At 39.3% G+C, this 144179-nt stretch overlaps 3 protein-coding genes across 4 annotated transcripts; 2 read left to right on the top strand and 1 right to left on the bottom strand.

Moving 5' to 3' along the window:
• Nucleotides 1-2837: 2837 nt before the first annotated feature.
• LOC149256961 (GDSL esterase/lipase 7-like) lies at nt 2838-5522 on the top strand. The gene is made up of 5 exons (XM_089368788.1): nt 2838-3312; nt 3430-3557; nt 4307-4546; nt 4719-4971; nt 5188-5522. The coding sequence occupies exons 1-5, from the start codon at nt 3066-3068 to the stop codon at nt 5412-5414; spliced, it is 1095 nt and encodes a 364-aa protein (XP_089224914.1). The 5' UTR covers nt 2838-3065; the 3' UTR covers nt 5415-5522.
• Nucleotides 5523-41634: 36112 nt separating this feature from the next.
• LOC149256959 (small ribosomal subunit protein mL104 (rPPR9)-like) lies at nt 41635-109760 on the top strand. 2 transcript variants are annotated; one of them, XM_089413315.1, is made up of 2 exons: nt 41635-43426; nt 109360-109760. In XM_089413315.1, the coding sequence occupies exon 1, from the start codon at nt 41739-41741 to the stop codon at nt 43416-43418; it is 1680 nt and encodes a 559-aa protein (XP_089269441.1). In that variant the 5' UTR covers nt 41635-41738; the 3' UTR covers nt 43419-43426; nt 109360-109760. The 2 variants fall into 2 exon arrangements, with proteins under 2 accessions (XP_089269441.1, XP_089269434.1); XM_089413308.1 differs by having other exon boundaries at nt 109215-109760.
• On the bottom strand, nt 51129-52197 carry LOC149256960 (uncharacterized). The gene is made up of 2 exons (XM_089368784.1): nt 51489-52197; nt 51129-51365 (listed from the first exon to the last, which is right to left on the bottom strand). Exons 1-2 carry the CDS (start codon nt 51840-51842, stop codon nt 51162-51164), a joined length of 558 nt encoding a protein of 185 aa, XP_089224910.1. The 5' UTR covers nt 51843-52197; the 3' UTR covers nt 51129-51161.
• Nucleotides 109761-144179: the final 34419 nt, after the last annotated feature.

The following is a 144179-nucleotide window of genomic DNA, read 5'->3' as shown; positions in this document are numbered from 1 at the left end:
GAAAAACTCCTTGCACCTTGTCATATGGAATGAGGCACCAGAATCAAGGTGCCACACACTCCCCATAATAGTGTTGATCATGCATGCTATTAGGGTGAAGTCTAATTCGAATTGGGAAGCCAGTGCTTCACCTCCTGCTCCTCCTGAAGGCTTCTTAGTAGATGTCTTATGCGGACATTATGTTGCATAGTTCCCATATTCATGGAAATGGAAACATTTTATCTTACTCAATTGTTTCTTTCTTCCATTATTTTGGCTAGATTCAGGTTTTCTCTGGGTCTTCTTTCTTTTGACCTTCTTCCCCTTTCCAACCAATGCAAAATTACCTTCATCCTCAAATTTGGATGATGTTCCATCTCTGTTATTTCTCCTCGACTCTTCTTGAACCAAATCAAACCACAACCTTTCCCAATTCGATAATTTTTCCCTTCCATTCATAGAGTCATGGTAGTTGTGCCAAGATTTTGGAAGGCATAGAAGAGTTAGCCTCATCGGGTCATTTTCTACAACATTCACCCCAACCCCTCCAAGCTTATCTCGAACTTGTGTAAACCTTGAGAGATATTGTGGAATAGTATCATTCTTCTACATCCTAATGTTTCGAAGTTTGTCTTTCAAGGCCAAATTTATATGGTCACTGTTATTTTCGAATAGCTCAATCATTGTCTTCCACATAGCAAATGGTGTCTATTTTCCATGGATATTTGAGACCACATGGTCTCTAGCACCTTCCAAAAGAATTTTCTTGGCCTTTGCAACATCCTTCTTCCATTGGGCTAATTGTTGTGCATCAGACTACTAGGGTTTTACAATGTTAGCTTTAACATATTCTAACACACCATTATCATCAATCATTGCTTCCATTCAATCCTTCCAGACTATGAAATTCAAACTACCCTCTAGAGCGTACTCCAATCCCATTCCGTTGAAAGACATTCTCTTGATCCTAGAGAAAAATTGTTGCATTAAAGCTGCAAATTTGAAATTCCTGAGAGACAAGTTCGAAATATTGGTTCCAATCTGATTTCAGGGTTCTGATACCATGTAGAAATTTGATAGAAATTGCAACTACTCAATATTTCAAACTGAAAACAAGAGACACAATTGTACTTTATTTATCTGCGGAATGGAAATCACAATTTATAACAACTTGCATAAACATGCAACAAGCAAAACCACAAGTACACAGTGATTTCTAGGGGAACCCAAATGAAAAAAAAATAAAATCTCAAGCCTCTTTGCATTAATCAATTGAATAGAGAACTATTACAATTGCTTGCTGCAGCTCTGAGCACAACCTACAAAAGAATAATTGCTCTCTCTTCTGAATGAGAAACTGTGGCCAACACTTAGCCAATTATTTGCTCATCTAGCCTCCTATTGCCTTGTGCGATTCCTGAGGAAATTAGCCCCTAAAAGATAGAAATTTCCTCCTATTTTGTTGTGCAATTCCCAAGGATTGATCTCCTTAATCATGCAACACCCATACACTCGACCTAGTATACAACTCATGTTACACTACCTTGTCATCTCCACTTTAGCCGAGGAATCCAAATTTTATGCATGCATTGGCTATTTTGGGTTGATTGATCAATTAACTGACAGATCTCTGAGTTAGATTGTTGTCCCACTGCACAACTGACCTTCTACTGACTCTATCAATAGTTAGAGGTCATCAAAACTTAATACTATTGAAAATAATTGAACTAGAATGCTAAAATTTAGTAATCACGCATGCATAACTGAACTCCAAGCCTTCTAACTCAAATTCATTGAGCTAACTAAGTGACAAGAGCCATGTCACACTAGTTAATTGCTTCCAAGTTGTCCTGTTGATTTGGAAATTCGATTTACTCAATTTAACTAAGGCTAAAGTCAAATTGAGCCTTTCTTGCTACATTTTCTCAACACAAGCTAAGGGCGGCAACACATATGCTCAAACCACCTAGGGAAAAAGGGTATTTTCTATCAATTACTTGGTTAATTTCGAAGTTTTCTTAATGCACTATAGGTATATACTACTACTAAGAGTTTTTTGTAGAGCATATACCATGCTTCTGCTTAGAAACGTTGGAAATCTATGTAATAAGCAAAAACAATGTATTTTTTGTGCTTCTTAAGGTAGGGAAGCATGTTGTGGCTCAAACACTACATTTTTATTATAATGCCAAAATCATAACTCATTCATATGACACATTTTTTAATTGATCAATTTCATTAAAAAGGGTAAAAATGACATAACTACTTTAAAGATAATCTAAATCTTTAATTTATAATTTATAATTTATAATTTATAATTATTACTAAGAATATTTTTGAATATTTTATATAAATTAAATCTCTACCATCTATTTAATAAGTATTGATAATTGTGATAGTCATCCATGTGAAATCACTTATTCAATTCCCCAATCAATCTAGGTGATATATTACAAATAAGGAAAATAAAATCCTAAAAAACTTACAAAATACACATATATATATATATAAAATAAAATTCTAAAGACCTTATTTCAAAATAAATATATCTATAACCCTAATAAATTAAAATAAAAAAGTAATATAAATTATTAAATAACAAATTATATATATAAATTCACAATCGGTTAAGCTTTGCAAATTTAACCTGCAGGTCTGGAAAAATGCAGAGGATGACGAAATTTGAAATGTGTGATGGCCTGAGAGACTTTGCTATACACGTATCACTATCATCGCACACACAATCGATCCAACGTGTTTGTTGGGAGCTTGGAACATTTAATAACACAATGTCGCGACGTGTGATAGGAGCAGTCTATGCCTTCATTTATGCGAATCAAATCAAATCAGGGCCATGGTTGAAGCTGGAATTGCTCGTGGAGGTGGAGCGATTACAGGCCAGGCTCTCTGCCACTCTGCAATTAGAAATCTTTCCAAAGTCAATACACCAAAAAAAATATCCAAATCTTCCTACATATCAACAAACTCACTGCTCTAATTTCACACCTATGTTTTACTGGCCATGAATCAGAGATTCTCTCTGCTGGGTCTTAGAATTCTTTCCAGTAGCACTGGCTGATTCCTCCATGGCTAAGGTACAGGCCTGGTTTGCTATTTTAACAGTAATTATAGCGGGTAATATTTTGAGAAGCAAAAGTGGGGAGCCGCTGGTGCCAGCTTTATTCATTTTTGGGGACTCTCTGGCCGATGCAGGTAATAACAATAATCTTACTACGCTTGCCAAAGCTAACTTTCTTCCTTACGGGAGAGCTTTCCCTGGCAGCGTTCCCACTGGAAGGTTTTCCAATGGATATAATTCCATGGATTTTCTCTGTAAGTTCTTTAATCTTTATTTATGTGAAGAATTTAAATCTTGTGTGTTTGGTTATCAATAAATACCATTCAGTACCTCAGCCATCAATTTTTATATACAATTTTCTGTGTTGTCAGGTTTCAAGCTAGGACTCCCAATCATACCCATTTATGCTGATCCCAATACTAAGGGGGGAAATCTTCTCAGAGGAGTAAATTATGCATCTGGAGCTTCAGGCATTGAGAACTATTCTGGACGTTCATTTGTGAGTACCTCTGAGATTCCTTTTCAGCTCCATCATGCATGATATATGTTTTGTAGTACATTCAGTGTATAATAGTTGGTGTAACTCCTATTTCTTATTTGTGATACGAGGTAATATTAGAGATAAAAGTTAGAATGAACCGTTATGCAAGCAGAAGAATTATCGAATTATCTAACGCGTTGTTTAACGATGTGGGCAAAATAAATCTAATTGGAGTTGTCTATATGGCTTTTTGGAGATTCCAGTGATGGAATCCAGCGGAAAAAATTGAGGTTAAATCTTGATTTGTATTATTTAAAATTGTTTTTTAACTGCATATTGTATTCAGCACCCTGAAAATCCCTGGGACGCTTTGATTGTGCAGAAACTAGTTATCAAACTTGCGATTCCAATAATTTGCTGCCGGATTTTGACAGAAAAACCCACCTGAAAAGCTTCCAAAAAGTGACATTATAGACAACTGCAATCTAATTTTGGGTGTTTAAATAGTTTTTTTGATAGGTTGTGTAGTAAATTGAATGTAATATTAGAGAAAAAGTTGGAATGCGCAGCATAATTATTCTAAAGCTGTCTAATAATAAGTCTAATTTTGATAGTGTATCTAATTTTGGGAGAGTATAAATGGTGTTTTGTTGTTTTTAATCATGAATCAATTAATAAATATTTTAATTTTTATTATAAATAGATGATCAACTTTACCAATATAACTGTGGTATTATACCTAATTACCAATTCTTCAAATTGTGCAGGGTGAATTAATTCCACTAGAGGATCAGGTAAATAATTTTATGAATACAAAGCAAGAGATTATAGCTGTACTTGGGGAAGAAGGTGCAAGCCAGTTAATATCGAAGGCCGTGTTCAGTATTATTACTGGCAACAATGATTGGCTAAATACATACCTTTTCCCCTTCTCACCCCTTCGAGTATTGTACACAGTCGATCAATTTCGAGACAATCTCATTAACAAACTCGCTCTGCAAATCCAGGTAATCACTAATATTCCTGCCTGGTCTGCAACCTTAGTATCTATATATCAATAATTGAATGTTTTTCCTATAAATTTTTAACAGTGACCAATTTGTTATATGCTATAATGTTAAATTATTAGATTGAATCTCATTTAATCTGACAGTAAGATAACATGGGTGTGTTGAACAGAAACTATATTCCAATGGCGCCAGAAATTTTGTGGTTGCAGGACTGAGTGCACTGGGATGCCTTCCCTCTCAACTCAATAGATATAACAGCAATGGTTCCTGCATTGATTTTCTGAACGACATGGCCCAAAATTTTAACGAGGCACTTAGGCTGAGGGTACAGGATCTAAACAATCAGCTTCCTAATTCCACTTTTCTCTTCAATAATCTTTACACTCCTCTTTACGAGGCCTTCCATAACCCTGCAGCTTACGGTAAGCCAAATTGAATCACAGAAAAACCAAGACACATAATTTCGTAGGGCTCAGTTTTATTTTTTGTGAACTTAATTTATAATATTTGAACTTTGAATCTCGTAATTATATAATTATATAATACTTTATAATACAACGATTATCCATTAAACTACAACTTTACTTTCAGAATGACTGTTGATTCTGAATATATCATGTATATGTCTGTGGTTGTAGGTTTCATATACGTGAATCAGGCCTGTTGTGGCATTGGAAAATTCGGTGGATTCCTGATATGCGTCCCTGAGTTCCCAGTATGCAGTAATGAGGAAGATTATCTTTTCTGGGACGCCTACCACACGACTGATAAAATGTTCAAACAAATGGTAGACCTTATGTGGGAAAATGGCCCTCCGTATAGTTATCCCATTAGTGGAAAAGAGGCAGTTTACCGCACCATGTGAACATCAAATATTCTTCTGTCAGAAATTAATATGCACTTGTCCATTCACAGTCCATTTGTGACATGTTTTTGTATTAATCTCAACCCTCTCATTATACTATTACGATCCATTCACAGTCCATTTGTGACATGTTTTTGATTTCATTATACTATTACGATCAAAAAATTATTATAATAATAATAAAAATAAAAATAAAAAATTCTGTAATTTTATTATCACGAAATATAATCACATTTTATATGTATTATTTTAGTATTTATTATATATATTTTTAGCATTCATTTAGTTTAGCATTTATTTATGTAAGTAGATAATTTACAAAAAGTTGTGGGAAAACTGTTATAAGAATAGATATCTAAGTCTATTTTGTAATTTATCTAAAAAAATATTACATATATCATCTTGATATAAAAAGTAGAATCACATATATTGTGTATATTGTGTTGATTGTATATATATAGGTGTTGTTTTAGTTTGTTATATATAACCACTTTAAAATTTCATAGCATAAATCGTGTTTTTGGACCTTTGTCAATCAAAGCTCTATGATAATACTCATGGAATCTACAGTTTTGAGACTCTAAAATTATCTAGATCCCATGACCCAACCTAAGGCCCTTCTTAGAGAGTGAATGTTCACTGCCGTGTAGACAAGAGATTAATCTTTTAAACAAACTATCTCATTGACTAAATGAAAAATCCCAAATTGTGACATTTGATTGCTCCATTAGTCTAGTGACCCAAATGATAACAAGTAGTCTCCAAAAACTTGCATAGAATGAACATCTTTTTCAGCAAAAAGAAGTAGGAGTTTCATAACCATTAATTATGCAAAGTTGTTTGAAAGTCCCATTTTGGTATGGAAAAAATGTTATATGTGTGTGAGAGAGAGTGATTTGGTATTGGAGGAGAACTTCTCCTTCCTAAAAATTGATTGTCCTCTGATGCTTTGCAAGTAAACAAAAATGGGTCTTATGTAAAAAGTTTTATGTTCTCTTCAAAGGATGATGAGTTAGTTTTCATATGAACTTTAGACAAACAACATATTCACATGAAACTCATAAAGGCAAACACGAACAAAGACAAAACAAAATTTGATGACGGAGTTCACCCCTCCTGGGCTACATCTCTGGGCCTGCTAACACAGCGAGACCGCTCCATAGATTTTAGTGATAAAAGAGTACATGAAATCTTTTGACAAAATGAGTGGATTGTTTCCCTTTCAAGGAAACATTCTCCTACAAAGAACTCTCACTCTAAAAAGTATGACCATGTTATGCTCTTGACCTGCGAGAAATTCCAAAATACCAAATATGCGAAGAAATACAACACAGAACAAAATGAGAAAAACAACAAGTATTTTATTATTCAGAGATGAAAGCAATGTTCACTTGCCTCTTTGAGGGGGTAGCCTCCAACAGAGCAAAGTTCAATTACAAATAAGACTCGATATCCCTCAATGGGGAGTCTCTATCCTTTATATAGGATTCATACATACAATACCATGGGTCATTACCATGGTTCTCTAAATACCATATATCTAATACCATGGCCTGTTTGCAACTAACTGTGGTCCCTTTCTTAATTGCGGGTCAACCACTTACAATTATTAATACGGGATTTATTTACTATTTAGCTAACTATAACTATGACCTCGACCCTATTACATAAATAAAGGGGTTAGGGTTGGACCCTAACATGCCCTCCCCCATAAAAAACATACTTGTCCTCAAGGCTGAAGCTACGGAAACTGCTGAAGAATAGTGGTTGGTTCCCAGGTCGCATCTTCTGGAGAGGTGTCTTTCCACTTGACGAGGACTTCCTTGATCGTGTGGCTACGCAGATGTCGTTCTCGCGTATCAAGGACCTTTTCAGGCTGGAGCCAAAGTGAATCTTGTTCATCCAATTCAGGTAGACTGGTTTGAATTCTGCAATTTTTCCCCACCACTTTCTTGAGGCATGATACATGGAAGACTGGATGGATTTTTGCAGTTGGTGGCAAGGCTAGCTTGTAGGCTACTGCTCCAATGTGCTAAAGTATTTGATAAGGTCCGTAGAATTTTGGAGCTAATTTTTGGCAGCCCTTTTCTTTGAGCGATGTTTGCTTATATGGTTGCAGCCACAGGAATACCTGATCCCCTTCTTGAAATGTGCGCTCTAAACGATGTTGGTCTGCCTGTTGCTTCATGCGATTCTGAGCTTGATGGAGATTATCTTTGAGACGGGCTAGCATGGCTGCACGGTTCTGTAGGAGTTGATCCACTACTTGCACCTTAGAGCATCCAGGGAGATAAGAAGTAGGTGAAGGTGGGAGTTGACCATACACTACTTCATATGGAGTCATCTTGGTGGTTGCATGATAGTTAGTATTATACCACCATTCAGCTAGAGGTAGCCACTGTACCCATTGATGTTGCTTTTCTGAAGTGAAGCACCTTAGGTATGTTTCCAAACATTTGTTGACTGCTTCAGTTTGACCATCAGTTTGGGGATGATAGGAAGTACTTAGTTGGAGTTGGGTGCCTTATAGCTTGAAAAGTTCTGGCCAAAAGTTACTGGTAAAAGTCAGGTCACGATCAGACACAATGGAAGTGAGCATGCCACGCAGTTTGAAGATCTGGTCCATGAAAGCTTGAGCCACCAAAGTGGGGGTAAATGGGTGGGGTAGAGTGCAAAAATGAGCATATTTGGAGAGTATGTCCACAACCACCATGATGATTGACTTGTTTCCTGACTTCGGAAGACCAGTAATGAAATCCATAGAGACATCCGTCCAAATTGAGGCAGGGATGGGCAATGGTTGTAAGGTGCCTGGTGACTTGACTGTTTCTCCTTTGTGGTGTTGACACATCACATTCAGCTACAAAAGTAAGAATGTCAGTTTTCATGCATGTCCAAAAGAAATAACGACGAGTGCGAGCATAAGTCTTCTGAAAGCCTGCATGGCCTGCAGTGGGAGAGGAGTGCAACTCTACCAAAATGCGCGTTTTGAGGGTAGATGTCAACGATATAACTATTCTATCCTTGTAGCGAAGAATCTCATCCTTTCAAGAGTAACCAACTGAGGAATTATGATATGCTCTCAAGTTATTAATGAGTTGGGAGAGAGAGGGATGTGAAAACCATTCCTTGCGGGCTTCTTCAATCCAATCTGGTATGGGAAGAGAGATTGATAGCAGGGTGCTTTCATCCTCAAATTGGCGTGATAAAGCATCTACTACTACATTGTCACGCCCTTTCTTGTAAATTATCTCATAATCATATCCCAACATTTTGGACAGCCATTTATTTTGCTGGGGCAAGGATAGATGTTGCTCCAAAAAATATTTGAGGCTTTGATGGTCTGTGCGGATTTGGAAACACCACCCCAATAAGTATGGTCGCCAGGTATCTACTACATGTAAGATGGCCATCATCTCCTTCTCATAGGTAGATTGTCCCATATGTTTCCCACTCAGTTGTTGGTTGGTGAAAGCCAAGGGTCGACCTTCCTGCATTAGGACAGCACCAATACTAGTACCTGAAGCATCACTTTCAATCACAAAAGCTTTGGTGAAGTCGGGTAGTGCCAATACTGGAGTGGAACACATGGCCTATTTAAGAGCCATAAACGCATGTTGTGCTGCATCAGTCCAAAGGAATGAATTTTTCTTGAGAAGGTTAGTGAGGGGTCTAGCAATGTGGTTATAATTGCGGAGAAATTTGCGATAGTAGCCGGTGAGACCCAAGAATCCCCTCAGACTCTTCAAGGTTTTTGGTTGGGGCCAATCTTGCATTGCATGTATCTTTTTGGGATCCACCCTAACACCTTCACGGCCCACAATGTGGCCGAAGTACTCGACTTCTTCCATGCCAAAAGATCACTTGGACAATTTGACAAATAATTTATGATTCTGGAGCAATTGTCAGAGTGGGTCTACATGTTGAAGATGTTTTTCCCAGGTGAGGCTGTAGACGAGAATGTCATCAAAGAAAACGAGGACAAATTTTCAGAGATATGGTTTCAGCAGGTGATTCATGAGGCTTTGAAAAGTGGATGGGGCATTACAGAGACCAAATGGCATGACCAAGAATTCATAATGGCCATAATGAGTTCGGAAAGAAGTTTTGGGAATGTCTACTTCTCTCATGCATATTTGGTGATAGCCAGAGCGAAGATCTAGCTTAATAAAGAATTGAGCACCATGCAGTTCATCTAGCAAATCATCAACAACCAGGATAGGGAATTTGTCTTTTACTGTGAGCTTGTTGAGGGCCCTGAAGTCTGGACACATGCACCATTCCCCATCTTTCTTGAGCACCATGACCATTAGTGATGAATAAGGACTGATGCTAGGACGAATGACACCGACTTCAAGGAGTTCCTTGATGATTTTTCAATTTCATTCTTTTGGGAGAAAGGATATCGATATGGCCGCACATTTGGCGGTTATGCCCCTAGGACCAAAGTGATGCTATGATCATGTTCCCCTCTAGAGGGTGGAAGCTCTTTAGGTTTGTCAAATACCTGCTGGTGTCGATTCAAGACCTGTTGCATGTCAGGATGAATATGAAGAGTAGTGGGTTCGATGGCCTAGATGGCATTAAATTGGGCAATAACTCCATGATGGCCCTTTTTCAACAACTTTTCCATGCGATGCGAGCTAATGATAGAAGGAGCACCTGCCTGGAGTCCACGGAGGGTATGCATGTGGTCATTCTGCTTAAAGCTCATATATAACTCCTGGAAATCCATGGTGATTGGGCCTAGTGTGCGAAGCCATTCAGCACCCAAGACAATGTCACAACCACCCATGTTAATCGCAAACATGTGGGTCTTTAGGTGGTAATCTCCCATCTGAAGTTTGAGATTTTTGCAATGGCCCTCACATTTCATTGTCCCCCCATCAGCAATCTGGACCATGAAATTAGATATTGCCCTGACAAAATAATGAATAGCTTCGGCAACTCGCTAATGGATAAAGTTATGAGTGTTTCCACTATCAATCAATACTACTACAGGGCGATGTTTAATAAATCCTCTAATTTTGAGAGTTTGGGGTGTAGAAATGCCCTCCAAACCATGTAGCGAGATAATTGGTTCCTCTTGCATAGCTGGGATTTCATTGTCGTGTTGGGTTTCCTCAACTTCGTCCTCTGGTCCCTCAAGGGGTGGGGCTTCCTCAGATGAGTTGTGATCAATAACATCAATTTGAAAGAATTTGGGTTCCTTGCATTTATGCCCGGGGGAGTATTTTTCATCACAGTAGTAACACAATCCTTGTTTTCATCTTTCAACCATTTCTGCTGGAGACACCTTTTGAACCTTAAGTGTTTGGGTAGGGCCCTGAGCCTGGGTGGGGCGTCCCTTGGCTATGAAATTTGGACGAGGAGACTAGGCAGCTAAAGCATGTTCCACTTCGATAGCCTTGTTGCAAGCGTCTATCCAGGTAGGTGGGTGGTGCATCTGGACATGTGCTTGGATGGCTTCTTTGAGACCACTTATAAAACATCCCAAGTAGAATTCATCTCCTAGACCTTTTGTGTAGATGGCCAATGTCTCAAAGGCTGCAATGTATTCTTTTACTGTGCCTATCTGTCAGAGCTTAGTAAGATGACCCAAAAAATTAGAGTCCCTATCAAAGTGGTCACAAAGAGATTTTGAGAACACCTGCCAAGTTATGTTCCCGAGATAGCATTTCTGATGCCATTGCCACCATTTCCATCTCTCTTGGTCCAAGTAAAGGGCTCCCACACGTACTTTAGTTTCATCATCTCGGATAGCATTCAGAAGGAAATATTGTTCCATTTGTGCTACCCATACTATCAGATTATCTAGCCATCAAATTTATACATGTCCAGCTTGGGTGGACGAGGGTGGGAATGTTGGTGATTTCCATGGAAGTGAATATGATGGCTAGATTCTCCTTCAAGGTCTTGATTAAGACCATGTGCCTCCGGACGCAACCCCGACTTGCTCACATGGAAATTTTCCATGAATTCCCTCATCTGGTCTGCTAGTTCCTTGAAAGTATCCAACTTTTTTTCAAGGCATTCAATCTTCTCGTTGGCCATGGCTTGAGCTCTGGTTTCTACCATACACAAATCTTGGTCACTTGTTGTCACTTCGAAAAAAGTTGGGACCGCCCGAAAATTGAAGATGACAAGTGAATGGTACCACTGCGATCAGCTCATCGTCCCGATTCTTATGGGCTAAGTCTCTTATAAGCGTCCCGGGAAGGCCTAGACATTTTTTTTTACTCTGAATGGAGTTTTACTCTATGCTTATCAATACTGCAGTGTCCAAATTCCAGAAAACTTGATCCTGCCCACTGTCCTGCGAGAATCGCCCCAGGCTATAAGGGCTAGAATCCGCACTACGCAAATGGTCAGATCTGCCTGTGAAACCCCCAACTGCTGAAGGTGAATTGGACTGCGGCGGCGACAGAAGCCCAACTGCTAGATCTGATCTGGAAAATAAAATAATGGGCAATCTTCAGATAGTCGAGGGAACTATGGTCTGAAAGGAGTGCCAGGTGTTACAAGTCGCAATATACATAAGGGTCCAACAATAGTACTCGGCCCAATATTTCAGGGCACTAACTAAGGAGGATCAACCATACCCTTAGCCGTACTACCCGACTACCCTATCGTAGGCGTGATTAATCTCCCCGAGTGTTATTCTTTGTGTACTGTAGTAGCAAGACGGCCAATGGTTTATCTAAGGCTAGGTTTTAGGTGAACCTAGGGGGCTTCCGATATACCTAGAGGGTACATGGAAGGCAGTCTGTGCACGGTTCTATCTAATGCGCTACTACTCGAAGGGGTACCCACAGGGGTTATAAGGGAGTCAATGAAACGTGACCACCTCTTGTATTTCCTGTGTGCATGCCTCCCCAAATCCGCAGGTTTATGCACTCAACGACAGATCCCGTGGTTTAAAGACATCGGAACACGTCTCTAGCCTAAAAAAAATTATGCCAAAAATGGAGGTACCACCGGCCCTGAAAAGCGCTCTGATACCACTTCTTATTCTCTTGACCTGCGAGAAATTTCAAAATACCAAATATGCAAAGAAATACAACCCAGAACACAGAACAAAATGAGAAAAACAACAAGTATTTTATTATTCGTAGATGAAAGCAATGTTCACTTGCCTCTTCGAGGGGGCAACCTCCAACAGAGCAGAGCTGGATTACAAAATAAGACTCGATATCCCTCAATGGAGAGTCTCTATCCTTTATATAGGATTCATACATACAATACCATGGATCATTACCATGGTTCTCTCAATACCATCTATCTAATACCATGGCCCGTTTGCAACTAACTGTGGTCCCTTTCTTAATTGCGGGTCAACCACTTACAATTATTAATACGGGCTTTATTGACTCTTTAACTAACTATAACTATGACTCGACCCTATTACATAAATAAAGGGGTTAGGGTTGGATGCTAACAGACCACCTACAGTCGGTCATGAAACAGTCAACATGAAAAGGGTTCTCACATCAAGACCTTATACTGCATTTGAAAATGAGCATAACATGTACAACAACTCCACATTGAAGTAATAAAAAGAGATTTCCTCAAAAAGACATAATGAGAAAAGATAAATAGGAGTTGCACCATAAAAGTACAGCTACTGCAGATAGCATATGAAGGTTGGAAATCCCCTACAAGGTCCTCTCCATGCTTAAAAAGCCTTCAAAACTGCTTCAAACCATTGATTGTCCCTGGCACTCAAAGACTAAAACTTGCAAAAATTCCTTCCAAAAGTGCTCCAATCAATAAACAGAGGCTTCCATTGGATTCAGTTCGCCCAAAAACCCCTATCTTGGCTCTTCCTGGGCTCAAAAAGACCAAAAACTTATCAAGTTATGGCTCTCCCCAGTTTCTTCTATCATTCGTCCTCCAAATTGGCTAATCCTGCAAATTGAGCGACAAATCCACCCTTTAAACCGTTCGGGAGGTGACAATTTTTCCCACAATAGGTGCATTTTGTTGCCTAGTTTAATTTCCCAATAACCCCTTAAGCATAAAAACAGGGCCACATGGCGCCATAAGGCCGAGGTTGGGCCAATGGTCTGCCCCCGTCGGCCTTGGCACCCTTCCCGTAGGTCGGCGGTCACATGGAGGATGATGTTGCCAGGGTTGGGGCTAACCGCTCGCCCTTACCAGGCTAGGCACCCAAGCTTTAGCCATCGATTATGCACTAACCAAGTGACTGGGTGTCGGGCCTTAAATACTGCCCCCATCGGACCTAGCTCCACACTAGGTCGCATGGCGCCATAGCACTAGGGGATGCAGCTAAAACCCCGCTCTGGTAGCTCCCTTGCAATTGTGCGCAAGGTCCTGTGGGATGTTCCGTGACCAAGGGTTGGGGCTGGTCCCCGCCCTGCTTCTCTGTTGCACCCACGTCGGGTTCTATGCATGGTGGTCGTGACCAAGGGCCTAGGCTTAATGCCTATCCCTCTCCACCAAGCCCTCTCCCTATCCGCCTATGATCCCATGGACTGGTACGATGACCTGGGGCTAGTCCCCGCTCCACTGCAATCTCCGCCATGGTTCCGTGGGTGCGATACGACCAGGGGTCGAGGCTCACCACCCGGCCCCTCCTCTCAATGCGCCTAACCACAAAACTTAAATATATGCAGTGCCACCATAGGTTAAGAAACATGGCATAGGCGAGATGGTAGAGGATGGAGTTGTGTTACGACAAGTCATTAGTTCGATCCCCACCGAGGCCTTCCGGCCCTTAACAATTTTTTGACCAGTGTGGAGGTGCCACTTGGCGACCTCCGGTTGGTCCACGTGGCAACCTCCCATTAGACCACCAAAATAAAATGAACCAATAAAATTCTACCAAATGTACATGTACAAACCTGACACTTGACGCTCTGCGATTCGTCAACCATACGCCCAGTAGGCATGCTAACGTCATCATGACATCAGCAATACAAACATCCCAGTCAGCACACCTGCAATTTTTTTAGCTATTGAGCCAAACGATCAGAACATCATAACATTGTCATACGACATCGAGTTGAGGCATGATTCAAGTGTCGTTGGAATCAGAACAACGGACACTACAACTTGACGTGGTTTTGAAAGATTCTGGGCACTTTCATTTTTGAGCAAAATTTTGATCTTTGGATCAGAGAGATTAATCTATATTCATTATATATTTATATTGTATTTGTATAAGCTTATTTTCTCTCATATATGTGATGAATCCCCTTAAGTTCAATAAAGTTGATGGAAAATATATATTTTACAAAATAAATAAATTTTAGTGGAAAAAATATATTAAATGTTTTAACAAAATAAAAATATTATATTTGCAAAATCAATAAAGTTTAATTAAAAAAAAAATATTATGTTTATATTTAAATATAAGGAAGATAAAAATAACAAGTTTTTTTAATTTCAAGGATAGAACCCCGACACTGTCAAAATATGCACTTGTTAGAGCTTTATATCATGTTCTTTAGGGCAAATAAATGTTATTAATTCTCAAACCTCTAGTTTAATAAAAGATCTAACTAACTAGAGAAGGCTATGGAGAGGATGAGACAAAGATGAGAAGGCTATGGAGAGGATGAGATAAATATGAGCATAATTGAGAGAACAATGGGAAGAAAATGTAGATTGTAAATTCTCTTTCAATAAAGGTATCCAAAAAATTTTGACAATGGACCACACCATTTATAAGTCTAAATGTGTGCAATATTTTGGCTCTATAGGCCATGTGAAATGAAGTGTAAAAATATATCCTATATCCTTCTAGGTGAATGGTCATGACTAGTCTTCTTATTCTCATCTTCATAGTGCTTGGCTTTATAGCTTTGGTAATTGGCCCCAAGTGGGTGTTAACTCCCTACTTTAATAATTGGTTGGTTGGTTGGTGTTAAAAATAGCATGTGTTAATTATTCATTGGCACAATTTATGGGTTCTTTTCGCTAAAAATGAAATGTGAAAAAAGAATAAAAATAAGTAAGTTTTGTGAGTTTAGTTTAATGTTAAAAGAAAATGTTCTTTATTTTACCTCACTTACCTTATATGATGACCATATGTATTTTAAAAAATATTCAAGGGTGAAAATAATAACATTTAGTGTGTTGGTTGTGTTCATTATCTAAAATTAAAATTCTTGCATGTTATATGCCATGCTATTGACAATTCATTTGGTTTTAATACCTACATTTTGTTTTAAGACATTCTTTGGATAGAAGCATTCATGATGGTTCTTGTTATTTAAAAGAATATTTATTTTATAGATTTTACCTTGTTTAATCTATAAGGTCTGAAAATAATTCTAGGTTGAAGATGTGAGGGTTATGGTTTAGGTTATAAAGGAATTTTATTTCATTTTGAAAAGACATTGAAACCTACATCAGTTTTCACTTTCCATATACATGTGCCACTTATGAATCTTATTAAGTTGATATACTTCATTTGGTCATGTTCGAAATGGCTAATGTTAAGGATATTCACAATATGAAAACCCTCTTTATAAAAGAAAAAAACGATTTCTTATATTATTGAGAAAGCATTTTTAGTAATCAGAATGTCAGTGGAAGATTGTTGGTTCTTGGTTTTGTTGTTTTTATTTTTCATTCATTCCCAAAGAATCCATATTCCTATTGCATATGATATTCTTGTAAAGGTTATATAAAACATTATGTCTTAGAAATCAGAACTTGATTGGCATATTGTTTTCAAAGACAATGATTTAAAGAAAAGAACAAGAAAGTCGATACCTATTAAAGGATGAGATGATTATATGGAGCATACAATTTTTGAGCCTGAAACAGACTTGTTGTGAGTCTTTTCCTTTGTCATGAATTAATTCATTTCCCCATCTCATTTTTTATATTCTCATTTTTACTATGCTTTAATTTGCTCGTTATTAAAATATATTTAACAAAATTATGTGGAAATGTGATTTTATTTTGCATATTGCATTTCATTTGATAAGCTTTAATTAATTTCATGGTACTTGTTTATATGAGTTTATTTAGTAGAGGATCTAGAGGGAATATAATACGACAAGGAAGAAGGCCAAATTTTGTTTGGCATGAAGGCAAAAATAAAAGAATTCATTTTTCCATTCATTTTGATGCAAACTTAAATAAGTTTAACCTATTGATTCAAACAGGACGTTTAAACCTTAGTGGATAGCAAGCTTTTCCTCAACCATTTTCCTCTCTAAATTCCCCTTTATATGCACCCCTAAGTATCATGGATGTCCCTGAACAACAACCTCAACCCATGCAAGATGGCTAGGAGGATAATCTTATCAGACCATCCTTTGATCTCATCAATTGGCCAACAAACCCAAGGGATCCATCCTTACCACCTATAACTAGACATGTTTTTATCTCAACTATCTCTTTTTCCCATTTCTCTACCTAAATTTCACAAGAAACCTCTCTCTAAGACCCCCTTGTTAGAGGGATATAAAGGAAAAAAAATGTTGAAAGAGCTTCCATGCACTAAATCATCTTAGTAAACTTCAAAAAATTCCAAATCATATTCCTAAAAAACAAGGGAGGAAGGTAAAGAGAAATTTGCTTGAAAACATGCATCCAAAACCTCTCTAAGACATTTGTTTTTATTTCCATAACAATATTTGCAGTTTAAACATTTTTAGGCACACATTTTCTGAGATAATATTGATAATATGATGTTTAATCTTGAAAAGAACTTAAAATATTATATTTTGGATAAAGGTGATACAAGTGTTGTGGAGACAATGATGGTATATTTATTGAGATATCATCTTTCCATTATATGCCAAATATGTTTTAAAGTTTGGGAGTCACAAGGATTATTATTTGTGATAAAGTTTTAGGAATTGAGTCTACTCAAATTCCACCTACTCTCACTTTAAAATGTTTTCATCTTCAAGATTTTTCTTTTATATAAAAAATATACTCTCTTATGATTTTTCTAAAACCAAAGTATACACAAGTTGTTATGGAACATTTGAACCAAATAATTGTTTTATTCAAATATTAAAGAAGGGAGAAGTCATGAAGGACAAACTAATTTTTTTAGTGGTGGTATGTGCAAACTTTAAAAGTGATTTTCTATTTTTATTCATTTTCCATTCTGAATTTTTTGTGGGCTAAATTATTTTTTTAGTAGTAGGGATATCTTGAAAAGTGGCAAGGAAAGATAAAGTGACACTGAAATTATGGTATTCTTCAACCTTGTTCATTTTTCTTGTCTTGTCTACACTTAGAAGTTTTGATCATATTCAGTGCTGATTAGTGTAAACTTTGTAGAGAATGTTTGATATTTTTCACATCTTTTGAAGTTGTCCAAAAATGATCGATTATTATTCTTTATCTTTTCTTGTGGCACTTATATTCATTGTATGAGTTATTGTAATTTCTAAGACTTCTAAACATGTCTTTGGTCCTGATCCTCGCAGGGAACTGAAAAGACAATTAGTCTTGTATTAAGATCGGCCCCTAATAAAATTGTTGTTGATTACTTTCTTTGATTGGCTAAGTGGAAAATTTATTTTGAATTTATATTGTACCATTTTTATCATTTCTTTCAAGCACTTTAAAGATATACTTCGAAGCTTTTATGTTCATATGTTTGATGTGTTATTACCCTATTCTTTTATTTTATAGGCTACTATAAATGAAAACATTATAAAAATCTCATGTTTTCAAAATAAATATCAGATTTCAAGAATTTTGCATCTTTAAATTTGCGTGTAAAGTTAAAGACTATAAACCCAAAGTGATATTCCCACCTGTCTTGCTTAGCCTAACAAGATTCAAGGTGTTCTCATGTGAAGTATGAAAACGTAACCATCAATATTGTTAAGGGTTTTTCAAGGTCTTCTCAAATATGTAGTAAATTTGCATCCATCTTCTCAAAGGATTTGTGAAGCCTGAACCTAGGGTTTGAAGGCAATAAGGTGAGATATAACCAAATAAAGCCTAGTTCTACTTATGATTGGTTTTGATTGAATATTTAGCTTATTTATTAGCATTTCCAACCTTCCAAAGTGTTATATTTTGATTGGGAGGAAATCTAAGTTTGACCTTAGGGAGATTAATATCCCTCCAATCTATGCAATTATTATTTTAAATTTCTCTAAAATATTGCATATATCTATCGCTAGGCTATTATTTAACTTATATTTCACAACTCTAGCATTAGCACCCATTGATACTTGATCCTAGTGTGTTTCCACACTCCTAGTTTGCTTGAAAGGCACTCCAAACTTGTGTTTTCTGAAGATTTTAATCATTTATGACTGTTGGAAGTGCATGACAGCAACAAGATTTTCCTCTTTTAGGTTGTTGGGTTAAAAATTACATTAGTTTTGGTGTTTAAGCCATTTATGTTCTAAAGGTTATCTATAATCTAGATTTCTCAGCCTTTTCCTAGTGATTTCGCTTTGTGACTCTTCCTTTTCTTTGACTTTAGTGTCAATTGTAGAGATAGTGATGGTGTGGTATATACTAGTTTTGTAGGGAAAACCACTATATAAGGAGTGGGATAAAATTGGTTTGTGAATAATGGTATGATCAACTACTCCCCTGGTTTATCCTATATCATTTGTTCTTTTCGTTGTGTGGTTGATTGGTCTATCGACCCTAGATCTGTTAGTGGTCCAGTCTACTACTGCTGAGTTGGCTATTATGTCACTTACTCTGTGGTCTACTCCTGAGCTCATTTCTCCTCTGTTTCATTCTAGTCTAGTTGGTCGACTATCTCTTGGTAATTTTGTTGGTTATTGAAGTGGATGAGTCAATTATTGATATTGTTGATCATTTATTTGTTCAAACTATTATTATTTTTTCACTAGGTTTGACTACTATTGTTCATCATCCCTTACATCTTACTATTATTGATCATATCTAACACATGAATATTGTTTATCATCTCTTGCATCTAATTGTTGTGGATCATCTCTTTCATCTAACTAATGTGGATCATATATGCCATCCAATTGTTATTGATTCTATCTTGCATTTGATTTTTGTTGTTCATCTCTTACATAATTATTAGTATGCTCACTCCTTACAATCAACTAGGTCTCTACTAGTGAAGGTACAAACTACTGTTGATTATATGATGAGCTAGACAATTGTTGATGGTTGTTTAGACTATGTTGTTATGAGCTTATTGGTAATGAAATTATTGTTTAACTTAGGTTAGGTGTTCAAGTTGATTTGTGTTTATGTAGATGGAAATTATGTTGTCCTATTTTTATTTGGGCCTCCCTTTCCTATTTTTCTAGTCCTAGTCTGTTTGAGCTTGCTTCTTCCTTGGTGTTCGGTCTTGGTTGTGTTGGACTCTTGTTTTTGGTCATCTACCCATTGGAATTTTCCCTCATTGTTTCATTTGACTTCCAATTACAAATTTGTTTTCAATGTATTGATAAAAATGATATTTTTCTTGTCCAATCGCTTCGACAAAAGATGGTTTGACACTTGAGCTAAGGATTTACGTTGTTCGATATGTCTCCTTTCTTGTAAATTTTGTTTTCTTCTAGTATCCATTGGGCCACTTTGTCATATTTATTCTTGAATTTAGAGTCTTTATAGTATGTGTGAGGCACTTATTAATTAGTTTCTAAATATGATTCTAGTGCTTTGATTTGTGGTGCTACTAAATGGTTTATTTCTAACCGTATTATTCTTTGATGATACAACTAGGGTCTCTTCATCAACAAAAAATGGTATTGTGTAAATTTCATATTCTTTTTCTTCTTCAAATTCATCATCTTGTAAAGGAAATATGATATCATCTCCTCTGGCTGTTGTAGTTGGTGGAATTGGAAAAGTGGTGTTCAAGTATCATTCCAATTCATTCGGAATTTCTTGAACAATTGAATAGTAGTTGAGATATTCTAGTGGTGTTACTATACCATCCATTTAACATACTTTTGTAGTGTCTAAATTTAGTTGAACGTGTAATAAAGGGGGGGAGTGTTCGTTGGACCTTTTGTACTACTCTCCATCTATGTGAGGCATTCTTCAAATTTTTGACCCATTCACTAAACATGAGGTTAGTTGTCCCATTTATAAATTTGCAAAGCATTAGAAACTAAATGGTGTGGGCATAATCATTTTGGTGAATGTCATTTCACCAACTGGAAAAATCTGACTCATAGACATCCATATAAGAAGTTAGGGAAAATGAATTGCCTTGCTTGAGTTTTTGCGTTAGTGAAAATTTATCTGGATGATGTCAATAAGATGCTTGACCCAATTGAATAGATTCCCATGCTCTGTTATTTCCCTATAGCTTCTATCATATTTAATTTAACATTTTATTTCCCTCCATTTAATGTAGAAGATAAGTATGCATTCCCATTGACATTTTGTTGTTTGACCTAACTGATTACCCCCTTTGATTCTTTGCATTGGTAAACCTCGTGAGTATAGGAATCCATGCACTTGTCTACTATCTTTTGTACAATTTCATATTTTTGGGGTAGGCCCATGATCCTACGTACTAATCCACTTGTAATTTTCAAGGGTTGATCCAACCACAATGTCCCTTCATGGTATAGAATAATTATGAAATTGACAACTTCTACCTTGCAACCTCGAAAGTTGGCTACGTGTGGAGCACTCATATATGTTATGATTTGGGCTTTCTCCCAGACTAGGGTTTCCTTTTTCCATCTTCCTACACCTAACCCCCAGATAGTAAATTTTTCCTAATGCTTGTCCTAGAAAATCTCATCAACTTTTGATTAGTAGATGTTGTTCATGTCGATCTCCAATTCATAAGTAGTCAATTTGTCATATCTTGTCTTAGTTTGGAGTTTGACAAGGGCTTCATTGGTATGTATTTGGCCTTTCGTCCTTGGTGTCATTGTTTCACTAATTATTTTATCACTAGCTTGATCAAACTAAATGTGTTAAGTGCTAGTAATCTTTTGCTATTGTTGGATGTAATGGTCTATTTGTCGTAGTATTTGGGTGGGGTGAATTAATATCATTAAATTTAATTTATGTGATTATTGTGTGGAATTGATGAGAATTTGTTGGTGACCTACCCTGGATCCTTACTTAGTTGAAGTTATTGGCTTGTTTTCATCATGTTCATCAATGCAATCAATTTTATCAATGCATTTATTTCTTTCCACCTCGTTAATTCTTTTTCCTTGGAAACCCCTAGTACTCTAGTTAATTAAATTTTTTTGGTTGATTCTTTTGGCCAGTCAATCTTTACCCATGCAGTAATCTTTTTTATCATGGTTCATCCTCTTGGTCTGGTCAATTTTTTTTGTCATAGTTAATCCTCATTGTGTGGTTGATTTTGTGCATTATGTCAAACTTCTTTACTTGGTCACTTGGCCTATCTTTGTAACATCCTAAGCCTTTTATTGGGAAACGTTACTACCACCATAGTACTTTAAAAACACACTTTTTTTGCGAAAGAAGAAAACAGTAATATCTTATAATGCCAAATTTACTAATTATACTCATAATTACAGTATGCACAATAGAAATGGTGCTTGATGGTAAATTAACATCACATTAACCAATGATTCAAATGTATGCACAACATAATATAAAGGAATTCATACAAAGTACGAAATCTAGGGTTTTTATCCATAAATTTATGAATACAAGAAAAATGCATAGGAAATGCATAATATTAAATAGTCATAACATTAAGATAAATAGTGGAACTATAATCATTATAATAATTATACATAAACCTCTAATTTAGGGTTTTAACAGCAAAATCATATAAGCAGTATGACACATAAGAAGGAATACTTATCTCGCTAAATTAACAAACTAGCTACAGACTTTCCATGTTCTGCCCTACCATATACCGCGTGGTTCATGAATTTCAACCATGGGTCACCCTCGAGATGGGACTTCAACTCCACAGGAAAAGGTAAACAAACAATAACCATACCTTCATGGCCAAGGTGCCAACCCAACAGTCATGTTGCTTTATGGATCCAGGCACCGTCCAGGCTACAAATTGACACAACTCCTAGCTTGTCCAGAGCCCAAGCTCAAGGCTCAGTAGTTGGTTGACCAGGACTTCAGTCCTGGTCAACCACTAGTGAGCCTTGAGCTTAGGTTCTGAATGAGCTGGGAGATATATATATATATATATAATTATTGAACTATATATATATATATATATATATATATATATATATATATATATATATATATATATATATATATATATATAATGATTGGACTTCAATCCTGGTCAACCAACTAGTGAACCTTAAGCTTGGGTTCTGGACGAGCTGGGAGCTATATAGATACATATATATATATATACATTGTCCATAAATAAATGGCATTTTTGCCATGTGGCACACCCTTAAGCCAAGTGGGCCTCAGGTGTCAATATTACCAACACCCGTCATCCAACATTGTTGCCCCTTGCTACTGTGGAGTTTCCATGCTCTTACCGTGGAGTGGGATTCATAGCCAGCTTATTTTATAATATTTTACTATAAATATGTACATCGGTTACATCATATTACAATCCTATCCCTTTGGCCACGTAACCAAAATTGGCATATATGCTTGGGTGTGTTCGTCCCAAAATATGTAAAAATAATACATAGGCATGCATGACTGCAAAATTACTTTGGCCCACTATCTGTTGGAGTGGCCCACTATTTGTTGGAGGGGCTACTCGACTCAGTCGACTAGCCCAATTGAGTCAACAAGAAAGCGCACATTGTAAATTCAAGTCAATCCTCAAGTCAAGTCAACTATGTGAGTGAGTTAGGTAAAGTCAATTCTGACAATTAAATTGTTGTCACTGTCTCGATAAGATACATACATACATACATACATATATATATATATATATATATATCTATATATATGAATGTATGCACTTCAATGTATGGGGTTTGATTTGTTTATTGATAATATATAGTATAAAGTATTGCTTTGCTAGATCTTTGCTACTTTGTCTCTCTTCTATCTTTTGTATGTTGCATATGATTATGTATGTTATTGTTTCCCTTTCTATTGGTAAACAATGCACATTTTCTACTAGACTACAACATTGGTTCCATTGTCGGTATTGGACTCAAGTACTTATAACATGCAAACATAAATGTTAACCTTAGAAGAGATATAGCAGTGGTGGCAAACAAAAATTAAAAAGTGCCTGAAGAACTACGCAATGAAAATTAGACTATCAATTACAGAGGCTAGGGCATATTTCTTTACAAAGGAACATGAAATATTCATTGAAGCAGCCCCAGTCGAGATAAAAAAAAATCCTTGACCATACCACTAATGTGACAGATAGAAAATGATGGTCGAATTACATTGAAACTTACAAATGGAGATCGAACAAATCTACACGACTAAAATTCAAGACTGGGGTATTAAATTCCTTCCCCCCTTATTCTATGGATCATCCTAAGTGCCACATATATACATCTATATATAGTAAATCAGTAAAAAATATGAGGGTATTTTTTCATCATTACATCTTCTTTCTCCCAAGTAGCCTCATCAGGTTCAATTAGGGTCCATTGTACCTTTACCATGTTGATGGCTAAGTTCCAGAGCACTTTGACCATCCTATCCAAAAAAAATATGGAATATACCTCAAAATTTCCCTATGGCTCCACCTAGCTCATATTCCAATAAATCACATGATTAGTAGCAATTTTTTAATCAAAGATACGTGGAATATATCATGAACATGCATAGATGCAGGAAAAGCAAGTCTATATGCAAATGGTCTAATCCTCTCTAGGATCTTGAAAGGTCCACAATAACATGTCGCTAATTTGGAACAACTTCCCAGCTTTAATGAGCTCTTCCACGGTCTAACTTTTAAAAACACATGATATTCAACTTTAAATTGTATATGAACTCTAAGAATATCCACATAACTTTTCTGCCTATCTTTGGTAGCTTTAAGATTTTTCCTAATTTTCACAACTTACTCTTCCATTTCTCTGAGCAATTCCTGGCCAACCATGACTCTGTCTACTGGATTGCTCCAACTCATAGGATTATGGCATATCCTATCATGCAATGCTTCAAATGGACTTATTTTCAACGAAGTTTGATATTTGTTCTTATGCGCAAACTCTACCAGATGTAAGCAATCCTCCCATTTGAATGGATTATATATGACATACATTAACAACATATCCTCAATCGCATTCTTAACATTCTCAGTATGTACGTCAGACACAGGTTGATATGTAGTACTAAAATTCAAACTAGTACCCAACCCTTTAAATAATCCCATCCAAAAATTATATGTGAACTTTGTATCTCTATTTGAAATAGGCGTAGGCACACCATGTAGCCTTTCAATCCCTCTCATAAATATATCGGCTATATTAGTTTCTTCATGCATCAATTTTACTAGTACGAAGTGAGAAGCTTTGGTAAGCTTATCAACTATTACCATAATCGCAGCATGCCCTATAGTTGTCCTGGGAAATTTAGTAATTGATGTAGGAGCATCCGGACTTAGCCAGCAATGTGAAAACTTGTTCACATGTTGTGGCTAAAAGAGGTTGAAATTCATTGACCTAATTAGTAAAAAGCCAGTTTTACTGAGAGGGTTGGATCTCTCAAGAAATTAGTTATAATTCATTATTGTAATAAGTTAGATACTATCTTATTTTAGATTCAGAGATATGGATTGTTAGCATAGAGCTAGGAGTTAGAGATTTGTTGTTAGATCTATTAAAAATAGAGATTTTGTTGTTAGATATGGTTAGAGTGTTTATCAATTGATAAAAAGACGGAAAATGTAATGAGCGAGGGGGAGTGGAGCGAGAGCATAGAGTGAGTGGGTGGATTTCATTTCTTTGGAGACAAAGATCTTTATCTGTGTAATCTGGCCTAAGGCCAAGACTATGTTATTTGTTTATTGTGAATAAACCAAAGTTGTATGTATAACAATATAGACAGCCCGTGGAGGCATCAAATGCTTGCTTTTCTCAGTATTCGAATGATATTGATGTTGTTCCTGTGTTTTTCATACTTTATAATGGAGATATTGTGTTAAAGGATCATTTGGCGAGTGCTTTACATTGCTCTGGTTTCGCAAGCAAAAAACCCAAATACACTAAGTATCGGGCGTAAAACGCATTTGGATCGAGAATCCAGACTTCAAATCGTTTAAACAGAGGTTTTGAATGCTATTGGGTCCATAGAACCCAAATCGCATCAACTCAATGTATTGATCTGTTATATCGCCAAATGCCATTTATACAAAGAAATCGCGCTAAACACTTAGCGGATTCGGGAAAGCGGACTTGAAATTTTATGCACAGGAGCATTGAGTCTTATTGGGTCCATCACATATGTCGCATCGGCATTTCGGAGCGGGAGTAGTAAAGTGTTAAGCGGCCATTGCAATCGCTGATAGCGATTAGCGATATCGCATCGGACCTCCGCTAAGGGATAGCGCCGATATAAGGGCCTTGCGACTGCCGATCGCCGATATGGCGATTGAATCCTGACCGTCTGATCGGCTAGATCTAGATCTGCGGCGCTAACACATTTAATTGGTTGAAAATGCGTTAAAGTGTTGTTTTAACATTTTGAAGTGTATTTCAGTCCCGAAAGGGAAAAACCATTGCTTTAAGCTTTTTCAAAGGATTTTGGATTCCGATAGGAAAAGGGAATAGTTTTCAAAGGAAAAGGGGTGATTGTTGGGTTTTATAGATCCAATTGTGGGTTATAGAACACCATTGTTTTCGTTGCGTCATTTTTGGTATCAGAGTAGAAGAAAGGGTTGTTTGTAGCAAAGATGCCGCCAAGGAGAGGCATTGGTCGAGGAAGATCAGAACCAAATGCAATTCTATTGGAAGAGGTGTGGAGTCTACGTGCACGAATGGAGACAATTGAGACTGCTCAGAGAAGAGTGCCTGATGAAGGAGCTGAGAGCTCTTCAGAAGAATCTGCTGTGGATGCGGAGGAATTAGAGGAAGACAATGAAACTACCAAGTTCATCAAGATGCTGGCGAAAGTAGGAGGAAAACCCAAGGTTGAAATCCCTAAGTATGAAGGGAGTCTGGAAGTAGAAGAGCTTATGGATTGGATCAGATCCATAGACAAGTACTTTGACTATGAAGAGGTTGAGGAGAAGAAGATGGTGAAGTTCGCAGTCACTAGATTGAAGGGTCATGCAGCTATCTGGCGAGACGAGGTACAGAAATCAAGAACAAGGAAAGGGAAGTCCAAGATCAAGCAATGGGACAAAATGGTAAGTAAAATGAAAGCCAAGTTTTTGCCTAAAGACTATCATTTGAGTCTTTTTAAGCAATTGCAAAATTTAAGGCAAAAAGGAATGTCTGTTAAGGAATATACAGAAGAGTTTTATAGATTGAGTATTAGAGTAGGGCATGTAGAGGATGATGTGGAAAAGATAGCTAGATATATCAATGGGTTAAGGTATGATATACAAGATGAGATTAGCTTGTTAAGTTTGAAAACTATTTTGGATGCCTATCAAGCAAGTTTGAAGGCAAAAGAGAAAATATTGAGGAAACAGAGTCAAAGGAATAAAGGGAAAAGCTCAGCAAGAGGTAGAGGAGCTACCAAATCAAGAGGACAACAACATCAGCATGAAGCAGGAAGCTCAAGTAGCAGACCACCATAGAGGGGAGAATCTAACAGAGGAAGATTTGTGCCCAGAGGAAGAGGGCAAGGAAGAGATGTTTAGTGTTATACATGTGGAGAATGGGGACACATGTCATGGGACTGTCCTCATAACAAATCAGCAAGTCAGAGGAGTGCGAATGTGGCTGAGGCAAAGCCAGAACCACCTCGACTTATGGAAAAGGAAGAACCCCCTGAAGAAGGTGAATCACTATTATTGAGAAGGACTTTGCTTAGGGCAGAGCCGGAGGTTGAAGAACCTGCAAAGAGGAAGGATTTGTTTAGAACTAGCTATAAATCAAAAGGTAAGTGCTACAAAGTAATAATTGACAGTGGAAGCACTGACAATCTTGTTTCTACAGAGATGGTGGACAAGCTCAGGCTAGCAAAGACCATGCACCCTACTCCTTATAAAGTGTCATGGTTACAGAAGGGACATCAGATCATTGTGACTGAACAATGCAAGGTGGAGATACAAATTGGTACGTATAAAGATGTGATTTTATGCGATGTAATGCCCATGGATGTATGTCATATATTATTGGGGAGACCGTGGCAGTTTGATCGGAAAGCGATTCATGACGGGAGGAGAAACACTTATACTCTGGAGAAGGATGGAACCAAACATACGTTGCTGCCATTGAAGGACGATGCTAACAAAGGAGCACCTGGGAGTAGAATTATGCTGATAAGCAGAAAGGAGCTGCTACAGGAAGTAGTGAAGAATGAGGAACTGCATTTTGCCATTATGGGAAGACCAAAGGTAATTTTTACTTCCACAAACTTGAATGATTTGCCTGAAGAAGTTAAAATGTTGTTAGATGATTTTGCTGATATTATTGTGGATGAGTTGCCGAATGCATTACCACCAATTAGGAGTATTAGTCATCACATTGACTTAATACTAGGAGCAAGCTTGCCAAATAAAGCAACATATAGACTAACTCCTCAAGAGAACGCAGAAGTTGGAAGGCAAGTGCAGGAGCTGATGGATAAGGGGCTGATCAGAGAAAGTCTCAGTCCATGTGTTGTACCAATAGTACTCAGTCCAAAGAAAGGAGGAGAATGGCACATGTGCACAGATTCCAGAGCTATCAACAAGATCACAATCAGGTACATATTTCCTTTGCCATGCATGGATGATTTAATGGACTATTTAAGTGGATCCAAATACTTTACTAAAATAGATTTGAAAAGTGGATATCATCAAATAAGAATCCGAGAAGGTGATGAATGGAAAACTGCATTCAAGACAAATAGTGGGTTGTATGAGTGGTTAGTGATGCCTTTTGGACTCACTAATGCACCTAGCACATTCATGAGGTTAATGAATGAAGTCTTGAAGGAGTATGCAAGTAAATTTGTTATTGTGTACCTTGATGATATTCTGGTTTTTAGTAAAAGTAAAGAGGAGCATTTAGAGCATCTTAAGTTGGTCCTAAGAACTCTGCAGAAAGAGAAACTACTAATAAATTTGAAGAAGTGTAGTTTCATGAAGGAAGAGCTGGTTTACTTGGGATTTGTAGTTTCCAAAGAAGGCTTGAAGATGGATCTAGAGAAGGTCCAAGCAATTTGGAACTGGCCTACTCCCAGAAGCATATTTGAGGTAAGAAGCTTCCATGGACTTGCAAGTTTTTACAGAAAGTTTATAAAAGGTTTTAGTCAAATTTTTGCCCCAATCCTTGAGACAATTAAGGAGATCAATCAGCCATTTCAGTGGATAGAAGCAACAGACAGGAACTTTAATTTGCTGAAGAAGAAAATCACAGAGGAGCCAATTTTAGCATTGCCTAATTTTGAGAAAGTCTTTCACGTAGAACATATGCTAGTGGAGTTGCAGTTGGCATAGTTCTGAGTCATGAGCAAAGACCAATAACATATTTCAGTGAGAAACTGAATGATTCAAAGAAGAAATATTCTTCTTATGATAAGGAGTTTTATGCTATTGTGTAGGCTTTGAAAAAGTGGAGACATTATTTGTTGCCAAAAGAATTCATATTATATTCAAACAATCATGCCTTACAGTTTATCAATAACCAACTGAAGCTGAATCAGAAACATGCCAAGTTGGTAGAATTTCTGCAAAGTTTTACTTTTGTAATAAAGCATAAGAGTGGTAAGTCAAATAAAGTAGCAGATACATTGAGAAGGGTAAGTTTTATTATGCAAGAATTCAAAGTGGGTTTTGTGGGATTTGAGGAAATGATTGAAATGTACAAGGATGATGAAGATTCCAGAGATATCTACACAACAGTTCAGAATCCAATGAGCCATAACAGAAGTTAGTGGTTTGACTACCTCATTCAAGGAGGCCTATTATTTAAAAGCAACAAGTTGTGTATTCCCAAATGTTCCATGATCTGAAAATGAGGCTCTTAGGCTTCTTGTCTAGCTTACAAGAACCTCTCCCACTTCCAAAGCTTGAATTTTCCCAAGTCTATTTGATTAACAAATGCGGAATTAAGAAATGCTTGAAAATATAGGTGTATGCTTGTATTTGTTTTAACTGATTATGTGTTGTAAATTAGTGTGGTAAAACTGATATATAAATGCATACAACAGTAAATAAAGCAGCAGAGATAATGCAGCATTAAAACACACACAGAAACAGCAATATCAATTTGGAGTTCACCTACAACTCTTGGGCTACGTCTCCTGGTGAGCTCCAATATTGTAGCAATAATGCTACAACTCCTGGGGCTTCCTGTCTCTTAATTTTATCAACCCGGTAGTTCGTACAAACTTGGAAGCGACGGTGCTATATGCCCAAGTACTAGCTCTTGTCGCAGCTGTCACTTGGTCAGCTGACACAAGTCCGCTAGGGCTCAAGCCAACTTCTATAGGCTCTCAGAAGAAGCTTGCTAAATGATGGACGAAAGCTAGCTCAGAGAAAACTAATCTACTTGGCGAAAATGAACTGAAAGCAAACCAAAGCATGGAAACCCTAGGAAAACCCTAATTTGACTAGTCTAACCTCTATGATGCAAAGAATGTGAATGAAACTTCTACCAATGATGCCATTACTTCTAATGAGTGAAAATGCATGAATCTAAGCTACTTGCATCTTAAAAGACATGTTTTTGTATTTTTTCTTTAAGTGGATGGAGTGATTGTGATTTTGTGCTTATTAGGGTTTGGTTGTGCAGATGTGATGCGGAAGGAAGGAAAGCTTGGGAAAGGTTGGGGAGGCTAGGAGAGGTCCCCAGAGATCCTTAGCATCAGTCCACAGAGGTTCCTCACGTTCAGAGGCTCAGCAACCGAGTGAGTGGCCTCCTACAGGATGTCTGCAGGGGATTCTACAGGAAACGCAGGGGTTTCTACAGGAAGTCTACAAATTGCTACAGGATGACCTACCGTGGGTGTTTGAAGTGATGGTGGAGTGATGGAATGGTAGGGGGAGATGTGCAAGGTAGGAATAAAGTTGGTGATGGCTCAGGAGTGGAGAAGTAGGATGGAGAACGAGTGTATGAAGTGGGTTGATGGATGGAAGGTTATAACAACGAAATGTCTAAAGAATGAAGTTACGTGAGGAGTGGAGGAGTTTGGGAGATAACAGAGCGGAGCAGAGGTCAAGGATGTGGTTGTATGCGTGATCAAGACGAAGAAGAAGGTAATAGAACGATGAAGAGCAGTGTAAATAAAACAAATGGCTTATGACTGTCACCAAGATGAAAATTCATTAACCTATGCTACCTGTGCTATGAACTCAATGAACAACAATATAAAGCGTGTAGAGGAATGTGCATGAAGCGGTGATGAAGGTGTATGGTGCAAGAGTGAAGTGCATGGAAAGATCTATCATAAACGAGACTATGTTGCAGCATGTATAAAGTGAAGAACTGCGTATTTTTGTTGATAAGAAGCTCCAGAATCAATAAGCCACTCATGAGAATGAGAAGAAGAAGTTACATTTAGTGCATAGCCAGACCAAGATGCTTGACAACCACATGCAGAAAGTGCCATTCCTGAAGATGAAGTTGAAGTTGAAGAGTGCTCCAAATGGATGTTATGCTTCTTCATTGCTGCTTCCAAGGCTTCCATCTTCTTAAAGCATTTGGATTCTAGGTGGCCATCTCGATTACAAAAGTTGCAATGTCTATCAGTCTTCTTCCCTTTGTTTTTATTTGTCTTATCATTTTGTTGAAATGATTTTTCATTTTGAGACTGAAATTGCTTAAGACCCTTGTTTGGTTTAGGACCATTCCTTTTAGGATACAACTTCTTAGGATTCTTTGGATTTGGTTACTGCTGGGCGGCTAACGCTTTCTTGGAAGAGTTTCCAAGATTAAGAAGACCAAGGTGTAAGAGTTTTTCTTGTTCTCTTATTAAAGAATCACAAAAAGAATCAAAGGAAGGGGACTTGTAGTCTTGTCCTTGAGAAATGAAGGCTTCTCTTGTAGAATGGAAGGTGGAAACAAACACAGAGTAGGCTGGTCCCAACATAGTAAGAATGGAATAGATAAGGTTACTATCTTCTTTCTTAACCTTAACACCTTCCAAGAGAAGTCTAAGGGTCTTGAACTTGGACAAAAAATCTTCAACGCAAGAAAAATTATTGGGGTCCAATGTAAGCAACTCATTTTCAAGTTGATGGGCTCTAAGTTCATTTTTGATTCCAAAAAATTTAGTAATCTGTTTCAATGCTTCATCAGGAGTATCAAGTTCTGCAATATGGAATCTAAGATCTGGAGAAATAGACATCCCTATCAACCCACGTGCTTGATCTTGCATATTTTCCCATTTAGCTACCTTATCTTCATCTTTCGGTTTGGTTTCTTGGCCTGAGGCTATTCTGTAGAGACATTTACTTCTAAGTAAATCCACAATGTAGGACCACCATTGAAAGTAGTTGGTGCTGTCAAGAATAACTTGGCATGGACTTTCCATTTTAACAGAAACTGAAGCTATATATGTTGAAACTAAGTGTTCCAATGGAAAGATCTCGAAAAATTAGGCTGTTTAAAAAAAACGGTTCTGAAAACGGCTTCCGGATGAAGAAGTTATGGCTTTTTGAAGAAAAGTTGGTGAAGATGCCGATGAAGTGCGGGAATGTGCGGAAATGAAAAATCTGCCCCCACAAAAAGGAGACTTGAACTCAAGACCTCTACTCTCATAAATTAGCTTTGGACCAAGTGAGCTATACAAAAAGTTAGAGAGAGAGAGAGAGAGAGAGAGAAGCTTTGGGTTGCGTGCTTGCTTTGAGAAAGCTCTTTTTCCCTCCAAAACAAAAAACAAAAAACCCAACACGGACATACAAAAAAAATGAACCTTGTGGCTCGAAGTTAGCTTTAGCTGGAAACTAAATATTTTCCTCAATGTTTCTGATTTTCTGAGATCACACTAAGGCGCAACGGAAAAGAGCATACGCATGAGAAAAATCCTTCCTTTCTGTTTCTGATTTGCCCAGATCGCACAAAGTTGCGGGGCAAAGAGCATACGCAGAAATGAAAGGTATAGATCCGGTAATAAAAAAAAAGCTAAATAAACCGAAACTAAAATAAACAGAGAGAAAATAACTGTAAACTGCAAATAAACACTGTATACCTCCAGATCTTAAAAATGACGTAGCTAGGGCTACCAGAAACCTTTTCGCATGAAACGAAAGGGGTTCCTCACTGGAACAGATGCTCCCAACACAACAGAGCAGTCCTCTCGGCCCGAAAGTAGTCAGAAACAGTAGATCTAGGAAACGATAGTCGAATGCAGTTCTACCGACTTCAGATTTGGATCACCAACGGACGCGGCCCTCAAATAGCTTTGATACCATGTAGAAATTTACAGGGTAAGTTCCTCAGACAGAACACCAAAGGACACCGCACACACACAGATCACAGATCAATACACCAGTATTTTGACGTGGTTAAAACCCTCAAAGAGGGAAACAGTCCACGGCCTGAGCCAACGTGGCCACTTCAGGCAATTTATTAATAAAAGAATGAAATTTTACATAAGCTTCTCTCATGGAAGGTTAACGTACAAATGATCCTCCATGCTCTTTAAATAGAGATCATGGACCAATCGGGTGTTAAGCCACGGATCAAATGTTGGTAATACCGAGGAGAGAATGAACCGTCGGATCACTACATATCGTGACTGTCGAATTGTAAGTTACAAAATGTACATAGTAAAGAAACACACTTTACCTAACTCTATACTAGACCAAGTTATACTTAAATATTTCCTGTGTGTCGGAATATCCTAAGGAAGCAACTCCTCGCGCAGGTAGAGGTGGCACAGAAGGAGGCCTTTCTTAAGGCCAGGCCACAGCCTTGGTTAGAGGAGGCTTACCAGGTCACGACCAATATTCAGGAGAAGCTAACGGGCATGCAATAGACGCAATAGACAACGAGGCTGGACGCAAAAGGACCAACTACATAGAAGCTAGTTGAAGAGGTTAAGCAGGCAGCCACTTAGAGCGCTGCAAAAGTTGCTGTAGTTGAGGTGGAGCTAGGGGATCTTCACTGCAAGATCGCAACGCCAGCCGAGTGACTCGAGGGTGAGTCACGATCTTTATGTTGGGGGCCTGTTGGGATGGGGTCCCTTGGGTCAGTTTTGGGGTTACAATAACCCAAGTTTAATGTAATTTTTGTAAGTAATGTAAAGTCTCCGCGATTTGTGGATGCGGTGATCCAGGTGGATATTGGTGGCCACCCGCTAATTCTACTTGCATCCCCTCTAGTGCTTCTTTCAGTTTTTTCAGTTTCCTTAATTATAGCACAGTTTACTATTTTTAGCAGTTTTTTGGGTCCTAAACTTCTCGAGCCGTTTTGAGGCCCTAAACGACGTTTTTTGGGAAATCTACCGCCAGCGATTTTTTTACCTAAAAATCATCTTTTCTGTCGTAGTCCTCGGAGAGATCTTTCCAACGGGCTATCATGCGTGTCAAACAGAGATAATACGACCAATTCGCGACCCCGGGAAGTTGATGTACCAACTTACCCAAAAACGGGGCCCACAATTTGGCGTTTCATCTTCTAGGGTTAGGTTTTGGAATGTGAAGGGTTTTCCATTGTTTCTCAACAATAAATAGGCCTTCGAGCCTCATTATAACACAGTTCAGAGGCATGTAGCCACACATCTCTTCTCAGAGATAAGCTACCATCGCCCTAGCTGGTTTATTTCCATTTCTGGTTGTAAGCATATTTCAGTATTTTCCATTAATGAAATGAAGTATTATTTCCGCTGCATCTTTGTGTATATGGTTATCTCTGTAATTTGTTGCGTTCCTGTTTAAGTCTGGATCAGTGGTATTAGAGCGGTCTGCTTTTTCTCTGTTTTTCTTTGCATGTCCCCAACGAGGTCGGGATATAAGGAGTTAGGGCTTGAGCTGGTCGAACCTTTGCAAGACCAGCCTCGCAAATCCCGACGGCCTCCCATGGCGGATGAGAAGAAAGACGAGGGAGCAGGAGATCCTATCAAAATCTTGCTCGAAGAAGCCCTCGAGCGATAACGGAATGCGATGATGGACAACTTTGCCCAAATCCTTCAGTGGCTACCCAAAAGTGACGCATCGGCTTCCAGCAGCTACTCTGGAAACACCACGCCCTTTAAGGTACAAGTTAATTTTGAAATCCCCATATTCGAGGGTCAGATAGACGCAGATGCCGTAGATAAATGGTTAAATCTGCTAGAGGGTTATTTTTCTGTTCATGAATTTTCGAGTCGGGAAAAGATTGTTTTCGCTCTTCTCAAAGCAGCTCCCCACGTCAAGGACTGGTGGGAAACCTACTGCGAGCAGAAGGATGAAACTACAGGCTCGCTATTTTCAGCCGCACCCACCTGGAATTCATTCTGGGATGCCATTAAGGAGCAATACTACCCTGTTGGAAGCTATGAGGATGAATACATAAAGTGGACCATGCTACGGCAGGGAAGGGATCAAGATGTGCCGGAGTTCACCAATCTTTTCCATACCCTTTCGCATGAAGTTGGGTATCAAGGATTCGGAGCAGAATTTGATACTCAAATACCGCGGCTGCCTGCACAAGTACATCCAGGAAGAAATGGAATTCTTGAACATCTCATCGCTCGGCATAACATACCAATATGCCGTCAAGATCGAGCAGAAGTTTAAACAAAAGAAGCGAGACTTTGGATTTGCGAATCCAAAGCAAGGGAAAGGTGCCCCTAAACCACATAACAAAGGACAAAACCAAGGCGGGGCAGCCCAAGACAACCCGCCAAAGCTACAAGCAAAGAACAGTGCCGCAAAGCCGAAAAAGGACACAGGAAAATGGTGTGAGTTCCATAAGAGCTCCACTCACAACACAAGTGAGTGTCGGGCAAAGCAGTCACTGGTCACTGAGCTAAAGGTTTCAGAATCAGATGCATGCTCCGACACTGAGTTAGAACCCGACAAGGGGAATGACAAAGGGAAGCAGATCATTGATGCGGATCCCAATGCCACTGTTGCTACTGCCAAGATCCAGAAAAATGAACCCGAAGATCCAGAGGAGGAGGAGCGTCTCTTCCACTCCCAGATGTGGGTAAGGGGCTCCTCGCTACAGTTCATTGTCGATAGCGGGAGCCAAAAGAACCTCATTTCGGCAAAGGTCGTGAAGTGGTTGGGCTTATCGACCACAACACATCCACAATCGTACACCATCGGGTGGCTACACCAAGGACGGGATCTTCGCGTGAGCCAACAATGTCGCCTTCCATACAACATCAAGCCCTTCACAGATGAGGTATTGTGTGACATTGCTCCGCTTGAAGTTTGTGATGTATTATTAGGGCAACCATACTTGTGGAAGCGACATGTTGTGTATGAATCAAGGCCCCGTGCTGTTATTATTACATTGGGAAATCAGTTGTACAGGATACCAAAGGTGGCACCGCCTGCTGCCATCTCTTTGATTACTGCAAAACAATGCAGTAAGCTCATTTCCAAAACTGGAAAATTTGTTTTCCTGATGATACGCCCTCAAGGAAAGAAGAAGACGGTGGCCACAACCTCCAGACAAGGCCCCTCTGCACGACAAATACAGATGGACAAGGTCGTGGAGGAGTACAAGGACATCTTCACCTCCCCTGCAGGGGTTCCTCTGCACTGTCAGGTCAAGCACTCCATCAATCTGACCCTAGGTGCGTCGCTACCCAATGGACCAATTTATCAGCGCTCCGTTCTGGAGAACGATGAAATCAAGAGGCAGATTCAGGAGCTGCTGCAGAAAGGCCACATCCGTCCGAGTTCATCGCCTTGCGGGAGCCCAATTGTGTTGGTACAGAAGAAGGATGGGACTTGGAGACTCTGTATTGACTATCGGGCGCTGAACAAGATCACTGTCTGTAATAGGTACCCGATCCCGCGGATTGATGACCTCCTGGACCAACTAAAGGGGGCAAAATATTTCAGCAAGATTGATCTGAAGTCAGGATATCACCAGGTACCAATCGAACCCTCTGATGTGTGGAAGACTGCCTTCAAAGCCAAGGAGGGCCTTTTCGAATGGTTGGTTATGCCTTTCGGGTTGACGAATGCTCCTGCAACCTTCATGAGGCTAATGGATGACATCTTGCGGCCATTCACCAACTCATTTGTAGTGGTATACTTGGATGACATTCTGATCTTTAGCCAGAGTTGGGAAGAGCACCTCCACCACATCCGACATGTTCTCCAAACACTGCGGCAACACAAGCTATGTGCCAATTTGGAGAAATGCACTTTTGGCATGACCCAGGTTCAGTATCTGGGATACATTATTGATGAACAGGGGGTGCATGTGGATCCAGCCAAGATCAAAGTCATTCGGGATTGGCCATCTCCAACCACTCTGACAAAGCTCCGCAGCTTTCTAGGTCTTGCCAACTTCTACCGCAGGTTCGTGTTGGGGTTTTCTCATATCACTTGGCCTTTGAGTCAAGTCACCAAGGGAGGAGCGAAGGCAAAATTCTTTTGGTCTGAATCTCAACAAAAGGCATTCATAGAGTTGAAATATCGCCTCTGCACGGCACCAGTGCTCGCGTTACCATATTTACAACAACCATTTGAGGTCGAGACAGATGCCTCTGACTATGCTATTGGGGCAGTCCTTACTCAACACGGGCATCCAGTGGCATATCACAGTGAAACACTTTCAGACACAGTCCGGAAGTATCCCACTTATGATAAAGAGATGTATTCCATTATGCAGGCCTATCGACAATGGAAGCATTACATTTTGGGGAAGGAAACGGTCATCCACACAGACCACCGACCCCTACAGTTCATACAGACCCAAGGGAAATTGCAGAATGATCGCCATCAGAAGTGGTCCACATACCTGCAACAGTTCCATTTGAATATCAAGTATAAGAAGGGCAGCACTAATAATGTTGCAGATTGCCTTAGTCGACCACCGATCATGGCGTTAACCACCGTGCTCAACTCTTGTGGGCACGAGACTTCTAATTGGCCACTGCTCTACAAAAGCAACCCGGAATTCGACCACACATACCAGAACCTCTTGGAGGGTCAACATGTTCCAAATTTTCACCTCCAGGACGGCCTGTTATGCCACCTGGGTCACCTTTGTGTTCCTTCAAGCGAGCGTGCCAAGATGATTTTGGAAGCACACTACAGTCGGGCTGTTGGGCATTTTGGGGTCGAAAAAACGGTGGCAGTACTGCAGAAGTATTTCTATTGGCCGAATCTTCGACAGGATGTCGGGAAGTACATCAGGTCATGCATTGCCTGCGCCATTGCCAAACTGACCATCAAGAAGCAAGGCCTCTATACCCCGCTACCTACCCCTAGTCGGCCTTGGGAATCCATCTCCATGGATTACATGTCAGGCCTTCCTTCCACTAAGCATGGAAATGACTGTGTTTTTGTGGTCGTCGACAGGTTCTCAAAGATGGCCATTATGGCGGCCTGCAAGAAGAATATCACAGCAGAAGCCACTGCTAAACTCTTCTTTGAACAAATGTGGGTACACTTTGGGATCCCACAGTCTATCATCTCAGATCGGGACAGCAGGTTCCTTGGTACATTTTGGTCTAATCTCTGGTCGATGCTGGACACCAAACTCACTAAGTCCACAGCCTTCCATCCTCAAACTGATGGGCAAACAGAGGTTGTCAACAGGATGATCGTACACATTCTGCGCATGTACAACTCAAAGCATCCACGCACATGGGACGAGAGCCTCCCCTATGTTCAGCATAGCTACAACCAGGCTCTCCACAGCTCGACTAGCCATAGCCCTTTTCAAGTGGGCTTGGGATTCCAGCCACTATGTCCCATCGATGTGGCCATGCCATTTGCAGCTACTCATGTAGATTCTGCTCATGTCCAGTCCGAAACAGATAAGGCAAACAACTTCATTGAGCACATCCAACATATTCGCCAGCAGGTCCATGACATTCTGGAGAAATCAAATGCTAAGTACAAGCAACGACATGATCAACATCGGGTGCCACACAAGTTTTAGGTGGGTGACAAAGTTTGGTTGCATTTGCAAAAGGAACGCCTTACCGGAGCCTATCGGAAACTCAGACCACTCCGATATGGCTCTTACACCATTACCAAGGCTGTGGGAGACAATGCATTTGAGCTCAGCATTCCCCCATTCCTTTGCCTGCACCCGGTGTTCAATGTCGACCGCCTTCGGCCATACTTTCCACCATTACTAGACACTTCCGACATTGCAGAACAACTCACACCCACAGAGTTAAACCCAGCTTGCATGGAACAAGCTGTAACTGATCGGATCATGGACACACAGATCAAGCACACTCGCCAGCAGAATATCCAACTGTATCGAGTTGTCAAAGCAGGACAACTCCTTCACCAAGGCAAGTGGCTCACCAGGGACCAAGTGCAGTAGAAGTTCCCTCATCTCATGGAGGAACTCAACGCAATGGGGACCATTGCTTCCTAAGGGGGGAGGAATGATCTAGGTGGATATTGGTGGCCACCCACTAATTCCACTTGGATCCCCTATAGTGCTTCTTTCAGTTTTTTCAGTTTCCTTAATTATAGCACAGTTTACTATTTTTAGCAGTTTTTCGGGTCCTAAACTTCTGGAGCCGTTTTGAGGCCCTAAACGACGTTTTTTGGGGAATCTACTGCCAGCGATTTTTCTACCTAAAAATCGTCTTTTCTGTCGTAGTCCTCGGAGAGATCTTTCCAACGGGCTATCATGCGCATCAAACAGAGATAATACGACCAATTTGCGACCCCGGGAAGTTGATGTACCAACTTACCCAAAAATGGGGCCCACAATTTGGCGTTTCATCTTCTAGGGTTAGGTTTTGGAATGTGAAGGGTTTTCCATTGTTTCTCAAAAATAAATAGGCCTTCGAGCCTCATTGTAACACAGTTCAGAGGCATGTAGCCACACATCTCTTCTCAGAGATAAGCTACCATCGCCCTAGCTGGTTTATTTCCATTTCTGGTTGTAAGCATATTTCAATATTTTCCATTAATGAAATGAAGTATTATTTCCGCTGCATCTTTGTGTATATGGTTATCTCTGTAATTTGTTGCGTTCCTGTTTAAGTCTGGATCATGCGGAGCGCATAGATGGTTAGAAGTCAAAGGGGTTTTAGCCCCTTGTTTATGTAAAAGTTGAGTCGGTTTTGAGATCCACCCATGGTCCGCAGACCATGGGATTGTATGTAAAAAGCTATAAATAGGTGTGTCTTAGAGAGTCTAAGGCATGTCTATGCAGATGTAATGGGTCAATAAGAGAAAAGTGATAGCGTAGAGAGTGGGTCAGATAGGAGAGAAAGGCTTTGTAGCTGAGTGCGCAGAGGCCTAGGTAGAGTCCACAGCTGAGTGCGCAGACCCCTCCAGCTGAGTGCGCAGGGTAGTTTTGAATATGTAATACCATATTGAAGATCAATAAAGAAGATTATTGAAGAATTCTCGTGTTTATCTGCTTATTTCTGTTTACGATATATGTTGTGGATGAATAATATGTTTATGAACTATTGATCTAATGATGCACTATTCACTTGAATAAGTCTCAATAGATGTACGCAATACATGTTAAGTACTTTTGCGAAGACTGTGATGAATTTTGTTATGTTTTCTAATTAACCTAAGTAGATCTGCACAACCGCTAATCTAGAATTGTTCTTTGATGCGTGTAAGTGGATAAATCAACTGGTAAGGGTCTGCAAAAGACGATCGTAGACCTTCGCAAAGGTCTGAAGGCCGTTTTAACGGAGGTGCAGTCCCGAGCCCTAAGGGTTTATCGATCTGCGCGAAGGCAGATCCAAGACACTAAAAGACATCACACTCGTCTCTGGATGTAGAAACTTGGTTCTTTCATCCCCCCATACTGTTTTGGGTGACACTGTAGCTTGCGCTACGCGGGTTGTTGCCGAAAGGGCCAATAGTGTAGGTATTTGTTGGTTGACACAACTAACTCTGAACCTGGGTCAGGATCCCCTAAGCCAACAGTCTTTATTCACCATAATCTCGATTATTAAAATTATTGACATGATCTCTAAACTGGTTGAACATGAAACCCTTAACTTCATTAAACTTCGTCTTTCATCTACTTTCTTCACCTTTAGTGAGACTCATTATGAACAAATTGAAGGTATAACCATGGTATTACATATCTCCAGTGGTCATTAATATTTTTATAAAACACTTTGAGGCTATGGACTTAAACTCTCGACATCTTAAACCAAAATGTTGGTTTTGATTTGTTGACGATACCTTCATTGTTTGGTCACATGGCTATTCCCCCAATCTCCCTTTTCAACCATTTTAATAATATTTCCTCCCGTATTCAATTTATTATGGAAATAGAAAAGGATAATTCTCTACCTTTTTTGGATGTTGTCATCTCTTGCGTTCCTAATAGCTCCCTCACCCACCGAGTTTATAGAAAAAAGAACATATTGACCAATACCTTCATGCCCAATCCCATCATCATCTAGCTCAAAAATCTAATGTTTGAAAAACTCTCATTAGCTGAGCCATTTGAATTTTCCCTTCTCAATTCCTAGAGAAAGAAAAACCGCACATGACAAAAGCCCTTTTGGCTAATGGTTACTCTATCTTTTACATCAACAAAGCTTTTTGTGTAACCCACAATCCTAATTCTAAAATTTCTACCTTCCCTTTGCCTCAAACTTGCATTTCTCTTCCCTATATCCAAGACACCATCGATTTTATTTCTAAGATATTTGTAAAAAAGAATTTCAAAACCCACTTTAAACCCTATAAAATTGTTAAACAATTATTCTAAAGTGCCAAGGATAAGTGAGACCCTATGCTTGGTTCAGGGATTTATTGATTTCCTTGCATAGAGTAGTCGGTGACATGGTGTTCTATCAAGGCAATCCATGGTGAAAAGGTCATTGATTCGAAACCTCATGAGCACAAACCCAACCATGAGTATAGGTTGGTTTAGACCAGGCCGAATGCAATCCCTAAATGATATTGATCATTTGAATGCTTCTAGATCACAAATTTTCAAGTGACATGTCGATTTAAGAAAAAACCAATAAACCTAATAAATAATTTTAAGTAAATTTAAAACAAAACTTACCAACCATAAAAATAATTTTTCTTCCTTTCTATTTAAAATTAAAACAAAAAATTTAGGTGGAAAAGAGATACGCTATGAATAAACATAAAATTTAGTAAACACTTTCAAAATACAATGGATCAAATTCATAGATATCAGTTGACACGTTGTTACCAGTTGCACAGCTGTTTTGGCGGGGATTTTAAGATACCACGAATGTAAGAGAGACAAATCTGAAGCAAATATCATGTTAAAATATGAAGCAAGGGCGAAGGATCAGTTTGAATTTCTCCGATACGATACAAATTTCATTGAATTACGCTCTCGTAAGTCAAGTTGCAGGCTAGAGATCAATGCATCTGCCATATCCAGTGCCATGCGGTCGTCAATGCTTGTCAGTACTGTGAGAAGGCTGCGGCCAAAACACTTCACACAATTTCTGAATTCGAGGCGGCTATCTTCTATCTATATTTACACACAAAAGCGGGCTTTCGGCGCCAAAAGCAGCTTTGGAACAGGTATAGATTTGGTACCCAATTCAAGAGAGACTCTTATCAGTCTTTCACCCAATACCGTTATATCCGAAAAATCCAATGAGGAGCCATGCGATACGATTTACAGGTTAATCAACGGCGGAGGGGGTTTGGAGGAGTTGGAGGCTAATCTTAACCGCAGTGGGATCATCCCCACTCCCCCGCTGATGGAACAAGTTATTTATGGGTGTGGGGATGAAGCTGTGTCCAGAAGAATTTTGGGTTTCTTCAACTGGTGCACAAGGCAGCCAGGTTGCCACCTAAGCGATGAATTCTTCAACAACGTGCTTGATTTCTTTGCAAGGAAGAATGATTTGAAGGCCATGGAGATGTTGGTGGCAGACATGAGGCGAGAAGGTCGCCAAATGGACCTCAAGACCTTCGCCCATGTGACCGAACGGCTTGTTAGGGCAGGTAGAGATAAAGAGGCTGTGGGCTTGTTTATTAGATTTTCCGGACTCGAATACCAAAGTGCTTTTAGAATAGTGGTGTGTGCTCTCTGTGAGAAAGGGTTCGTTGAAGGAGCTGAGATTTTGATTAAACGCACTAAAAAGAAATTGCCTCTTGATGAAATCATCTTCAATTCCCTTATCCACGGGTGGTGTGTTAAAGGAAAAGCTGAAGAAGCGAGAAGAGTAATGGAAGATATGCGGTCACATGGATTTAGACCAGGTTTGATTGCTTACAACTCTCTTCTTAAGTGCATTTGCAAAACTGTTGCAGAAAAACATCCTTGTAAGCTCATGCATGAAGGGAATGATATCCTGGTAGAAATGCAGCGAAATGAGGTCTCTCCCAATCAAGTCTCATTTAACATTTTGATTGCCCATCTGTGCAAAATCGGAAGCATCAATGGTGCACACAAGCAGTTCCTGAGAATAGAGAAATGTGGGTGTTCTCCAAATTCAGTAACTTATGTTCTTCTTATCAAGGCTATGTATTTGAGAGATAGACTGGTGGATGGTGATAAGATGTTGGGTAGAATGATGGAGGCAGGCTTCAAACCAGATGCAAAGACTTTTCATAGCTTCATTTCAGTTCTTTGCGGCATTGAGAGAGTTGATCATGCGCTCTGTTTGTTATCTAGGATGGGAAAAGGAGATTGTGAGGGCAAAAGCAAAATTTATGACCTGTTGATAGGGAAGCTGTGCAGGAGTGGGCAGTTTGATAAAGCTCAACTCCTGTGGAATGAAGCTGCCCAAAAAGGACTTACCCTTGATTCTAGTCCTGATTTACTTGATCCAACCAAAACTGAAATCTGTAAACCTGTAAGGAAAGAGAGGAAAAAGCTTGAATGCAATAACAAGAGAGCAGTGAAGAGGAAGAAACCCAAAATGCAGTTTGTTAAGAAGAAGAAAAGGCAAAGGCAAAGGCGAAGAGCAATGCGTTGTTGATTAGTCAGGTATGGGACTCTGGAACTTTCCTTCCTAAGAGGTTATTATATTAGGCAATAAAATAGACAGTGTCTCTGGCATTTTAATGCTAGTTTGTAACCAATGCCCTAGCGTATAAAGTCAGGGTCCTGCACAAGTCCACATGATAAACATTGAGCATTTGACATAATAACATCTAGTTAATGATCAAGTTGTGTAGGCTATTGTGAATTGAATGTGTGTTATACAGCTATAATTGCTCAAGAAAATATGCCCTTTAGGAATACTCAACTAACTTTTTTCCCTAGAAAAAAAATTCATTTTCTATTCCAAAGTAGAATAGAAAACACATTCTTAACATGTGAAAGCAAGATACACCAAACCATAAGGTGTATTTGAAGTCTAATTTTGCGCTATTTCCCCCTCGCCATTGGCTATCATGCTCGGGCATTCTTGACATCACCGACCTCGAGCCCTGGGCTTATTCACTTAGTCTTCTACATCGCCAGGGCCTTTGATTCAGTTATATACATGTTTACGAGACTCTCCTATTGTTGTATCCTTCTTTACTTCATTTTATTTGTAATATCCCTATTAGAAAGATTACCCTTGTAATGAAATTTTGAGTTAGGGTTTCAATAAACACATGGCAAAATTATATTTTATAACAATGTTGCAACACTTCATCAAACTCTATAGCATTGATGGTCTTTTATTGTGTGCACAAGTAATATAATAAAGAACTCAAGCAACAACTGATTCCACATGCAACCACTGTACAATTAGAGTCAATTTGACAAGCGATTATCAGTGTTTTTCTTCACATATAATACAAAGATCCACAATTTCCCAATAGGAATATCAATACAAAATTAGTTTTCTTAGGCATACAAATTGTGTCCTAACCTCAAATTTACTAATGCCACTTTTATGCTTAGATGTGCTAATGGAACTGCTTAGTGCTTGTAACCCTAAGCTCGCTGCTACAGAATGGCACACCTGGTATCAATTTGTTGGTCATCAAGGTTTTGGCCCAATGATTAAGGCATCCTCCATTTGTTGTTTAAGCCTAAGACCACCTTGTTTCAATAGGTGGCACCCTACTAGCCTTGTCTCGGCCTTATATCAACTCATTGCCACAAAATCCAGCTTGTTGGCCTCTGCGCTGCTACAATATTTAGTCGTCGACACCTTGCATAGACCAGCCTCTCAGCCGACACCTTGAACTAGCTCCCTCATGCCCTCGCTACCTCAGTCCCAAACCAATCGCACCCTTAGAACTCTGAGCTTGGAACCTTAGGTCACTCGTTGCCTCAGTCTCCAACCAGTCGGTACCTTATACCTTGAACTCGGCCTTATGATAGTTCACTGCTACTAGAATCTAGCCACTCGCTGCTGCAGGCAATCCAATCTGCTGCCTTTACAGAATCCAGGCCTTGCTGCCTCTACCTCCACAACACCCTTATGCCCTTGATTTGGTCTTATGCTAATTTGCTGCCACAAAGAAAAAAAATCCAGCCTTTCGGTACCCTGAACTCGGTCACCCCAACAAAGAAAGATGAAAGCAAAGATTGGCTAGGGTGGAATCTTTCACCACCGAAACCAATCAGAAACCAAGGGTCTTAGCACTTGTAAGATACCCTCCTGGAATTACCTCAAATTTCCCCCTTAAATTTATGAGTTTGGTATGAGTTTTCAGTGTGGCATTTTCTCAAACATTTTGCAATCCCATGGTTGTAGGTGCACTTTTGAATTTTAATTTCAAATAAACAAATACACATGCTAGAATTAAGTTTCAGGACAATAATGACTGATTTATATTGTGCTAAAAAATGCATAAAGCGCTCATACAAATCGATATAACAATAGAATTAAGCAAGAACAACCCTCTGGGAGCTCTCTCCATCTTAGAGATGTTCTTTATGTTCCAGGGTTGAAGAAGAACCTGGTTTTAGTAGAAAGCCTTGGGGACAAGAGATATGATGCCATCTTCAACAGAGGTAAGGTGTACCTCAAGCACTTAGTTTATGGAACAATGAAGAAGATGGGTGTTAGGGTGAGGAACCTGTACAAGCTATAGGTAGAGACTTGCGCAGTGTTGAGCAACAAGGAAAGTGATGAGTAGAGTCGAGATGTTGGAGAACTCTGGCACAGACGCATGGGTCACTTGCATCATGGGGTGCTAAAGATTCTTTAGCAGATAGCCACTGGAGTACCAACATGCAACTCTGACGAGAATGGATCGTGCAAGAGTTGCACGCTTGGCAAGTATGCCAAGACTTTTTTTCAGGGACAAGACAACAAGGCCAAAGGTTTTTTGGAGCTGGTGCATTCAGATGTATGTGGACCTTTCTCTTCTCCATCTCTTATGAGACACAGGTATTATGCTACTTTCATTGATGATCATTATCGTAAAACTTGGATATTCTTTATGAAGAAGAAAAATGAGGTCTTAACCAAGTTCTTGGAGTTTAAGGCCTTGGTAGAAAACCAAGCAGGGAAGAAGATCAAGTCAATGAAAAGTGACAATGGTGGAGAATATGTCTCTAATGCCTTTAAGGATTTGTGTGCGAAGGAGTGCATTAGGAGTGAGCTGATAACACCCTATAACCCTCAACAAAATGGGGTGGTTGAGAGGAAGAACCGCAATATTGTGGGAGCGACTAAGGCAATGTTGCATGATTAGGGATTGCCTATGTTCTTGTGGGCAGAGGCATGCAACACTGCAATATTTGAGCAGAACCAGAGTCCTCACAGGGTTCTTGGATGAGTTACAGCAGAGGAGGCTTTCACAAGCAAGAAGGTTGATGTTTCACACTTTCGTATCTTTGGCACACAAGTTTATTGTCATGTGTACAATGATAGCAGGAAGATGTGGAGCCCACAACTGAAAAGGGTATTTTAGTGGGATATAGTGAGACAACTCAGGCATACAGGGTGTGTCTTCTAGGACTCATGAAGACAGTTCTCAGATGGGATATGAAGTTCCAGGAGGATAGTGCTCTGAGAGATTCCTTGGAGCGTGAGCAGATTGGACTACGTGAGGAGGAGCTAGTTGCTCCTAAGGAGGAGTCTTAGCTATTGGAAATACAGAGAGGGGGGGTGAATCAGTGTCTCTTAGCAATTAGCACTTTGTTAATTTTTTCAGAGCATTAGTTAATCTTCAGTTGTTATTATTATTCAATAAAAGCAGTAAACAACAATGTAAAAGATAAATACAGTAGGCACAAGATTTTTAGGTGGAAAACCCCCTCCGAGTCAAAAACCATCGAACGCTGTTCTAATAAATTCTTCAATCTTCAGCCCCACCTGAAATGAAAGTTACAACTTCCTAGAATTCTAGAAAAACATTCTTCTCTAGTTCCCACTGGAAGGATGCCCCAATACCCTGGTTTAACCAACAATCAGCTGAATGGATGCCCCAGTGAGCCACAACTCACCCTAGCATCACCCTATCGCCTTGAAGTGTTTACAGGTCCCAACCTGAAGGTGGCTTCATTCACCAACCTAACACCACCCTACCTCCCTATAGAGACAAAACAGATAAAAGATGTGGACTCCCGTACCAGGGACAATGATCCACATTACATTGATTTTCAATAAATGATAGACAATACTAGGACCACACCCTTTATCTGGACAGACTTTGAGAATAAAACTAAATCTTCCCAACAATGCCTTATACAACTCCAGGCAATTTGACTCTTTTACAAATATGGGTTCTCGTACCAGAGATAATGGCCCAGTTACGATGATTTGACTCTTGATTTTGACAATGCTTCTCAATACATGGGACAGTTGTTGAAGATGTGATAAGTATGGCTGTTCTGTCTTCTAGAATTGTCCTTGTTGCAAGGCTGCCTTCAAGAGATGATGATTGTCACTTTAGGTTCCTATATGTCCTTGAGTCTTCTTCTACTTGCATACAAACTTTCCCAAACGAGACCCAATCCCAAAACAAAACAAGATACCCTTCGATTTACCTTTTCGTGCAATACACATGTAAGTACATAATAGTGAAAGTAAAAAATTAAATGACTACCATATGTACCTGAATTGAGCTTGTTGTTGAAAAGTGTAACTAGGTTTGGTCTTCGTAATGACATATGTAATTGTGATTTTTATGTAATTGATGTAAAGAAGAAAAATAAAATGATTGTATGCTTGCTTCATGGGTTTCATGACCAAGAGATTTTATTTTTAGATGGCTCCCATTGAGAGTCTTTAGGATTTGTCATAAAATCAAATAGAGTAAATGTCATGTATGAAAAACCCTTCTTGGGCATTTACAAATGTATTTAAGTCTATAGGATTGTCAAATAGCTCTCCAAAGACAAGCACAAGTTCTCCTCTTCAAGTCGGCCTCAAGATGAAGTAGAGGACTCATGTCGGCTCACCTAAATAGAGACACAACTGTTCAGATGATTCATGTCGGCTTATTTATGATGGACAAAATACTATATATAGGAACCTCAGCCTATTCCACAAAAACAGAAATTCAGATATCTCTCTGAGATTTCGGGTGGACAGTTACAAAGATAAGTTTGGATCTCTCTGAAATTCGTGTGGCCTAATACAGAGACAGGCTCAGATACCTATGTAATTCGTAAAGGAGATTGCAGTATTATAGTTCGGTGATGAGAGAGGATTATAGTTTGGTGATCTAAGAAGACTACAATTTGATGCTATGTCAACTTCACAGATTTGGTATTCCCACAGTCCAATACTCTCACAGTTTCGGTGAAACTACTGTTGCAATGAAGGGGTCTCGGTGCTACCACAGAAAGAAGGATCCAGTGCTATCACAGTCTCAACTTCGCTCAAGTCACAGTGTCGGTGATATCACAGTTTGGGTATCATTACAGTTCATGAGGTCTCGGTGCTCCTACAAAGTGACAAGATCTCGGTGCAGTGATGAGATTCTTGATGATATTACAGTGATGTATTTCGATGCTATCTCATTGTGTTAAAATTGGTAACTAGGGCCAAACTCCATATGGGTCACCTTATTTATGACAGCTGATATTTTTCTTGGATTCCTCTCTCCGAGAGGTGTAGGATTGATCTAAAGATCATCCGATTCCGACATGTAAAAATAAAGATATGAATTTATTTGTATTATTGACAAATTGTCAAGGTTGGCCAGCAAGCAAAACATTAAACATCAGAATAAGCAATATTGACCGGACTGGGAGTACCTCCTCAAAAATGGGCTAAGCACCTTCTCCAGGTTTTCACCCCCAGCTCATCCTCAACGTTGCATATAAAAGGAGACCTCAAGTTATTATTCCATCATCTCATCCTCACATCTCTCTCTCTCCTCACTTGATTGGGTACGCTAATGTGGGCAGCATCTCTCACACGTGCGAAGGAAGATTTTTGTTTGGGCAGTGTTGACCAGGTTTGACCGAAGTGTAGAAGTGTTGTTTTGGGCTGCGTTGACCAGCATTGACCTCTCCTTGATTACGCTGTAGGTGTGGCTGCTTCTCCTTGGCAGGCCGCAGATTTTGGCACAGAAACTGAGGTGATTTGACCTTTGGTTTGACTAGCATCGACTGTACTAGTTGCTGGCTGTAGTTTGACTTTCGTTGACCAGCATTTCACTGGATTTTTTGGGGCTATTTTGGACGTTTGGGTCTGCTGTTGGAGGCCGAAGTTGATTGGGTTTGACTGAGTTGCTTGAAGGAAGAATTCTGCCTTGTTTGACCAGTGTTGACTTTTCTGGTTAGGGCTTTGCTGCTGTTATCATAAATGATCAGATTTGTAAATTTTGTACTATCTCTCTCTATTGAACTATTGAAGAATATAAGAAGAATTAATTAAGGGTTTCCCCACATTGGGGTTTGTCCCTGGCTGGTGCCACATCTTGTGTCCTCTTGTCTTGGCTTGTCTTCTACTGTTTATGTTTATGTTCTATCTGCATTTTACTATCATGTTGATGTGATTGCTAAACTAGATATTTATATTGGGCTAATTAAGAATTTGAAGTAAATTGCTCTTAAGCATAGAACATACCAAAAATTAACACATTGCTATCACAATGAATGTCTTAGTGATGTGGTCTTAGTGTTAAGAAGGTTGAAGAAGAAGAGGAATCAGGAAGAGGAAGGTTGACTGTCAAGAGAACTTGTGTCTTGGTCTTGGAGTGGGAAATAGGTCAAGGGTCTTGGTCTTGGTATTCGTTAATTGGAATCTCTACAAGAAGAATTTGTGAGAGTTTTCCTCTCAAAGAGTTAGAGGTTTTGGACCTGGCTGATAGCCTACATTATGTGTCTCTTGTCTATTTATGATCATGCATTGGTAAGTGTTTGATGAAGAAGAACACTAATAATCTAAGTAAATAAGATCCTAATCTAAAGAAGTAAAAATCACTCACAAGCAGTTACTAATTGAAGAGAAATCACCTAACTATTGATGCCTTAGATTTCTCAACACTTGTGACTTGCTTATTGTTGTTTTGTTCTTGGCTTGTTTAATTACTATCAACAATCTAATATTGGACAAACTATTCACTAGGACAAACCTAATGAATGCTTTCAATTCTACCTAGACCTTACCACAAACTGTTGAAACTATACAAGAGTTATAATAACCTTTAATTACACATTTTATGCAGACCCTAATCAAGCTTAGTACACAACCCTTCAATACTTAAAGGCAAACCTTAACATATTTAGATACAAGCCTAACCATGTAATACAAACCTTATCAAAGAAGATACTTACAGTTCTGGAGCAATTAACCTCAACAGTTCCTTTAAAACACAGTCCAGTTGATGGTTTGAAACACTTTACCAGTCCAGCAGTCTTGTTTGAGACTTGCAGTCTTTTTATAATGTTTTGGACAAACTTCTCAATGCTAGTCCTTAAAAGGTAGATTGAGACTTTTATTTGCAGACTGTGGTCCTTGATGAGGATGAAAACCTTAAATTGCAAACTTGGACTCTTAGTTGCAAACCGAGACCTTGTGACAAATTTTGGAGACCCTCACTATCTTGAAATAATGCAATTTTCAATGTGTCGAGACCTTTAGGTGAGTTGTTCCTTGTGGTCTTGTAATTTAAGCTTCAAACCAAGACCTTCTAACAAGGGAAACACTTCGCTAACCCTTATAGATTGTAATCCTTGAATACTTGGTGTTTAGCCCTGCAACTAATCCGAACCCTAACCAAAAAGGATCTGCGTTGATATACTTGTAGGGTAGTCTCGAAATTTTAGAGGAGATATCAATGTTGCACGAAGCGAGCGAAGCGGAAGCGGGAGCGCGGAAGCGTCATTTTCCAAAAATCTAGGAAGCGAAGCGTCCGCGGAAGCGTCTGCTATATATATATATATTTTTATATTTTTTTGCATTTATACTCAAAACAAACATCCCAAATACCAAATTAATTGTAGAATACATGAAAACATGCATATTTTTGCATAAATCAAGATAGATATGGCATCCATGATTCCATTGTAGTTACTAGTATGTACAACAATCATCTATATTCTAGCTATTACAAACATACATCAAATTTTTAAGCATATTATAAAACATAAAACATTTAAGCATATTATAAAACATAAAACATAGAGCATATTATGATTTATCTAGCAAGTGAGCAACTGTCAACATTTGTCATGTCCAAAATTCAAATAATAATGTTTACAAAATATGTCACTTGGTCACCGCCAAGCCAAAAAGGTTCAAAATTCAAATTCACAAGTCTACAAGTCTAATGAGTAATCTATGACAAAAAGTAGTAGATTGTGAATATATCTACTAATCTCTCCTCCTTCCACCACGAATAGAACGTGATGGCGGGCCTCCACGTGGTGGCAATGAAGAAGATGGTCCCTGTGTAAGTCGTGGCACTGAAACTGATGAAGAAGAACCCCCTGCTGTTGGTGTTGAACCATGGAACCTAGGAACCAAGGGACCAGATGGGGGTGGGGGTGGTGGCATATCAACACGGTCATCATCATCCTAGAATCGCTCAAAAAATTCATGCAAAAAAAAAAAACACTAGTTAACAAAAAAATTAAAAACATGAATTAGAGAAATGCTTTATAAGGGAAAATTGGAAAATTCATACCACAATGGACATACCTGGATAAGAGCATCCTCTAATTGCTCTAGTCGCAACACTCCATCCTCCAAATTGGGCTCCTCTGGATTCTTGTCCCAAATCAACAAGTCTTTATTAGACTTTGCATCTTCACAGTAATGGGACAACAATCGCAAGTTGTAATGAACATAAACCAAGCTCTTTGCCCGGTCTAAATTCAACCTGTTCCTTTTAACACTGTGGATGAAAGAATAAGAGCTCCAACACCTCTCTGCAGAAGAAGTGTTTACCACCTGTGATAGCACCCGCAATGCCAAACTCTGTAGAAGTGGAGTACCCCCTCCATGCATGTTCCACCACTCGAGCAGAAAAAGTCTCTCGATCTTGAATTGCATGCATGCTCCCAAATGGACCAGTGTTGAGCGTATAGTTGCTCACCTGTCTCCGTACCAATGCAGCCTCCTCCTCATCAGGGATTAATTTACTCAATGCAGCCATATATTTTTCGTGAACCTCTCTATCTTGGTGTGGTTTTTTCCTGCTTCCCCCCCCAGGTGCTGGTGTTGAAAGCCATGATGGATGATAGTATTTAGGTGTCAAAACATATGCTAATGCATGCAATGGAATATTTAGCATTTCCCATCGGTTTTGCACCTCTACACGAATATAATTGTACAAGGTGGTATCTCTAGGCTCAACAATGTCTTTAATCTGCCCCAACATGCTATCCATTTGCTCATACACCTCCCCAATTACTGGTCGATCTGAATCTGCAAACTTGATCATGTAATAAATTGGTTTGGTGAATTGCAAAACATATTTAACCTGTGACCAAAAGTAACTGTCAAGAACAGTGTCCTTGACTGCATTAGCACCATCTGTGTCAGTGTTAATTTCATCCCATGTTTCAGCACACACCAGATTAGTTAAAGCTTGTCTCACCCTCACTAGCCGCCTAAAGGTGAGGTAATAACTAGCAAATCTTGTCTTTGCAATTTTAAGCAATTGCAACTTGGAGTAAGTGCCATAGAAGTAGTTTACCCTTGTATGCCCTGTGATGAATTTAATGAGCTGCTTCCCTTTCCTGTAAACCTCAGCAATCCACCCACAATCTTTGTGTTTCACAATATCATGCCTCAAAAGGTTCAATGTGTGAACCAGGCACCAAGACCAAAAGATGTGTGGATGAGTACGCTCAATAATTTTTCCTGCTGCCTTACAATTTGCTGCATTATCTGTGATCACTTGAACCACATTATTCGGACCAACATCTTTGATTGATTTCAATAGGAGATCTGCAATGTTTTGTGCAGTTGCACTGATGGAGGAGGAGTCATGACATGCAATAAATACTGCACCACTAGAAGAAACACCAAGAACATTTATCAAATGTTGGTTTCTAATATTTGTCCACCCATCTGATACAATGGATACCCCAGAATCCACCCACTCATGTGTAAAACGTGTCAAAGCTCTTTGAACCTTAGCTTTTTCTCTTTCTAATAACACTGTTCTAGCTTTCTCATAGTTGGGGGCCTTGTATCCTTTTGGGGCTTCATTGATGGCCTTTACCATGTCATGCCAATAGGGAGAGCGAAGCACATTGAATGGTACACCGCAAGCACAAAGAAAACGGACTATCTTTCCATCCACATCATCCCTCCCAACAACATTAAGGAAATCCCCTATTGTTCTTCTACCTCCAGAGGTTGCAGAAGTACCATGAGGAGATGGGCAACTACCAAATTTAGAGGTTGCACTTGATTCAGAATGAGTTTTTTGTTTGTTGTTTTTTTTTGTGCAGCCATCTCTATTTGGATGTATTTTCTTCTTTCTTCAGTTGAAATGTTTGGGCAAATTTGTACCCCCACAGAACCCTTTTTTTCATCACTGTCCAGCACCCACAAAGATGCCTCCTCAGACGGGTATATGAACCCGTATATGGTTTTCCTCCATGACAACCATGAGGGCACACAAATTTGTAAGATCCACCACCCTTTCCCCCATCAAGTTTGGTCACATAGTTCCACAAGGGTGTTGATGTACCTTTCCCATCTTGTGCTTCAGTGTCCCCTTCAAGTTCATCCCCTTCCTCTTCAAACCCTTCCTCCTCATCATACATTGGGTCACTACTATTAGGACCAAGTTCATCCCCTTCCTCTTCCCCTCTATTCCTCACCCTTGCCATCATTAAAACCAAGAGTGGAATGATACATAGAAGCCAAAAGAACACCATCTTGGAATATGGATATAGGTGGTGGACAACCTGTAAATAAAGGAGCAAGTAGAAACAATGGGAAAGAGTAGGAGAGGGAGGAGAAAAATACAATTTTTTTTTCAAAAAAACAAGGGAGTTTGGGGTTTGAACTTACCTCTTTAGCTCTTGTAGATGAAGTCCTCCAAGCTCTTGCTCCAAGCTCCTCCTCCTTCTCCTAGCTCCTCCTTCTTCACTCCTCCAAGCTCTCCTCTCTTCTCCTCTCCTTTCCTCTCTTCTCTTCTCCTCTCCTCTCTTCTCTTCTCCAACTCTCATAAACTCAAAGTGAGAAAATGAGGAATGAATGGGAGCTTTATGCTTTTCATTCCTCACCTAAACTCACCTTAAACTCACCCTAACCCACCCCCTCATTGCAAGTTAAGTTAACTTTTAAAAAAAATTAAAAAAAATTGAAGTTTCATTCCTTGCCCGCGCGGATTTTTCCGGAAGCGCTCCGAAGCGCTCGTGAAGCGTGCGCTTCCGGGCCCGAAGCGTGGCGCTTCCGGAGGCCCGAAGCGCCCTCCGAAGCGCGCTTCGGGGGCAACGCTTCCTAAAAACCAGGAATCGCGCTTCGGCAAAAATGGAATCGCGCTTCGGCTGGCGCTTCCGGAACGCTTCCGTATGGGACGCGATTCCGGCCTAGGATCCGGGGGGGGGGGCGCTTCCTGCAACTATGGGAGATATACGTTCAACTCTACATCCATTCCATCTACGTCTAATGTCTCTTAATATATAGCATAAGGTTCTCAACTGAAAGTTAGATAGGTCTCCTAATTTGTAGGAGACATATCTTCTTTGTGAAACAATAAACCATGATCATTTGACTGTTGGATGTTAAGGAGGGGCTTCTTAATGTACGTTGGAGGACTAATTCATAATATATTTAGAATGTTAAATATTTTAAAATATGTATCTTTTTATTCTTGTAGAACCCCAAATTCAGAATTGACAAATTTTAATTATTAATCCTCTAATACCAATTTATGAAACCCTAAATTCAGAAATTGACAGAATTTGACAATATTGAATCCCAAAATTCAGAGATTGATGTTTTAAAGTAGAATTTGTCAAATTTAATTCACAGTACATACCCGATTTCCGCTTTTGAAGTCGATCTTGGTCTATCGTTGCTCCAAATTCGTTCCCGTTACCAAAAGACCAAAACCTCCCTGCCAAAATGGGCACAACCTCTGTACCCAACTCCAGAATGCTTCAGAATCGCAACACTCTAGACCCCGTGCCCAAAAGCATCAAGAACAATCAAGGCTCAGTGATCCTCACTTTGTTTGTGGCTCTTTGTTGTAATTTCCTTTTCGATCCCTTGAAAACAACGTAGGAAAATCCTCCCCTGTTATGGTTTCCTCGACTCCCTTATATGCTCAATTTTGCCGTCTCTATCCCTGCACCGCCTATACATATAGTCTTCTTGACCCTTCTCATTACTTGCCACCTGCAGTATTTATTATACTTTTTTGTCTGTTTGTCCGCCTCCTTTTGACAATGCAACTTTATATGTTGTTTGATTATATTTTATATAATAAAATTTATACAACTCACTTTGGTACCTTATTTACTTTTATAACATTTTTATAACTATGTTAATTTTTAATTAATTTAAATTGCTTTATTTATAGATTTAATAAATAATTTTATTTTAATATCTAATTACATTATTTTATTATTATATATATATATATACGGGTGGTATATGTCAAAGGCCCCATTCGATATATATATTATATTATGGTGAGTTAGAAATTTACTTTGATAATCGATTTATTAACTTAAGCTTAGATATTTTCCAATATTAGCCGGAATGTATACTATTGCAATACATGCGGGTCATGTATATGTAGCTATCATATGGATGCCTAATATGCATGCTAATATTCACATTCTGTTTGTAAGTGTAGGTGGGTTATTACAATTCTAAGGTAAGTGGACCGCTTTAATATTCCTCTTAATATTTGTATTAGTACTTATTGGCTTAAACGATTTCTTATTAGTGACATACCCTTAATAACTCTTAATAAAAGCCTTAAATTTGATGTTAATAACGAGCAAACCAATGATTAGCTTAGTGCATTTGGTCCTACCAAGATTGTGAAGTCAATGATTGAGTTACTACCTTTGGTTCTTGAAGATATTCAACTTATACACAGTGAGATTGTGGTGAGAATCATCATATATTGACAACCGTAGGTGAATAAGGTGTTATGTGACTACCCCTTGGGGTTTTAGCCCACAAAATTGGGTCTTCTACTTCAAACTCAATTTTCTCTCAAACCAGAAGCAACCACGGGGCGTACCATATATCAACAAAAACATCTTGTCGAGTAGAATCTATCTAGAAGGATCTTGACACGAGATTTCATGAATGGCCATGTCAAATGTGTCATCGGAGATCGGGGTAGCTCCTGGTGCTACTTGGGTTGACATCAATGACAACCACCTATCAACAATCTCCCCCTTTGGCATTGATGGCAACACAAGTACTCCCCCTGACACCATGCTTTTATCCTTCCTAATGCTTTTTCTCCCCATTTGACATCAATGGCAAAGGGTAACTCCCCTTGAAAACCTACCTCTCTTGCGGACTTGTGACCTGTCTGAACTCTCTCTTTCTACGTGACGAGATAATGGAGTGGTCTAATGAGGACTTGGGAGAATCCCAATTTTTTGGCGAAGATACTCAAATGTCTCACACGACAATGGTTTAGTAAAGATATCAATGATTTGTTCTTTTGTCCCAATGTATTCAACTTTGATGTTCTTCTCGACAACCTGTTCTCTAACAAAGTGGTACTTGATCGGAATGTGTTTCGTTTTTGAATGCATCACAGGATTCTTGGAGATACTGATGGTGCTAGTGTTATCGCAGAAGATTAGAATGGGCTCATCAAACTTCACTTGAAGATCGTGCAAGGTTTGTTTCATCTAGAGGACTTGGGTACAACAAGCTGTTGCTGCTATGTATTCTACTTCCGCTGTGGATAATGAGATTGAAGATTGCTTCTTGCTCAACCACGAAACAAGACAACCACCTAGATAGAAGGTTGCTCCACTAGTGCTCTTATGATCATCAACACTTCCTGCCCAATCTGCATCGGTATAAGCTTCGATGGTTAGCTCATTTCCTTTAGGATACCATAGTCCATATTCTATTGTTCCCTTAAGATATCGAAAAATCCTTTTTACTGCAATGACATGGGATTCCTTTGGTGCTGCTTGGAATCTTGCAACTTGCCCAACTGCCTGCATCACATCTGGCCTAGAAGCTGTTACATATAGAAGACTACCAATCATAGATCTATACATCCTCTGATCTACATCTATGGATGAGTCATCTATGCTCAACTTGCAACCTGTCACCATTAGGGTGAAAACTGGCTTGCAATTTGTTAATCTAGGTTGTCATTGATGTCAATATGGCACTAGCTGAGATGGAAAATATTGTTGAGATGCTTGGTTCCAAATGATGATGTCATAACTCTTGTTTCATAAGAATGTCATCAATTAATATGTCAAGTCACTAATGAAGAAGTCTTAAGAAGTGCCAAGTGCCAAGTATTTAGAAGCCCTTGATGACATATGGAGGACTACATTTGATGATGTCATATTCTTGATGAATGACCACAATTGATGATGGCACTTGATGAGGTCTTGATAACATGGTTGGAGATCATTTGATGGTTGGAAGATTATTTTGGAGTTATCCTAATGATGCTGCACTATGACTGCACTAGTATATGATGACATTGTTCATGCGTCATGCTACATGGATGTTGCACTCCTACATAATGACTCTATGATCCTATGATGACATTGATAACAATGAAGAAGCCAAAGAATGAAGAAGCCACGTTGTCCCAAACATTCCTCATGCTGTCCCAAACTTTTTATGCATAAAATTTAAGGACAGTCACAAAGAAAAATTATTTTGGACACCTTGGAGGCATCCTTTGAAAATGGATCCTAGACCATCTTAAAAAGGATTTTTTCCTCTTTCTAACGAGTTTTTATTTGCCCCGAAACTCCCAATAGTTTGTGAGATATTGAATTTTTAAGTTAAGGAAATTATTCCTAGCAGTGAGCCGACCTACACTTAGTCATACAAGTCGGCCTCACTTCAAATAGATGTGTCCCTTCAGTTATAAACGAAATCTCTATAAATAGACGTCTAAACACTTCATTTTAATCAGCAATTCATGCAAGAATTTAGAGATACGAAGTATAAGAGAAGATAGAAGGCCGAGGAGAACAAGGAGACTATTATTGAGGATGAAAAAAAGGATAATTCTATTTGGGCATAAAATCTTGGTTGAAGCTGCCGTATTTTCCGTGGTCGAAGCTGCCGTATTAGCCGTGGTCGAAGTTGCCGTAGTTGCCATGGTCGAAGCTGCCGTAGTTGCCGTGGTCGAAGCTGCCGTAGTTGCCATGGTTGAAGCTGCCATAGTTGCCGTGGTTGAAGCTACCGTAGTTGCCGTGGTTGAAGCTGCTGTAGTTGCCGTGGTCGAAGCTGCCGTGGTTAACGCTGCCGTAGTTGCCGTGGTTGAAGATGCTGTGGTCGAAGTTTTCATAGTTGTCATGGTCGAAGTGTTGATTTATTGGGATTGGACAAATAGAGCTTGTTGAAGTCTTCTCTTGAGAACAAAATAGGGCAGAGTTGGAGAACTTTGTGAAGCAACATATTGAAGATTTGTGGAGATCATTGAGGACCATGATGCATTGAACCCATTATGAGGTGACCTTGAAGAAGTTTTGTTTGGGTAACATGAAGAAGTTTTGTTTGGGTAACATGAAGAGCAGTGGTGACACCTTCATGTGAAGAACAAGGTTGTCATTGATGATGTGATGTGGAGACTAAGTGAAGGCGTAGCTGAAGATTGATAGGGATTGTTGAAGAAAACATTGGGAGCCGTGAAGTATAACCAAACATACCTTGACAAAGTGAAGCTATAGGGTTGGAGCCCTTGGGGTTGGTGCCTTGGAAAGTCCAAGTTGGTGCTTGGAAAATATAGGATTGGTGTCCTTGGAGTTGGTGCTCCTAAACTCAAGGTTGGTGCCTTGGATAAGATAGGGTTGGAGCCCTAGAGGATCAGAGTCCTTAAGAAACCAGGTCGGAGCCTAAACCAGATATAGGGTTGGAGCCCTTGAGGTTGGTGCCTCAAAATTGACAAGGTTGGATCCTTGGAAGTCCAAGTCGGTGCTTGGCAAATACAGGTTGGAGCCTGGGAGATTGAAGATCGGTTTCTTCACCTAGGGTTGGAGCCCTACATATATTGTACTTGATTTATTGAAGAAATTAATAAAAGCATTTATTCTTATTTTTCATTTTGTGTTCTAAATATAAGTGATCTAACTGGTAAAAATAACAATTGAAAAGAAACACTGATTCACCCCCCTCTCAGCATTTGCAACAATTGGTATCATAGCCAGTACCTTCACTCAAAGCCTAACAGCTTGAAGGTTGATCATTAGAACACAAATGGCGAAGCCAAGGAAGAAAGTCTCCAATCCTCCTAAAGATGTGTCTCCCTCAACCACTGAAATTGAAGTCAATCAATTTATGAAGGCTCCATTGTTCAATGGAAACTTTGATATATGGGAGGCAAGAATGAGGAATTTCTTAAAGACTCAAGGCATTGAAGTTTGGAAATTGGTGATTGTTGATAGCATGATGGATGGAGAATCCAAGGAACATAATACAAGAGCAATGAAAGCAATCTTGAATGGGCTACCTGATTCTATGAAGGCCAATTTTGAAAAATGTTCGTCAACAAAAGGCATATGGGATAAAATTCATGATCTTCACTCAAAAGGAGCATTGACAATGATCTCTAGTCAAGAAAATGATGGAAAACAAGAAGGAAATCCAGAGCCCATCAAGGAAGCTGAAGATAAGAGTGATAACATCAAGGCTAAAGAAGACCTAGAAGATGAAGAGAATGAAAAAGATTTTGAAGAAGATCTCCTCACTAAACTTATGGCTACCATGGAAGAGATTAACAATTTGAAAAAGGAAAATGAGGAACTTAAGAAGAAAGTGCAAGTTGGTGACCAGGACAAGACAAGGAAGGAAGTTGACCTTGTCAAGCTTCAAGTACAAGAAAGAGATGAGGAGATCGCCAAGATTAAGGAAGAATTTCATCAAAACAAGAGAAAGCATCATGAAGAAGTCATATCCATGACAAATCAATTGGATAAGGCAAAGAAACAGGAAGATACCTTGTCAAGCCACCTTGAACAAAGGCACAAAAGCTTGAACAAACTTGAAGCAGAGATTGGTCAATACAAGGAAGAGGTCTCCTCCCTTAGATCTCAACTAGAAGAAGCAAGGAAACAAGCACAAGGAGCTGAGAAGGTTATGGAAGATTTGACATTCATAGAAGGACAAGTTGATGAAGCAGAAAAGGAGAGAAACACCATGATATGCCAACTAGAAGAAAAGGATGATGACATCACCAAGTTAAAATCAGAAATCACTTCTCTTAAGGCCCAATCGTGTGAAGCAACCAAGATGATGGAAGAAATGAAGAAGCAACTAGTTATGAAAGATGAAGATTGTGAAAAGTTGAAAGGAGAAATTGTCTTTCTTAAAAAGGAAGTTGACTTGCTGAATAAGAACTTGAAAAGCTCTCAAACCCTAGATGACATCTTAAGTCATCAAAGGTCTCCCCTTGATAAATCAGGGCTTTGCTATGCATGTGAATCCTCAAGCAAGAATGATGCAAACCCTAATGCTTAAAACAACAAAGATGTGAGGAAGCCTGGAAGAAATGTTGATGCTCCCAATTCCAACAAAGGCAAGGTGAAGAGTCAAGACAACTATGGAAGAGACCCTCCTCCAAGAAGAAACACAGATGGTGTCAAGGATGCAAGAAGCAATGGTTATCATCAAAGGATCCCAAGGCAAAAAGACTTCAGAAGTACATCAAGGAAACCTTCTTCTCCCAGGTACCAAAGTATATTTCTTGGTTATTGCTATTCTTGTACAAACTTTGGGCACATGGCAAAAGATTGTAGGGCATATCACAAAGATAAATATAATGGTCCCTGTCAATCTCCGAGAAGCAATTTTGCAAGAAGTCATGAATTCTTATTCATGAACAACATAGAGTGCTTCAAGTGTCATAACATTGGACATATGTCACGTGATTGTAACTTGACTTGGGCCCCAACACAAGATAGAACTATGCCAGAAAAGAAATTTACACAAGTATGGAGAAGGAAGCAAATACAATCCGAAAATCTCTTGAACTCTCTAGCCAACAACACATGTTGTTGACCTGATCTTCGACAATCTAAGCATTTGATGGGGAAACTCTGCCAAAAGGAAGACCATGCATACAGTTAGGGGGAGCTTATGATGATTAGGCATTCTTATAGAAGCCATCCGTGAATGAGTCTTATGAAATCCTTGATGAGCTATATGGACAATCATTCTTTGATAGATCATCTCTCAGGAACACTCCTTGAAGAATATAATCCTTATTCATCTGATGGATTATTATTGAAGATCTCTTCCACTTGATCATTAGCAGGTAATCTTTCATGAGGGGGAGTTGGTTCATCACATGAAGGAATTTAAGCACATCTATCATGGACCACATTGCCAGAAAGAAGAGCACCATGACAGGGGGAGTAACATACCTATGAAGAACTACTATTCGTAAAGAAAAGAAGCAACTTGACAGGGGGAGTACTTGGGCACCCCGTTTGCCATTGATGTCAAAGGGGGAGAGAATGTTGAAAGGGCAAGAATATTGCCATCAATGACAAAGGGGGAGATTGTTAATCTAGGTTGTCATTGATGTCAATATGGCACTAGCTGAGATGGAAAATATTGTTGAGATGCCTGGTTCCAAATGATGATGTCATAACTCTTGTTTCATAAGAATGTCATCAATTAATATGTCAAGTCACTAATGAAGAAGTCTTAAGAAGTGCCAAGTGCCAAGTATTTAGAAGCCCTTGATGACATATGGAGGACTACATTTGATGATGTCATATTCTTGATGAATGACCACAATTGATGATGGCACTTGATGAGGTCTTGATAACATGGTTGGAGATCATTTGATGGTTGGAAGATTATTTTGGAGTTATCCTAATGATGCTACACTATGACTGCACTAGTATATGATGACATTGTTCATGCGTCATGCTACATGGATGTTGCACTCCTACATAATGACTTTATGATCCTATGATGACATTAATAACAATGAAGAAGCCAAAGAATGAAGAAGCCACGTTGTCCCAAACATTCCTCATGCTGTCCCAAACTTTTTATGCATAAAATTTAAGGATAGTCACAAAGAAAAATTATTTTGGACACCTTGGAGGCATCCTTTGAAAATGGATCCTATACCATCTTAAAGAGGATTTTTTCCTCTTTCTAACGAGCCTTTATTTGCCCCGAAACTCCCAATAGTTTGTGAGATATTGAATTTTTAAGTTAAGGAAATTATTCCTAGCAGTGAGCCGACCTACACTCAGTCATACAAGTCGGCCTCACTTCAAATAGACGTGTCCCTTCAGTTATAAACGAAATCTCTATAAATAGACGTCTAAACACTTCATTTTAATCAGCAATTCAGGCAAGAATTCAGAGATACGAAGTACAAGAGAAGACAGAAGGCCGAGGAGAACAAGGAGACTATTGTTTAGGATGAAAAAAAAGGATAATTCTGTTTGGGCATAAAATCTTGGTCGAAGTTGCCGTATTTTCCGTGGTCAAAGCTGCCGTAGTTGCCGTGGTCGAAGCTGTCGTGGTCAAAACTGCCGTAGTTGCCGTGGTCGAAGCTGCCGTAGTTGCCGTGGTCGAAGCTGCCATAGTTGCCGTGGTCGAAGCTGCCGTAGTTGCAGTGGTCGAAGCTGCCATAGTTGCCGTGGTCGAAGCTGCCGTAGTTGCCGTGGTCGAAGTTTTCATAGTTGTCGTGGTCGAAGTGTTGATTTATTGGGATTGGACAAATAGAGCTTGTTGAAGTCTTCTCTTGAGAACATAATAGGGCAGAGTTGGAGAACTTTGTGAAGCAACATATTGAAGATTTGTGGAGATCATTGAAGACCATGATGCATTGAAGCCATTATGAGGTGACCTTGAAGAAGTTTTGTTTGGGTAACATGAAGAGCAGTGGTGACACCTTCATGTGAAGAACAAGGTTGTCATTGATGATGTGATGTGGAGACTAAGTGAAGGCGTAGCTGAAGATTGATAGGGCTTGTTGAAGAAAACATTGGGAGTCGTGAAGTATAACCAAACATACCTTGACAAAGTGAAGCTATAGGGTTGGAGCCCTTGGGGTTGGTGCCTTGGAAAGTCCAAGTTGGTGCTTGGAAAATATAGGATTGGTGTCCTTGGAGTTGGTGCTCCTAAACTCAAGGTTGGTGCCTTGGATAAGATAGGGTTGGAGCCCTAGAGGATCAGAGTCCTCAAGAAACCAGGTCGGAGCCTGAACCAGATATAGGGTTGGAGCCTTAGAGGATGAGAGTCCTCAATAAACTAGGTCGGAGCCTGAACCAGATATAGGTTTGGAGCCCTTGAGGTTGGTGCCTCAAAATTGACAAGGTTGGATCCTTGGAAGTCCAAGTCGGTGCTTGGCAAATACAAGTTGGAGCCTGGGAGATTGAAGATCGGTTTCTTCACCTAGGGTTGGAGCCCTACATATATTGTACTTGATTTATTGAAGAAATTAATAAAAGCATTTATTCTTATTTTTCATTTTGTGTTCTAAATATAAGTGATCTAACTAGTAAAAATAACAATTGAAAAGAAATACTGATTCACCCCCCTCTCAGTATTTCCAACACAATCTTCCATTTGAAATCTCTTCAACATTTCCTTGATATATTTGGTTTGACAAATAAATATTCCCTTGTCTTGTTGAGATATCTAAAGTCCCAAAAAGTATGTCAACTCACCAAGTAGTGACATCTCGAACTCACTCCCCATATTTGTAGCAAACTTTTTACTTAACTTGTCATCATCAATCCCAAAGATTATATCAGAGTCCAGACTATCATGTTCAATCCTTACATAAATGTTGCTATCCACACTTCCCTTCTTGAATCCTTGTTGTTGTAAATACGTGTCAAGATGGGCATATCACGCCCTAGGAATCTGTTTGAGACCATACAATGCCTTCTTTAATCTGCAAACATAATCTTTCTTTTCAGTGAGGACAAATCCTTCAGGTTTTATATATACTTCTTGTAATTCACCATTTAGAAAAGTTGATTTTACGTTCATTTGATAAACTTTGATTTTTCTTGAACATGCATAAGCCAAGAACATCCTGATAGCTTCCATTCTAGCAACGGGAGCAAATGTCCTGTTGAAATCAATTCCTTAAACCTGTGCATATACTTTGCAAACCAACTTTGCCTTGTTCCTGGTAACATGTCCATCCTCATTTAGCTTCTTCCTAAAAACCCATTTTGTTCCAATAACATTTTTATCTTTTGGTCGTGGTACCAATTCCCAAGTGTCATTCTTCTCAATTTGATCTAATTCTTCATTCATGGCAGCTACCCAATGTTCATCTTGATTGGCTTCTTCAAAATTGTTTGGCTCAAATGTAGCTAAAAGAGCAAGATGAGCTTGTTGTGGTACACGAAGCTGATGGTTTCTTCTAGTTCCTATACCTTCATTGAGATCCCCAATGATCTGATTTGAAGGATGATTCTTTTGATACCATTCTTTAGGGGTCTTCAAGGGCGCTCGTTGTTCAACTTGTTATTCATCTCTTGTCTCTTCTTCGTTGATAGTTGTTTCCTTATTCAATTGTGCTTGCTCTGAGACTTCTTCTTTGACCTTTTCTGGTTTTGACTCGTGTATCTCTGATTTGCTTGAAGAGGAGCTTTCCTCATTAACCTTTGAGCCATAATCTTCATTAAATGTTACATTGATGCTTTCAACTATTCATTTAAGTCTCTGATTGTAACATTTATAAGCTTTTCTTTTGCGTGAATAACCAACAAAGATACCTTCGTTTACTCGAGAATCAAACTTTCCGGTTTTGATCTTCTCTTTTAATGTAGCATTTGCTTTCAAATACCCTAAAATATTTGACATTTATTGGTCTTCCTTTCCAAAGTTCGTATGGAGTCATATCACAATTGTTTCTAAGCAAACTTTTGTTCAAAACAAACACAACTGTATCAACTGCTTGAACCCAAAATTTGTCATCTAATTTTGAATCATTTAGCATTGTTCTGGCCATTTCTTGTATAGTTCTATTTTTCCTTTTAGCTGTTGAGAAATCTAGGGCATAGCAATTATGTGATTTCTCTTCTATTAGTAACTGCTTGTGAGTGCTTTTTACTTCTTAGATTAGGAACTCCTTTTACTTAGGTTATTAGTGTTCTTCTTCATCAAACAACTACCAATGCATAAACCATAAAGAGACAAGAGACACAAAATATAGGCTATCAGTTAGGGCAAACCTCTCACTCTTTGAGAGGAAAACCCAAACAAATTCTTCTTCTTATAGAGACTCCAATTGACGAATACCAAGACCATGACCTAGACCCTTGAACAAAATGACCTCTCCAAGACCAAGTCAACTTTCTACAATTTAGCCTTCACTTCTCTAACTCAGATCTGAATTTTTCAGTTTCCTTAACTGTAATCTTTGGCCTGCTGTAGTAGATTCTCTCTTTCTTGCACATGTGACTAATAAGGGATGAGTTCTGTCCCTTATTTCTTTGCTTTAACTAGGAAGAGGCTCTATATTGACTATGTATGCAACATAAACATCTTAATTCAGGTTCTTATCTTCTGTGATTTTGTTCTTACCTTTCCTCGCATATGTGGCAAACCTTACCCAGAAAACAATCCGAAAATATCTTTGATCTTCCTTCAAACTCGATCTTCTTTCCTTCACTTGGATGTAGGGCTGTTATTTACCCTTAAATCGAACTCTTTCACATCTTTTCTTTGATTGCCTTCTTTGAAATCTTCACCGAAAATCTTGCTCTGAAATGACAGTCGAGCTGCTTATTTATAGTTGTTTCCTGTCAATATAAGCTGACTTGACTTGGGTGTGAGCCGACATGTCACATGAGGAGATCATTTAATTCATCTTGAATCTGACTTGCATGAGGAGAATTTGCTTGGTCTTGGAGGGTTGTTTACACTTATTCAACGACTCATACAAATTATAACATGCCCAAGAAGGGTCCTTCATACATGGCATAAACTCAATTAGACTTACTAGATGACTCAATCCTAAAGGCTCACAATGGGAGCCATCACTAAAATAAAATTCCTTGCTCATGAAACCCATGAGCCAAGTATTACAATAATAATTTTATTTTTCTTCTTTTCATCAATTACATAAAATCACAATTACACATATCATTATGAAGACTGAACCTAGTTACTTTTCAACACTCCCTCTTAAATAGGGAGGTATTCATAATGGTACTTGGTCATTTTCAATTTGAAGAATTTCTCATAAGAAAAATCAGATTGGTAACCCATCTGTATAGCATCATATCTACCAGCATTATCACATAGCAAGGCCTTGACTAACAACTCTATCTCTCCACGAGATCCAAGCACAATGTTGGCGAGACCCATGATGTATAGACATGCTCATCATTGTCTCTCTTGGAACATACCCCACCTGGGTTTTCAGGGTGTGTTCCACTAGGACTATTCTTATCTTGGATACCTAGTCAAAGAATATTGGTCCTCAAAGACTACTCTTATCTTGGATTCTCTAATACATCCTCACAGAGCATCAGATGCTAGCTGCTTACCCAATCCTCCATTCTGTCTTCCCAAGTGAAGACAAGAATGATGTGTCTATCTCTCCCTCTTAATTAGGGAGGACATATTTATTTCAATAAAGGGATGTACTCATTCCTATAGAAGGAATGTACCTAAGCTCCCTCTTGGCTTAGGAATTTCCAAGTTTCTTCCAAGTAAGAAACTTGTTTTCAGGCTTCCTCTTAATTAGGGACCTATAGCAACTCCTTAGGTGGAGATAATGGGACAACCAGCTGCTTGAAGAACTCCTTACGATGTCATGAACTTCCTTTCGTTATCTAGGAGTTTTCATGTTTGGGACATCTACATAGGGCACCGACCATCCATCACTTTCATCCATGAGTTAGCCATGTCATCATCGGAAAGTGATCCATTAGTCCATATCTGGCCTTCGTTCATTCCATGCTGCTTTATTCATGCCATGTTTACTTAAGGATCTTTCATCCTACTACATGTACATCGGTGGTGGAAGATGTCTATAGATCTTCCCTTGGCAATCCTGCATAAAACCGTCCAGATATTTGTTAAAAAATAAAGGAATGAACATTAAAATCAACATTATCTTTGTGATGGTCTTTCATCATGACATCTTCTAGTTTGCATCAGCATCTTGCATACACATCGACACATCTCCCAAAGATATATACATTATCAAGGGTCTCTTTCTTTTTCAGACTTCATCAGAGTCTTCATATCTTCCATGGAGATATCCTAGTCAAATCTTCTTGATTTTTCGAATGTTTATAACCTTTACCATGGTTGCATATTCCATGATCTCTTCCTTCCTTTTGTCACACATCTCATTTCCAGGAGCTTCCAATCAAAGTTCCTCAATTGTTGTCAACCACCTCATACTTCATATAAGGACATATTATGTTGATTTCATCTAGTGAATGTATGACAAATGCATTCTTGCATTTCTTCGAGGGAGGAAATCCTTCTTTTGATCATGCTCTCAAGATAGATTATTGATCCATGTTACCTGCAACCATATGGCATGACTTCTACAATATTAAATGTAAGAATACATACCTCATTTTTCTTTGGGTCATCCAGACTACCTGCAGCAACTTCCTTGATTGAAAGAGCTTCAATCCCTTAATCTGCTTCACTTTTATGTCATCATACCATCATCCCATGAATTCCACAAGTTTGGAATTCTTGATGAAACACTTGCTTCTTGATCGGTGAACCTTTCGATGAAGATTCCATCAAAGAATCTTGAGGATCTAAAGTATCCTCATCAGCAAATGTTTCCTTTTGTCAAATGTATGATGAACCTTGTACTAGATGACCTTGCCACTTATGTTTCCAATGAGATTCCCAAGAGCTATATCTTTGACTTCCATAGATTCTAACCATTTTTCATGCTTCTCTATGATGATGTCTTGAGCTCTTTCTTTCAATGCTTCTATGATGCCTTGATGCATCCTATTTAGCGAATTATGACAACCATATCTTACAACAGAAGACTTAGGAATTTAAAAAGAACTTAGGTGAGGAAGACTATCTCAGTCATAGTAGAGATCTCTTACTTCCTCTATCTTGGACTTCTTCTTTTCAGCTTTCTTCACTTCTTGTCTTCTTCTTTTGTTATTGTCCTTCTTGATCTTAGGATAATCTCTTTTGTAGTGTCCATATTCTTGACACCCATAACATTGGATTTTAGCCATGTTCTTTTTCTTTTTCCGAGGACCAAACTTTCCAAATTGTCCCTTTCTTCTTGTCAGTGCAACATAAGCTTGATTTTGCTTACCTGCTCCCACATCAGATTTGGCCTTTAGTCTAGATTCTTCAATCTTGCATAGTGACCATAGATCCTGGAATGGAGTAGCTTCTTTCTTCCCATAGATACTTGAAGTAAAGTTACCCCACTCCTCCGGTAGTGCATTTAATACAACTGTAGTCATTTCTCTATCAGACATGACTTCTCCCAAATCTTGTAGTTGATCCTAGGTCTCACATATCCTCATAAAGTATGATGTTATTCCATCTTCCCTTGACATCTTCAACTTGTAGCGTTCTTGTCTTAATGAGATGACTTCTCCAACATTGCTTACGAAATATAACTCTACTAGTTTGTCATATATTTCTTTTGAAGTTTCGAGTTTAGATACATATGGGATGAGGGGATCCTTGATGGATTCTATGAGAATCCTTTGAGCCCTAACTTCCCCTTTCATATACTTGGCAAGAGCTTGAGCATTTTCCTCTCTTGGTTTAGTGATAAAACCTTTAACATGTTTCATAACCTCATTTTCAATGAGATTCAAATTTGTCCTTTTCTTCCATGCAAGATAGTTTGAAGCCCCAACCAATTTGTTGCTTTCCTTGCAAAAAGGAATTTTGACAGATTCAGATGTGGACATATATATACTTATTTGATAGGATGCTCCTTCTTGTTGCTTCCTTGATTTTGATGATGATATAGAGGAATGAAAACTTCTCCTTGATGAAGGTAGTTTTCTTCAAGAATGATCCTTGATCCCATAGAGAGTGAGATGATACCGCCTTTTGATCTAGCTTCCTTTGGATGAATAGTCTTCAAAACACTTTGTCTTGAGTAGATCTACAGGTTTGGCCTTCTTCCTCTTGATGACGATCCTAATACTTCTTTGTAGACTTCTTTGATCTAGGGTTATGATGCTTCCTTTGACTTCAAGATGATCTTTGCTTTGATGCCTTCCTTGAGATTTGATCCTTGAGTGTCCCTTGATAAGATGCCCTTCCTTGTCTTAGTCACCTTAGCTTCGATACCATGTTGAGAAATCTAGGGCGTAGCAATTATATGATTTCTCCTCTATTAGTAACTGCTTGTGAGTGCTTTTTATTTATTAGATTAGGATCTTATTTTACTTAGGTTATTAGTGTTCTTCTTCATCAAACAACTACCAATGCATAAACCATAAAGAGATAAGAGACACAAAATATAGGCTATCAGCGAGGGTCAAAACCTCTCACTCTTTGAGAGGAAAACCTGAACAAATTCTTCTTCTTATAGAGACTCCAATTGACGAATACCAAGACCATGACCTAGACCCTTGACCAAAATGACCTCTCCAAGACCAAGTCAACTTTCTGCAATTTAGCCTTCACTTCTCTAACTCAGATCTGAACTTTTCAGTCTCCTTGACTGTAGTCTTCGGCCTGCTGTAGTAGACTCTCTCTTTCTTGCACGTGTGACTGATAAGGGATGAGTTTTGTCCCTTATTTCTTCGCTTTAACTAGGAAGAGGCTCTATATTGACTCGGTATGCAACATAAACATCTTAATTCAGATTCTTATCTTCTATAATTCTGTTCTTACCTTTCCTCGCATATGTGGCAGACCTTACCTAGAAAACAATCTTGAAATATCTTTGATCTTCCTTCAAACTTGATCTTCTTTCCTTCGCTTGGATGTAGGGTTGTTATTTACCCTTAGATCGAACTCTTTCACACCTTTTCTTTGATTGCCTTCTTTGAATCTTCACTTAAAATCTTGCTCTGAAGTGATAGTTGAGTTGCCTATATATAGTTGTTTCCTGTCAATATAAGTCGACTTGACTTGGGTGTGAGCCGACATGTCACTTGAGGAGATCATTTAATTCATCTTGAAGCCGACTTGCATGAGGAGACTTTGCTTGGTCTTGGAGGGCTGTTTACACTTATCTAATGACTCATACAAATTATAACATGCCCAAGAAGGGTCCTTCATACATGACATAGACTCAATTAGACTTTTATGACTAGATGACTCAATCCTAAAGGCTCACAATGGGAGCCATCACTAAAATAAAATTCCTTGCTCATGAAACCCATGAGACAAGCATTACAATAATAATTTTATTTTTCTTCTTTTCATCAATTACATAAAATCACAATTACACGTCATTATGAAGATCGAACCTAGTTACTTTTCAATATCAACAACTCCATTTTGTTGTGGTGTTTTGGCTGTTGAAAACTGCCTTTTTATTTCATTTTCTTCACAAAAGTGCCGAAATTCTTTGGAGGTAAATTCATCGCTGTTATCAAATCTCAAACATTTAATCTTTACATCAGTTTCATTCTCAACCATTTCCTTGTAGATTTTGAAACATTCGAATGCCTCAGATTTTTTCTTTAAGAAACTAACAACCGTCATCCTAGTATACTCATCTATCATTAGCATAGAATATAATTCACCATTCAATCCTTTAATCCTCATTGGTCCACATAGATCAATATGTATTAATTCCAATGGTTGTGATGTGAAGTGTTTTTTTGTCTTGAATTCGACTTTTGTCTGCTTTCCATGCTGACAGTGTTCAGATACAATGTTGGTTGGTTTTGAAATTAATGGCATCTCTCTCACAACTTCCTTTTTGCTAATTCTAACAAGGTTGTCAAAGTTGTAATGTCCCATTTGTCTATGCCATAGCCAACTCTCATCTTCTTTTGCCAAGAAACATATTTTAACGATCTCATCCAAAGTGTATATGTCATTTGGAGCTCTACTTGCACTAGCCACACGTTGACCATATTTTTTTCTTCTTCTTATTTCACATTTCTTTGAGTTGAATAACATTGTATGTCCTTGATCACACATTTGACCTACACTTAGCATATTGTGATTCATATTTTCAACAAGAAGCACATCTTTTGCTATAGCATCCTTGCTTCCAAGTTTGACAGTGCCTGTTCCTATAACATTTGAAGATCCGTCATTTCCAAAAGATATTGTTCCATCTTTTCCTTCTTTCAAAGATATAAATTTATTCCTATCTCTAGTCATATGTGTTGAACAACCGCTATCGACGTACCAAACATTTCTTTTACTTTGAGCCTTTAGGGCAAGAGCGCACCTTTCATCTTTCTTCTTCCAAACTTGTTCATTCTGATTCTGTTGTGATTCCTTTGGGGGAGCCGCAAATCTGCAATCTTTAGCCAAATGTCCAAAATTGTTGCATTTATGGCATTCTACTTCATTTCTTAGCAGTGAAGCACCACCCGCATAAGACCCGCGAGTACCCACGGGTCTTGGCGGGTTCTATAGCGAGACAGGTCACTCGCATAGAACCCGCGCTTAAGACCCTTACCCGGTCAAACTCGCATTAAACCCGTGTACTCGTATACGACTCGTAGGTTTGGCATAAGACCCGCATCAGATCCCTATAAGAACCGTCAAACCTTAGATTGCATTTTTTTTTGATTTTATTTTTCTTTTCTTTTTTGGAAATGAGGTGGAGGAAAAGGGAAATTGGAGGCAAGAAAATGCTTTATAAGCACCTCTCTCCCTTCCATTTGTCATTCACTTGTCATTTGAGTGTTTGGCTCATTTCTACGAGTGTTGAGTGACTCCATTGCACAATAAATGAGCTCTTGGAGGAGGCTAAAGTAGGCTTCATCAAATCAGACCCAGCGTTAGGTAGGCTTCATGAACCTTGTTTGAATGTTTTCCATGTAATTTTTTTTAAAATTTTTTTATATTCAATTTTTTTATTTTTTTGGTTTTCAATTTTTTTTTTTTTTGTTTTATTAATTTGCAATTTTTTTTGGGCTGAGGAGGACTACCTCCTCAGTCCACGGGGCCTTATGGCTGAGTTTGTTAGCCACACAAGGTTGCTATATGGTTGAGAAACTCAGCCATAGGGCCTTGCAGGCTGAGGAGGGCTCACAAAACAAGTGCAACCAAAGGATACAAATCTAATTTTATTGGATACTATTGATTTAGAGTCTGATTGGGTTGTGGAGGAGTCCCTTGATTTGAGTTGGTTTGATGAAGCGATTGAGGATATTTCTAGTTTTCCATCTCAAATGGAGACTCCAAATACACCTGCCTCATAGTTGCTTTAGCCTTCCAATGTTAGCATTAGCTCCATGAGGGCTTATTGTAGGTGTGGTCGTCCATGAGTGATGAGACTCGAGATTGTTATGAGACAATCGTTTACCATTTATGACATATGTATTTGAATTTTGAACTTGCTGACATTTTTTATTTTAATTATGGAATCATGATTCTTTTTCTTATTTAGTATCTAAATGTTTTGCTTACAAAAATCGTATATGTTATGTTGTACTTTTATAGATATGAGATGATGTTATGAATTATTGCATATATTGTGGTTTTTATAACTTATAAGGATTGGAATAGTCATTATTTTCTTTTTTGTGCTTGAGATTTACCATATTTTTAGTTTTTTTTTTGCATTTTGACGAGTCTTATACGAGTTTTATACGGGTCATTCCCGAGTCTTATACCAGTACGAGTCGTGCAACATTGTTTCTTAGTGTTGAGAAATCTAGGGTATTAGGGTTAAGTGATTTCTCTTATAATGATAACTATTTGTGAATGCCTTAGATTTCTCTTGTAATGATAACTATTTGTGAATGCTTTTTATTTCTTCAGATTAGGTTCTTCTCTTGACTTAGATTATTATAGTGTTCCTTTTCATCAAACAACGACCAAATCATAAACAATAAGGAGACACGAGACACAGAATGTAGGCGATCAACTAGTGTTAAAACCTCTCCAACTTGAGAGGAAAACCCAAACGAATTCTTCTTCTTATAGGGACTTCAAGTGACGAATACCAAGACCCTTGACACAACAACCTCTCCAAGACCAAGTCACAAGGCCCTTCTTCACTGCTTCTTCTTCTTGCACAAGTCAACTCTAGTCAAATTGACTTCTATCACTACAAATTTTGGCTACACTGGTATTTTGGCCTTCCTTGACAGATCTTCAATTCTTGGATGACAAAAAGTTTTGCAAAATCACACATGTGGGCTGAATTAATGTTCTTGATGATGTTTTCCTTCTTCGCTTGGCTTGAGAGATTCTCCTTATAACCTTGTCTAGAAAGATTGATGGTATAATGACCTTTTACTTGGCTTCTATAAGGGCTGGTGTAACCCTACTTAGAAACCCTAGTTTCTGTCACATGTGCGAGGAAGATGACCCAAAAACAGTCCCAAATTCCTTTGCTCTTCTTCCATTGCTTCTTGCTGGTTATGAGGCTATTCTCCTTGTGATTCTTGAACTTCTTCCTATTTCAGTTGCTTGACTGAATTGTGTCCTAAGTGAGGTTGAGCTCACTTTATATATATTGATATGTTCCTTGAAATAGGCCGACTTGTGCCATGGGTAGGCCGACTTGTCATTCTAGAAACATCTTCATCTCTTTTGAAGGTCGACATGAGGGAGTGCTTGTGACAAGGTCTTCAAGGGTTAATGATGTTGAAAAATGTAGCTAGGTTCAGTGTTCATAAAATGTATTTGTCAAAATAAATTTTATTATTGTTACAATGACTTATTAAAGTATGGGTTTCATGCTTGGGTCATCATTTTATTAGTCAAAGTCCCCATTGTGGACGCCTAGGATTAATAAAGAGTCATTAGAGTCATTGCATATTTTATGAGACCCTTCTTGGGCTTTCGAATGATGTAAAGCAAAATATTTTTGAGTCAAAGATGAATTATGTAACCTCCACACCAAGTCGGCCTCAAGAAGATCAAGTCGGCCTCAAGGAAAGCAATTCGACCTCATTGGAAGGCTATATATACAAGGCAGTGCAAATTCATTTCGAGGATCTCACTCTCTCACACATAGTTCAATATCTGAAGCTGGAAGCTGGGAAAAGTGCGAAGGTGAAGAAGGAGGCTAAAAGGAGTGCGAGTTTGGTCAAGAAGGAAGGTTCGGACAAAATCGAAGTTTTGGGATCTCTCTCTCTCTCTCTCGTGTGGGCTAATTTAGGAGATCAAAGTCTCCTTGTCAAAGTCGAAGCTGCTGTTGATGTTAGAAGATGCCAAGTTGAAGTTGCTAGGGTCGAAGTGTTGCTGCTACTAGGTCGAAGGTTGGATCGAAAAAGGAAAGGCTGGCTTGGTGTGGAGGACGCTGTGTCTAGGTTGAAGAGTCTTAAGAAAAACTATTGAAGGAAGAGATTTTGATTGGGTTTTCCCCTAGATAGGGGTTTTGCCCTAGTAGAGTGCCTACATCTTGTGTTTTGTGTTTTTTGTGATCTTCATGAACATATAATTTAGTAATTGCTTGATGAAAGATAATATAACAAATAAGTAAAAGAAGCCAACATAATTCACAAGTAATTATCAAGAAAGAGAAATCTAACCCTAATTCTACTAGCATTGATTTCTCAACATGGTATCAGAGCTAAGGTCGAAGAAGATTGAAGATCACTTTGTTGGCTTGAAGGAAATGATTACTCCCTCTATGATAAGAATGGGATTCAATTCTACAGGAAGATGGATCAAGAAGATTGTCTACTACTTATTCAACAAGGTCAAAAGTCAAGGGTTCTTAGCTGCACTTACAGGATCACTTAATGATGATAATGCATGGATCATTGACAATGGAGCATCAAGGCATATGACAAGGGAAAGTAAACAACTACAAACTCTATCAAAGGAACCATCTTCCCATGCAGTGGAATTGGGAGACAACAAAAGCTATGTTGTTAGAGGCCTGGGATCAACATCTTTGAAGCTGGAGAATGGAGCAAAACTACATCTCAACAACATAGCATATTTTCTAGGTTTGAAAAAGAATTTGCTTTCAATTTCTTGCTTAGAAGATAAAGGGGATATAGTTGCTTTTGTTGTTGGAAAAGTCCTGGTTTGGGGAAAAGATTCAAGCATTGATAAAGCTAGGGTTATTGGAGTTCGTGAAGGAAGCTTGTATAGAGTCATTACACCACCTCCTTAAGCCCTAGTTCATATGGAATCGCTCCTATTGAGCTATGGCATATAAGATATGGTCATCTTCACTACAAGGTCATCCCACTCTTAAACATCTAGTTCATGGCATCCCCGATATCAAAGAAGATCGTGAAGGAGTTTACAAGGGATGTTCTTTGGGAAAACATACAAGAAAACCATTTTCAAACAGTGAAACATGGTTTAAAGAAATATTAAACCTCATACATTCTGATATGTGTGGGCCCATGTCTGACAAATCACTTGGAGGTCATCTTTACTATGTAACATTTATTGGTGATCACTCTAGAAAGACATGACTCTACCTTCTCAAGAAAAAGAATGAAGTATTTGAGAAATTCAAAGAGTTTACATGTGAATTTGAAACCCTAACCGAAAGAAAAATAAAGACTTTGAGATTCGATAATGGTGGGGAATACACGTCTAAAGAATTGATTGCGTATTGTAAAGAAGCAGGAATTAAGAGGGAGCTTATTGTTCCCTACTATCCCAAACAAAATGGAGTGGCCGAAAGAAAGAATAGGACAATTGAAGAAGGTGGACAAACAATGCTCCTTGATCGAGACTTACCATAATTTCTATGGGGAGAAGCAACAATGTCATCGTATATATTCAAAATAGAAGTCCTCGTGGAATTCTTGAAAATATGATACTCGAGGAAGCATTCACAGGGAAGAAGCCAAGTGTGGACCATCTCCGAATCTTTGGGAGTCCTGCCTACATCCACATTCCAAAGGACAAACGAAAGAAGCTAGATTGTACAAGCATCAAAGGGATTTTCATTTTCTATAGTCTCTCCTCAAAGGCATATAGAATCTACATCAAGGAGAGGATACACATTGAAGTAAGCAAGGATGTTTTATTTGATGAAAATCAAGCCTGCAAAAGATCGAAGGATATTCCTATTGATTTTGATGACAAAGATCTACCTATATTTGAAGAATAAGAAGTACAACCTGACAACCCTTCTACAATTCAAGAAGAAGAAGGACCAAGTGAGCCTATTCAACTTGTGGTCATACTGAACACAAGGAAGAGGCCAAATTGGTTAAAAGCTATTGTTGAAGATGCTGAAGGGCATGGACCTGCGAAAGGAACCTTTAGAGAAAGAAAAAGGCCGAAGAGATATTATGGATATGCTGCATATATGACAAGACTAATTGAAGTAGAACCATCTACATTCTATGATGCTGCTCATCAAGAAGTATGGAAGAAACTTATGCAGGAAGAATATCAATCCATCATGAAGAATGGGGTTTGGGAAATCGTTCCTAAACCTAGTGACAAATCGGTTGTCATCTCAAAATGGATCTACAAGATCAAAGACGTTGTTGATGGACGTGTTATCATTGTAAAAGTTTTTAAAATTTTGGACAACTGGTTTGGTTCCAAAGTTTTATGATTAGTCCTGGTCAAAGTCATTTTTATTGTTTTGTTTAAGGAGTCTAGAACATAGAGTGGAGTCTTGTTCCCATTAGCAAATAAGGTCAACAATCTTGTTTTACCTATCATTAATCCCACATTGATTCAAAGGTGTCATGTGTCAAGGCTGTTTCAAAATTGACATGCGCTACGAAATCACCTAGGAGTTTTCGTAGCGCAAAACTCAGAAAATACACTGTGTGCGCTACGAAATCAGGGATTCGTAGTTAGGAGATTTCGTAGCGCAAAACCCAGAATTTGCACTGGCTGCGCTACGAAATCGGGGATTCGTGCCAGATCTTGTCTAGCTGTCTAATCCATCAAAATCCGTTAATGTTTCATCACCATGTGTTAGTCCATGAACCTTGCTTATCACATGTAGCCATTCATTCTCATCATTAGATTCGTTAGGGGTCTTGTACGCACTCTTTTCAATTTTCAAAAAAGGGTAAGGTAAGGTGAGTTGGTCTTAGTCTTTTCCGTGTTCCTTCATGCATAAGAAGACAATTGGCAAGCTCAGGGACGACATTCACCAGAATTCTTTGAAAGCTCAAGCGAGGCAGTTTCCAAACTAAGACAGTGTGGGTTATTTCAAGTCTCCTTGCAGGTGTCTCACAGAAATGTCTGAAGAAAGGAAAAATCATAGATCAGGCTGGTGTCTTAGAGCTGAGCCTGAAGGCTTAGATGTTCTCACGAGGAACAGAGAGGTTGAACATGCATTCAAACAGGTGGGCTGCTGGAGGTTCTGTGAAAAACTTCAGGGAGGTCACAGTCAAGTAACCAAGGATTTTGCTTTTAATTTCACAGGTTTAAATTCAAAGGTTGGAGTGCTAGAATTACCCGTTTCTCCTGAGGTCATTTCTGCAGTCACAGAGATTCCTAGAGGCCAAGAGAGATGGTTTAAAAACTTCAAATTTGAAATGGCACCTTGCAAGGTATTCCTGAAGCTCAAATTTATAGACTCAGATTTAACTAAAGCAGTGCCCAGAAGTTATGTCAAAGACTCATTTGCCAACTTACTCTCATGCACACATCCCTGCCATTAAAGAGGCAAGATACATTAGATGGAGTAATGACAGGCTTAGAACCAATATCAGAGTGATGAAAAGGCAAATTGAGGACCTGAAGATTCAACTAAGCAAATCTGGAGGACAGCCTCGGCACAAATGAACCGGACAGTAAGTGATGGAGCCTTAACACAATTTTGATTAGGACATTACTTTTTGAAGTTGTTTATGGATGGATAATGTCAAATATATATGTGGCCTATTGGCATAAGGTGAAGCTGTGAAGAAATCCCAAGAAGGACAATTTTGAGAAAAAACTGTGTATTTTGATTCACATAGCAGTTTTGTTTTTTGAGGATCTATCTTGAAAGAAAAAGGGGATTATTTTGAAAGGGATGCTGCTACAGAGGTGTAAGAAGATCACTTGAGAAGGTTTGAGCCCTAAGCAAAAGGTAAATTCAAGAAATGAAGACATATACACATACCAAACCTTGTGCTATGAAATCACTGAAGCAGCCTTTTTCAACAAAAAAACTGTTTTAAGTAGTCAACTTCTAGGAGGTTTTTTGAGCAATTGAAAGAATATTTTGGAAAACTGAAAGAGGTTCTTATTCCTAACATACTGAACTACAAAAACCTCTTTCAGTTTCTTCAAATTCATTATGAGCTGGGAGAAGTTGATGACTCAACTTGCGCTATGAAACTGCTGTAGGAGCAGTTTTTCACAAATCAGAATTTTCTAGTTTACACCTGATATTCAAAGACAATTTTTGGGCAGTAGGAAAGGTATTGCAAAAAACCAAGAGAGGTTTTTGTTCAGCACCGAGTGGTCTACAAAAGCCTCCTTCAGTTTTGCAAAATACATTTTTGATGAGGAGATAAAAGCTCTGTCCCAACACCTATTTTTCAGCCAGAACAGAGCAGGGGACAGTTTCCTAGTTTTCAGGGCAGATGAAGGAGAAGCTATTGAAGGCCAGCAGGAGGGTTATGGACATCACCAAGGTCGAAGTTAAGGAGGAGCAGCTGTCAAATATCAAATTTAATTCATAGTTAAGGTTGTTGCCAACATAATAAGGAGTTACACTCCTAGTTGTATTAGGTCTCTAGGACTGCTAGTTAACAGTTAGTTGTAATTAATAGTTTGTTTAAGGATCAATAGGTGTCAGGTCAAGTGAAATTCGAATTCCCCTCATGCTGGAGGAAGGAATCCAAGATTGTAATGAACTCTATATATGACAAGAGATGTAATGCAACAGGGGTTGGAAAATGTTATAGGAAAAGACTACTTTTGTAAATGCTGTGCAGGGACTGATATATACAGAAGCAGTTTGGCTTTTTTGAATCTGAGATTCTTAGTGTACTTCAGTGAGCTTTATCTTTTATCTTTGATATGTTTTACTTCCATAGTCTTTATGCTTATTACTCAGAATTCATGGAGGAACATGCTCTGACTTCCTTTAAGTGTTAAACTATGGTGAATTGAGTTCTTGGGTCCTATCTTTGGATGTTTTTCTTCAATGCTCTAATACTTATTACTCAGAATTCATGGTTACTCATGCTCTGACTTCCTTTAAGTATTAAACTCTGATGTATCACTCTAAATACTTTCCTTTTGAATACCTTGATGTATCATTACTCGAAATTCATGTCCACATGCTCTGACTCCTATGAACTTCAAGTTATTGAGACTTTCCTGAATGTGTTACTCTTTCAAAGACGTTGTTGATGGACGTATAGATAAATACAAGGCCAGATTTGTTGCAAGGTGTTTCTGTCAAAAGGAAGGCATAGATTATGAAGAAACCTTTGCACCCATTGTAAGGTATACTACCATTAAATCTTTGGTTTCATTGGCTGCTACAATGGGATGGAATATCTATCAAATGGACGTGAAGACAACATTTCTGAATAGGACCATCGATGAGTAAGTATACACTGAGAAACCCGAAGGCTTTGAGGTAAATGGAAAAGATAATCATGTTTGTAGACTCAAGAAGGCCCTATATGGTTTGAAGCAAGCTCCTATGACATGGTACGCAAGAATGGATGCATACCTTCTAAGAATTGGGTTCGTGAAGAGTTCTGTTGATCCAAATCTCTACATCAAGGTTGTGAATAATGGACGAGTCATTATTCTATTGTATGTGGATGATCTATTCATTACAGGTGTGGAGAGAAGAATACAAGAATGAAAGAAGATGCCAACAGTTGAATTTGAGATGAAGGATCTAGGACTGATGCACTATTACCTAGGTCTGGAAGTATGGAAAAATCCCGGGGAGATATATTTGGGGCAAGGAAAGTATATCATCAAGTTGTTGCAGAAATTTGGGATGATGGATTCCAAGCCCATGACTACTCCTATGATCACCAATCTCAAGAAGTTGAGGAGCTCTGACTCAAGTCTCGTGGATCCTACCTCCTATCGTTAGTTGGTGGGTTCTCTGATGTATCTGGTAAATACTAGGCTAGATATATGCTTTGCTGTGAACATCCTTAGTTAGTTTCAATTAGAACCTCGTCATGATCACTGGATAGCTGCCAAGCATATATTGAGATATCTTCGTGGCACGATACATCATTGCCTAAAGTACAATAGAAAGGAAGTCAAGTTGATTGACTTCACAGATTTTGATTGGGGTGGCAGTGAGACCAATGGAAGAAGCACTACCAGTGGATGCTTTAGTTTGGGATCTGCCATGATCTCATGGATGAGTAGAAAGCAAGATCCTGTTTCTTTGAGTAGTGTTGAAGCAGAGTACGTGGCTGCATGTGAAGTAGGAAAGGAGGTTGTATGGTTGAGGAAGCTTCTGACAGATTTGTTCGAGAAGCCTCTGGATCCTACTGTGATTAATTGTGATAATCAAAGTTGTATTAAAATGTTTGGAGATCCCGTGTTTCATGCTAGGACAAAGCATATCAACAATAAGTTCCACTATATTAGGAACTTGGTGCAGGATGGGATCGTGAAGCTATAGTATGTCCCGACAGACAATCAGGTAGTTGATATACTAACAAAGTCTCTTCCTAATAAGAAGTTTGAATATCTTAGAAGCATGCTTGGTTTAGTTGATATTGCTGATCTTGTTGATGATGATAAAAGTTTGAAAGAGATTTGTTGAGGCCTTGTGTGTGAGACACATTGCCTGGGAGGACATCTTGTCGACACTATGTGCTGATGTCTAGTTCCCGAAGTAGGGAGGGTGGCATTGGTCATGGAGATCTGACATCGGATACGCACCTAGATGCCTGGGTTGATGGTTACCATGTAAGCCTGATGGCACCTAGAGAGTTGAAAGCTTTAGTCCATCTTAGCCTCACTCGGATAGATTGCCTTGGTTAGGAATCTAGTCCGTGGCATTGCGGTGCCTAAACTGTTGAGAGACCTTGGATAGATTGCCCTGGTCAGGAATCTAGTCCATGGCATTGTGGTGCCTAAACTCTTCACAATTGATATAGTTTGAGATCTTCCTTGTGAATACCTCCCTAGTTAAGAGGGAGTGTTGAAAAATGTAACTAGGTTCGGTCTTCCTAAAATATATTTATCAAAATAATTTTTATTATTGTTACAATGACTTATTAAAGCATAGGTTTCATGCTTGGTTCATCATTTTATTAGTGAAAGTCCCCATTGTGGACTCCTAGGATTAATAAAGAGTCATTAGAGCCATTGCATATTTTATGAGACCCTTCTTGGGCTTTGGAACGATGTAAAAAGAATTATTTTTGAGTCAAAGATGAATTATGTAACCTTCACACCAAGTCAGCCTCAAGAAGATGAAGCTGGACTCAAGGAAGCCAATTCTACCTCATTGGAAGTCTATATATACAAGGTAGTTCGAATTCATTTCGAGGATCTCACTCTCTCGCACATAATTCGATATCTGAAGTTGGAAGCTGGGAAAAATGCGAAGGTGAAGAAGGACACTAAAAGGAGTGTGAGTTTGGTCAAGAAGGAAGGAAGGACAAAATTGAAGTTTTGGGATCTCTCTCTCTCTCTCTCTCTCTCGTGTGAGCTAATTTAGGAAATCAAAGTCTCCTTGTCAAAGTCGAAGCTGCTGTTGATGCCGAGAGCTGCCAAGTCGAAGTTGCTAGGGTCGAAGTGTTGCTGCTACTAGGTGAAAGGTTGGATCGAAGGAGGAGAGGTTGGCTTGGTGTGGAGGAGGTCTATGTCTAGGTTGAAGAGTCTCAAGAAAAACTATTGAAGGAAGAGATTTTGACTGGGTTTTCCCCTAGATAGGGGTTTTGACCTGGCAGAGTGCCTACATCTTGTGTCTTGTGATTTTTGTGATCTTCATGCACCTATAATTTGGCAATTGCTTGATGAAAGACAATATAACAAATAAGTAAAAGAAGCCAACATAATTCACAAATAACTATCAAGAAAGAGAAATCTAACCCTAATTCTACTAGCATTGATTTCTCAACAAATGACTCAAACAAATTTTCTTTTTACCTTGTATAACATGCCCAAAATGGGCCTTCATTTCTTGACATTGACGCACTAGACTTTATGACTTGGTGACCAAACCTAATAGCTCACAACGAGAGCTTCAACTAAAAAAATAAAATTCTTTGAGCATGAAACCCATGACTTAAGCATTACAAAATAATTTTATTTTTCTTCTCTTTATCAATTACATAAAATCATGATTACACATGTCATTATGAAGACCAAACCTAGTTACATATTTCAACACTCCCTCTTAACTAGGGAGGTATTCATAATCTATACAAGTTACTTGGATATTCTCAATTTGAAGAATTCTCATAACAAGAGTTGGATTGGTAACCCATCTATTTAACATCATATCCTCCTGCATTGTCACATAGTAAGGCCTTGATTAACAAGTCTATCTCTCCACAAGATCAAAGCACGAGGTTGGTGAGATCAATGATTTATGGACACCCTCATCATTGTCTCTCCCGGAACATACCCTACCTGGGTTCTCAGAGTGTATTTCACTAGGACTATTCTCATCTTGGATTCCCAGTTCTCAAAGAATATTGGTCCTCTACGACTATTATCTTTGATGCCCTAACTCATCCTCAAAGAGTATCAGATGCCAGATGTTTACCCAATCCTCCATTCTGTTTTCGCAAGTGAAGAGAAGAATGATGTGTCTATCTCTCCCTCTCAACTTAGGGAGGATATACCCATTTCATTGAAGGAATGTACCTATTCCTATAAAAGGAATGTACCCAAGCTCCCTCTTAATCAGGGACTTGACCAAGCTCCCTTTTGACCATGGACTTGCTTCTAGAAACTTTCTCGGTGGAGATAATGGGATAACCAACTGCCTGTAGAACCCCTTTCTTTGATGTCATGAATTTCTTCTTTGAGTCTACATTTCTTGGGACCTCTTCATAGGGCATAGACCATCCACCACTTTCATCCATGAGTCATGTCAGTCATGTCATCATTCCTTTCATTGGAAAGTGATTCATTAGTCCATATCTGGTCTTTCTTCATGCCATGTCTCCTTAAGGATCTTTCATCCTACTACATGGGCATCAGTTGCGGAAGACATCCATAGTTCTTCCCTTGGAAGCCCTGCATAAGCCCATCCAGATATTATTCAAAAATAAGAAATGAACATTAAATCAAAATTACCTTTGTGATGGTCTTTCATCATGACATCTTTCTGTTTGCATCAACATCCTGCATACATATTGACACATCTCCAAAAGATATATATTGTCAAGGGTCTCTTTCTTTTTCAGACTTCATTAGAGTCTTCATATCTTTCATGGAGATATCATAGTCAAATCTTTCAGTCCTTGGATGTTGATTGCCTCTTCCATAGTTGCATATTTCATGATCTCTTCCTTTCTTTCTTCACACATTTCCTTTCCAGGAACTTCTAATCAGAGTTCCTCCAATTTTTGTCAACCACCTCATATTTTATATGAGGATATATTATGTTGATTTCATCTAGTTAATATGTGAACCATGCCTTCCTGCATCCTTTCAAAGGAGGAGATCCTTTCTTTTGATAATTCTCTTGAGATAGAGCATTTATCCATGTTACCTGCAACCATATGACATGACTCTATTTTATCAAATACAAGCATACATACCTCATTTTCCTTTAGGTCATCTAGACTTCCTTCAACAACTTCCTTGATTGAAAGAAATTCAATTCCTTGATCTGCTTCACTTCTTTTGAGATCATTCCACCATCCCATGAATTTCCACAAGTTGGAATTCTTGATGAAACACTTGCTTCCTTTTAATTGGTGAATCTTCCAATGAAGATTGCAACAGAGGATCTTGAGTATCCTCATTCAGTAAATGTTTCCTTTTGACTGATGTATGATGTGCTTTGTACTAGATGACTTTTCCCTTTTCTCATAAGTACCACTTATGCTTCTAATGAGGTTACCAAGAGCTATATCCTTCCATAGGTGACTGCCATAGACTTTTATTTCAGCTATCTTTCATGCTTCTCTATGATGATTTTACGAGCTCTTGCTTTCAATGCTTTTATGATGCTATGATGCAACCTATCATGCTTCTTAGTGACTCATGATGGCCATATCTTACAACAGAAAATCTTGAAAAACAAAAACTTGAAAAGAACTAGGTGAGAAAGACTATCTCAATCATAGTAGAGATCTTTTACTTCCTCTTTCTTGGATTTCTTCTTTTCAGCTTCCTCCACTTCTTCGGTGATATGGGCTTCTTCTCTTCCTCTTTTGTTATTGTCCTTCTTGAGCTTAGGACAATCTCTCTTGTAATGCCCATATTCTTGACATCCATAGCATTGAACCTTGGCCATATTCTTCTTCTTTTTTTGAGGACCAAACTTTCCAAATTTTCCTTTTCTTTTTGTCATTGTAGCATATGCTTGATTTTGCTCACTTGATCCTACATCAGTTTTTGCCTTCAGCCTGGTTTCTTCAATCTTGCATAGTGACCATAGATCCTTGAATGGAGTAGCTTCCTTCTTCCCATAAATGCTTGATGTGAAGTTACCCCATTCCTCTGGTAGTGCATTTAGTACTACGATGGTCATCCCTTTTCAGACATTATTTCTCCCAGATCTTGAAGTTGATCCCTTATTTCAGATATCCTCATAAAGTATGAGGCTATTCCTTTTTTTTTTATATATCCTTAGCTTGTAGAGTTCTTGACTTAATGAGATAATTTCTCCTACAGTGCTTACAAAAAACAACTCTACCAGTTTGTCATATATTTCTTTTGAGGTTTCGAGTTTAGATACATATGGAATGAGGGGATCTTTGATGGATTCTATGAGAATCCTTTGAGCCCTTACTTCCCCTTTCATAAACCTTGCAAGTGCTTGAGCATCTTCCTTTGGAGGTTTGGTGATTGTGCCCTTAACATGTTCCATGACCTCATTTTCAATGAGATTCAGATCTGTCCTCTTCTTCCATGCAAGAAAATTTGAAGCCCTAACCAACTTGTTGCTTTCCTTGCAAAAAGGCATTTTGATAGATTCAAATGTAGACATAGATATACTTAATTGTGAAGATGCTTCTTCCACTTGCTGCTTCGTTGAATTTGATGATGATATAGATAATAGAAAACTTTTTCTTGATGAAGATAGTTTTCTTCAAGAGTGATCCTTGGCTCCATAGAGAGGGAGATCACCTTAGAACTTTTGATGATGATGACAACGTCCTTGTTGATGATGATGACAATGTTCTTGATCTTGCTTCTCTTAGATGAGTAGACTTCAAGTTACTTTGATTTGTAGATCTTTTCAAATTGAGTATGTTGATTTGGGGTAGCATCGGATGTGCTCTAGGCCTCAAAATTTGCAAGAAGGTTTAGACACACACATTCTCTAATACCCAGAAATCATTTTGGGAAATTCCACCCGGAGATAATTTTATTAAAATAATTAATTATTTTTAATGAGACCCTAAGTCTAACCTTGGGAAATTAAAATAATTAATGGGTATTAATCTAAACAGTGGGTGGAATTTCTAGAAGGCGGCAGAGATCAAGTCAAATGATCCTAGCCATTGATTAGAATCTAATTTGGGCCATTGATTGATCAACGAGAGGATTATAAGAGGAGGTTTGATGGGCATTTGGAGAACACACCAGAGGCAGATACTCAGTTACCTAAGTAAGATCGATTTTCTCATTGGTCGAAGTTTGGCAAGAGAAAATCAAATCAGAGGGAGAGTTGCAGGTGAGAAAGGAAGAGAGGGCATCAACATCTTCAGAGAGTGCAAAGAAACAAGACGTAGAGCAGGAATAGGGTGACGTAGAAAGAGGCAGCGCAGAGGCAGATTGATGTAGAGCCTACGTGGGCATCTTGACGCTGGGCCAGTGTGAGAAGTTTGACGCAGAGGGATGCAGAAGGATTCCGGGGAAGAGGAAGTACTTCACCTGGGTCAGAAATTTGTCAGGAAGCGTTTGTAAAATTTCTCATTCCTGTTTTGCTGGTTGTAATTTGTACATGAGAATTTGCTGAAGAATAATAAAACCCTCATCTGCTGCACTGGTTTTCCCACATTGGGTTTTTCCGGGGACGATTGTCCAAAAATAACTGTCATTGTGATTGTATTTGTGCCAATATTTTTCCTTACATTTACTTTCTGCAATGTTTTAATTGTGAAGGTTGCAGTAGAATATATTTCGATATTTGTTGTAAGAACACTGTGAATAACTTATTTATGAGATAATAAGTAGAAGAAATAATATTAATTACTGCCATAGTATTTCTATATAGAAATTTTCACATGGTATCGGAGCTAAGGGAAAGCAAAAAGAAGCCGAAAGACCCAACGTTGAAAGGAGAAGGGAATTCGAAATTCCTGCAGGGGCAGTAATTCGAATCTCCAAGGGGCTTGCGCAGTTCAAAGCCAAGAGGATTGGATTTCGTGGGAAAACTCTCTCTGAGTGAGTCGACAGAGAGGTAAGTCTTTCCAATCGAAATTTGTCAGTGGTAGAAGGAACAACGCAACAAAAGATTCAGCGAGAGGGGTTGTCTCAGGTGGGACGCAATTTTTTCCTGCAGCAGTTGCTGGGACAGGTTAGCGTCAGAAATTGGCACAATATGGATACTCAAAGTGTCTCAGATTTATCTACTAGATTAGATGAAGAATTCACATGCCTAGCAAATTCAGCATCAGCAGATGTTTGGTACATTGATAGCGGGGCTTCAACTCATATGACTGGAGTATGAGAACATTTCTCGAGCTATCAAGAAGAACAAATGGACTTCCAAATTACTATGGGAAACATAATGAAATGTACTCCAGTAGGGAGAGGCACCATAGCATTTCAGACAGAAGCAGGGACCAACATCTGAGCCACCAATGTTCTGCATGTGCCAGGATTAGGAATGAACTTGATTTCAGTGTCGCAGTTACAGGACAAGGGACACGATGTATACTTCGTGGGAAAGAAAGTATACGTCAAGCATCCAAGCTGGAAGAAGAAAAGACAAATTGGGATTCGAAGCAACAAGTTATATAGATTGCAGCTTGAATCACCAATGACACTGATAGGCAACAACTATAATGGTGAGAAGGAGCGAAATGAATTATGGCACAGGGGAATGGGGCATTTACACCATGGAGCACTGAGGATGCTCAGAGAGACTGTTACAGGAGTACCAGTTCTTAGTAGTGAACATGATGACTTATGCAGAGGATGTGTGTTAGGGAAGTACGTTAAAACAACTTTTCCAGAAGTAACAATAGAGCAGAATGTGTATTAGGATTAATACACGTAGATATCTGTGGTCCATGTCCACAAGAGCTCTTAGTGGTGGTGAATACTTCGTCGCCTTTATCGATGATCACTCCAGAAAAACTTGGATTTATTTCTTAAGGACTAAGGATGAGGTCTTTGATCGTTTCCGAGAGTTTAAAGCTCTTGTTGAAAATATGATAGGGAAAAAGATAAAGGTATTGCGTTTAGATAATGGTGGAGAATATACGGACAAAGACTTCACAGATTTCTGCGGAAAGGAGGGCATCAAAAGGGAGTGGACAACTCCATATAATCCGGAGCAGAATGGAGTAGCAGAACAAAAAACATAACTATTGTTGGGGCAACGAAAGCTATGTTGTATGACCAGGATCTACCTAGGTATCTATTGGCAGAAGCTTGCAACACAACAATGTATATCCAAAATAGAACTCCTCATAGAGCATTGGGGAAGAAAATGCCCGAAGGGGTCTTCACAGGGAAGAAGCCAGAAGTTAGTCATCTCAGGATATTCAAAAGCGTGGCTTATTGTCACATTCCAGACGAGAAGCGTAGTAAACTGGATCATACTGTAGAAAAGGGGTATGTCGTAGGATACAACGAGACTTCAAAGGCATACAAAATCTACATTCCTAGCAGCAGGAAGATTGTAGTGAGACGGGATGCGAAGTTCATGGAGGATAGAGCTTTCAAGAAATTTCGTGAGATGCCTGCAGAAGATCAGTCAGGGGATGTTCCATTAGTCCAAGAGCAATATGGGCAACAAGGAGGACAGACACCTGGATCGAGTACAATGACCAATATTAGTATCTCCTCAGAAGGAGGAAATGCAGATAGTTCTCAGCAGATGGAACGACAGGATTAGGAGGAGGAGTTGGTTGAGCCTCCCACCACTAGTGGTAGAACTAGCAGAGAAGTACAACAGACACTGAGGGACGCAGAGGAGTTTGTTGGAGCTCCTAGAACCGAGAAAAGGCAATGTAGACAACCTGACAAATACCAGGCATTGGTAGCTTAGGTTGAAGAACCCTCTAGCTTTTAGGAAGTTGTTCAACACCAAGTATGGGTGGATGCCATGGTGGAAGAATACAACTCCATCATGACAAATGATGTCTGGGAAGTAGTACCTAGACCAGAAGATAGATCAGTTGTAGGATCACAATGGATCTACAAGATCAAGTATGCTGCAGATGGCAGTATAGAGAAGTACAAGGCAAGGTTCGTGGCAAAGGGGTATGCTCAGAAAGAAGGAATAGACTATGAAGAGACCTTTGCCCCAGTTGCTCGATACACCTCTATTAGATCTGTTATATCCCTAGCAGCTCAAATGGGATGGGAGATTCACCAGATGGATGTCAAGACAACATTCTTGAACGGGGTGATAGAAGAGGAGGTGTATATAGAACAACCTGAAGGCTTCGAAACTCATGAGAAGAGAACTCATGTTTGCAGATTAAAGAAAGCCTTGTATGGGCTCAAGCAGGCACCCAGAGCATGGTATGGTCGGATTGATAGTTACTTGCAGCAGTTGGGATTTGTCAAGAGTGATGCTAATCCCAATATCTACTATTTGATGGTAGAGAATGAGCCACTTATTCTAGTATTATATGTAGATGACCTGTTCCTAACTGGGTCATCCAGGCTCATCCAGGATTGCAAGAAGAATCTTGAAGTTGAATTCGACATGAAGGACATGGGGTTGATGCATTATTTTCTAGGGTTGGAAGTTTGACAGAAGAATGGGGAGATCTTCTTTGGACAAGGAAGATACACTACAGAAATTCTGAAGAGATTCAGAATGCAGGATTCTCGACCCATGGCTACTCCCATGATCACCAACTGGAAGAAAATAGATGCATCAGAAGACAAGGAAGTAGATCCCACCTTGTACAGGCAGCTCATTGGGTCGCTCATGTATCTGGTCAACACTAGTCCAGATATTTGCTTTGCTATCAACACTCTTAGTCAGTTCATGGTGGAACCAAAAGGGGTGCATTGGGCAGCATCTAGGCACATTCTTAGGTATGTGTGTGGAGTAACCGGATATGGGTTGAAATACTCCCGAGGGGAGGACGTCAGATTGAATGGTTTCACGGATGCAGATTGGGTAGGTAGTCCAGTAGACCGAAAAAGTACCTCGGGGTACTGCTTCAGTGTTGGATTAGGGATGATATCTTGGTGCAGTAGGAAGCAAAAATCGGTAGCTCTGAGCTCAGCAGAAGCAGAATATATGGCAGCCAACATAGCTACGTGCGAAGCTATATGGCTCAGAAAATTGCTTGTGAGCTTGTTCAGAAAAAGGATGGAAGCGACCAAGGTTTACTGTGATAATCAGAGTTGTATCAAACTCTCTGAGAATCTAGTATTTCATGATCAGTCGAAACACATAGATATCCGTTGTCACTTTATCAGAGACTATGTTCAACGTGGGGCAGTACAACTACAGTATGTCCCCACAGGAGAGCAGGTAGCCGATATACTCACAAAGGCTCTCGGAAGAGCTAAGTTCACTCAGTTCAGAGAGCAGATGGGTATGGTAGAAAATCTGTTTCAGTAGCAGCAGTAGTTTGCAGTGCAGGGACAGTTGGTAGTGGTAGTGCCAGCAGTAGCACATATGCAGAAATTCAGAGGGAGTTGTAGTACGGATGCAGTGTTGGCAGTGGCAATATCAACAACAATACAATTACAGTAGCAACGCAGTAGTTGGTGGACAACATGTCAGACATCAACAACGTAGAGGACGATGCTTCAGAGTCAGAGCAATATGCAACAACAGTATATTGCTAGAGCACATTCCTTGCTAAGAGGGGGTGTTGATTTGGGGTAGCATTGGATGTACTCTAGGCCTCAAAATTTGCAGGAAGGTTTAGACACATGCATTCACCAATACCTAGAAATCGTTTTGGGAAATTCCACCCGGAGACAGTTTTGTTAAAACAATTAATTATTTTTAATGGGACCCTAAGTCTAAACTTAGGAAATTAAAATAATTAATGGGTATTAATCTAAACTGTGGGTGAAATTTCTAGAAGACGGAGATCAAGTCAAATGATCCTAGCCATTGATTAGAATCTAATCCGGACCGTTGATTGATCAATGAGAGGATTATAAGAGGAGGCTTGATGGGCACTTGGAGAACACACCAGAGGCAGATACTCAGTTACCCGAGTAAGATTGATTTTCTCACTGGTCGAAGTTTGGCAAAAGAATCGAATCAGAGGGAGAGTTGCAGGTGAGAAAGGAAGAGAGGGCATCAACATCTTCGGAGAGTGCAAAGCAACAAGACGCAGAGCAGGAACAGGGTGATGCAGAAAGAGGCAGCGCAGAGGCAGATTGACGCAGAGCCTGCGTGGGCAGGTTGATGTTGGGCCAATGTGAGAGTTTGACACAGAGGGACGCAGAAGTTTGACCTAGGTCAGAAATTTGTCAGGAAGTGTCTGTAAAATTTCTCATTCCTGTTTTGTTGGTTGTAATTTGTACAATTGAATTTACTGAAGAATAATAAAACCCTCATCTGCTACACCGGTTTTCCCACATTGGGTTTTTCCGGGGACGATTTTCCAAAAATAACTGTGTCATTGTGATTGTATTTGTGCCAATATTTTTCCTTACATTTACTTTCTACAATGATTTAATTGTGAAGGTTGCAATAGAATATATTTCAATATTTGCTGTAAGAACATTGTGAATAACTTATTTCTGAGATAATAAGTAGAAGAAATAATATTAATCACTGCAGTAGGATTTCTATTTAGAATTTTTCACATAGTAGCGGTAGGGTCTTTGTTTTTCTTTGATGATGACTTGAGCGAGGATCCCAAGACTTCTTCTGGTGTAGACTTCTTCTTCGATCTAGGGTTTTGACACTTCCTTGTAGATCTTGACTTCAAAATGCTTTTAGGATGAGATGATCTTTTAGATTTGCTTTGATGCCCTTCTAGAGTTTCGATCCTTGAATGCTTGAGTGTCCCTTGATGAACTTCCCTTTCTTGATTTGTTACCTTAGCTCTGATACCATGTTGAGAAATCTAGGATATTAAGGTTAAGTGATTTCTCTTGTAATGATAACTGCTTGTGAATGCTTTTTCTTTCTTTAGATTAGGTTCTTCTTTTGACTTAGATTATTATAGTGTTCCTTTTCATCAAACAACTACCAAGTCATAAACAATAAGGAGACAAGAGACACAAAATGTAGGCGATTAGCCAGGCCCAAACCCTCTCCAACTTGAGAGGAAAACCCAAATGAATGCTTCTTCTTATAGAGACTTCAAGCGACGAATACCAAGACCAAGACCCTAGACACAACAATCTCTCCAAGATCAAGTCACAAGACCCTTCTTCACTGCTTCTTCTTCTTGCACAAGTCAACACTAGTCAAATTGACTTCTATCACTGCAAATTTCGGCTACATTGTTATTTCGGCCTTCCTCCAAGATCTGCAATTCTTGGCTGACTAAAACTTCTGCAAAATCACACATGTGGGCTGAATTAAGGTTCTTGATGATGTTTTCCTTCTTTGCTTGGCTTGAGAGCTTCTCCTTATAACCTCTTCTAGCAAAATTGATGGTATAGTGACCTTTTACTTGGCTTCTATAAGGGTTGGTGTAACCCTACTGCAGAAACCCTAGTTTCTGTCACACATGGGAGGAAAATGACCCAAAAACAATCCCAAATTCCTTCGCTCTTCTTCCTTTGCTTCTCGTTGGTTATGAGGCTATTCTCCTTGTGATTTTTGCACTTCTTCCTATTTTAGTTGCTTGACCGAATTGTGTCCTAAGTGAGGCCAAGCTCACTCTATATATAGTGATATCTTCCTTGAAATAGGCCGACTTGTGCCATGGGGTAGGCCGACTTGTGATTCTAGAAACATCTTCATCTCTTTTGAAGGCCGACATGAGGGAGTGCTTGTGACAAGGTCTTGGAGGGTTAATGACTCACAAATTTTCTTTTTACAATGTATAACATACCCAAAACGGGTCTTAATTTCTTGACATTGACTCACTAGACTTTATGATTTGATGACCAAACCTAATAGTTCACAATGGGAGCTTCAACTAAAAAATATAAAATTCCTTGAGCATGAAACCCATGACTCAAGTGTTACAAAATACTTTTATTTTTCTTCTTTTCATCAATTACTAAAATCACGATTACACATGTCATTATGAAGACCGAACCTAGTTACATATTTCAACAATTAGATAGTCAAATCTGTTGTAACTTTGTCTGAAGTTTGCTTGCGAATTTATGGAATAACCATTCCTAAGGGGTCTTCAAAATTTGCTTCCGTTCCAACTATAATTGACAATCTATAGCTTTATGTCCAAACTTTCTACATGAATAACAAAAACCATGAAATACAGATTGATACCTAGGAGAAAACCTTCTTCGTAGAATCGTTTTCCATGAGCCTTCTTGTATATCTTGACCTTTTGGTTTGGATGGGAAACTTCATTGCTTGATAGATCCTATAACAATTTTTGTATAGGTTTTTTGCCCATTTGTCTTTTTTGTCATCAAGTATTTCTTAACCTTCATTGATGATTTCTCCAGATGCACTTGGGTATACTTCTTAAAACTCAAGAGTGAAGTATTTAACATGTTCTTGGCCTTTAAGGCCTTTGTTGAAAAACAATCTGGACATCAAATTCTTAAGCTAAGATCTGATAATGGCGGAGGATATGTTAACAACAAATTCATCAACTTTTGCACTGAGCATGGAATTCAAATGCAACAAATTGTTCCATATACTCCACAACAAAATGGTGTAGCTGAAAGGAAGAATCACACCTTAAAGGAAATGGATAATTGTATGCTTCAATCTAAAGGACTTAGTCTTAATTTTTGGGTAGAAGCAAGAAACTGTGCAAATTACATAGTAAATCGCACTCTTACTAAGGTTTTAAAGAATATTACTCCAGAAGAAGCATGGAGCTCAATTAAACTAGATGTAAGTCACTTTCGTGTTTTTGGAAGTGAAGCATGGGCCCATATTCCAGATGAGAAACATAAAGCTTTAGAACCTAAGAGTGAAAAATGTATTTTTGTTGGATATTTTGAAGATGTCAAAGGATATAGATTTATTCCACTTAAGTCCAAAAATGCTATCATTAGAAGAGATGTAAAGTTTGCTGAAAATATATCGGCCTACGAGCCTAGTTCGGCGGATGTGCCATCTTTCTCTATCCCTTCTACTTTTGAAAATATTTCTTCTTTAGATGATGATAGCGAGGATGACAATCATCCCCCACCTTCTCAGGATCCTCCTTTAGCTCCCCAACGTCCAAAATGGGTCTTCCTATGGTATCTTGCAGAGATGGTGTTTGTTCCGGATGTGTACTCGGAAAACATCATCGGGATAGTTTTGAAAAACGTGCTTCTTGGCACGCCTCAACCTCTTTACAGCTTGTGCATAGTGATTTATGTGGTCCACTTCCAGTTGTTTCATTCTCTGGCTACAAGTATTTCTTAACTTTCATTGATGATTTCTCCAGGCACACTTGGGTATACTTCTTAAAACTCAAGAGTGAAGTCTTTAACATGTTCTTGGCCTTTAAGGCCTTTGTTGAGAAACAATTTGGACATCAAATTCTTAAGCTAAGATCTGATAATGGCGGAGAATATGTTAACAACAAATTCATCAACTTTTGCACTGAGCATGGAATTCAATTGCAACATACTGTTCCATATACTCCACAACAAAATGGTGTAGCTAAAAGGAAGAATCACACCTTAAAGGAAATGGCTAATTGTATGCTTCAATCTAAAGGACGTAGTCTTAATTTTTGTGCAGAAGCAATTAACTGTGCAAATTACATAGTAAATCACATTCCTACTAAGGTTTTAAAGAATAACACTCCAGAAGAAGCATGGAGCTCAATTAAACCAGATGTAAGTCACTGTCGTGTTTTTGGAAGTGAAGCATGGGCCTTAGAACCTAAGAGTGAAAAATGTATTTTTGTTGGATATTTTGAAGATGTCAAAGGATATAGACTTCTTCCACCTAAATCCAAAAATGTTATCATTAGAAGAGATGTAAAGTTTGCTGAAAATATATCGGCCTACGAGACTAGTTCGACGGATGTGCCACTTCTCTATATCCCTTCTACTTCTGAAAATATTTCTTTTTCAGATGATGACAGCGAGGATGACAATCCTCCCCCACCTTCTTGGGATCCTCCTTCAGCTCCTCAGCTTCCAAAATGGGTCCGCGTTACTCGGGATGCAGCAGGTGCTCTTGCAGGTGATCTTACTGATCAGCGTCGCACACGTCTCAGTTTGATAGAGCCTCTTCTTTACTGGCTCAAGCTTCAACGAATTATGATCCTGACACCTTTGCAGAAGCTTCAGGCCATCTAGATTGGGACGCAACTATGAATGAAGAATATCGTTCATTATTGGCAAATGATACATGGGACCTTGTTCCTCTTCCAAAGGGACGAAAATTTGTTAGATTCAAATGGGTTTACAGAACCAAGTTTGGACTAGATGGAAAAGTTGATAAACATAAAGCTCGTCTTGTTGCTAAGGGTTTTTCACAAGTTGAAGGCATTGATTATACTGAAACCTTCTCCCCTGTTGCCAAAATGAACTTTATCCCCCTTGTTCTTTCCCTTGCTGTCTCTTTCAAATGGGAAGTCCATTAGATGGATGTTAAATCCGCCTTCTTGCATGAAGAAATCTATATGGAAAGCTTTATACAAACAGACTCCAACCTTGTATGTCGGCTTAAGAAATCCATTTATGGTCTCAAGCAAGCCCCTTGGGCTTGGTATGCCAAAATGGATAGCTTTCTTTTAGATACTGGCTTTTCTAGGTGTCATTTTGACAATACTGTCTACACCAAGAAAGTGGGTAAGTCTCTTATCATTTTTGTTCTTTATGTTGATGATCTTATCTTTACTGGTAGTGATCCCAACCTTATAAACCATGTGAAGTCTAGCCTTAAAAAGAAGTTTGAAATGACGAACTTAGGACACTTGCATTATTTTCTTAGTATTCAAGTCTTGCAATCCAAAGAAGGTATTTCCCTTTACCAGTCCAAGTATGCCTGTGATCTTCTACGCCACTTTCACATGGATGACTGTAAGTCAACTTCTTCTCCCTTTCAGCCTGGAGCCAAACTTTCAGTCACTTGTACCTCCCCTGAAGTTGATGCTACCTTATACCGTCAGCTTGTAGGAAAACTTTTGTATCTGACCCATACTCGTCCGAACCTTTTCTTTGCTATTGGCCTTATTGCTCGGTTTATTCAAAACCCACATGAAAGTCATTGGAAACAGCTAAAAGAATACTTCGTTATGTTCGAGGTACAGTTCAATTTGGGATTCATTACAGTGCAGAAGCATCTCCTCTATTGGTTGGTTTCACCGATTCTGATGGGTTGGTGACCCTGATGATCGAAGTCTACTGCAGGTTATGTCTTCACTCTTGGTTTTGGACCTATTACATGGGCTTGCAAGAAACAAAGTACCATTTCTCTTTCTTTAGCAGAAGTAGAGCATCGTGGCGCCGTAGAAGCTAGTAAGGAAGCCCTGTGGCTTTGTCAGATCCTGTCAGAGTTTGGCTTTCAGCAGCAACATCTGACTACACGTTGGTGTGATAATCAAAGTGCCATTCAACTATGCAAAGATCCAGTCCAACATTAGCGCATCAAACACATTGAACTACACATGCACTTCATCAGAAAGCTCATTCATGACCATGTTCTTGAAGTGCAATATTGTTCAACCGATGATCAAGTTGCAGACATCTTTACAAAGGCTCTCACTTAGGTGAAGTTTACTAATCTTTGATTTATGGTTGGAGTTCAGGAAGTTGTCACTAAGGGGGGATAGGCTCTAATGCCTCCTTCCTTCTCCTATTGTGCCGTATTTATACATCCTTCAATCCTATCCAATGTTTTAAAACTCCGACTTAGACTCCAACTCGGCCGAGGGTCGACTCCGACTCCGACTCGGCCGAGGGTCGATTCCGACTCCGACTCGGTATCGACTCTTTCAATGATTCGGTCGTTGTAAAAAATACATTAAAAATATATATATATTTTATAATATTGCATAACATCGAAGCTTCCGAGTTTAATTACAGTGTTGGAAATACTGAGAGGGGGTGAATCAATATTTCTTTTCAATTGTTACTTTTACCAGTTAGATCACTTATATTTAGAACACAAAATGAACAATCGGAATAAATGATTTTATTATATAATCTTTACAATGAATCAAGTACAATGTATATAGGGCTCCAACCCTAGATGAAGACACCTATCTTCAAACTCCCAGGCTCACACCTGTTTCCAAGCACCAACTTGGACTTCCAAGGCTCCAACCTTGTTAATTCTGAGGCACCAATCTCAAGGGCTCCAACCCTATATCTCGTATAGGCTCTGACCTGGTTTCTTGAGGACTCCGATTCTCTAGTGCTCCATCCCTATCTTATCCAAGGCACCAACCTTGAGTTTAGGAGCACCAACTCCAAAGACACCAATCTTATATTTGCCAAGCACCAACTTGGACTTTCCGAGGCACCAACCTTGTCAATTTTGAGGCACCAACCCCAAGGGCTCCAACCCTACAACTTCACTTTGTCAAGGTATGTTTGGTTGTACTTCACAGCTCCCCAAGTCTTCTTCAACGAGCCCTGTCTATTTTCAACAATGCTTCACCCAAATCACTTCATTAATAACAACCTTGTCTTCTCAGAAGGTGTCAGCACTGTTCTTCATATTACCCTAGCAAAGATCTCCAAAGTCACCTCATGATGGATTCAATGCATCATGGTCTCCAAGGATGTCTCAAGATCAGCTTCTACAAGTGTCTTCAGATGTCTTCAATAATGCCTCAAAGGTGTCTTCAATAAATTGCTCAAGTTCTACACCAGGTCTTCCAAACAGCTCCAAGATAACTTCAACAACTTTCTTCAAGTTACTTCTGCTTCAAGGATCTTCAAGCTGCTCAAAGGTGTCTACAATATTGCTCCAAAATGTATTTAATGGTGCTACAAGGAGACTTCAAGAATGCTGCTCAAGAGGAGCCAAGAGATAGGCTCCAAAGATGTCTTCACAAGACACCCTTCAATAGTACTTCAAGATGTTTTCCAGGATTGACTCCAATAGTGCTTTTCAAGGTTGCCCTCAAAAGACAAAGATGCTTGGTCTATATTAGCTTCTAGACTGAGGTCTTTACTTTAGAGGTCTATAAATGATCCCCATTAGCTGCTATGCCTCTATCTTCCAAACAGGTCCAAAGAATGTGTTATAAGCTTACCAATCCAACAAATCTGAATCAACAAATTCAAGGTGAGTGATGATTGTTCAAAGCAATGTGACTGTCCACCAACTGCTCTCCAAAGTTTGTTGCAAAATGCTTCAAATCTGCTTCTGAATGCCTTTTATGCTGCTCCAAAACTTTACTTCAAGGCCCTTCAAGATCCTCTCCAAGTCTTCTATACGGATGACAAGTCTGTAACTTGGTGCCAAAAATCCGAGCTCCAAAAGACTGAAATTCTGTGGTGTAAGAGCTGCAATAGGACACTGTTCAGCCTTCTGAGCTTCTACAGGATTCTGGAGACCATGATCTGAGCTGTCCACAGTCCTAAACAACAAATCCGAGCTGTAAGGTAAATGAGAACAGGTTCAAAGTAATTTTCTGTCCACTGTTCCTTTACACAGCTAGCTTATCACAGCAATATTCCTCCTCGGCCTCCTTAAATTTGCCCAAACAGTAGACTACTAAGTCCTCTCAGCCTCCTTGCTGTTCTGTATCTTTTCTCTGAAATGATCACCGAAAAATTGATAAGAATGAAGTGTTTAATGTCATATTTATACACCAATTCGCTCACCAAACCGAATAGACATGTCTCTTAAGGGCAGGCCGACATGGGAGAGAAGCTCAGGTCGGCTTACTGACCAGAATTACATCATTAACTTGTAAAATCAATAACTTTCAAACCACTTGGAGTTTTGGGCTGAGTAATAGCTCGTTGGAAAGGCAAAATTATGTTCTTCAAGATGGTGTAGGTGTCATTAAGGAATTTTGCCTCTAAGGTAGCAAAAATTATTTTTTAATGTGACTGATTATTTCTGAGTGCAGAAATGGAGGCAAAGTAGAATGTCTTTGAGTGTAGGGCTTCTTCATGGTTTTATTTCTTCGTTGATTGTCTTCATAATCATGTCCTAGCCTTCTTCAACATAGGATCACCATCATCATGTCCTTGCCTTCTTCAACATAGGGTCAATAGTGCAGAGATATTTCATCAATCAAATGCAGCATCATTATGTAGTCTTCATTTGTGTCTTGACATCTTAAACAAGAGTTGTAATCATCCTCTGGCATCTTCAAGAATATTTGCCATCCCGACCACTGACATCAATGACAACCTAGATTAACATACAGTGGTCAAATTACAACTACAACACTGTCTTTTAGCATAATGCCTAAGCATAGATATATGTCTATCAAGGAGAATTAAGCCGACCTGTGCTAGATCAAGAACCAAGCAGCTATATCTGAATGTTTCAATCTCATTCTTCAGACTGGCTTGAAGTCTTTATTTCTAGTTGAAGACTGTCGTGAAAGTTTGCGTGATCTAATTACATTATCTTCTTCAACAATCATCTCAAACTAGAATTGATCCTTATTCAAATCTGTCATATTCTTGAGGCATCAGTAAGATCAGTACTTCCGATTTGGGAATTTGATCCTCAAAAGTAAGTTCAATTTGAAGAGATGATATAGCTCATGTATGATAACAAAAGTTTAGCACCCATGTACAAATCATTGAAGCCTCATCATTTATGGCATATAGTCTAACATATTGATAAATGACAAGGCAATGTAGGATGTGTGAATTGCATTAGCTTTCAGCTTGGTATCGACTATCATAATCAAGTTTATATATATAGCAAGGCATTGACATATACAGGCTGGTGGGAAAAATATCCAATCATCCAAGAACATTAATTCAGTCTTGCAGCAGTTGGATACTTGATAGGCATTGTTGATTCTGAGTAAAAGGTCAAGGAACATAACGATTATAAAGATATCAGCAATTGGACTTGTATCATTATTATAAGATATCTTCATCAAGAATAGGCAAGAAAATTTGTTTGAATAAGAATATTCTTGCTGAACACAAGGGCATAAGTTGTTGATCCTCTTCCTCAGTTTTCCTGTTTAGTGTCTTACCTTGAAGCCCTGTAGCAGGATCATTAAAAGTAGATGTTCAAACACCGCTGTCACCGAGCCGGCCGAGTCATTAGACAACTCGACCGGCTCGGTAATAACCCGGCCGACTGTTTCGGTTCGAAGGCCGAGTCGACTTGGTGGGGGCATGACTTGGACCATCGACCGAGTCGGTTTTGAACCGGCTGTTTTTCAAAACAGTGATCCTATCCCAAGTTGTTCGTAAGGGGGGATGTTAGGATATTCCGACACGTAGGAAATAGTTAAGTATAACTTGGTCTAGTGTAGAGTTAGGTAAAATATGTTTCTTTACTTTGTACTTTTATAACTTACAATCCAACGGTCACGATATGTTCTAGACATGAAGTGATCCGACGGTTCATTCTCTCCTTGGTATTACCGACACTTGATCCGTGGCTTAACACTCGATTTGTCCATGATCTCTATTTAAAGAGCATGGAGGGTCATTTGTAAGATGACCGTTCATGAGAGAAGCTTATGTAATTTTTCTTTCTTTTACATTAATAACTTGTCTGAAGTGGCTGCGTTGGCTCAGGCCGTGGACTGTTTCCCTCTTTGATCACAGTTGATTAAGTATTTTGGATGCTTTTCAGTTGATATTGTTGCAGCAACAGATGGAGAGGGAGTTGTAGTGCAGATGCAGTGTTGGCAACAGTTCAGCAGGCACAGCAGCAACACAAATGCAAGGTATATTAGAGTTGCGCAGTCGCTGGTGGGCAACAACAGCCAGACATCGGCAATGTGACAGGAGGTGGTACAGAGACAGGGTGTTGCTTCAGTGGGTTGTAGCACTAGAACACATTCCTTGCGAAGAGGGAATGTTAATTTTTGTAGCATCATATGTGTTTTAGCCACGAAATTTGGTGGAGAGGCTAGAATACATGTATTCTCCAAAACCCAGAAATCGTTTCTAGAAATTCCACCTGGAGACGACTTAATTAAAATAATTAATCAATTTTTTAAAGTCTAAACTTAGGGAATATGATTAATTAAAGGGTATTAATTAAGTCATGGTGAGAATCTTCTAGGAAAAAGACTTGGATCGAGTTCCTGTTAATCTTAGCCATCGATTAAGTTTTAATCGTGGCCATTGATGTCTCAACAAGAGATTATAAGAAGAAACTCGATGGGGCTTGGAGAACACACACCAACAGTTCAATTTCACTGGCAGATCGATTTCTAGAGTAGTAGCGCTGAGTTGTCGGAGAGAGAGCTAGTGAGCTCGAAGCAGTGAGAGAGGGGTAGGGATAGTAAGGCCGAAGGAAAATTTTCCGGCTCTGGTGAGTGCATTGTTGAGAGGCAGTGATTTCCACAGAGAGGCAACACAGAGCCACGCAGAGGCAGTGCAGTGCTTCAGAGGGGATTCTGTATTTTGCTGGGGAGAAGCAGTGATTCAGTGCTAGAAGCTGGAGAGAGAGTTCGGAGGCCAGGAGGATCCATCTTCCAGACAATAGCTAATCAGATAGCGAGAGGGAAGCAGTTCCGAGTTGTGGGACGCAGTACTGCGTAGGTTGACGCAGTGACTGCGCAGAGGCAACAGAGAGTAGCTCAACTTGAGCCAAGGTCAGTGTCGGATCGCTAGTGGGAGTGAGATTTTTCTCACTAGATTTATTGTCAGTCATTTCTCTGTATGGATTGCTAGATTTGAGCATCCATAGTCTTGTACTCATATTTACTACTGCATAATATTAAAACCCTCAGCTGCTGCACTAGTTTTCCCGAGTTGGGTTTTTCCGGGGACTTAGTCCAAAAATAACTGTGTATTTGTGTGTGTGTGCATCTATTCTTCCAACATTTTTATTTCTTCCGCAATATTTATTTTGTGAAGGTTGCAATGTATTTAATTCGATATTTGCCGTAGCACACAACAAGTAAATTGTTTAATCGAATTAACAATCAGAAGAATTAACATCAGTTGCTGCAATAGGATTCCAGGTTTTGGAATTTTCACAAGTGTGGACAAGTGAGGGGAAGGAAAACTCCTTGTGGACCCAATGGACAAATGTGGACTCGGATGGGAAATATGTGGAGAGGGGTTATAGTGAGCGGAGGGGAGTGATGTATGTGGTGTTGGGAAGTGGGACCACACAACCAAAATCGGGGTTTTGCACGTAGTGCCACTCCTAAAGCTAGTAGCCAATAAAGGAGATCCCACGGGACTAGGATACAAGACTATTGGCCAAATTGGTCAAGGAGACGAGAGTACAGACCAAGCCCATTCTTTCTGTCGAATCCCCTCACTAAGTCATGTCCAAATGTGTCCATGATAAACAAACAAAAATACCCAATTACATAATGAAAGCCATACCTTTGGGGTTGGAAGGCCCACCTTCAAACATATGATCATAACAAATGGCGAGGGCACATGTTGGGATTTCTAAGTTTAACCAGTTAGAAATTCTTCCTGTACTATCTGATTTATTTCTTCCTACTTGTTCAATTACTTAACAATTTATTTACCATGTAAATACTGAAAATAAATGCAAGTACAGTATCAACACATACAGATCATCAACTGAAGGAAAAAACAAGCACATAAGTGACACTGTTGTTTTTGGACTAATGTCCTTGGAAAAACCCAATGCCGGAAAATCGGTGCAGCTATTCAGAGGGTTTTATTATTATGAAGTTTCAGAATACAACCTGGGTGCCAGAAATGGCTCACCCAACAGAGAATGCCCTCGGTAGTAGTACCTCTCATTCAGAGACAGATATTCCGGCTAAATAACCTGATAAACGATCCCACAACAACAATGCAACTTTTGCTGCTCTGCGTCACTTTGATAGGGATTGCTGTCCCACGAAAAAGCTCCCAACGCTGCCTCTAGGCCTTGCGTTAGCCTCTCTGGCCTAGTGTCAGTCTCTCTGGCCCAGCGTCAACCTATCTGGGCTTTGAGTTAGCCTCTGGAGCCTCTGCGTTTCACACACTGGCCCTCTCTGGCTCTGTGCAGCTCTTGGTTGCCTCCGCGTGGCCTTTGGCTGGCTCTGCGTGGCCTCTAGCTGGCTTTGTGTCAACCTCTCCCGGCTTCTACGCTGATCCTCCCGATACTAACTCTGCCTCTCTGCTATGTATTCACTGCCCCTTAGCTGCAACTCAGATCACTCACTCAATTTCCTCAGCAAACCCTGCCCCAGAAAATCGAGTTCTTGATCTCTCTTGGTGTGTTCTCCAACTGACCCTCAAGCCTCTTCTTATACTTTTCTCGTTGTTCCTTCAACGGCCGAGATTAAATCTTTAATTTACGGCTATGTATTCACTGCCCTCAACTGCAACTCAGATCACTCACTCAATTTCCTCAGCAAACCCTGCCCCAGAAAATCGAGTTCTTGATCTCTCTGGTGTGTTCTCCAACTGACCCTCAAGCATCTTCTTATACTTTTCTCGTTGGTCCTTCAACGACCGAGATTAAATCTCTAATCAACGGCTATGTATTCGCTGCCCCTCAGCTGCAACTCAGATCACTCACTCAATTTCCTCAGCAAACCCTGCCCCAGAAAATCGAGTTCTTGATCTCTCTTGGTGTGTTCTCCAATTGACCCTCAAGCTTCTTCTTATACTTTTCTCGTTGGTCCTTCAATGACTAAGATTAGATTTGGCCAGTTTTATATTAGTACCCAGTAATATTTTATTTTTCCTAAGTTTAAACTTAGGAATTCCATTAAAAATATTAATTATTTTAATATCTCCCAAACTGGTTAGATTCTACCTAAACCATTTCTGGGTCTTGGAGATCTCATGTGCTTTGGCCTCTTCACCAATTTCCGTGGCTAGAGCACATTCGATGCTACTCCAAATCAACACTCCCTCATAGCGAGGACTGTGCTCTAGTAATACTCCTCACTAAGTATCACTCTGATCATCCAGCATCGGTCCCTGTGCTGATGCTAAGTCTCCCCGCCGAACATCCTTTGCATTGTTGCATCATGTACTGCTGCCCATGACCCTGCCACTGCCACTGCTGCATCTGTACGACAACTCCCTCTGCATCCGTGCTGCTGCCCATGGCCCTGCCACTACCACTGCTGCATTTGCACTGCATCCCCTTCTCCTCACGCTGCATCGTGCTGCCCATAGCACTGCCACTGCTAACTGCTGCACTGCAACCCAGTTACTGAGAAGGAAGTAACTGATCCACCCAACTTCTGACATCCCTGTCAGGCTAGAAACACTCCCGATGCTGAAGCTCCCTCTGCTGCTAACAAGTGCTCCCTCTACTGACCTCTGCGCTGCTGCAACAACTCCCTGCATCTCGCATCGTTGCAAACCTCTCTGTGCCATCCTGCACCGTTGCAACACTCCCGTGCCTCTCGCATTGTTGCAGCCTGCTAGCCTCGCACTGCCTGGGGACTCCTGCACTATAGCACTCTCTACCGCTTCATCCGCATCCGTCTCTACCTACATCTGCCAGTCCTGCTACTGCTCTTCGGGGCTCCCGTAGCCAGGTATAATCCAAGAGGTTGGGTACCTCAAAGATCCTGCCCCTCATTGTTTGTAGTCCGTCTGACTACAGCTCAATGTCTCCCCACTTCCTCTTAAGTGGCGCATGAGCACTCATGGCACAGTCGTTATCTGTCTCCACTTCTTTTTCCGCCCTCGCTGGCGATGCCTTGGTCTCAGAAGCCTCTCCCTTGCTCTTCTTCCTAGGACACTGGTTAGCATAGTGACCCAGTTCCCCACAATGGAAGCAGTTGACCTTGGAGAGGTCCTCCTTCTTTCTCTTCTCCTGCTTTCCCGCAGATGCGAGAGCCGCATCTTCTTCTTCCTCCTTGATTCTGACCCCTTTTCCGCTACTCCCTGCCTTGGTCACCCTTCTGATCTCTTCTTGTCAAAGAACTGCCTACAGTTCCTCCCATTCTGGAAGGCTCGTCCTACGCAGTATGCTCTAGACAAATACCTCCCAATCCTCTGAGACTGCGTTCAATGATGTTAAAATTTGGGTGCCAGAGGACAAGTGGTTCCCTAAGGCTTTGATCTTTGGCCTAGGGAAAAGTTTCCAAATTTAATTGTACTTTTCTCCTAAAGTGACTTTATAAGTGGTAAAGTCAATTTAATTTAAAAGTGGCTTTATAAGTGGTAAAGTTATATTCTAATTTAAAAGTGACTTTATAAGTGGTAAAGTTACATTTTAATTTAATTGTGACTTTATTAAAGTCAATGAAGAATTAGAAAGTGAAAAAGTGACTATGGAAATAAAAGGCTTAGTGGGTTTTTATTTAAGTGGGTGAGTTAAAAAATAGAAAGTGAGAATTAAATGCACATTTATTCTCATCCCTAGATCTAAATGAATCTCAGCCATTAGATCTTAGGGTAACCCAAAAGGTCTTTTAGAGAATAAAAAGAGGAGAAGAGGAAAAGATCAATTCATTCTTTCATGAGCATTTGAGAGAAAGAGAAGAGAGAGCAAGGAGAAAATTTTTGAGCAGTGAGGAAGTGAAGGAGAGCAACAAGAAGACATTTCAGCAAATCTAGGCAGCAACATTTATTGGCACGCATCCCAAGGCAAAATTGTACAACAGGAGAAAGGCACAGATATCGAGGAAGAGGGACAACACAAAAATCGAGGAAGAGGGACAACAACAAGGGCATGAATTTTGAGATAGTCGTACTGCTGAAATCTGTACGGTCCGTACAACAAGTTCTGGGCACGTTTTTCGAGGTTGGCTGTACAACATTTAATGTTGTTTTATTGCTGGAAAATTTCTGTTTTGGCTGTTTGTTGATTGGCACGATTTTTGAGGCGAAGTGCAAACACGAAAATCGAGATAAGTTGTAATTTATGGTTGTTGGAATTTTTACTGTGTATTTCAGTTTCTCTGTAAAAGCATTTTCAGAAATAAAGAAGAGCTCTCAAACTCGTTTTCCCCAAGAGTTGTAGGGGGTTTTTCCAGGGTCACATTGACAAAAATCACTGTGTTATTTTCTGTGTGGCTGTCATAATTTTGCTGTGTTTTATTTCTGCAATTTCGGCAATTGTGAAATCTCTAAATTTGTGTTTTCAGAAAAATATTTTCATTTCCAGATTTTAGAATTTTTATCATGCTTGGATTTAAAACTAAATGCATGGAGTGATAAGGAAAACTGATAACTGAAGTGGGGGTTGAAATTTCTTCAAATGCGGTCCTCACCATCAGTTACTAATCCGTCGTGGCCCCTATGGAAGTTAGTTGATCATGGATCTCCTTCAATCCACCGAGGAAGACATCTATCTGCTCTCCCTTCTGCATCTGGTATGACTGCAACTGATTTTCAAGTAACATCTTCCTCTGCACGAAAGTATGCTGATACAATTTCTTCAGGGCCTCCCACATCTCATTTGCCGTCTCCTTCTCGGCAATATGTGGCACCACATGATCCTTGACTCCGTCAAGGATGATGCACTTTGCCCTGGCCATTGCCTCCTTGTACTTCTCATTTTCAGCTGGGTCAACTGGGATTGTTATCGTTTTCAAGGCGAAGTGTTTGATGCGATACCTGTCTAGATTGGACAAGATCCTGGCCTTCCAGACTACGAAGTTGGAAACTCCGTCTAGTCTCTCCTGATCTCTCAGCCCATTCACTGTCATTTCGCTGCTCCTCTTTTAACTCTTTTGAGTCTCTCAACTTCCATTTAGAAGTTCTCAGTTTGACTCCCTTTGAGCCTTGATTTCCCTCCTGGAAACCCCTCTGCCAATGTCGAGATGCCCCACTCTGATCGTTTGTGCAACTGCACCATTGATCCGGATTTCTTGGCTAGAAATCCTCGACAGCAACTCCCTCCTCCTTGGTCTTGCCCTGTTAGATACTGTTTTGACCACAGTACCCCACTAGCTTCGCTCTGCAACTTACCCACAACCTCCTATGCCTCAGCAATTTGAAGGTCTGAGCCTCTAGGCTCTGCGCAATCCCAGTACCGGCAAAATCTGCACCTCCTGGCCACATCGTCGATCTTTCCTGACTGAGAAAAATGACCGGGCACTGCGTAGGTCAAATCTGCTCCTTTGCCTTAGCGTTGATCCTCCTCTTGGCTCGAACTGATGACGCAGGCCCTCTGCGTCACCCCTTCTTTGCTACTTTATGCTAGGACCAACTTCTGTCACTCGGGACAACTGTTTCTGCTGCCACTGTTCTGCTCTGTTGATGCCTTCAGTTATCCTGTGATCTGTAACCTCCCTCTTATACCATGTTGGAATTGCTAAGTTTAACTCGTTAGAAATTCTTCCTGTACTATCTGATTTATTTCTTCCTACTTGTTCAATTACTTAACAAGTTATTTACCATTTAATATTGAAAATAAATACAAGTACAATATCAACACATATAGATCATCAACTGAAGGAAAAACCAAGCACACAAGTGACACCGTTGTTTTTGGACTAATGTCCCCGGAAAAACCCAATGCGGGAAAACTGGTGCAGCTATTCAGAGGGTTTTATTATTATGCAGTTTCAGAATACAACCTAGGTGCCAGAAATGGCTCACCCAATAGAGAATGCCCTCGACAGTAGTACCTCTCAGTCGGAGACAGATATTTCGGCTAAATCACCAGATGAACGATCCCATAGCAACAATGCAACTTCTGCTGCTTTGTGTCACTCTAATAGGGATTGCGTCACCCTATCCAGCTCTTTAGCTCCAGTTTGTCCCACGAAAAATCTCCCAGCGTTGCCTCTAGGCCCTGCGTCAGCCTCTCTGGCCCAGCGTCAGTCTCTTTGGCCTAGCGTCAGCCTCTCTGGCCTAGCGTTAGCCTCTCTGGGCTCTGCGTCAGCCTCTGGAGCCTTTGCATCTCACGCTGGCCCTCTCTGGCTCTGCGCAGCTCTTGGCTGCCTCTGCGTGGCCTCTGGCTGGCTCTACGTGGCCTCTAGTTGGCTCTGCGTCAACCTCTCCCGATTTCTGCGTTGATCCTCCCAATATCAACTCTGCCTCTCTGCTATGTATTCACTGCCCCTCAGCTGCAACTCAGATCACTCACTCAATTTCCTCAGCAAACCTTGCCCCTGAAAATCGAGTTCTTGATCTCTCTTGGTGTGTTCTCCAACTGACCCTCAAGCCTCTTCTTATACTTTTCTCGTTGGTCCTTCAATGGCCGAGATTAAATCTCTAATCAACGACTAAGATTAGATTTGGCTTGATCCATGACTTTTGGAACCTTCTAACCCAATTTTATATTAATACCCATTAATATTTTATTTTTCCTAAGTTTAGACTTAGGAACTCCATTAAAAATATTAATTATTTTAATATCTCCCAAACTGGTTAGATTCTGCCCAAACCATTTTTGGGTCTTGGAGATCTCATGTGCTTTGGCCTCTCCACCAATTTTTGTTGCTAGAGCACATCCGATGCTACCTAGGATTCTGGGTTTTGGAATTTTCACAAGTGTGGACAAAGTGAGGGGAAGGCAAACTCCTTGTGGACCCAATGGACAAATGTGGATCCGGATGGGAAATATGTGGAGGGGGTTATAATGAGCGGAGGGGAGTGATGTATGTGGTGTTTGGAATTGGGACCACACAACCAAAGTCGGGGTTTTGCATGTAGTGCCACTCCTAAAGCTGGTAGCCAATAAAGGAAATCCCATGGGACTAGGATACAAGACTAGTCACCAAATTAGTCAAGGAGACGAGAGTACAGACCAAGCCCATTCTTTCCGTCGAATCCCCCCACTAATTCATGTCCAGATGTGTCCATGATAAACAATTAAAAATAGCCAATTACATAATAAAAGCCATACCTTTGGGGTTGGAAGGCCCACCTTCAAACATACGATCATAACAGATGGTGAGGGCACATAATGGCTAGTTCAGGTGGCGGAGATGGTGGCACATTGAACTATCTGATGGCTGCAAGGGGCTGCTGGCTGCCTGCTGAAGACAATCTAGGAGAAAAATTTGTCACCCACTGGTGGTGGGTAACAGTTACCTTGATGCCCAAATGGACAGAACCATGTTAGGAACATCCTCATTTCTTCTAAGATCATTTCTCTTTAGTCTTGCTGGACCAGAATCTCTTGCTGAACTCTTACTTGCAAGGCTTCACTTTCTTCTTCAACACAATGGCTCCTTGCTCATCCAACTTGGCTTGACAGCAATGACAATACTGTCCATCACATCTATAATGGCTTCCTTTTTCAGCTGTTTTTTCATAAAAATTAAAGCTATCTCACTCACGACAAAATCTGTCTAAAGACATGCTTCCAAGATCATCTTCTTTTGCTCTTTAAAACTCTCAACCCATTTGGAGACAGCTCTACATATAATTTTAAAATCATATTTGAGTGAGACATTATCGCCACAGACAAACACTTTGCTGCTACCCTGCAAAGACATCCAGCTGACATCTTCATCATAATGAGATTCATTAGCGATCGAGGACTAAAATACCCCAATCCCTGATATATTTGATTGACCATATTCAACTCTTCAATCCTTCAATATAGTAATCAGTCATCCTGGACCATCACCTAAACCCATAAATCATCAAATAAACTAGCAGCATATGATGCAGTACAAGACATTACAACTGTAGCATTTACTTCTTGATGCTTTAAGCACCACCCAAGTTCATCTTCATATATTTCACAGATACTTGCTATATCCTGAACCATCATTTCTCTGCTGTGATTCGTGCTTTTTATATTGAAGCTATGAACTAGAAATAAATTAGAACAAATACGCTAGCAAATAGAGCATATGCAACTTGATTCTAATTTTTTGTGATTTCCTGTAGTGACTTGATTATAGAAGATACACCAGCAAATTGTAGTGCAATCTGAATTTCATTCTTGGAGGTCAAATAAGGAAACATCGACCTTCCAAAACCTCTAGATCTGCAAGTTTCTTCAGGGTTTAACACTTGTACTGCATGGGTGCAGATACAATCGTTGACAAAATGAGACATGCTACAAACAAATTCAATCAAGAGCTTTGTTTAAATGGATTATGGTAGTTTTGATATCACTCTTGGGCAGATTAGAAGTGCTCTATGTGCATCTGCATTGGTCTGCAGGTGCCGACTAGTCCTATTGTCGACCTCTGGGCATGACTGAATTAATATGAATAACTTTCTTCCTTTCTACGATATGACAGGCTTGTAATCACCATTTGTGTAGCATATTCTTTGGTAGACATTCATTATTACAGTCACTCTGGATGAGACTGAAAATAGGGGATCTGATTCCCCACTCGTAAGAAGAGGGTAGCATGAAATTGCAATCTACTTGTTTATTTGCATTTCATTTTATACCTGTGACCAACAAGAAATATTCCCATGTAATTTATTGATTATGGCTATGGTTTTTACAATATTGTGGGCTCTTGTAGCTCTTATGGTGTTTATATCGGTCCCAAAGTAATGGTATTTTTCTATTGCAGCTTTTGACCATCATGGATTTCATTCTTCAGTTCTTCATAACGGATTTTTTAGTTGCAACTTTCAGTCAATACACTTAATGAGTTTCTACAGATAGGATGATTTGTTGAGAAACCAAATGTGATGAAGTCTAACACCTAATTTCTCTTCTTGATAATTACTTGTGAATGTTAGATATGCTCTGATTACTTCTTAAGTCTTCTACAACAAGCGATTATACAAACATTCAATCTTTTCAGGAAAATATAGAGATAACAAAGACATGAGACACCAAAAATAGGCTGCTAGCCATGGAAAAACCCACAAGGGGAAAACCCAACAATCATTCTCTTATAGAATCAGATCAAAATGAGAGATATTTGAGATCAAGACCATGACCATATTGCCACCAAGATACCAAGTCTAACCCTCCTCCAAGTCACCTCCAAAGTCTCAGTCAATGCTGGTCAAATTACTACAAGTCGGGTCAAAGTTCAGAAATTTTGGACCTGCAACTAGGGCCGAATTTTGGCCTGCAACTATCTCAGAAGTTTCGGCCTTTGCCACAGAAATTTCGTCCTTCCATACGTGCGAGCTGTCAAAGTCAAAGATTCGGTCTACAAAAGAAATATTCTTCTTGATTTTGATTTTCTTTCTCTCTCCTTTGACTCGGCTTCTTCTTCCTTCGCTTGGTTCGGAAAATACTTCTTGTGATGTGTGTATGTGTGTCTCAAGTAGGTCGAACTGCTGCTTATATATAGCTGTTGAGGAAGGTCGAATAGGTGTCTCTTGGAGGGCTAGGCTGACTTGGTAATTTTCGTGGACTAATGATTCAACATAAAATTCAAATTTCTTTTTTGAACAAATGTCAAAATGGGATATGACTCAAATACATCTTTTTTTGAGTCATAATAAATTCTTTTTGACTCTTTTTGACTCTCTAAGCATGAAGAACATGCTTTGACAAAAATATAATAAATATAAATATAATAAATACATCAATGATAAAGTTACAACTTCAACATGATTTTGTTTAACAATTAACCATGTTGGATGCATACCAATTTTTTGATGATAGTTAAAGAATGGGTTTCTTTTTTGGCATTATACCTTGTGGCTTAGATTTGAGATTATGAATTTCACACTTTTACAAATTTTCTTTTAAGGTCATTGCCCTCATTTTCCACCACCACGTTATTATTTTTTTGGCTATTAGTTATAATGGAAATTCAAGGTCTTGATACTAAGGTTTTTAATCCTATTATGTTAAAAGTTAGAACCTTGACTTAATCTTGCGCTGGTGTGCCTCAAGTTGCAGGCTTTTGTGGGATTTTTTTTTATACTAGTTATCTTTATCATTTTGAGTTTTCAACATTGAGCATCAATTTTGTTAACTTTCAATGGATGTTTTACAACTTCTTTATAAATAAAAAAATCACTGATCTTTAAACTGTAGCAGTCTGCTAAACAATTTGTCACAATGAACTTTCGATCTTGCTTACTGTTATGATTGTTTTATAAACTGGTAAATGTGTTTCTGCTGTCAAATTGCAGAAAATAAAATAAACAGAAATTAAAACCAACAGCACAGTTGACCAAAAGTCAATTCGACACATAGATTTACTCCGGAGAACCTGATGGGGGAAAATTCCAGCAATGGAATTGCTTCAGCTATGCTTTATTGATTCTTAGACGAGAGGTTTTACAGATTGCAAGGCTCAAACGAGCAGAAATTACTATGCACGGAAGATTGGTTTCCACAACAATTTCATTACCCTGTTTGTACTTGCAATCTTCACTCCAAAATGAGGAAAACAACTATTGGACTTCAAGCTAGCTTGGTTTCACTTTGCTGTTGTCTTGAATCCTGCCCTTATCTGTCTCAAAGAATTAATTCAAAAATTTGATCATATCATATCATATTAAAAAATCAGCTTTTATTATGAATCAACTCTTTTCCAAAATCAGAACCCACACTTTGTCTTCGTGTGGAATTTATAGGATCTCCACTGGCTATTTGAATTCTGCTCATTCATTCTCAAATTCTGAGTCGAGTCAGTTGCATGTGTTAAAATTGGCAACTAGGGCCAAATTCCACCTTGGGACAGCTCATATGATGGAGATAATTATTTCATTGGATTCCTCTTTTTGAGAGGTCCAAATTTGATATAAAGATCATCTCATTCGGACAAGCAGAAGTGGAAATTTGAATTTGTTCTCTCTCATGTACAAATTGTTAAGGTCGGCCTCAACTTAATGTAGGCTCAATAAGCCCAATAGATGTGTCTTTTTACCTTCAACGAATTGTATAAATAGGAGTGACCTCTCTCCTCATTTGGACATCACTCACTCTTCATTTATTCTTTCTCCTAATCTGATTGGTTCGTGCCTATGTTGTAAGAAACGTTGACCCCAGGTCCGTTTCAGCCAGGAAATGAAACGGAAACGCGTACCATATGACCGGGAAACGAGTTTTTGGCCTGGGGAAACGTAGCCAGTATGGCCAGAAATGAGTTTCCAGGCCGTACGATGGAGTTTCCACTTCATATAAGGATTTTTTTGTTTTTTGTTGTTTGTTTTGTTTTGTTGTTTTTTGTTGTTTTGTTTTGTTTTGTTTTTTTTTTTCAGCTCTAATTGTTTATTGGACGAATAAAATATCTTGTGGATGCTTCTAGATGCCTCTTTCAAGTTATAAAAAGACTCTCGCCTCATTCCCTCATCACACAATTGAGCAAGTCGTTTCTTTTGGAGGCAGACAATTTTAGTAAAGGAGAAAAGAGGAAGAGAGTAGTGGTCTTTTGTCTTTATAGTTCTTGCAGCCTCATAGTCTTTATTGTACTTGCAACCTCATATATATAATAAAGGCTGATTTTGAGATTTAGATATCTAATAAAGGTTGATTTTGGATATTCTGATATTGCTATTTTCATTATGTGATCATTCATGAGTAAATGTGGTGTAAATTTAATCATAATGTTTAAACTTTAAATGTAATAAATTATAATGTATCATGTATGTTTTATGATTGCACATAACATTTTTTAAATGTCCTAAATTCTAATATATATATATATATATATATAATCGCGTTTTCCAGTTTCCAAAATTTGGGGGGGTCACGTTTTGTACTCGTGCCAATTTCGGAAACTTTTACCCGTTTCCCTGTTTCGTGCAACTGAGGTTCGTGCAACTTGGGAATCATCTCTTGCTCTCTCAAACTTGTGGATGAAGGACAAATTTCTAGGACAGATTGCAGGCTGGAATTTCAGAGTTTTAGGGCAATGTTGACCAATGTTGACTAGAGGGCTATTGACCAAGTTTGATTGTGTTTTCTGGGGCAGAATTTCGCTTTCTTGAGGCTGCATTAATTGGCATAGTGTTAAATTTGGCAACTAGGGCCAAACTCCACCTTGGACAACTCATATGATGCAGTTGATGTTTTTATTGGATTCCTCTTTCCGAGAGGTGTAGGATTGATCTAAAGATCATCTCATTTTGACATGTACAAATGGAATTATGAATTTATTTCATTTATGGACAAATTGTCAAGGTTGGCCAGCTATCTAATGTAGGCTCAGAAGCCCAAAAGACACGTCTCTTCACCTCCAACGTTGCATATAAGTAGAAGGTGCATCTACCTCATTTGATCATTATTCATTCACACATATCTCTCTCTCCTCATTTGATTGGGTTGTACAACTTCTGGGCAACCTCTCTCTCCACACGTGCGAAGGACAGTGTGCAATTTTATGTTTTGGGCATTGACCGAATTGCAGGAGGGTTTGACTAGCGTTGATCGGGCAACAGTTGACCAAGTTTGACTGCATTTTTCTTGGGGAATATTTTGTTTGGGTAGGCCGCATTTTTGGGCATACAAATCGAGGCATTCAGCTCTGTTTGACCAACGTTGACCGCATGTTTGACTCAACGTTGATCGAGTTTGACTGATATTTTTGGGACTGTTTTGGGCTAATTTGGATCGCTGTTGGAGGCCAAGTTGACTGGGTTTGATCGAGCTGATTTGGAGGTGTAATTCTATTGATTTGACCAACATTGACTTTCTGGTTAGGGCATCTTGTTGACTGCAATTTGACTGGATAGATTTGCTTGTGATTGGGCAAGTGAATTTTGTATATTGTACTCTCTCTCTCTCTGTTGAACTTTTGAAGAATAATAAGAAGAATTGATCAAAGGGTTTCTCCACATTAGGGTTTGTCCTTGGCATGCGCCACATCTTGTGTCCTCTTGTCTTGGCTTCTCTTCTACTGTTTTTATTTATGTTCTATCTACATTTATTGTCATGTTAATGTGATTGCTAATCTGGAAATTGATATTGGGCTAATAAGAAAAATCAAAGTAAATTTCTCTTAAGCATAGAAGATACCATTATTATCTAAAATTAACATGGTACTAGAGCTGAGGTGAAGACAAAGCCCAAGCAAGAGTGAAAAGAACAATCATTGAGAAGATAAATCACTGGGATTTGTTGGACAATGACAAGAGTCAATGGCCTCCGCATCTTACTTCAAGCCTGATGACAAGCTCAATGATAAGTTTGATTATCATGCATGGAAAATGTCTCTTGATTTGACTTTGGAAGAACATGATGTTATGGATTATGTGCAGGGAAAGATCACTGAACCTCCTTCAAATGCACCAACTGCCGCTAAGACAAAGTACAAGAAATGTGAAGTCAAAGCAAAGAAGATCATCAGTGATTTTATTAACAAGCATTTGGTTGCATACATCTCTGATTTGAGCACATCCAAGGAGATGTATGACAGGTTGGTTAGCATGTTCAAGGTTAGCAATGCAAACCGAGTCCTCTTTCTCAAAAACAAGTTGAAGGACATAAAGAAGGGAAGAGGTGAAGATATCCAATCCTACTTCATGAGGATTACCAAGATAAAAAATGATCTTCTTTCAATTAGAGAAGTTATTGTTGATAGGGAGCTCACTCTCATTGCCATTGGAGGACTCCCTCGTGAATGGCATGTGTTCAACACTACTATCCTTAACATTGACAGGATTCCAGGTTTTGATGAATTGTTGACTACATGCACTCAAGAAGAGAGAAGGATGATGGAGAGAGATATGCCTTCAAATAGGAATGAATCTACTGCATTCTTCGCTCATGCTAAAAACAAGAACAATGCAAGTTCAAAGAAGCAATGTCAAGGAAGACCGAGATTCAAATATGGAAGGAAGGGAAGATGCTTCATTTGTAACAAGTTTGGCCACTATGCTAGGGAGTGTCCTAATAGAAGGGATACACCTCATGATGATGACAACCACAACCACAACCACAACAATTTCAAGGATAACAACAATCAAAGGAATGTCAGATTCAACAGCAAAGGAAAAAGGAATGCTTTAGCTACTCAACATGGAAATGGTCGACCTCCCAAAAGATCAAGAAACTCTAGGTATGATGAATCTCGTGTTGTAGATTACAAGCAAAAATAATTTTATCTTATATCCGCTCTCTCTACTGCCTCTCCACTGGACACCTTGGGAAATTGGTTGATTGATAGTGGTGCCTCAAGGCACTTCACTGGGTATAAGGAAGCTCTTTCAAATATGATATAAAATGATACAAATTTGGAGATCATTCTAGGGGACCATGCCATCTATCTCGTGAAGGGAATTGGGAATGTTACTCTTCAATTGAATCAAGGTAACACCATTCATCCACAAGAAGTTCTATGTGTACCTAATCTAAAGAAGAACCTGGGATCTATCTCGGCAATGGAAGACAAAGGATTCAAGGTGGCATTCATTGATGGAAAGGTATGTGTTTGGAATAGAAATTTCAAAGAAGCATTTACTCTTAGATTCAGGGTTGGTAGTCTATATCAAGTTGAAGGAAGCCCATTGGGAGCTATGTCTTGTGACACATTTCTTCAATCCGAATTATGACACCGGAGGTTTTCTCATCTACATTATAAGGCTCTACCTAATGTGAAGAAGATGGTGATAGGTATGCCCGAATTTGAAGTAGAACATGAAGGTGTTTGTCAGGGATGTGCCGAAGGAAAACATACTAGGGGACCATTCCCCTCAAGTGATAGTAAGACTACTGACATATTGCAATTGGTTCATTCTGATCTATCTGGTATGATGCCCGTGACATCCTTGGGAGGATATTTATATTATGCTATTTCTGTGGATGATTTCCCTTGCAAAACTTGGATATATTTCTTGAAGAAGAAGGACGAGGTATTCTCATGGTTTCGTTCTTTCAAAGTCTTGGTCGAAAATCAAACAGGGAAGAAGATCAAAATATTGAGGACCGATAATGGAACCAAATATGAATCAAATGAGTTCAATGACTATTGTAGAGATGCTGACATTAAAAGGGAGACTACTACCGCATATACTCCTGTGCAAAATGGTGTTGCTGAAAGGAAGAACCATTCTATTATAGAAGCCACTTGTGCCATGCTTCATGATCAAAGCCTTCCGAAGTTCTTAAGGGCGGAAGTTGCCAACATTGTTGTGTACGTTCAAAATAGATGTGCCCTCATCAAGCGTTGGACTCCAAATCTCCTGAAGAAGTTTTCACCGGCAATAAACTTAATGTTTCTCACTTAGAACTTTTGTTAGTCCCGTATATTTTCATTGGCGAAAGAAAAGAGAAGCATATTGGATGCATTTGGGAAGAAATGAACATTTGTGGGCTACAGTGAAACTTCTAAGGCATATAGAATCTATGTGTTGTTGATTTGGGGTAGCATCGGATGTGCTCTAGCCACAAAAATTGGTGGAGAGGCTATAGCACATGAGGTCTCCAAGACCTAGAAATGGTTTGGGCATAATCTAACAAGTTTGGGAGATATTAAAATAATTAATATTTTTAATGGAGTTCCTAAGTCTAAACTTAGGAAAAATAAAATATTAATGTGAATTAATATAAAACTGAGTTAGAATGGTCCAAAATTCATGGATCAAGCTAGATCTAATCTTAGCCGTTGATTAGGGACTTAATTTAGGCCGTTGATTTGTCAACGTGAAAAGTATAAGAGGAGGCTTGAGGGTCACTTGGAGAACACACCGAGTTGATCAAGAATTCAATTTTCCGGGGCTGGGCTTGCTGAGGAAATCGAAGGAGTGATCAGGGTTGCAGTTGAGGGGTAGTGAATACAGAAGTAGAGAGGTAGAGATAGTACCAGGAGGATCAGCGCAAAAGCCAAGAGAGAGGGATGTAGAGCTAGCCAGAGGTTCACGCAGAGCTAGCCAGGGCTCACGCAGAGGCAGCCAGGAGCTGCGCAGTGCCTCAGAGAGCTAGCGTGGGTGACGCAGAGGCTCTAAAGGCTGACGCAGTGCCTCCAGAGGTTGATGCAAGGTGAGCTAGGGTGATGCTGGGCAGACGTTGGGCCAAAAAGGGATGATGTAGTCCCTAGAGGTTAACGCTGGGGTTTTCGTGGGGCAGATTCGAGCTGGGAGCTGTCGGAGTGTTTATCCGGGGTTTCAACCAGAATATCTGTCTTCGAAGGAGAGGTACTACTGCCGAGATTATTCTCTGTTGGGTGAGTCGGTTTTGGCACCCTGATTGTATTCTGAAACTACTTAATAATACAAACCCTCAGATAGCTGCACCGGTTTTCCCGCATTGGGTTTTTCTGGGGACATTAGTCCAAAAACAAAGGTGTCACTTGTGTGCTTGTTTTGTTTCCTTCAGTTGATGATCTGTAATGTGTTGAGCATGTACTTATATTTATTTTCAGTGTTTACATGGTAAATAACTTGTTAATTAATCAAAACAAGTAGACAGAAATATATCAAAAAGTACATGAAGGGTTTCTAACGGGTTATAATTAGAAATTCTAACATGTCCCTGGTCAAAGAGAAGTGGAGATAAGTCATGATGCCACTTTTGATGAAGATGATGCCCTTGGGAATATTTGTAACCTTCATATTCCAAGGAAGGACAAAGAAGCAGATACAGGAAAGCAGGGAGAACCGCAGGATGAGCCGATGCCCGACGTTGAAGGACCAATGGATCCCATTGATCCACCTCCTCACGAGACCCCTAAAAAATGAGACCCTCATGGCTTAGGGAAACTCTCGAAGATGCCAAGAGACATGTTTCTCCAAGGGGAACTTTTCGTGAAAGTAAGAAGCCGTATAAGTACCAAGGGTACTCAGCTACCATGAGCACCATTGTTCAAACTGAGTCTTGCACATTCGAAGAAGATGTGAAGGACCAAGTTTGGAAGGATGCTATGAACGAAGAGGATGAGTCGATTATGAAAAATGATGTCTGCGATGTGGTCCCTAGACCCAAGGACAAATCCGTTGTCACCTCGAAATGGCTCTACAAGATCAAGCATGGAGCTGATGGAAGTGCTAAAAAGTTCAAGACCAGGTTTGTTGCTCGAGGCTTCTCTCAAAAGGAAGGTGTGGACTACGATGATTTATTTGCACCAATTGCGCGATATATCACCATCTGTTCGATTATAGCCCTCGCTGCCTTACAAGGATGGAACGTACACCAAATGGATGTCAAACTGCCTTCTTGCATGGTTCAATTAAGGAGGAAGTCTATGAAGAACAACCCGAAGGGTTCGAAGTTCAAGATCGTTAGACACATGTATGCAGGTTGAAGAAAGCCCTGTATGGGTTGAAGCAAGTTCCCCGAGCTTGGTATGAGAGGATTGACAACTATCTGATGAAGTTGGGTTTTACAAGAAGTGAAGCTGATCCGAACCTTTACGTTAAGGTTGAGAATGATAGACCTCTCATCTTGGTATTTTATGTGGACGATCTCTTTTTGACAGGTGCAAAGCCTCTTATTTATCAATATTATAGGGAGTTGGCTTCCGAATTCGAGATAAAGGACCTAGGATTGATGAATTATTTCCTAGGGTTGGAGCTTTGGCAAAAGCCAGGTGAGATTTTCCTTAAGGAAAATACATTGTGAAGCTACCTGAAAGATTTGGGATGGTGGATTGAAAGTTCGTGACTACTTCGATGGAACTTAACTTCAAGAAGTTATGCAGAAGTGCTGCTGGGCCCGATTTGGGAAATCCTTCTGAGTATCGTCAATTCCTGGGCCCTGATGTCCTTGGTGACTCCCGTCCAACCATATGATTTGCAGTGAATAGATTGAGTCAGTTTATGATCGAGCCTCATCACATACATTGGATTGCTGCCAAGAATCTTCTGAGATATCTTCAAGGCACAATCACTTAAGTATTGAGATACACTATCGGGAATGTGAGGCTCCATGGTTATTTTAATGTTGACTGGATTGGCAGTGTGGTGGATCATAAGAGCACATCGGGATGTTGCTTCTCACTAGGTTCTGCTTCGATATCCTAGATGAGCAGGAAGCAGAATTCGGTTGCTTTGAGCACCGTTGACGCTGAATATATCGCTGCTAGTATGGCCTCCTGTGAAGCTATTTGGTTGAGGAAGCTCTTTAGTGAGCTGTTTGGACATGTGTTGGATACCACTGTGATCTTCTGCGACAACCAAAGTGGGATTCATCTTTCTAAGAATCATGTGTTTCATGACCGCTCCAAGCATATTGATATCAGCGACCACTTTATCCGGGATATGGTACAACGGGGAGCAATAAGGCTCCATCGTATTAGGACTGATGATCAGGTTGCAGATATTCTTACGAAGCCCCTGGGGAAGGTCAAATTCTTAACCTTCCGTGAACGACTTGGAATCGTGGAGAGACCGTCTTATGAGGGTCCAGTTTGATTTGGATATTGAGCTTTGGGAGCTTTGGGGGGCTTGGGGTACTTCTTGGAGCGATGAGCGACCATAGGGCGAGTGGTTCAACTTTCCCTGTGATACCCCATGATGGTTGATATATGCATAGGATGAGTGGTTCACCTTCTCCTATGACATATGAGCAGGATGAGTGGTTCACCTTCTCCTACCGATACATCCTACTCATGTAGTCCGAGACTCGTGGGAAGTACCTCTCATCTGGCCAATGAGTAGGGAAATGAGGATAGGGACCATAGTACTACCGATGGACGCATTGTGTACTACCGTACTCCCTATGCTAAGATGTTTGATATTGATTTGGGATCAATAGAGACTGACTTCGGGTTAGTGGAGAGTAGTATAATATACTTTTGATTATTGGAGATTGACTTCGGGTCAGTGGAGAATGGTATGATACATTCTCGATCATTTCTTCTTCATTATTTCTTCATGGTTCAACAGAGTAGAGTATAGTAGAGCAGAACAAAGCAGGGATGTCAGAGACAATACAGATTGTCAGATGGTTTGGCTGTGGATTTCTCCCTAGTTGAGAGGGAATGTTAAATTTGGAAACTAGGGCCAAACTCCACCTTGGACAACTCATATGATGCAGCTGAGATTTTTATTGGATTCCTCTTTCCGAGAGGTGTAGGATTGATCTAAAGATCATCTCATTTCGACATGTACAAATGGAATTATGAATTTATTTCGTTTATGGACAAATTGTCAAGGTCGACCAACAATCTAATGTAGGTCCAGAAGCCCAAAAGACACGTCTCTTCACCCTCAACGTTGCATACAAATAGAAGGTGCATCTACCGCATTTGATCATCATTCATTCTCACACATATCTCTCTCTCTCCTCATCTGATTGTGTCGTACAACTTCTGGGCAACCTCTCTCTCCACACGTGTGAAGGACAGTCTACAATTTTCTGTTTTGGGCATTGATTGAATTGCAGGGGAGTTTGACCAGCGTAGACTAGGCAACAGTTGACCAAGGTTGACTGCGTTTTTCTTGGGGAATATTTTGTTTGGGTAGACCACATTTCTAGGCATAGAAATAGAGGCATTCTGAGCTGTTTGACCAGCATTGACCGTAGGTTTGTGTAGGAATTTACAAGGTAAGTTCCTTAGACAGAACACCAAAGGACACTGCTCACACACAGATCACAGATCAATACACCAGTATTTTGATGTGGTTAAAACCCTCAAAGAGGGAAACAGTCCACGGCCTGAGCCAACGCGGCCACTTCAGGCAATTTATTAATAAAAGAATGAAATTTTACATAAGCTTCTCTCATGAACAGTTAACCTACAAATGACCCTCCATGCTCTTTAAATAGAGATCATGGACCAATCGGGTGTTAAGCCACGGATCAAGTGTCGGTAATACCGAGGAGAGAATGAATCGTCGGATGACTACATATCATGACCGTCAGATTGTAAGTTACAAAATGTACATAGTAAAGAAACACACTTTACCTAACTCTATACTAGACCAAGTTATACTTAACTATTTCCTATGTGTTGGAATATCCTAACATCCCCCTTAAGAACAACTTGGGATAGGATTGAAGGATTTACAAATATGACACAATAGGAGAAGGAAGGAGGCACTAGAGCCTATCCCCCCTTAGTGACAACTTCCTGAACTCCAACCATAAATCGAAGTTTAGTGAACTTCGCCTCTGTGAGAGCCTTTGTAAAGATGTCTGCAACTTGATCATCTGTTGAACAATATTGCACTTCAAGAACATGGTCGTGGATGAGCTTTCTGATGAAGTGCATGTGCAGTTCAATGTGTTTGCTGCGCTGATGTTGGACTGGATCTTTGCATAGTTGAATGGCACTTTGATTATCACACCAAAGTGTAGTCGGATGTTGCTGCTGAAAGCCAACCTCTGACAGGATCTGACGAAGCCACAAGGCTTCTTTACTAGCTTCTACGGCACCACGATACTCTGCTTCTGCTGAAGAAAGAGAAATGGCACCTTGTTTCTTGCAAGCCCATGTAATAGGTCCTGAACCAAGAGTGAACACGTAACCTGCAGTAGACTTCCGATCATCAGGGTCACCAGCCCAATCAGAATCAGTGAAACCAACCAATAGAGGAGCTGCTTCTGCACTGTAATGATTCCCAAACTGAACTGTACCTCGAACATAACGAAGTATTCTTTTGGCTGCTTTCCAATGACTTTCATGTGGGTTTTGCATAAACCGAGCAACAAGGCCAACAACAAAGGAAAGGTCAGGACGAGTATGGGTTAGATACAAAAGTTTTCCTACAAGTTGACGGTATAAGGTAGCATCAACTTCAGGAGAAGTACAAGTGACTGAAAGTTTGACTCCAGACTGAAAGGGAGAAGGGGCTAGCTTACAGTATTCCATGTGAAAATGGCGTAGAATATCACAGGCATACTTGGACTGGGAAAGGGAAATACCTTCCTTGGATTGCAAGACTTGAAGACCAAGAAAATAATGTAAGTGTCCTAAGTCTGTCATTTCAAACTTCCTTTTAAGGCTAGACTTCACATGGTTTATAAGGTTTGGATCACTACCAGTCAGGATAAGATCATCAACATAAAGAACAAGAATGATAAGAGACTTGCCCACTTTCTTGGTGTAGACAGTATTGTCAGAATGACACCTAGAAAAGCCATTTCCTAAAAGAAAGTTATCCATTTTGGCATACCAAGCTTGAGGAGCTTGCTTGAGACCATAAAGGGATTTCTTAAGCCGACATACAAGGCTGGAGTCTGTTTGTATAAAGCCAATAGGTTGTTCCATATAGATTTCTTCATGCAAGTCCCCATGCAAGAAGGCAGATTTAACATCCATTTGATGGACTTCCCATTTGAAAGAGGCAGCAAGGGAAGGAACAAGGCGGATAGAGTTCATTTTGGCAACAGGGGAGAAGGTTTCAGTGTAGTCAATGCCTTCAACTTGTGAAAAACCCTTAGCAACAAGACGAGCTTTATGTTTATCAACTTTCCCATCTGGTCCATACTTGGTTCTGTAAACCCATTTGCATCTAACAAGTTTTCGTCCCTTTGGTAGAGGAACAAGATCCCATGTATCATTTGCCAATAATGAATGATATTCTTCATTCATAGCTGCTTCCCAATCTGGATGGCCTGAAGATTCTGCAAAGGTGTCAGGATCATAATTCACTGAAGCTTGAGCCAGTAAAGAAGAGGCTCTATCAAACTGAGAACGTGTACGTCGCTGATCTGTAGGATCACTGGCAAGATCACCTGCTGCATCCCGAGTAGCACGAACCCATTTTGGAAGCTGAGGAGCTGAAGGAGGATCCTGAGAAGGTGGGGGAGGATTTTCATCCTCGCTTTCATCATCTGAAGAAGAAATATTTTCAAAAGTAGAAGAGATAGGGAGAGGTGGCACATCCGCCGAACTAGGCTCGTAGGCCGATATATTTTCAGCAAACTTTACATCTCTTCTAATGATAACATTTTTGGACTTTGGAATAAGTCTATATCCTTTGACATCTTCAGAATATCCAACAAAAATACGTTTTTCACTCTTAGGTTCTAAAGCTTTATGTTTCTCATCTGGAATATGGGCCCATGCTTCACTTCCAAAAACACGAAAGTGACTTACATCTGGTTTAATTGAGCTCCATGCTTTTTCTGGAGTGATACTCTTTAAAACCTTAGTAGGAGTGCGATTTATTATGTAATTTGCACAATTAATTGCTTCTGCCCAATAATTAAGACTAAGTCCTTTAGATTGAAGCATACAATTAGCCATTTCCTTTAAGGTGCGATTCTTCCTTTCAGCTACACCATTTTGTTGTGGAGTATATGGAACAGTATGTTGCAGTTGAATTCCATTCTCAGTGCAAAAGTTGATGAATTTGTTGTTGACATATTCTCTGCCATTATCAGATCTTAGCTTAAGAATTTGATGTCCAGATTGTTTTTCAACAAAGGCCTTAAAGGCCAAGAACATGTTAAATACTTCACTCTTGAGTTTTAAGAAGTATACCCAAGTGCGTCTGGAGAAATCATCAATGAAAGTTAGGAAATACTTGTAGCCAGAGAATGAAACAACTAGAAGTGGACCACATAAATCACTATGCACGAGCTGTAAAGGGGCTGAGGCGTGCCAAGAGGCACGTTTTTCAAAACTATCCCGATGATGTTTTCTGAGTACACATCTGGAACAAACACCATCTTTGCAAGATACCATTGGAAGACTTGTCACCATATTTTCTTTACATAGATTCTGTAGGGAGCGATAGTTTAAGTGACCAAATCGCTCATGCCAAAGTTTGCTCACTTCATCGTTATGAGCAACAAATACTGAGGGAGGATTTGATGACCCAAAGTTGTGAAACTTATACAACCTTGTAGAATCATCAGCAATGCCAGTAGCTAAAATCTGTCTAGGATCTCTTAGGTCCTTAATTACAACATCATGAGGTGAAAATTCAACGATTTTACCTTCACCTGAATGAGTTATCTGATATACAAATAGAAGGTTGCAGGATAAGGTTGGAACACATAATACATCATTAAATTAACCATTGTCTATATGAACAATTCCAGTCCCTACAACACTAAGAGATCTATCATCACCAACATATATATTTTTGGTGTTACAATCATTCAAAGAAGAAAACATGGCTTTGTTTTTGGCCATGTGATAAGAAGCTCCAGAATCAATGAGCCACTCATGAGAATGAGAAGAAGAAGATACATTTAGTGCATAGCCAGACCGAGATGCTTGACAACCACATGCAGAAAGTGCCATTCCTGAAGATGAAGTTGAAGTTGAAGAGTGCTCCAAATGGATATTATGCTTCTTCATTGCTGCTTCCAAGGCTTCCATCTTCTTAAAGCATTTGGATTCTAAGTGGCCATCTCGATTACAGAAGTTGCAATGTCTATCAGTCTTCTTCCCTTTGTTTTTATTTGTCTTATCATTTTGTTGAAATGATTTTTCATTTTGAGGCTGAGATTGCTTAGGACCCTTGTTTGGTTTAAGACCATTCCTTTTAGGATACAACTTCTTAGGATTCTTTGAATTTGGTTGCTGCTGGGCGGCTAACGCTTTCTTAGAAGAGTTTCCAAGATGAAGAAGACCAAGGTGTAAGAGTTTTTCTTGTTCTCTTATTAAAGAATCACAAAAGGAATCAAAGGAAGGGGACTTGTAGGCTTGTCCTTGAGAAATGAAGGCTTCTCTTGTAGAATGGAAGGTGGAAACAAACACAGAATAGGCTGGTCCCAACTTAGTAAGAATGGAGTAGATAAGGCTACTATCTTCTTTCTTAACCTTAACACCTTCCAAGAGAAGTCTAAGGGTCTTGAACTTGGACAAAAAATCTTCAATGCAAGAAAAATTATTGGGGTCCAATGTAAGCAACTCATTTTCAAGTTGATGGGCTTTAAGTTCATTTTTAATTCCAAAAACTTTAGTGATCTGTTTCATTGCTTCTTCAGGAGTATCATGTTCTGCAATATGGAATCTAAGATCTGGAGAAATAGACATCCCTATCAACCCACGTGCTTGATCTTGCCTATTTTCCCATTTAGCTGTCTTATCTTCATCTTTCGGTTTGGTTTCTTGGCCTGAGCCTATTCTGTAGAGACCTTTACTTCTAAGTAAATCCACAATGTAGGACCACCATTGGAAGTAGTTGGTGCTGTCAAGAATAACTTGGCATGGACTTTCCATTTTAACAGAAACTGAAGCTATAGATGCTGAAACTAAGTGTTCCAATGGAAAGATCTCGAAAAATTAGGCTGGTTAAAAAAAAACGGCTCTGAAAACGGCTTCCGGATGAAGAAGTTATGGCTTTTTGAAGAAAAGTTGATGAAGATGCCGACGAAGTGCGGGAATGTGCGGAAATGAAAAATCTGCCCCCACAAAAAGGAGACTTGAACTCAAGACCTCTACTCTCATAAATTAGCTTTGGACCAAGTGAGCTAAACTAAAAGTTTGAGAGAGAGAGAGGGGGGGGGGGGGGGTACTCTCAAGTTTGAGAGAGAGAGAGAGAGAGAGGGTACTCTCATAAATTAGCTCGGGGGTGATTTTTTTAGTCACTAAAGCTTTGGGTTGCATGCTTGCTTGAGAAAGCTCTTTTTCCCTACAAAACAAAAAACACAAAACCCAACACGGACATATAAAAAAAACGAACCTTACAGCTCAAGCAAGAACATAAACATAAGCAGAATGAGCCGCTGCATCTACCCATTTTAGTGAAAATCAGAGGGGTCTCTTTGCGATATCTCTGGGATGGACAACACCTTCTCTTAGTGAAAAATTCAAGGAGGCATAGCACAAAAGGTTTGAGGAAGTTTATCAAAGATCATGTAAAATGGCAGAGGTCTGTAGTCATGACCCTTTTTGTTCCACAACCAGTACAATCAAATTACATATATTATCTGAAGTGGAAGCTTGTGCACCGCATATTTAGCCCAGTTATACAATTTCAAGTGATGCAAACAGGCGATGCTACAGGCCATAGGAATAGGAGCAAAACGGTCTCTCACTTCCACTGCAACTTTAAATTGGGTACTCAAAGACGAGCTTGGACGTCTCAGCAAATTTATTTACACAACAATTCTTGGTCCTGCGTTTGATGCTGACTGAATATGCATTTGCTTTCTTTTTGCTCTTTGCTTGCTTGTTTGTTGTCTCGAAATCAAGGCTAATAGCGAGAGTTACACAATTACCTTATGCCCATAATTAATTAACAGATTAATACTCTAATCCATCTTCACTTTCACGATGCAAATGCTCTCTGCCACCAGCATCTTCGCACTCTTATTGTGACAAATGCAGTTTACAGCCCTCTGTTGAGCTAGTGCTTTCGATTGAGTGATATGAGAGCCCAATTACAATTGTGCCCAGTTATTTTGCATGCACTTGTACTTAGCATTTTCAGAATCTTATTTTTCAGAAGTTTTTTTTTGTGCTTCAAACCAAAGTTTTTAACCACTTTATTATAACAGCTATGACTTTATTATAACAGTTACATCATCAGCTTTTGTGCTTTCTTGATTTGGAACCTTATATATTTATATCAGGAAGGTCACACAGGAAAGTAAGAGCTTTGATCAAGATTAAACCTGCTAAGTAGAAAAAAAAAGAAAAAAAACAGGCTTATCAGCATCCACAACAGTCAATACAAAGGTATATAGGTAGATTTGGATGAGCAGTTGACTTCAGTTGAAGTGAAGTGTGTTTCTACTTTAAAGCCCTCTTGTTTACGTGAGTATCCAGCCAAGTACACGCAGATCTGCTTGAGATCAGAGCCAGCTACACTCAGCCTTCACGCTGGCAGTTTTCTAGAACACACGCAGGGATAGATTTGCACATGTTTTTTTTAGGACTGTGGGTTCATGGGATAGTGTTGATTTAGTGGCAGTTCACAACATTCATTACATTTGTTTGCTGGTAGTTTTCAAGAGTAAATTGTGGGATATGTTTCCCTTCATTTCCACGCAAATATATGCTTGTGTCGCTCATACTCATACGTTGGGCTGAACAGAAGTATACACTGCCACATTTCAGATTTAACCTCACATATGTTTTGGTCTCTGACTGGTGACTCCTATTTTAGAAATGGTTCTGGCCGAGAAACAGTAAGGGGCATTTCTCAGTTCTCACAACCCAGAGTGCATCCAACCAAATTTATCTCATATTTTCTTATCAATCTGTTTCTTAAGATCATTACGCTATGTGCCTATTTTATCCTTGACTTATTTCTTTTACCTCTCAAATCTCAGGTTTCAGTTGACCCAAACTCAGTTCACAACAAACAACATCAAGCCCACACGCTTAGCTACAACCTTAAGTTTTGTTCAGTACAACATTTCCATAAGTTTTAAGAGTTTAGGAATATTCTGAAGTCTGGATCTAGTTGAACATTTCTTATGAGAATCTCCACAACTTTGAGACCGCAAACAATGGAAATATACCAGGATGCATTTCAGATTTTAAAACTAAGATTTCAAGATCAAAAGCAAAAGTGAATGAATAAGCAGAACTAGAGACACTACTATTTTTTTTGTATGGAACAGGTAAATATACTATGTGAACGGTTGCTTTCCTTGTTCATGTTTGTCACAACAACTTTTCTGTTTGCATTTCCCTAGAATTTCTGAAATATTTCATTGAAAATTGTTATTTCTGAGGCCATTTTTATATTAATTTGGTTCGAAAGGGGAATCTTGGAGGGATTTTTGGTTAAATTTTTAAGTCGACATTGATTGGAAATGGCTGTCTATTGATATGGGTATTAAAATTGTTTGATCTATTAAGGTTATGCACAGTATGATGGGCAAAGGTGAGGAACTTTCAGCCACATACGCACATACATAAACATCTGCTAGTCTATTCAGGCCATATGCGTTTACTGGGACCAAATTACACCCACATGTAGCTGGTCTAGAGGGCCTCTTTTCTTGGAACAAAAATCCAGTTATTTGGAGATTTGATCATTTCCCACTGAGATTCCAACTTACTCTTCGAAGTTTAAACTCCAACTCTAGTCTTTTACTCTTTAGTATTTTCTTAAGGCCAATGACTTCATTGAAGAGTAAGGTAACGGTCTCGCTTTGCACTCTTTCAGAGTCTGCCTGAGATAAAATTTCAACCTCAGAACCGTGCTTAAAACCATTGCCTTAATTTATTTCGTTTATTTCAGAATAGATTGAATCATACATCCTTGGGGTTTAAGTTGAAAGCGAGCAGCTACAAGCTCGAAGGCCATAGAGTATCAAGAATATTTTGATATATTATTTAAATACCTCGACATATATAACAGTTAAGTCTAGTGAAAATCTATGATAGTTGATTTTGGCATAAAGTTAAATTGATTAATGATGTTTTAGCTTTCTTTCATAATTCTTAACTAATGAGCTTTTGAAATGTGTCTAAATGATATTTCAAACATTTAGTCGAATGGATTAGGAAATTCAGGTTCTACTTCAATCAATATTGTTTTCCACATACATGTATTTCTCAGAGATTATTTTCTTCACATATATATTTAAATTATAACTCTGTGCAATGCATTTTTGTTTTTATTTTTCAATCCAAAAAATGGAGAGACCAAATTGAACATTGAGTATCCAATCAATTATATTTGCAACTGTACCTTCAATTTCTCTCAATTTTTTAATCAGAATTCTTTTTAAAGGGACTTATTGGAATACCACCCTTACTGGAATATCAGCTAAATTTAAGACAAATAGAAACTTCAAAGCAATATCTAAACATGCAATTTTATAATACTTTAAGTAGCATATTGTTCCTTTCTCCAGTCCATTCTATTTTATCTTCTTAGACATCTTCCAAACGGTTGAACAATATTTTGACCCTACATTTGCCTATTCGTTGGATATGCTCCATGTAATTTTCTAGGATATCAAACAGTGCACAAACATTTTTGTGATATATTTGAATAAATAAATGATAGTTACAGCGTGTTTAGAATATATATATAACTGCTAAAGCTACAGAAATAGAAACTTTGTTTAGGGTGGTGTTGAAATATACAATTGAGAAGCTCTCATCCTTAAAATGAAGCCCTCATCCTTAAAATAAACTGGTTAATGCACATGTTTTATGACAGCGAAGGACGTTTAAATGTGCTTAATATATATATAATAATCTAATGATTAACAATCACCAGAAAATAATAATAAAATAAAACATAAGAATAAGTTTAACTAATGAAACTAGTTCCATCTCATTTCAATAAGTTGTCCTTTTTCATCGTATAATACCAAAAACTTAATCTTGACTTCGTCATTCGTTATTTTTTTTGGTTTAGGCTTTGAAATCGAATGAGTGGTTGTTAACTTTCTTGGTTTATGCTTTGAAATCGAATGAGTGGTTGGATGTGAAGCCTTTTTAATGCTCTAACACTAATCAAACCATTCTTTTAAAAACTAATAACGAGTTACAAGTGTCACAATTGACATATGGAAATTATGTTTTTTGTAGTAATATCTTGGTTAAATTTAATATTTACATCAATTGTATAGAATTTTTATATATTGGTATGTATTAAAGAGAAGTCAATAATTAAATATTGATTGCAAAAGGATGTTTTTTTTAAGATGGGTACATGAAAAGCTATGAGTGTGTTTTAAAATATTATTAAATTAATTTGTTTTGAAATTTTTGAATTAAATTATAGTTTTCATAAATATAAATATTGATATAAATATATATTATAATTTGGATGTAATATTTTCAATAGGTTGCTATGATAATTTGACAATTTATTTAATTATTTATGCATGAGTGAGTGAAGTGGAGTGGCTACTAGTCATAAGTTGTGATCACTTAATAGTATCCTTGGGTTTTCTTTGAAAAAGGTTGGGATTTTTCTTTGGAGATGAACTTGAGTGATAGCAAGGATGTCACTATCTCTTTCTTCATAGGTGAGGTGTGGTGGGTGTTATAACCAGTTTGATTCCTCTCGATAGTTTTTATGTAGCTAAAACAATTTTTTCCCACATTTGCAAATAGAAGACAACTTCCTTGGATTGGGAAGTATGTTTTTGTTTGATTGGCATAAATTCCTTATTTAGAGTATTCTTCTTTATGCCCAATTCAATGCTTGATATATTATCGACTGCATGTTTAGATTCTTCCATTGTTAGGTCATGTGTCGCATCATCTCTAACTAGTTGAGACACACATCATTGCTTACTAGGATATTATCTATAATTAATTATTGTGGTGATGTTTCAAAGAGTTTCTTGGTTGGCTGAGCTCCTAGGAACTATTCATTAAACACTACATCTTGACGCACAATCACTTGCTTTGTAATTTATATATATATTTATTTATTTACAACTGCTAATAAGAATGTATTAATTTTTAGCACTTTTGACATCAAAGTCCTTCATCTTTTGCTAGCTCGCGAGCTTAAGTTCGCCATTTGAATTTCTTATTCTTACTTGTCCACCTCTTTCGACAATTTTTCCGCTTATGGCCTAAATGCACTGCTACAAATATCATTTTAGGGAACATACTGACAAGGGTCCAAAATGACACTTATTGAGATATTAGGGAAAATATTGCAGAATTATCAGAAGGGATAACTTAGAATTTAAGACTTTTGAAAATATCAAACATATGAACAACTACAAGACTCATTAGAATAATTTATACGATCGTTTCTTCTACGACAATATTATTGCAACATCTATGACAATGAACTCTACCATATGCAATGATGATCATACAAATCACTTTGTGTTACATATTGTCCCCGACATTGTCACTTATAGGGTCATGTAGACGTAGTTTGAAATGAACGACTATAATTGGAAGCTACAGGAGTACAGTGTGTGGACGACTTTACTTGGTTGAAAGCATCATATATTAATTGTACCATGAGATGAATATTGATTGTGATTATCCTGCCCCTTGTTTTGTTGTTGCTTAGTCCATAAAAAAAAAAAATTGGGCTGCAATGTTCCCCAGATATAGTCCTTTAGTTTATAATGGAATTCGTGGTATAGATACCTTGGGAAAATTATAACCTGCCCACTAGAAAGTTAACAAGAGTTTCGGGAAGGATTCCTAGGAGAGGTGTCACTGTTTTTCCTTTATGTTCCGAGGACTTTGGGATGAAGTCCATTGTTAAGAGAGGGTGTATGTAGTGCCCACTCTAGTTTCCTGACCCTAATATGACATTATCTTAGATACTTTAGTCTTTGAGGAACTCAGGTTGAGGATCCAGAAACATGACTCTATTATTAGTGAATGTGATGGTTATGTATGTTCTCTATTGATATTATGATTACAATATAATTAATGGTTATGTGTACTCTCTATTGATATGATGATGGTGATAGTAGTAAAGGATAGATATGTTTTCTATTGATGTTATGATGATGATAGCTTTGATCTATATGTATGGTTCCATTAATGTTATGATGATGCTAGCCATGATGGATGTGTCCCCCATGTTAGCTACTTACATTAGTTCTGGTTCACAATGAACAATGATGTGAATGACCAAGTGATGGTAATAATGCTATTATGACAATAACTAACACTGAGAAACCTTGTTACTGATTATTACGAGTACGGCAGGAAACCACCAGAGGCACTCACACATGACGAGTTGACGACACCTGGTTTGATGAAAATTTATATTATTTTATTTTTGAAATTATAAATCGATTTTGAAACCTGCTATATATGTTTATCTATATTATGATGATATGTTAATGGTTGCAGGCACATATTAGTTGCTTGGCCGAATGACTCACATATGGGTGATGGGGTTGTACAATTGGATGGAACTGCATGGGAGGGGTGGGACAATGTCCTTGATCTCACCCACTAGCACTCTCGCCGTGACTGGGCTAGAAAGGTTGAAACACTTTCGCCTTGAAGATCACGATGTCATGAGGGCAGGTCCTAAGGTTGGTTCGCTCATGAGGATTTTACCATGGGGCGCGCATCAAGGCGGATTCCTTGATCCCCGACACCATTAGTCTCACTATAACAGGAAACATAAGAGATTATAGTGGTTTCTGTTGTTGCACCTATACTTTCCCCTCGTAGCCACTAAATACTTGAAGGGCAATTGGCGTGGCACCCTTGGAACTTCAAGGGAATTTCTTGAAGGGCACGACCAACTTGGCACCCTTGACATTACAAATAAATTGTTAGGCGTGGCACCATTGGAACTTGAAGGGAAGTTCTTGAAGGGCACGACCAAACTTGGCACCCTTGGCATCACAAATAAATTGTTAGGCGTGGCACCCTTGGAACTTCAAGGGAAGTTCTTGAAAGGCATGACCAAACTTGGCACCCTTGGAATCATTAAAAATAAATAAATAAATAAATATAATCAAGAAATGAAAACTAGGCAAATTTACATCAAGGGCAAATGATGCTAGAAACCAAGGTAATTAAATCAAGAATAAAATTTGGGTTAAGAGGATCATGGGAAGAAATAAAATATTTTATCTTAAAAACTCTACCCTCCCCATGTTGGAAAATATTAGGTAGATTATGTAGTTTAATTAGGTAAAAAGGGGAAAGAGGGACATAAATGTAAGGATAAAGATTAATCCTAAACTAGTTAAATCTAATTAAGAGAAGAGGAAGGGGAATTAAAATAAGATTAATAAATTAAATTTTAGAGAAATGTAGAGAACTTCCATGTGTCAACAACCAACATAAGAATATCCATCTAAGAGATAACTTGAGTTAAATTAGGGAGTAGATAGGGGATCAAATGTTGACTCATTAATTGACTTTAGTAATGAACACAATTTAAGGAATAAAATGGGGGATCAAGATGCATCTAGGAGAAAAAATAGGAATATTGTTGAGGTGCGCAAAATATTAGTATAATTTTGGAGACCTTTGATGAGAGAGTGACACATGGGTGGGTGAATAATCAAACTATTGAATTATAAAAAATAATTAATTATGCATGACATGCCAAGTGTCACCTATGAGGACTCCTATAAAAGAAGGGGCAAGCCATGGGAGAAGGGATTTTTGGGGACCCTATTGTTGGATGGATGAGACTATGTCAGAGTAGTGACTACGAACTATAGTGAGTTTGGTGAGGTAGAGGACTTTAGAGAGGGGACTCTTGAGCCAAGGAGTGCTCTCCTATACCAGCTATTACATTCTTCCATTGTACAATCCCATTGCAGCTCGGGGGTCCGCTGGGAAGAAGAATACCCAAGGAGTAGGTTGGGAGGTTAATCGGTGGGTCATTGCATTCGGATCAAGTACGTTGTCATTCACACTCAGAGGTGACCGACAACAAGGGAAGACAAATAACGACAAATCAAGTGGAATCTCGCCTTCTGGTGAACGGTACATATGTGTTACAATATTATTTTGTATGATTTCTTTATGGCTTTAGTTAAATATATGTAAATTTTATGATATGTTCAGTGAAAGGAAATTTAGGGATGTGTTAGATAGCGCTGAATAAATTTGAATTCCCAATGTTTTTATCTTCTGTTTGTATTTTATTGTGATAAAAAAAAAGAAAAAAATATATATAGGGTTGGTCCCTACACTGATCATATTGACCCTTGTAGGGGATGCGTTGAGAGCCATGTGACTCCGTCATGTGTTAGAGAATTACTTCATGCCACCCTTAACACCTTCAACGACTTGTTCATTGCCCCACATTATTCATGAGATGATGCAATTGGACCAACATTTCCAGGTTTGTCTCATTGTTGAGATATGGGAGGGCATGCACCATCTTTAGAGTCCTCATTTGGAGTAGTCTACATGCTTATCTTTCACTAGGAGACCCATGAGACCAATATTTGTGCCCCTGAGCCACTTTGGAGCACGACATGATGAATTCCATGGACATCAAGGGGCCATCCCCTTGTGCATCATTTATGGATCTCGCTTTGTCATCATGGCATTTAGAGGACTCCACGTGGTCTTCCAACGACCTCATTTCATCATGACATCATCATTTCGACCTACTATTGGATGTTCATGATTTTTGAAGCTACTTGATGGGGCTTGTCACCAAGGCCTTGTTTTTGCACAATAAAATAACGATAGGGGCTTTAGAATAGGAATTCGAACTTTAAAGGTCTCATATAAATAGAAATCGCTCTCATTGTGAGAGAGCATCATCATCACTTGGACTTATCTTGTAACAAGGATTTCACGCTTCTTTTCTTGGACGAATTGGAGACTCTTTGATGTGCATTTCAATATCTTTGGAAGCTAGATTTTCGATCTTTCTTGGAGCTACTTCTTTGATGTATGATTGGATATATCTCTTGTCATCTTGTATGTGATATTTATTGAAGATTTTTCTTGGAATAATGTCTAATGTGTGGAATTGTTGCAACTAGCTAAATTGTTGGTGCCCTTATTTGTTGAATATCATTATATAAGATTGTTTTGTTCTAAATTGCACATGTTACTCATTGCATGAAATTAGATGAATGTTCCTGGTGGATTGAAATTTGTTTTTCTTCCATGAAAATCCATCGATCATGGGTGGGTAAATGTTAAAGTTTGGTTGCGAAGGCATCCATCTTTAGCCTCATAGAGGACGAATTCGACGAATTTTGAATCATCATAGACTCCATAGCAAAGGGAAGTAGGCACCGGTCCATGAACATTGGTGATCAACCTCTCCTTGCTCTTGCTTGTCTCTCCTCTAAATTTTCGGCCCCTATCCTTTTGAAGACTAGCTAGGGTATCCTGAAAATTCCATTAGAGAAGGAATTTTGGGAATTTGTTTGGATATAAATCTTCCTTAATGTTTTCTCTAGAGGATCTCAAAATTTGGTTGTGTTCCCACTGTGGATTCTCCATAAATCGATGCCCTAGGTGGGATGTAGAAAGGAAACCTAGCTCGAACCTCTTGGATAGGTGGCTTTCTTGAGGGCCATAGGAACTTACTATTCAGTGGAATAAACCCTAAAAGATCCTTTCCTCTGTCTTACCTTGACCTAGTGAATACCTCAGACGAATTTCTTCCCACATATATCCTAAAACACCTAGGTCTAGCGTAAGCCCTAAATTAGGTCTCTCAAGAATAACATAAGCCTATTTAAGGTGTCTAATCATCTTACAAAGCTTCTTGAGAGGTCTTGGAATTCTTGACCTTAGGCATACTCAACATCATATATATCTCAAACCTTAAATCTAGATTTTCCAACTAGGTCTTTCTTGAAGAGCCTTTAGCTTCTTCGAAGCATTGCACTCTAATTATGTCTCTCCTTGAATGGGCCTTGTGAAATCACTCCATACTTAGTCATTAGATAAGTGATTTCGTCCTACCAGGACTCCTTCCATTTGTGAAAGTCCGTAAAGAGCATGGGACATTGACTAAGGTGACAATGGGTCTTTGTCCCATTGTTGTCATTTGGTCTAGTTGTTATCCTATAGGTTCCCCTCTTAGGGCCCTGCTAGATTGTGTGGCAACAAGGCCAAAGGATAGTATAAAACACAAGTGACAAGGATCTCATTCATGGAGCAAAAAGAGCCTTAGAGAAGTTGTAGTTGTCCAAGATAGGTTAAGTTTGGAAGTTTGTTCTGTCTAGCAAGGAAAAAGGAACCACAACAAGAAAGGAAGGTTTGTGAATAGAGGTCGCAAAAGGGCTGAGGATAAATAGATCTAGCCATAGTCAAATGATGGTCTGTTCTATGTATTAGGGTAGTTACAGTGCTAAGGAAAGTTGACTGCAGAGTGTCGCAAGCATGGTTGCAAGGCTGTAGGCCTGACTGAGTGTCTGTTCAGGTTGAGCAATGCTAATTGCAGAGCTGTTAAAGAAGGTTGAGGCTTCCACAGACCCATAAAACTATGGTCTTGCTACCGCTCAATCTAATAGGGGTCCTAGGAGGGGTTCCAAAGGGACAACTAGTAGATCAAGTGGCAATAATGGGACAAAGACCCACTGTCATCTCAGGCTATGTCCCCTGCTCTTTACGAACTTTCACCAATGGGAGGAGTCCCAGTATTAGGGAAATCACTATGAAAGGTATATCAATGAAAGAGAGGTAGTGATTTCAGAAGCCAATTCATAGGAGAGACTCAAATGAAAGAGATAACTAGCTTAAAAAGCAAGGTGTAGGGCTCTCCAAGAAAAGCTTTGGAGGAAACCTAGACCTAGGGATTAGGGATATATCTTGATAAGGGGTACCCTGGACCGAAGAATCCTAAGAGAATATGGCTCTTAAAATGATCCTTGTGAAATTAGAATGACAAGGTTGCAGGACCACATATAAACCCTAGTGGAACCAAACAAGATCAAGGGTTTAGGTGAAACTTCAAACAAAAGGTCTTGACCAAGTAAGGGAGGAGAAAAGGATCAAAGAGATTGGATTTGACTTGAATTTCAAGGCAATGATCCTTGATGAAGGCATTAACTTATGAAACCTAAGATCAAGATTGGAATTGGAGCGAGGGCTTGTGATAATTCCAAATCTAGCCACAAAAATTCTCTCAAAATTTGTGAGGGCATAAAGGACACCCAATGCAATTGTGCTCCAACTCGCTCACCAAATGGATGGCTACAGTAGATTTTGTGTGATGCCCTAAGAGACACTATGGTTAGGACTTATAAAGAGAGAGAGAGGGAGATGAACATATTTTCGTTAAAGTGATCACCAAGGATTAGACCAATGCCTAGTCTACTGGGAGAATGGAGTCAATGAGATTTCAAAATTTGGAGAATCTTTTGCCCAATCAAGGAGTTCCCTAGCAACTTCGCATAGCCCTAAGGGTAACAAGTAGGTTAACAAGTAATTTTATCCTTCTTATCACAACAATTTGATGAATTATCAAGGAGATTACATAGATAATAAACCCCCAGGAACATTCATTCACCAAACTAGACATGTAACATATGCAAAACACTCACAAAATCAAATTTGCACTTCAATTAGCACTGAAACATAGATTTCATGAGTGAAAATTCCATACATTATACATGTGACATGGAATAGAGAAATTTACCATGAAAGATCACCTACAAGTATAACAAATATATGCAATCATAAAAGTGAGAGAAAATTGAAGCTCCAAGACCAATACAAGATTTCCAAATATCAAAATGCATCAAAGAGTATCCAATTTGTCCTAAAAGATCCCTTCCCTCTGTCTTACCTTGACCTAGTGAATACTTTAGAGGAATTTCTTCCCACGTATATCTTAAAAGACCTAAGTCTAGTGTGTGCCCTAAATTAGGTCTCTCAAGAATAGCGAAAGCCTATTTAATGTATCTAATAATCTTACAAAGCTTCTTGAGAGGTCTTGGAAGTCTTGACCGTAGGCAGACTCAACATCATATATATCTCAAACTTTAAATCTAGATTTTCTAACTAGGGCTTTCTTGAAGAGCCTTTAGCTTCTTCGAAGCATTGAACTCTAATTATGTCTCTCCTTGAATGGGCCTTGTGAAATCACTCCATACTTAGTCATTGGCATATCCATTCTAAGTGATTTCCTCCTACCAGGACTCCTTCCATCTGTGAAAGTTCGTAAATAGCATGGGACATTGACTAGGGTGACAATGGGTCTTTGTCCCATTGTTGTCATTTGGTCTAGTTGTTGTCCTATAGGTTCCCCTCTTAGGGCCTTGCTAGAATGTGTGGCAACAAGGCCAAAGGATAGTCCAAAACACAAGTGACAAGGATCTCATTTGGGGAGCAAAAAGAGCCTTAGAGAAGTTGCAGTTGTCCAAGAGAGGTTGAGTTTGGAAGTTTGTTCTGTCTAGCAAGGGTTCAGGAACCACAACAAGAAAGGAGGGTTTGTGAACAAAGGTCGCAAAAGGGCTGAGGCTAAATGGATCTAGCCACTGTTAAATGATGGTCTGTTCTATGTATTTGGGTAGTTACAGTGCTAAGGAAATTTGCCTGCAGAGTGTGACAAGCATGGCTGTAAGGCTGTAGGCCTGGCCAAGTGTCTATTCAAGTTGAACAATGCTAATTGCAACGCTGTTAAAGAAGGCTGATGCTTCCATAGGCCCAGTAAACTATGGTCCTACTACCACTCAATCAAACAGGGGTCCTAGGAGGGGTTCAAAAGGGACAACTACTAGACCAAGTGGCAATAATGGGACACAGACCTACTGTCATGTCAGTTTATGTCCCCTACTCTTTACGAACTTTCACTGATGGGAGGAGTCCTGGTATTAGGGAAATCACTATGAAAGGTATATCAATGACGGAGAGGTAGTGATTTCAGAAGCCCATTCATAGGAGAGACTCAAATGAAATAGATTACTAGCTTAAGAAGAAAGGTGTAGGGTTCTCCAAGAAAAGCTTTGGAGGAAGCCTAGACCTAGGGATTAGGGATATATCTTGATAAGGGGTACCCTAGACCGAAGAATCCTAAGAGAATATGGCTCTTAAAATGATCCTTGTTAAATTATAATGACAAGGTTGCAGGACCACAAATAAACCCTAGTGAACCGAAACAAGGTCAAGGGTTTAGGGTGAAACTTTAAACAAAAGGTCTTGACCAAGTAAGGGAGGAGAAAAGGATCAAAGAGATTGGATTTGACTTGAAATTTCAAGGCAATGGTCCTTGATGAAGGCACTAACTTATGAAACCTAAGATCAAGAGTGGAATTGGAGCTAGGGCTTGTGATAATTCCAAATCTAGCCACGAAAATTATCTCAAAATTTGTGAGGGCATAAAGGACACCCAACGCAGTTGTGCTCCAACTTGCTCACCAAATGGATGGCTACAATAGATTTTGTGTGATGCCCTAGGAGACACTAGGGTTAGGACTTAGAAAAAGAGAGAGGGGGAGATGGACATATTTTCGTTAAAATGATCACCAAGGATTAGACCAATGCCTAGTCTACTGGGAGAATGGAGTCAATGAGATTTCAACTTTTGGAGAATCTTTTGCCCAATCAAGGAGTTCCCCAGCAACTTCGCATGGCCCTAAGGGCAACAACTAGGTTACCAAGAAAATTTATACTTCTTATCGCTGCAATTTGATGACTTATCAAGGAAATTACATAGATAATAAACCCCTAGGAACATTCATTCACCATACTAGACATGTAACATATGTAAAACACTCACAAAATCAAATTCACACTTCAATTAGGGCAGAAACATAGATTTCATGAGTGAAAATTCCATACATTATACATGTGACATGAAATAGAGAAATTTGCCATGAAAGATCACATACAAGTATAACAAATATATCCAATCATCAAAGTGAGAGAAAATTGAAGTTCCAAGACCAATACAAGATTTCCAAATATTAAAATGCATCAAAGAGTATCCAATTTGTCCTAAAAGATCCCTTTCCTCTGTCTTACCTTGACCTAGTGAATACTTCAAAGGAATTTTTTCCCATGTATATTTTGAAAGACCTAGGTCTAGCGTAAGCCCTAAATTTGGTCTCTCAAGAATAATGAAAGCCTATTTAAGGTGTCTAATCATCTTACAAAGCTTCTTGAGAGGTCTTGGAAGTCTTGACCTTCGGCATACTCAACATCATATATATCTCAAACTTTAAATCTAGATTTTCCAACTAGGCCTTTCTTGAAGAGCCTTTGGATTCTTTGAAGCATTGCGCTCTAATTATGTCTCTCCTTGAATGGGCCTTGTGAAATCACTCAATACTTAGTCATTGGTATATCCATTCTAAGTGATTTCCTCCTACCAGGACTCCTCCCATTTGTGAAAGTCCGTAAAGAGCATGGGACATTGACTAAGGTGACCATGGGTCTTTGTCCCATTGTTGTCATTTGGTCTAGTTGTTGTCCTATAGGTTCCCTTCCTAGGGCCTTGCTAGATTGTGTGGGAACAAGGCCAAAGGATAGTCCAAAATACAAGTGACAAGGATCTCATTCGTGGAGCGAAAAGAGCCTTAGAGAAGTTGTAATTGTCCAAGAGAGGTTGAGTTTGGAAGTTTGTTTTGTCTGGCAAGGAAAAAGGAACCACAACAAGAAAGGAAGGTTTGTGAATAGAGGTCGCAAAAGGGATGAGGCTAAACAGATCTAGCCACAACCAAATGATGGTCTGTTCTACATATTAGGGTAGTTGCAGTGCTAAGGAAAGTTGACTGCAGATTGTCGCAAGCATGGCTGCAAGGCTGTAGGCCTGGCCGAGTGTCTGTTGAGGTTAAACAATACTAATTGCAGAGCTATTAAAGAAGGTTGAGACTTCCACAGACCCAAAAAACTATGGTCTTGCTACCGCTCAATCTGCTACCGCTCAATCTAACAGGGGTCCTAGGAGGGGTTCCAAAGGGACAACTACTAGACCAAGTGGCAATAATGGGACAAAGACCCACTGTCATGTTAGTCTATGTCCCCTGCTCTTTACGAACTTTCACTGATGGGAGGAGTCCCAGTATCAGTTAAATCACTATGAAAGGTATATCAATGACAAAGAGGTAGTGGTTTCAGAAGCCCATTCATAGGAGAGACTGAAATGAAAGAGATTACTAGCTTAAGAAGCAAGGTGTAGGGCTCTCCAAGAAAATCTTTGGAGGAAGCATAGACCTAGGATTAGGGATATATCTTGATAAGGGGTACCCTAGACCAAAGAATCTCAAGAGAATACCGCTCTTAAAATGATCCTTGTGAAATTAGAATGACAAGGTTGCAGGACCACAAAGAAACCCTAGTGGACCCAAACAAGGTCAAGGGTTTAGGGTGAAACTTCAAACAAAAGGTCTTGACCAAGTAAGGGAGGAGAAAAGGATCAAAGAGATTGGATTTGACTTGAAATTTCAAGGCAACGATGCTGGATGAAGGCACTAACTTATGAAACTTAAGATCAAGAGTGGAATTGGAGCTAGGGCTTGTGATAATTCCAAATCTAGCCACGAAAATTCTCTCAAAATTTGTGAGGGCATAAAGGACACCCCAACGCAGTTATGCTCCAACTCGCTCACCCAATGGATGGCTACAATAAATTTTGTGTGATGCCCTAAGAGACACTAGGGTTAGGACTTAGAAAACGAGAGAGAGGGAGATGAATATATTTTCGTTAAAGTGATCACCAAGGATTAGACCAATGCCTAGTCTACCGGGGGAATGGTGACCATGAGATTTCAAATTTTGGAGAATCGTTTGCCCAATCAAGGAGTTTCCCAACAACTTCGCATGGCGCTAAGGGCAACAAGTAGGTTACCAAGAAATTTTAGACTTCTTATCGCTGCAATTTGATGACTTATCAAGGAGATTACATAGATAATAAACCCCTAAGAACATTCATTCACCATACTAGACATGTAACATATGAAAAAGACTCACAAAATTAAATTTGCACTTAGGGCTGAAACATAGATTTCATGTGTGAAATTCCATACATTATACATGTGACATGAAATAGAGAAATATGAAAGATCACTTACAAGTATAACAAATATATCTGTAGAAATTTTGAATAATATAACACTTATTCACAGAGATTATCCTGATTATACACTATTTACGGAATGCATGCATAATACATAACCTCCTCTACCATTGATCATCAATTTGCGGAATTAAAAAAATCACATGCGCACATTGAAACATCAATCACACATATCAACACAGTATGTAATGGGGAAAGCATACAGCTGAAAACCCCCAACTATCTGTGTATTATAATGATAGAGAACATGTAACAATACATAGTACAATACTCCTCACAAGTACTCAGTACTATCTCCACCTGCTACACACAAACTAGCTCAGATCTGAACAAGTTCAAATCTCCTCCACTGTTTGCCTGCCTCTACTGCGGAATCCAAGTTGAGAAGTGATCAGATCCAAGTTCAAATTCCCTTAGCTTGTACTGCGCAATCCTCATTGGCAATCTCAATCAATGATTGTGCAAATCTCATGCACAGCTATAGTCACAACTGATAGTAGTCTCACCCTTTCACCCACCTCTAACACTTGTCTCCACTAAACTGTCCATGCACTGAGTTAACTGATGTATTCTTTAGTTGATTTATGAGTTAATAATTAGTGAATTAATTAATAATTCATTCACATCACTCATCACTAGTGTATTTGGCAGTTAGACTAAATACAACTAGTTCAACTAAGTCAAACTGAATACAACTCCATCAACTCCTCAATCAACTCCACCAAACTCAATCACTTGAGTTCTAACTGAAGTCCATCATGCAATAGCTCAACTAACCCATAGGAAAAGCATATTTTCTTATGGCAGTTTCATGTGCCACATCCGTAGCTCAAACTGAAGTGCCGCAAGAGGATAAGATAATGTTTATAGTCCAAATATTATTAAGAGCTAATAATATTCGACTGTTCTATTTTTAGACTGGCAGTATAAGAATAGACTCTGCCCATATGTCTAAAAATAGAAGTCCATCTATTTCACCAACATGACCAATCATCCATAAATAACATCCTGCAACTGATAGACCATGATACATATGTCTAAAAATAGGCTTTGCGCCAAAAATAGCCTGCGGGCCCACTTAGTGAAGGCGACTTCTTTACACTAAGCTCCATAATCTTGTTGCATTTTCAACACTCCCTCTCAAAAAGATATGGATTATCTGCAACCCCTATCCTGCCTCTATGGTATTCGAATTTGCTCCCGGTGAGCGCGTTCGTCAAGATATCAGCATCCTGATCCTCCGTGGGAATGTATGAAAGTAACATGATTCTCCGCTGCACACAATCTCTAATATGATGGTACCTGATGTCGATGTGCTTGGATCTATCATGAAATATTGGATTAGTCGAGAGTTTAATGCAACTCTGGTTATCACAATGAATCACAGTAGGCTCCAAGTGTGACTCGAACAACCTGACCAGGATCTTCCTCATCCATATAGCCTCGCATGCAGCCAAACTTGCTGCCATATACTCGGCCTCTGCTGAACTGAGTGCCACGGATCTCTGCTTCCTGCTGTACCAAGAAACTGCTGTCGACCCGATACTGAAGATCCCTCCTGATGTGCTCTTTCTGTCTGTTGGGCTCCCTGCCCAATCTGCATCCGTGAAGCCACATAGCTTCACCTCATCCTCCTGTCTGTACCACAATCGATATCCCGATGTGCCTCTGAGATAATGCAATACATTCTTGCCTGCCTTCCAGAAGAGCTTGGTTGGCTTAACCATATCTTGTGAAAGCTGGTTAATAGCATAGCATATATCGGGTCGTGTATTGACCAGATACATAAGCGACCCCACCAATTGTCGATAAACAGTAGCATCCACTACCTCCGCTGAAGTAGCATCCTCCTTCCTCCAACCTCCAGGAAGAGGAGTGTCAACAGGCTTGCAGCCATGCATGTTGAACTTCTCCAGTATCTCCCGGGCATACTTACCCTGAGAAACAAATAGTCCATCACTGTGCTGTCAAATTTCCAATCCCAGGAAATAATAAAGGAGGCCCAAGTCCTTCATCTCAAACTCTCTAGCAAGATCCTCCTTGCATGAAAGTATCAACAGCTCATCTCTCGTCAAAATCAAATCATCTACATAAAGTACAATGATCAGCAACTTACCCTCCACCACAATTTGGTATAGGTTAGGATCCGCCTCACTGTTGGAGAATCCAAGTCCGGTGAAATAACTGTCTATACGTGTGTACCAAGCACGAGGTGCTTGTTTCAACCCATACAACGCTCTCTTGAGCCTGCACACATGCGACTCGTTGCTGAAGATCTCGAAACCTTTGGGCTGCTCTATGTACACCTCCTCCTCAATGACTCCGTTGAGGAATGCAGTCTTCACATCCATCTGATGAATGTGCCACCCCATCTGCGTTGAGAGAGCAAGAATCGTCCATATGGAAGAATACCTTGCGATAGGTGCAAAGGTCTCCTCATAATCGATCCCCTCTATCTGTGAGAAGCCTCGGGCAACAAATCTTGCCTTGTACTTCTCCACACTCCCGTCAGCTGCCTGCTTCACTTTGTAGATCCACCTCGAACCCACCACTGATTTCCTCTCCGGTCTTGGGACAATCTCCCATGCACTGTTTCTCACAATCGAATCATACTCTTCCACCATGGCATGTACCCATGCGGGATCCTCCACAGCTTCCTCAAAAGAGGATGACTCAGTCACGACACATTTGCTCACAAGAGCCATGTATCCAGTGTACCGATCAGGTGACTGTCTCTATCTGCGTTGTGCTGTAGGTGGTCCTACA

Source organism: Pinus tabuliformis, chromosome 6 (assembly GCF_031772625.1).
Source record: "Pinus tabuliformis cultivar Carrire ecotype Pingquan chromosome 6, CPIR1, whole genome shotgun sequence".
Taxonomy (NCBI): Eukaryota; Viridiplantae; Streptophyta; class Pinopsida; order Pinales; family Pinaceae; genus Pinus; species Pinus tabuliformis.
Note: the sequence above shows the minus strand (reverse complement) of the source record. Positions and strands in the feature narration are given on the sequence as shown.

Bases quoted from the DNA above. Each gene is read 5' to 3' on its own strand.
- LOC149256961 (XM_089368788.1), top strand. From the start codon at position 3,066: ATGGCTAAGGTACAGGCCTGGTTTGCTATTTTAACAGTAATTATAGCG. The intron at 3,558-4,306 runs GTGAGTACCTCT...CAAATTGTGCAG, and splicing joins ACTATTCTGGACGTTCATTT to GGTGAATTAATTCCACTAGA. The intron at 4,972-5,187 runs GTAAGCCAAATT...CTGTGGTTGTAG, and splicing joins CCATAACCCTGCAGCTTACG to GTTTCATATACGTGAATCAG.
- LOC149256960 (XM_089368784.1), bottom strand. From the start codon at position 51,842: ATGCAATTCAAGATCGAGAGACTTTTTCTGCTCGAGTGGTGGAACATG. The intron at 51,366-51,488 runs GTATGTCCATTG...GAGCGATTCTAG, and splicing joins TAGAGGATGCTCTTATCCAG to GATGATGATGACCGTGTTGA.
- LOC149256959 (XM_089413315.1), top strand. From the start codon at position 41,739: ATGTTAAAATATGAAGCAAGGGCGAAGGATCAGTTTGAATTTCTCCGA.